Raw genomic sequence first — 136,790 nt, forward strand, 5'->3', positions numbered from 1 at the left:
CAGCATTATCATAGATTTAAGTGGAAGGGACATCAGAAGTCTTCTAGTCCAATCACTCCATTTTATATCTGGGGAAACAGAGACTCAAAGGGAGCAAATGGCCTGCCCAGGACTACACCAGGAGGAGAAAGTGGCAGAGCAGAGGGGTTTGCTACCTCAGGCTCCAAGTCCAAGATGCTTCCACCATTTGGTGCAGTCATTCAGACGTTATTTAACTGTTTTATTTATTTTTTGAGTTCTACATTGTGGAACATTCAGTGAGTACATTGGCAGTTTGTGGTGTATTGAAATCAAACTTTATCTATAAATTTTTATTTTTTAAAGAATCTACTTCATTCTCAACTCTTTTACTTCCTCTTCCAGGAGGGAAATCAGCCTGAGCAAAAGATCATCAGTAGAGAGGGTGCTCAGGTCAGGCAGACTTCTGAGTTCAAACCTAGCAAGTCGTTTCACCCTATTTGTCTCAGTTTCCTCCTCTGTAAAATGGACTGGAGAAGGAAATGGCCAAGTCACTCCAGTATCTTTGCCAAGAAAACCCCAAAGGGCTCACAAAGATTCAGACACACTCAAGTGACTGAATCGCAAGAGTAACAGCCATACCATAGACACACTTTATCCCTTCTCTTGACATGTCCTAGAGCAAGGTCCTCTGTCTTTTGTCACTTCAGCGCATACAGCAAGCTGCCCGGGAGAACTACTGTACTAAGTCTTTGAACGCTGTCCCGTTTCCTGTTTTAAGGGCCAATAATGACTTGTGTACAAAATGTATTATTAAAATGATAAAAAAGGAGATGAGTGGCTCATAGAGTGAAAGCAGAGAATAACAGATGGAAAGGCAGAGTGCCCATGAAATATTAAAAGACATAGAGTAACCAAAACATCCATACCTTTTAACCCAGAGATCTGCTGCTAGTCATATACCCTAAGGGGATCCTGACCAAAAAAAAAGGAGGTGTGGGTGTGGGTGAGAGACAGAGACAAGAGACCAAGACCAACAGAGACAGAAAGAAAATGAGAGGGAAAAAGGGGGGGGGGGGGAGAATGAGTATAAGAGAGAGGGAAAGGAAAAAGACAGAGAGAATATGAGAGAGAAAGACAGAGACAGAGAGGGAAACAGTCGATGTCCACCAATTGGGGGATGACTAAACAAAAGGGGTTCCTGGAATAATATGGGGCAGTCAGAAAAGACAAGCATAAAAACTTGAAAAAACATAAATGAAGTAAAATGAAGTTATTCAGGATGAAATGACTTGTGTGGGATCACGTAATTAGTATCTCCTGACTCCAGGTCTGGCACTCTATCCACTGTGCTGCCTCCAAAATAAACTTAGCTCTAAAGAAGAGATAGAAGGTCTCCCCCTTCTGCTTCCTTACAAGGGTTGTGACCATGGGTGTGGAACAATCCACATGATATCAGATTTTTTTCAATGCCTTGATCAGTTTTGCTGAATTATTATTTTGAAAATTTTTTTTTTACAAGGGATGAACTTCTGGAAGGAATAAAGGAGATGGTTTCAGGAGGAAGCTTAGATGATATAAAAATGAAATTTTTCTTTTTTTCTTTCTTAAATAAAGGAAGGCCTTTAGCACGTTAGATAGAACCTCTTCTGGACGGACACAAACAAGATTTGCACTGGATGAGATATGGAAGGGAATGATCAACAGCATGTATCTGTATCCTGAATTTGGCGGTTGTGTCTGTGGGGAGAGGTCAGTAAATGAGCACAATCTCTTCCTTCCCTCTGGGCAGGGCAGGAGGGGAAAGGGGATGTCTTGGAAGAGAAACTCATTGGAATTCTATGTTCTTATCTGTGGCTTTTTGAGTCCAGACCAAGACCCAAATATCTGAAAGTAGGTTTTCCTAAGCCAAGAGATGGTCTTAGCTGAAGCAATAAAGGATCATCTTACAGAAACATAAAATGGTGGTAGATCTGTGCTTGCCTATTTGACCTGGGAGGGGAATTCATGGGGGGCTGGAATCTTCATTTCCTTGGTAGCCTGATCTACCTTCTGACCATAGAATGAATCTCATTTTTTTTTTTTTTTTTTTTGCTGAGGCAATTGGGACTAAATGACTTGCCCAGAGTCACACAGCCAGAAAGTGTTAAGTGTCTGAGATCACATTTGAACTCGGGTCCTCCTGACTTCAGGGAGGGTGTTCTATCCACTGCACCACATAGCTGTCCCCTGAATCTCAAATTCAAAAGTTTAGGGATGAAAAAGGGGCAAGGCAACAAGCATTTATTAAGTACTAACTGTAATCATCTAATGGGTATGAGGTAGAAATTCAGAATGCTTTAACTTGTATTTCTCTATTATTTTTTTCAAACTTCTACTGGTACTCTGGATTTCTTCTTTTGAAAACAGAAATGTGCAGAAGATGGAAGCAAGGCCAGATAACAAGATAACAGAAAACTAAAAGAGATAATTTTAAAAAAATATAGAAATTTTAAAGACTTTGCACAGATTAAATCAATATAGCTAAAATTAGAAGGGAAGCAGATAATTGGTTAAAATCTTTCAGCAAGTTTCTCTAATAAAGATTTCATTTTCAAGACATAAGAATTGATTTTAATTTATAAGACTAAGAACCATTCCTCCCCAAAAAGTTAAGGGATTGTCATTTAGTTGTTTTTTAATCTTTGTGACCCCTTGGAGATTTTCTGAGATACTGGAATGATTTGCCATTTCCTTCTCCAAATCATTTTACAAATGAAGGGGGAAAAAAAGAAACTGAAGCAAAGAAAGTTAAACAATTTGCCATGGGTCACATAGTGTCTGAAGTCAAATTTGAACTCGAGACACTCCCCAACTCCCAGGCTGGTATTCTAGCCATTGTACTATCTAACTTCCCCAGACAAAGGATATGACCCGGCAGTTGTCAAAGAAAATATTCAAGCTACCAATATCAATAATAAAAGCTCCAAATCACTAATAATCATGGAGCTAAAAATTAAAGCATGTCTGAGGTATAATACATATGATAATACATACACATCAGATTGGCAAAGTTGATGAAAAAGAAAAATAGCAAATGTTGTAGTGGTATGGGGAAACATGGACATTTGTGGTACTCAGTGAAGCTGTGAGAAAGGTTCAGCCATTCTGGAGAGCAACTCTGCCCCCAAAACTAAGGGGGAATAGCTGAACAAATAATGGCATATAAATGTAATTTAATATTGTATTGGGGCAGGGGGACACAATGAAGGGGACAGGTTTAAAGAAAAATTTAAACTGATTCAGAGTGAAGTGAGCATGATCAGAACAATTCGATAATATATTGTAAAGGTAATTTGAACTCTGATCAATGCAATGAGCACCATGACTCCAGATAATAATGAAGAACATCTTGATCCTGATAGAGAAGTGATGGATGCAGGGCCCAGATGGCAACACTTTTTGGACATGGCCAATACGGGAGTTTATTTTGACTGATTATACACTTTTCTTACAAGGGTTTTTCTTTTTTCAATGGGGATGGTGAGGTTGGAGAAAAACGAGTTTTGTTAAATGAAAATTTTAATTTTTAAATGTCTGGAGATCTGGCCATGTTGGGGGTAAGGCGGGTCTTTCCTAGTGTCTCTCATGGGAAAAGATCGATATAACCCTTGCAGCTGGGGATCAGTAAAAGGATAAGCGTGAGATGGTGAGGAAGTCATGTACTATTCTGTCTCTCTTCCAGTGATTTGGATCATAATTTAATGATGGAGGGAAAAGACACAATGAAGGGTTCATTTTTCGAGAAAACTGGAAAAAAACACAAAACCTTAAATGAACTGATTCAGAATAGAAATTCACCAGAATATCAAACAATCATCCCTCTGGCAAATCCGAATTCAATTTCTGAGAGCAGCTTGTAATTTGATGTGAATGCTTTGTGTTTCCTGCACTTATGTATGCGTTCCTATGAGTCCTTTGTATGACATGAATTTTTTATGAAAGGAAACAGGCTGTCCTCCTCCCACTAGGTTCCTTTGACTGCTTTAGAGGTGAGTTGGTCACCTATTATCCATGTTTGTTGAAAAAGACCCAAGTCCGTTTGGAGATTTCGGAGAGTAAAATGACGTGCCTGAGAGAATATGGCCTTTTCAAGGGTCAGCTCCCAAGGCTGGAACTGGACAATGTGAAAACTGAGCCACGAGTTACATAAGGTGCTTCTGCTTTCCTCTGTTAATGTCCAAGTACTCCAAACCAATCCCTCCTCCATGACTTGTTAACCATCTGAAAGTTACCGGAGGGTCCTGAGAGTTTAATATGACCCTGTCAAGGTCACAAGCCACTAAGGGGAAGATGTAGGGCCGATCTAGGCTGCCAGTTCCAAATACCTTTATTGATTTTCCTCAATCCTCCTCCTCCACCACCTCTGCAGCTTTTGCTGACACTGGCCCTTCCCCTGGATTCTCTGTCCTGTTGCCTTCTTTGATGGCTCTCCATCATCAGCCTCCCCCTCCCCTCCAGCTTCAGTCCAGGGTCCTTTTCTTTTTGGGTTCTCTCCTTTTGATCCTATGGGATCAATGACTACCTCTAAGCAAAGGACTTCCAAATGCAGCCCTTTCTCTCCCGGCCTACATTAAGGATGAGGTCCTGGCCCCGCTCCAAACAATGTTCAAAATGGATCAATCATCTTTCCCTCTAAAACCGTCCCAGCTGCAAGCTTTCTGACTTCCATTGAAGGCATCACGATTTTTCCAGTAAGCCAGCTTCATGACCTTGAGTCAGCCTTCACTCCTCATGTCCAAACAGTTGCCAGGGTCTAAAGATCCTGCCTCCCAACATCCCTGGCCACTATCATCATTCAAGCCCTCACGTTTTGCCTGGTTCTAACTGGCTTTTACACTTTGTCTCTCCGATTTCCTCCCCAACTGCCAAAATTTTCCCTAAAATACAGGCTTGCCATTCTCCCTCCTACTTGAAAATCTTCAGTGGCTCCCAATGACCTCTGGGTGAAAATGACATTTAGGGCTCTTTCACAATGTGACTCCTACCTCAGCCTTATTTGCATTATCCTAAAATTTGTTCCTTGTTTCATTGAGATTTGCCCATCAGCTGGTCCCTAAATTGGACCATCCACCTCCATCCTTCCTTATTCACCCAAGTTGTCCCTTCTCAGAATACTCATTTACTCAAGCTTGTGTGCCCCTTTTCCCACAAAGCCTTCCCCGATCTAGCTACTACTTCCTTCTTGATATTAAGCTCCTCAAAGGCAGGGTCTCTAGTCATGTCATCTTAGCATCCCCAGGGCCTAGCACAATTCCTTTCCATGGGACCGGAGAAGTACACAGGATACCAGAGTGTGCACAATGACATGGCGGCACACAATCACATGAGGAAATAGGTCACTTGGACCTTCTGACAACAAAGGAAAAACTGAGGAGCTTCTTGAGCTCTCCCACTTTACCCCGTCTTGGATTTCAATTTCTGGTTGGCCATTACTGCTCTAATCCTTTACGGCACAAACATTATTCCAGTATTGAATATAAAAGCTCAACATGGCCCCAAATCCATTTTTCTTTCTAAACTTGTTTCTCTGCCTACGGTTGCACCTTTGACTCTTCCCACTTTGTCCCATGTGCTGGGAGGGGCAGACGCCGGAAAGGGTTTGATTACCAAATCTAATAAATTTAAAGTTCAACATAATCTGTCTCTCAGAATCATCATGAAGAACAAATGAGATCATCGTAAAAGACCCAGCAAATGCCCGGCAATGTGAGCACCATATATTAATTATAATCCCTCCCTTCAAAGTCGAATTTGTCCTTTATCTTTCATACTACCACCATTCAATTCCTCTTAGTGTCAATAGAAAAACCATATGGATTTCTGCCTTCAAACGTGCTGTCCCTGGCAGCTCATGTTCACGACATAAGGTAGTCATGATTGAGAAAACTAAGCGCCCAAAGGCAGAGGTTATTGAATCTCCTCGGCCTCAGGACCCTCTTTAGAAGGGAGGACTCCCCAAGCTTTTATTGAGGTTATATGCACGGAGGGTTACCCAATTAGACAAGTGAGTTAACCTGACCGCAGATCTTGGCAATTTCCAGAGCACACAATCTGTGATTTAAGAGCTTCAGGACAAAGATTGCTTTTGATGAATTGAACCCAAGACACTAGTAACACAGAATCTTCTTTGCCTCCGACATCACAGAAGAAATCAGCCCGTCTCCCTAATTCCAATTCAATATGGCAGCATGACCAGATGCCCCTGACTGATCTCACTAGCCTCCATCACATGGACTCTAGCTCCGTTGTATTTAGGCCCAAACTTCAATCGGCTGGCTCCCTGCTGTCTGGTCCCGCCAGTGACCCTCACAACAAACCCTCCGCCTTTGCCCTTGCCATCCCCATACCCATTGTGGTTCTATCTCCGCCTGCTTCCTTTACCATGCAGCCCACAGCCCATGTTCTGTAGGAAGCCCGAATTCCCCCCGGCTCTCCCCACCTGAGCAGCCTCCCACAACTACTTGCCATCTATTGCACACTTTCTATGTGTATTTTGTCTCCAAAACGTACTCATACTCCTTAAGTTGGGACTTCTACACTGTTGCCTTTGTTCATCTACAAGTCTATGTTCCGAGGTGCCCGGGCTGCTCGTGACCGTGCCCTTCTGTCACCCGGCATTGCTCTGAAGTGTGGCCTATTCTACCCTGCACACTCACGAGCCACAGCAAGCAGGTGGACATCCGCTGACCCTGTGCAAGGAGGTTTGCTGAATGAAAACTAAGATTAGCTACCATCTGCTCTCTGAGGACCAACCCCCAAAGTGCCCAAGTCCCCAGGGTTTGTGGGTCGCAATTTAACCACCAGGACCCCTCCATATAGAGAGCTCCTTAAGAGGCAAAAGCACAACATCCATCAGTGTGACCAGGAGTTCAAACTGCTTCGAAGCCATGTGGGTGAGGGAAGCACTGAAGGTCACCCACTCATGTGGCAGGTTCAGGGAAGGCCTGGGCAACAGTTGGAGGGATGACAAGAGGCTTCTGGGTCACAGAAGCCAGGTTCTACAAAGGTTTTTCCACTTCCTCCCAAGGAAGATGGGCCAGGAGAAGGCTGGGAAAGGATGGATCAGCTACTGCCCTTAACTATGCGCTTCTAAAGCGACCACTACCCTCTCCTCCTTCCGGCTGGGCCGTCCCCAGGGGCCTCTTCTGGTTTCTAAGCCTCTAAAAGGCCAGCGTTTATTCTCAACTCAAGCTGAAGCGAGGCACCCTCAGGAGTCCCCCTCTCCTCAAGTGAAGGAAAATGTGGAGGTAGAAGTGGCCATACAAAGGGAGCTCGTGGGGCCCCAGGACCCAGCTCTCTTGGAGGGCCCAGATTCTGCATCCGAGGCACTGGCTCAGGTCTTCAGTCTGCTGAGGGAGTGGGAGTGGGAGAATGGATGGAGGATGAGCCTGGGGGGGAGGGAGGGGTCCAGGAAGAGAGGACCACCTGCCCTGCCTTCTACTGTCCAAGACTGGGTGGCTGCCAGGCCAGGGGTCCTGCAGGTCACCGTCTCCAGAAAGCCCCATAGGCTGAGATCCATCAGCTGCTGTTGCCTTAATCTGTGCCAAAGGCACTAGAAAAATCCAGAGCCGGAGAGCAGCCTTACACAGGGCCCCATCTCCTTCCAAGGCAAGAGACATGAGTCCACCTCAAGGGGCAGAGACAAGGCAGGGGGGACAGAGGGGGGCAGGTTTAATTTACATGATGGCCACACTGGACCTAGGCAGAAATAGAGAAGGGGGCTATAGCCCCAGGAGCCTTCACCCCACGGAGAACAATCCTCGCAGCCCCTTCCACGGAGCTCCCTAGGATGTTTAAGGGGCAAGGGGTGAAGAAGAGAAGTTGGAATAAGGCTGTCCCCATGTTTGGGGTAAGTCCATGGCCCAGGCCTAAAAAGCAAGTCTGCTGTCTGGGGGGCCCGTGGGGGCCGATCTGTGCCCCAGCTTCCAGCAGGAAGGTCCTAGAGGAAACCTTCCCGCCGGAATTGCTCCTGGAGAAGGTCCCGATACTGGTCAAAGCCCCCCTCGACCCGAGTGACACCTCCGCCTTCACACACCCACAGCTCCTGGCAGACCAGCCGGATGAACCGCTCGTCGTGGGACACAAGGATCACCCCGCCCTGCGGAGAAAAAAAGGGTAGGGGGGGTCAGCAGCAACTCTGTGCCAGCCAAAGGCATCCAAGGGGAAAAGGGGGTCCTGGGCCTCACCCTGAAGCTGTTGAGGGCTCGGCCTAAGGCCTCGATCGTCTCCATGTCCAGGTGATTCGTTGGCTCGTCCAGAATGTAGAAGTTGGGGCTACGAGAGAACCCCGAGAGGTTTGTGCCACCCAGGGAGGGGCAGGACACCCCCCAGCCTCGGCTCCCAGGGGCAGGAGGGGAAGGCCGGGGAAGGGAACGGGAGCGCGCAGCGCCGTCTCACCAGGGCATGGTCATCTGGGCGAAGGCCACTCGGCTCTTCTGCCCTCCAGACAGGCTTGCGACAGGGCGGATGGCCAGCTCCCCGGAGATGCCGTAGCGTCCCAACTGGTGGCGATACTCCTCCTCGGGTCGCCCTAGAACACGTCCCTCTCATCATGTGGGTCCCTGGCCAGGTTCGGGCCCCTCAAGCAGTGAGCACAGCTGTACCCACCCTTCCCCTCCCTTCCTCCTCCCCCCACACACCAGGGAACTTGCGAGCCAGCAGCTCCACGGCGCTGACGTTCAGGTCCAGCTGCTCCACGTGGTGCTGGCTGAAATAGCCGATCTTCAGGTTTCTGCAGGGGAGCAGCAAAGGGAGGGTGAGGACATGGCCATGCTGCCGGACCCCTGGGGTGGGTGTGGGGGGAGAGGTTGGTTACCTGTGGGCGTGCCTGATCCCCCGCACGGGCGCCAGGTCTCCCATCAACAGCTTAAGCATGGTTGACTTCCCTGCTCCGTTCTCCCCCACCTGTAAGACACGACCCTCAGTAGGGCTGAGGGGGAGGCCTGTCAGCCACCCCGAGGCCCAGCGGCAGCCCTGGCTTTCTTACCACACAGATGCGAGACTCGAGGTCTGCCGAGACGGAGAGCCGGCTGAAGATGGGGTGCTGAGGGTCGTAGTAGAAATCCACTTCATCGAGTTGCAGAACAGGGGGCGAGAACTTTTCAAACCCGTCCGGAAACCTGCCCAAGGCAAGACGATGAGGCCTCTGCCGGCCAGAGGCGGCAGCAGCCCAGCCCCTCCTTCTCGAGCCCAGATCCCCTGAATGAGGCACTTACTTCATCACCACCTCCACCTCCTTGTCCACAGGCTTCAGCTCCGGCCTGAGGGAAATAGGGAGATCTTGTGGGTGACTTTGGGTGGGATGCAGGAGGAGGAAGAGGACAGATCTGGGGCTTGGGGAGGAGTCAGACAGTGGGGGCCATATGGCTCTTGATACTCACAGCTTCTCCAGCAATTTGAGTTTACTCTGCACCTGGGAGGCTCTGTTGGCATTGTAGCGAAAGCGGTCGATGAAAACCTGAGGGACAGAGTGACCGGGGTGAGGATCCTGCCTTCCTTCCCCGCTCCCCGTGGGCTCCGGCCCCCTCCCCCCGCCGGCTCCTGGGCCCCGGGCACCCCCCGCCCCCACCTGGATGTGCTGGCGGTACTGCTGCTGGGCCTCATACTCGCGCTGCTGGCTCTTCAGCCGCTCCTGCTTGCTCTTGACGAAGGTCTCGAAGTCGCCGCGGTAACCGTCCAGCCGCTGGCTGTGCAGGTGAATGATGTCTGTGGCCACCGCATTCAAGAAGTTTCGGTCATGGGAAACAACCAAGATCGTTGAGGGCCAAGTCTGAGGGGTCACACGGAAAGGCACAACGTGGGGGGGGAGACCCCAGAAGTTCGAGACCAGATGACAACCCCCCTTCTCCTCATTTACCTGACCCCCCCAGCCCTACCCACCTGCAGATAATTCTCCAGCCACAAGATAGCACGCACGTCCAACATGTTGGTGGGCTCTGAAGAGGAAGAAGAAACAAGCTGGAGAACCCATGGTCCTTCCCAGTCCCACCCCACTGCAAGTCATCAGGCTCAGGACCCCTGTCCCCCCTTTCGTGCCCAGGCTTCCCAAGGACTCACCATCCAAGAGGAGCAGATCTGGCCTAAAGAAAAAAGGAGGGACACCATCACACAGTCTCTTTGGCTGCCCCATTTCCTTCCCATGCTCTCACAAAGCCACTGAGTGCACCCTCCTGAGCCCCATGGACTCACCGGGCAAAGAGGGCCCTGGCCAGGGCCAGCCGCATCCTCCAGCCACCAGAGAACTCCCTGCAGAGAGAGAGAGACACCCAGACTCAAGGGTGGTGTGGGCCACATTCAACAAGCAGAGCCGGTGGGAAGAGGGGCCCAAGGGCTGGCGGGGTGGGGGACACTCACCGCGTGGGCTGCTGTTGCATCTTCGCATTAAAACCAAGGCCAGCAAGAATAACGGATGCCCTGGAAAGAGAGACAGAGGGCAAGTGAAAGAGGGGGCAGAGAGGAATGGAGGAGGCAGAAAGGCACCACAGGGGAGTCCGAGTACCTGGCGGGGGCTTTGTCAGCCTCAATCTCTTCAAGCTTGGCGTAGATCTCGGCAAGCTGTGCAGCCTCCGGGCCCTCCGCTCTGGGGGGAAAGGCAATTAGTTGGGAGGAGACAGCGTACGGGCTACCTGCTGGCACTCGGTCGCCTGTGGTGGCGTAGAGAATCTGGGGAGGGGGGAGGTCCCGCCTCTATCAGGGGACCATGAGGGTCAGCTCTGGGGTGGGGGTTCTCACCGGCCTGCTGCGATCTGGGCGCTGAGCTCCCGCTCCCGCTGCAGCAGCCCTTCTCGGAAGGTGTCACTCTCCAGCACACTCTGCAAGGCTGGCGTGTCATCCCCTGCCACCTCCTGCTCCACATGGAGAAGGGAAATGTGGGCCGGGACTCGAAGACTCCGTGTCGCCAGCATCTTCAGTAACGTCGTCTTGCCCAGCCCATTCCGTCCCACTAGTCCGTAGCGTCGGCCCCATGCAAGGTTTACGTCTGCGCCCGTCAAGAGGACCCTGGTGGAGGAGGGAAGACGAGGAGCCTCAAGAATTGAGAGGAAGGGGAGAACGGGCCGAGTCTCCAGAAAGGGCCCTGCATCTGCCCCCCGGTTCTAGGCATCCGAAACAAGCCCTCACCGCTCGCCAAAAGAGACATCAAAGTTCTCGATCCGCACATCGTACGACTTGTTCTTGCCAGAGGACTCCAGCCGGCTCTCCTTCTTGCTCCCTGCTTGGCTTGCCGAAGCCTCCTCCAGGACCCTAGGAAGGTGGAACAGGGAGTCACTTACAGTCCCCCTCGAGCCTTGCCCTCCACCAGCCTGCCCGCCCCACCCCCAGGCTCACGGAGGGCCGGCTGTCTTGAGGGTGTCCTTCTCAGTTCGCTTCTCCTGCTTCGCCTTAAGCCGAGCCTCAGCCTTCTCCAGCTTCTTTGCATTCACTGTCTGTGGCCGAGAGACAAACAGGGTCGTGCCTCGGGTGCCCGTTGGGGCAAGGTGCCCAGGGCACCCCGGCGGTGAATGTTTCCCACCAGAATGAGGAGCACAGTGCGGGCCTGAGAGGCTCCCAAGCGGTATTCTGGGATACAGAGGTTCCCCCTCCCCCCGGGAAGAAACCAAAGCCACCCTCTACGAGTCCCTGCCCTCCTCACCGAAGACTGGTCCCTCTTCATCAGGGCTGGAAGCTTATCGCCATAATCTAGAAACAAGGCAGACAGTCGCCTTCGCCTCACGCTTAAAACAGTCTCTGCCTCCCACGTTCCCTGACCCTAATCTGTCCTAGCCCCACTCCCCCCACGCAAAGTCAACCACCTTAAAGGGGAGAAAGGACACAAGGGCAGGGGGACCCCGAGGGCATGACCAGAGGGGGCCCAGTGGGGCAGGCGTGGCCTCCCGAACAGACCGAGAGCGGGCACGGAGAGCAAGGTTTCCGGGCTGGTGGCAAGCCCGGGACTGAGGGAGGGTGGGAGGCCGGGGAAGAGCCGGGCACGCCCTGCGCTCACCGTAACTTTCGGTCATCTTAGACAACTGGATGGGGGCGTCCAGCAGCACCTGGCTGTTTCCTGGGCTCTGTGGCTCTGCCCTGGGGAGGAGGAGAGGGGTTGGCTGGTAAGAGGCACCAGACGGCCGAGGCTGGCGGACCTTGCCCCGATGCTCGGCGGCGCTGCAGTGGCTGCTTCGGGGAAAGCCTCCAACCCTCCCGGAGCAGGTGCACGGCGAGCGGCCACCTCGCCAAGGGCCCGACTGGCTCCGGCAAAGGGGCTCTCTGAGGCCTCTGGCCTACGCGCGGCCACAAAGGCAGAAGCGACGAGGGACGTGAAGGTGAAGGAGGAGGGTTTAAGCCGAGCAAGGCGCGACCTCAAGAGGAGAGGAGATTCCTGGAGGGGGCCCTTGAAGGACAGGGAGGGGTGTCCTGGACCCCCCCCAGTCACTCACCCGAGCTCGGGCCCTGAGCCTCCCTTTACCCGCCCGCGCTCCCTCCCAGCGCTGGACCCTGGGACCTCAGCTGCCGCTTCTCCCCCTGGGGCTGCCTGTTCTCCTGGGGAAGGGGGTGGGGAACGTCTCTGGGAGCAGAATGAGGCCCTTGGCGGGGCCTCCCCCCCCCCTGCCGAGGGGGCCCTCGACCTGGCCCCCCTGGCTCAGTTTCCCCGTTAGTCACAGAGTGGAGCGGCCACAGCCCGGAGCCCCGAGCCCCGCCCACAGCCCGGAGCCCCGAGCCCCGCCCAGGCCCAATGCCGAGGACTAAAGGGTCTCCGGGATCTCCATCTGCAAAGCCACGTGATGCCCTCCCCCCCCCCAGGCAGGGCGGGATCAGGGGAAGCAGCGCCGTGCCCTCCCTCTGGGGCTTCTGGCCCCCAGGCCCCCCGACTCCCCCAGAGGGGCCCCTGCCCCTCCTCCTCCTCCCTCCCAGCCCGGGGCATCCGGGGCCTCCTTTGGAAGGGGACCGGCGGCTCTGCCTCCCCTCCCCTCCCCCGCCTCGGTCTCCCCGGCAGGGACGCACAGGCGCAGCGTGTTGAACATGCGCTGGCACACGGCCCGGATGCCCGCGCCATCCTTGCTGTCCCCGGACACCTCCTGCAGCAGCTCCCCCACGGCCTCCACCAGGTCGTCCACGGACTCGAAGTCGGCGCTGCCGCTGTGCAGGACGCCTGCGGACGGAGAGCGCGGGGTCAGGCGGGCCGGGCCGGGCCCCCCCCGGGCCCTCGCAGCCTCTCCGCCCGGCCCCCGCTCACCTGTCACGTAGTCAAACACCTGTCCGTCGATCTCCGGGAACTCGCTCCTCAGGATGTCGGCGCACTCCCAATTTCCCCGGGCCCGTCTGCCAGGCGCCCGGGACGCCGACGCCCCAAACACCGCCCGGCCCCGCCCCTTCAGGTCGCTCGCGCGCAAGCGCCGTGCGGGTCCCGAACAGCCGGCGACCCACAAGACCCGCCTCTTCGCCGCTTCCCCGCCTCGCGCCAGACTGTGCGCAGGCGCCGTGAGGCCGCCGACACGCTTCCGTTCCGCCCCTTCCGACTTTTCCGAGGCCCTCGCAGATGTTCGTGCGCAGGCGCCATACGGTCGCTGACACGCAGTCCTCTCCCTCTATCCTGCGTCCCCCCGCGGCGCTTCGACGTTCCTCCCCGAACGTCACTCGAAGGCGCCGGGGCAAGATCCTCGTGACAGGCCAGGCCCCGCCTTCGCCTTACTGAAGTCAGCTGATCTCTGCCCCGCCCTTCTCCCCCGCCCAGGCGCCCCCTCCTCCCTCGCCCTCTCCGTGTCCTAACGCGCAGGCGCCGGCGGTGTCGCAAGGGAGCTAGAAGAACGATTACCCGACCGGGGTTAAGGGCCGGGATGAAATCGGCTAAAAGTAGCCCCCCCACTTCCCAGCATTCTCCGGGCAGGTTTAGCCACGTGAGTCGCGCAGATGCCTCCTGGGACTTGTAGTCCTAGAGCGGGCACTGGACCGGCAGGTAGCCCAAGGTCAGGAAGGGAGGGAGGGGCCCCGGCCCGGCCCGGCCGGCCCCCTAAAGAGGCAGGGGATGCCCCCGGCCGGTCCTCCCGTGGCGAAGTCGGGCCGGAGAGGAATGCATGCCGGCGGAGAGCCGGCCCCAGAAGCGAACGGGCTGTCGAGGCGGCGGCCGGGGGCCTGGAGGGAGAGCTCGGGGCGAATGAGGCCGAAGAGGTCACGCGAGAAGTTGGAGCTGTAGCTAAAAATATAAAGCGACTCCCCCAACACCCCGGGCGGGGGAGGGAGCGGCCCAGCCGGGCCGAGGCAGAAATGGGACACTTCCCCCTCCCCCCACCGGATCCCACTCCGCCCCCTAGATCTGTGTCCTCTCCGGAAGCTCTCCCTCGCCAGTCCGCAAAGCCCAAAGAACGGAGTCACGTGGCCAGCTGCTCTTTCCCCTCCCCCTCCCCCGAAGAGCCCAGACCGGCAGATGAGGCCCGGGTGTTCTTTGCCCTTTAGGCCTGGGCCAGCCTGTCACCGGTTAGGGCGTTTTCCCTCCGGACAGTGAGAAGGGCGGCTGACTCAAGGCAGAGGGCTGACGCTCTGGAACCTCCCAGGCAGCCCCCTTTCTCCATAACTCCCGGAGAGACAATGGGCTCGGGCGTCCGCTCTACAGAATTTATTGGGTTGATAACTGGACAAGTCACACGTGTACAAAATGGAGCTCACACTATCCCAAAGCAGGGGGCTGAGGGCAGGAAGGGGTGGGAGGCAGTTACTGGCCTTTCAGGGAGGTGCAGAGGCTAAGGGGCTCTGGCAGCCCATGCCCCTCCCCCCACCCCGGGGAGAGGGTCAGAGGCATGGCCACCCAAGAGACCCTGGCCTGGCTTTGGTCACAAAACTCAAACAGAGCCCAGAGCTGGGCTGGGACGGACAAAAATGAGGGCTGAGGGAGGTCAGGGGCGCTGAGGGCCCGGGGGCCCCGGGGGCCGCTCTGCTCGTCCCCCTCCCCCCGTGGTAGGGTCGGTCCAGACCTAGTCTAGGGGCTTGTGCAGGGGGTGTGCAGCGATGCGGGAAAGAGGAGACACCAACGGGAAGGAGTTGGGGCGGACAGCCCAGCCTGGCTCCTCCCAGGGGGCACCTGGGTTGGTAAAGATTTGTGAGACCCCGGCCGGGCAGCTAGCAGCGGGTTTCGTAGATACCACTGCGGCCGATGTAGCGCACCCATTTGATGACATCGTGGTCGCTGTAGTTCAGCTTGGGTTCAAACACCTTTAAGTATCGCACCTTCAGGCCAGAGGGTGCAAACGGTACCTGCAGAGCACAAAGAGGGTGAGGGGACTTGCCTCTCCACTCCAGCACCCCCCAGAGGAAGGCGGGCCATCCTCCCTCCCTCCCGAGGCGCCCCAATCTGCCTGGACTCTGCAGTGCTCTCCCTTCAAGGCTCGGTCCCAGAGCCACCTCCAGGAAGCTTTCCTTGATAAGTCCAACTCTTAGGCTTCCCACCCTTGGGTTCCATCACGTGCACTCTGTGGTCTCCCCCACTCCTCCAGCGACTGTAAATCCCTTGAGATCAGACTATGGACATTTCTGTGCAACACCGAGTTTCCAGCACATAGTGAGAAGAGGGAGGCAGATCTGGGACCTCGGCACAGTCCTAATAAATGACCCTCCTCCTTACCCACATGGGCCTCGTGACCTCACCAGGCTCGGAGGAAGGGTGCAAGAGGAGCTTAGCAAAGGTTTCGGGCACCCAGACCAAAAGTATTTTCACCCACTTTTCTCCAGAGCCTAGCTGCAGAGGTTCAAGGGTGACTAAACTCTTCAAAGTTCATGAGCAGAGAGGTTGGGAAGATCCCAACTTGCACTGCAGTTGGCAACGGAGTTAGAAATGGCTGGCGAGGGAAGTCAGGGGACTGCCCGGTGCCCAGGGGGCACTGGCTTCTAAAATATTAAGGCCACGTGACATGACACAAAACTTGAGTCCGGGTGACAACGGGAATTAGGCTTCAAGTTTGGGTTTTGCTCTCCCATTTCTCCTCTCTCTGCATGTTCTTGTAGTCTACGTCCCGCCCCAGGCTCCAGCCTCCTGGGTCCTGTCTGGTCCCACCTCTTCCTACAACCGGCTTTAGGGGAGCCTGGGCTACTTGAGGTCACTTCTAGGGATCATGCAGCCCCAGAGGCTTCCTAAGGATCTCACCTCAAAGTTCATGGAGATGGGAGGCCGGGCCCACTTCTTCTTGTCGTTGGTCGGTAGCAGCTCAATCTCTGCGCTGATCTGTGATTCCTTCATCCCCGCCATGCGCTTGATCCTAAGGGGGTACAGGCAGAGGTGGCTGCTTTGTCGCCACACTCCAGAGGGGCCTCCAGGGGCTGGGGGCCGGAGCTAAGGCCAGAGGAGACAAGGAGGTTTGGAAGGCCAGCTCCAGCCTCTGGGGAATTCTATGCTTCCTCTCTTTGGGCCACAACTGGAGGAGACCCGGCAGCAAAGGAGGGGAACGGAGGGGGGCACTCTGGTGCTGGAGTTCCGGGGAAGTACGCAGCCTCTGCCCCGACCCCATCACTCACTTCCACACGATGGCGTTCTCACTGGCCTTGTACTTGGCTTTTCCTTTCATGCAGATCACTTGGACCCCACTTGTATTCAGCGGTGTTGGGATCCGGACCTAGGAGTCACGAGCCGGTCACCAAGCGCCCCACATTGGCACAATTGCTCCCTTCTCCCCACCTCCCTCTCAGGCCCCTTCCCGCACCTCAATTTTCTGGGCCAACAAGGAAGGCTTGAAGTTGGACTTAATGACAACTTTGACCTCCAGTTTGGTCCGTCCCACCTCCCGCACCAGGGGGATCACCCGGAAGGGAAGGATGATGTCCTTGGTGGTCCGGTACCTGTGGAAAGAAAAGCAGGAGAGTCAAGGAGCTGGGAACTCCCCAGTCTGACCCCGAGGCCCGGGGGCTCCCCAGCCTGCCCTGGGCCCACTTGCCTCATAAGCTCGAACTCTCCATCAGGGGGGATGAAGCTGATGCTCCGTTCAGAGTCAAACTTGCTGAGTCGCACACACTGGTGGAAGGTGCAGTCGTCGATGGCGATGGACTGCTTCCCACTGTGGGCAAAAGCGAAGGTGTGAGCGGGAACCCCAAGGGAAGAAGGGGCCTTTGGAACTGGGCCGGCTCAATGGTGGGGAGCCTGACCAAGAACCCAGGCTGTCCCATGGCCCCAGCGTGGGATAGAGAGGAACGCTTGGCCCTGGGGCCTGACACCGAGGGCATGGTCCACGTCTCCCCTCCTCCCCGGCACCTCTGCCCACCTCTTGCCCGTCTCATCGGCGGTGCCCTTGCCCTGCTTCTCAATGACAATCTTGTCGTTCATCCCGAACTTGCACTCGGGCATGCCGCTCAAATAGCTCTTCATGACTACCCGGCCAGACACGTGGGCGCTCAGCACCTGCCCTGGGGAAGGGAGGCCAGAGTCAGGCTTGTCCCGCGAGGAGGGGCCGCCCGGCCTCGCCCCGGGGCTCGCCCTCTCACCTTGAGGAGACATGAGCAGGTTGACGCTCTCAAGCACGTCCAGGAAGAGCTCGTTCCGACGATACTTGATGCCCTCGCGCCGCCAACCGATCTGCCCCGTCACCTGGCTGGTGATCTGGGACTGCTCTTCCTTTGTCTAGGAAGAGGGAGCAGGGAGGAGTCACAGGAAGCTCGCCAGCAGCTCCCGCTCCAACCCTCCCATGTCCCCCTAGAATCTTCCCCACCCAGCCTCCCAGACGCAGGGAAGGAAACCGAGGCACCGGCCTACCTACCTGATGCTGAGGAAGGGCCACAAGGAAGAAGGGAGCCGGGGGAGAATCAGCACCGGAACAGAGGAAGAGAAGGGGAAGCGCAGCAGGTGAGATCCAGGCTCCAGAGGGACCCCCATCCGTGGAGCCCTGCACCATCCGCTCACCCACCCCTGGGGGCCCCACACCAAGTCCCAGGAAAGAACTCGGGGATAAATAAAGGGACTCCCCCACCCAAAGGGCTGCACTTTCTCGTCCCCTCCCCCACTGGAGCTAAATTCCCAGAGCCGGCTGATCTCAGAAGCTGGCCCAGCCCAGCCCCCCCCCAATCAGGGCGTGCAACAGCCTGGCCAGGAAGATGTGCCCGGCTCTGGTACCTGGCTCTTGATGCCCTGCTGAGTGATGAACGTTTTCAGAGCTCCTGTCTCCGAGTTCTGGGGGTAGCCAAAGTCCAGGATCTCTGCAGGGGGAGAGAGCCATTAGTTGGGTGCTGTGCTGGGCCTGGGAGAGGGATCTAAAGGCCGACATCCAGACTCCACCCTGCAGTGAAGGGACGTGACTGGGCTCTCCGGGACGTCCCCACACCAAGGCCCGGGGCCTGCCTCCCCAGAAGGCCTGGCTCCTGCTCCGGGGGATCTGGCTGGGCTGCCAGGGCCCCTCACCATCCAGCAGCTCATAGATGAGCACAAAGTTGTTCTTGATATTCTCCTCGCTGATCTTGCCAAAGTAAGCGGCCATGACGTCGCACATCTTATAGAGGAACTCGAAGACCATGGCGGCGTTGACATTTTGCTTGGTGACAGCTGCCAGCCAGATGTTGGAGCGCTTGACGTGGAAGAAGCTGGTGCGGGCAATGTTGGTGACGGGGGAGCGCACCTGCTGCCGGGCGTGGATCACGTTGACGCGGAAGGCGTCCACAGCGTTCCGCCTAGAGGGGGAACCCACGAGCCGTTCAGGGCCCAGGCGAGCGCCCCGACGAGGTGACGCTCCCAGCCGTCACCAGCCCCCGGGCCCTCCCTGAGAGGAGCAGCCTCCCTTCTCGCCTGGGTCAGGCTGAAAAGACATGGGATGACCAGCTGCCAGACTCTGAGCAGGCCTAAGAGGAAGGGACCGACTGCCAGGCCTGCGCCCGAGTGCCCTCCCTCGGGAAATGGGCCTTCAGCCGCCCGAGGACCCGGCTGAAGGCCCAATGGCTGCAGCCGCTCCAAACGCCCCCCCTGCCAGCCGGCCCCCCTCTTGGGGGGAGGGGGAGTGGAAGTGCTCGAGCAGGATCAGATTCCTGAGCCAGTGGGGGGAGGGGGAAGAGGGAGGTTCCGGGCAAGTCGCCCCGTGCCCACCTATGCCAAGGGCCGCAGCTGGCAGGCCGCTTACCTATTGCTACGGCAGCCAATGAGATGGGATGAGAAAAATGATGCCAGCGAGGAGAATAGTGACAGCAACAAGAGAAAGGGTTAGACAGACACATGGACACACGGACACACAGACAGAGGAGGCCCACGGCAGGCTCCAGCCGAGGCCTGGGGCGACAGAGAGAAGAGGAGGCCTGGCGAAGCCTCGGCATGCAGCGGGCAGCGAGTCCGTCGGGGCGGGCAACGCGGAGGCTCCTCCGCAGCCCCCCACCCCTGCCCAGCAGCTGTGGCCCCTCAGCACGGCTCACAGGGTGCCCAGGCCAGAGAAGGCGCCAGCTCAGAGCTCCCAAGCGGACGGGGCAAGAAGCAGCCAAGCTGTCTGCTGGGGGTCCCTCTGAGGGGCCCAGGGTCCTCTGGGCCGAGCGTCGGCCTCGTTTGCAGAGTGCAAAAGACCAGGCCTGGGAGCCCAACTCCAGGGCTCCTTCCTCGCCACTCGCTGCCTGAGTGACCCCTCCGTGGGCAGGGATGGCCCTTGTGTCCCTGCCCCTTCTGGGGCCGGCCTGGAGGCTCTGGCCAAGCGGTGGAAGCGCACGGTGGGGGTCCTGGCAGTCCCGACCTGGCCATTCCCAGAGCAGCCGGAGCAGCGGGCCCGGGCCCAAGCTCCATGCTTTCTGAGCCCTCCGGCCTGGCCGACTCTCAGGGGGGCGCCGGCCTCTGCATGCACAGACCACCAGGGGCACTCACCCGATGTCATCTCGGTAGACCCGGGAGATGAGCACCTCCCCCTTGTGGTTGTAGATGAAAAGTCCTCCGATCATGGTGGCCACTCAGTCTCCTCTGCCCATGGCTCTGAGAACAGACCTGGGGGAGGCGATGGGAAGGTGAGGCCGGGCGCCGGCTCCAGGCCCCCACGGGCTCCACTCGGCTGCGGGCACCAGGGCCAAGGGGCGAGTGCCCGGAAGGCCTTACCCCCAGCCAGAGACAGGCAGCGTAGCCAGGAGGAGCCAAAGCAACTCCCACTGTCGGTCCGGGTGTGTGTGTGTGTGGGGGGTGGGGGGGGGGGGGGGGGGGGGGTGTCAGAGACTCTAGAGGCCGGGCCGGACACTTCCCCTTCCCCAGCCTCTGTCACACAGGGGGTGCTCCTCGGCCCACAGGAGACGGGTGGCCAGCACCCCCCGGCCTCAGTCACTGACTGGGCCCTGAGGCAGAGGGCCAAAGGGGCCAGGCCGGCCCCCCACCCAGCCCCGGCCCCTCCTGGCCCCCGTTTCAAGGCTTCCCCTTTGTCCAAGAGCCGGCTGCCAAAAGCACCTCCCCCTGCAGGCCCAGCTGGGCCGTGGGAGGGCGGCCCAGGCCCGCCAGGAGTGGGCAGGGCAGATTAGAGTGGCCTCGAGGTAACGCCCCAAACCCGGCAGCAGCTTAAGCAGCTTATGAGAACCAGGAGCAGAACCGGCAGTTCCCGGTTTCTAGGGGGGAGCAATGTCCAGCGCGGAGCACAAGGCCCTGGCCCGACCCCTGGGGGCTCAGCCGGGGCCCAGAGCGTCCAGGCCCCACGCTGCCGGCTGCCAGACCTCAGGCTAGCCCTCTCCTTGGGCCTCAGTTTCTCAACCTGTAAAATGGGAAGGCTGAATGGGCCTGTAATCCATAAAGCCTTTTTCCAGCCTAAAGTGCTTTGATTTGTTGTCCGGTTTCTGGGTTCCTGGGGCTTCCAAGAGGGGGCAATGATGCCAGTTTAAGGAAGGGCCTCTCCTCCTCCAGGATTAAGCCTGCATGGGTTACTCTCCCCTCCCCTAAGAGCTCAGCAGTTTTTCCAAACCGGGCTTCTCAGAGGGCTCCTGCAGGGCTTGTGACTCCCCATGAAAAAGGGACTCGGGGGAGGCGGAGGATGAGGGCCGGAGGTCGGGGGGCAGCTCTGGGCCCAGCATCACGGGGGGGGGGAAGGGAACCCCGAGAGCTTCCTTAAGGGAGAGTGAGACTGATAGATTGGGAAAGGCCCGACACTGGCAGATTTTGAATGGGGTGGGGGAGGGGGAGGCCTGGAGGAAGTTCCTCTCTAGAAAAAGGACAGGAGATGTTTCTTGGAAATCCGGAAGGGTGGGAGTGGATCCCCCAGAGCACAACTCAGGGCGAGGGGAGGGCAGGGTCCTTGTCTGCAGAGGAAGGGGACCCCTGCACCGCGGGCCAAGGGGAAGGAGGGGGGTCCTGCAGGGAGGAAAAAACTGAAGAGGGTCCTGGTGGGAGAAGCCGGACTGAGAAAGGCGAAGGGGGAAGGAAGGGGTGGGTGAGCCCAAGCAGGCAGAGGGGAGAGGAGCTTCCCCTAGAGCCCAAGGGCGGGAGGTCTCACCGCCCCTTCTCCTGAGGAGGGGTGGGGGCTGGCCCCAGGGCTGGGCTGGGAGCTGGGAAGGAAGAAGGCCTAACTGCAGTCTAGATGGGGAGGAGGGAGGTTCTTCAGGGATGAAGGGGATCCCAGCTGACCAGAGCAAGCCTTTGGTCCTGGAAAGATCAGTGGGAGCCCGGAATTGTGGCACGGGGGGTGGGCAGCGGCGAACACAGCAGGTGGACGGAAGCCCAGGCGAGGGTCTGGGCCTGGGAGGGGCACACGGAGGGTTTCTCCCAGTGGGGACGGGGCCGTGTCCAGGTGACATCTCCTCTGGAAAAGGGTTATCAGCTGGGCTGTGGGGGTGGGGCAGCCCCTTCTGGGGGAGGCCTGGGCAAAGGGCCAGGAAAGGGTCACTGGCTCCGGGGCGAGAGGAGTGGGCCAGGAAACAAGAGACAATGAAGGACGGGGGAGGGAGGGCAGGGTCCTTCCCCCTTCCCCTGGGCTCCCGGGGAATGGGCAGTCCCAGCCTCAGTCCCCCGGGGTCAGCCCGGGGCTGGCACTATGCCACGGGGCTGGGGTCTCCCGCAGGGCTCGGGCTTTCTAGCTGGAGGCTTATTTCCTCATTTCAGCCAAGGAGAAACCTCCATCCCAGAGGGGAAATGGCTGAGCCCCGCTCCTTGCTCTAGGAGGCAGCCTGGCCCCGGCCGGCACCCCGGGGAGCTGTCCTGGGGGTCGGGCAGTTGCCAGGCTCCGAGCCTCGGGGGTGTGGGTGGAGCAGGGCGGGGGAGGGGAGCTTATCATTTGGGGAGGGTTTGCACTGTCCCTCTCCAGGGGTCTCGTGGGGGGAGGCGGGGTCGTCCTTGAGGTCACGGAAGGGGCCGAGCCGGGGCCGGCACAGCTGGGGGTCGGGGGACAACGGCAGCTCAAGCTCCGGGGCCTCGGTGGGTGATCCTGCCCTAGGGGGTCAGCCGAGGTCTTGGGGGGTCCCGGAGAGCCGGGGGGGGAGGGGGTCCGGGATCCGTGCGGGGGGGAAGGGGTCAGCCTCGGTCCCGGAGAGGAGGCCGGGGGGCCCCGAGGTGGGGTCTCGGGGAGGGGGTCCGGGCCTGCCTCCCCACCCCCGCCCCCGCCGCGCCCCGAGGCATCCATTGATCGCCGCGGCGCTCGGTGCCCGCCTCCCGCGCCCCAGCTCACCAGGCGCCGCCGCGACCCGTCCGTCCGTCGGTCGTTCGGTCAGTCGGTCCGTGCGAGGTCCGGCTGCGCCGCCGCCACAGCCGCCGCCGCCGCCGCTCCCAAGATGTCCGCCCGCCCCCCGCCCGCGGCCTCAGCTTTCACCGCAGTGCCGGCTCCGCCCCGGTCTGCCTGCCCCGCCCGGCTGGGTCCACTGCGCACGCGCGCCGGCTCTCCTCGGACTACCACTCCCGACGGGCCCCTAGGCGCCGGCGCCGGACATGCGCAGATCGTGCCGCACTACCCTCCCAGCAGGCTCGGCCCTTCTCTCCGCGACTTCGCTTCCCTCGGGGAGTCTCCCAGCATGCTTCCCTCCGTTTCCTCGCGGAGCTCGCTGGGAAATGTAGTCGGCGTGTGTGCCTCTGCCTAACTCTTCTGGGAACCTGGATTCAGAGCCGGAAAGAGCTTTGGAGGTCATAGGTCCCGGGCTCAGAGCCAGAACGGCCACCTAAGTCCCGCCCGCCATTTTACAGAAGAGGAAACTGAGGCACAGGAAGCCGAAATGCCTGCCATCTAGTGGGTGCTTAATAAAATGCTTGCTGACGGCCCAAGGTCTCTCAGGAAGCTCGAGGCAGAATCCGAACCCATCTCCTGGGGCTCATCACCGAGGGCCAGCCTTCTCTCGCTGCCTGTTCGGCCCCTGCGGCCAGGGCAGCGCCCGGTCCCGAAAGGGCCGCGGTCCGGGACCGCACTGCCCGCGGCGCGCTTGGGGCCTGTCCGAGCTTGTGCCCCGGGCGGTCCTCCGGCCCTGCCGGGCTGGCTCGGGCGCCCCCTGATGACTCCGCGTTTCCGAGGCGCCGCTTCCGGGGGCGCAGGGGTGTGGGGCGGGGAGACCCCCCGGGCCCCAGGGAGCCAATGGGCGGGGTGAAGGACGGCCCCCCTCTCCGGGCCGGGGCCCCTGCCGGCCGAGGCCGGCACCGCACGGAGCGGAAGCCTCCCGAGGGCAGCACCGGCCCTTTCGGGCCCCCGGACCTGGGGGGGCGCCCAGGCTGGCTGCCCGTTCTTCCTATCCCGACCCTCCCCCCGGGCCCCGAAGCTGCCCTCGAAACCCCGCCTTTGCTCAGTTAGCAGCGCCAGCGGTTGAGCCCCCCCTGATCGGGAGCATTGGCCGGGCACCGGGGATCTGTGCGCCCCCGGAGCCTCCGGTCTGAGGGGCGGAGGACGGGGAGCTGGGGGGGAGGGGCGCCCGGCCCGAGTTCCACCGTGACCCCAGACGCTTCTTTCCCCCCCGCCAAAGCCCAGGGCAGGCCGGGATCCCCGGAGGGGCGGGCCGGCACACCGCGGGCCTCAATTGTTTTTGCCCCCCACATCCTGGCTCCCAAGGGGTGGGGAAAGGGGCGGATCAGGGGGGGAGGGCAGGGGACGCTCGGCGGCCAGAGTCCTTCTTGCCTCACAGAGGGAAGAACTGGGGAAGGGGCCAGGAAGTGTGAAGGCCAGGGGGGCCTGGCTCGGCGGCCACAGGGAGCCTCGGGGGAGGTTTGAGCGGAGCAGCCGCGGCTGGGGACTGGCGGGGAGACCAAGGGGCGGGCGGCGGGGCCTGGGCCCGAGGGCAGAGGAAGCCCGGGCTCACAGAGCCCGCCCATCTCCCGACGAGCCCGGGGGCAGAGAGGGCTGAGCGAGGATCCCGGACCGTTCCCTACCCCTGGGCTAGCCCAGGGAGAGCCCCGCTTTGCGTGGGGGAGACAGGAGGAGGAGGCGCCTTCTGGCCAAACCTCCCAACCCGCCCCGAGCCTCTCTTCCTGCTGGGCCGGCCCGGCCCAAACCTGCCCCGGCCAGAGGCAGCCTCGGCCCGGCTCGGGCCGTTTCCGGCCGGGTTCCTCTCCGTTGGTCCGGGAGCTCTGTCAGGCCGGGGCCCCTCTGGGGGCCTTTCCTCCCGAAAATTCGGGGGAGGCGCCCACGCGAGCCCGCCCCGCCCCCAAAGCACAGAGCGCCGCTCCTCGCACCCTTCTTAGCGCCACGCCATTTTGTCCTTCCCGCTGGGCCGGGAATGCCTCCAGCTTAGGGGGCCGAGTGTCTGCGGGCACCCCCGCCCCCCCCACGGGTTCTGGTCCGCCCTGGCGCCGCTTTATTTATAGGGATGGATCCCGGGCCCGGGCATTTATTGGAGAAACCATTCCCCACATACTGAACGAGGTCCAAAGTGGGCAAAGTACCAGAGGCCCCCAGGCTGGCTCTAGCAGCCGGGCAGCCCTGCTCTGGGCAGAGGGGCTGGAGGGCGAGTGGAGCTGCCCACAGGCCCCAGGGGGGAACTGAGACCTTATGGCTGCCCCGGAGCAGGAAGGGGGATGGAGGGGAGCAGGGATGTTTGGGGGTTCATCAGAGGCGGGGGGAGGGGCAGGGCCGGCCCCGCAGCCCAGAACTTGAGGAGGGAGAGTGTGAGGGAGGGGGCCCGCCCTGGCCCAGTCCCTGGGAAAAGCCGTCTGGGTCCCCGAGAGGAGTCTCCTGGACGGGCCCCCGTGCGCGCCAGCCAGACTGCAGGAGGCTAAGCGGGGGGACGGAAGGGTCTCGGGGAGGGAGGACGGGACATCTTCGGGGAGCACTGAGGGGGCCACAACTGTGGCTGCTGCGGGAGGGGCGGAACTCCTGGTCTCCTCAGGATCGGGGCCTCCCCACGCCGGGCGCTCAGAGAAAGTCAAAAAGCCCGAAATTCTTGGCTTGGTGGAGGAGGAAACAGAAAGAAAAGACACATTTAAGGCCCAGAGGAGACAGGACTCGCCGGTTAGTCGGGTTACGGGGACGGCGGCAACCAGCACACAGGCATCGGCGGCAGCGGGCGTTAGGCAGGAGGGGCCCCGGCCGGGGGGGTGGGGTTAGTGTGGACGGCAGCAGATCCAGGAGGGAGAGGGCCGAGGCTGCAGGCAGGAGGGGCAGAGGAGGGGGCTGCTCTTGGGCCAGGGGCGTCCCTGGGGGCCGGCTGCTGGGCCGGGCCCCGTGTCCGGGGGCTGAGGGTGTCCCTCTCGGGCCTACTGGGGGTGGGGGCGTCTGTGTCAGTCAGCTGGGGCCTGTCAGAGGACTTGTGCTCAGCCGGCTGCCCAGTGTGTGTGTACAAGTGTGTGTGTATTACACTCATGTGCTCCGAGGCCGCCTGTGTGTGTTACACACTTGCATTTTGGCTGCCCAGGTGTGTTTGTGTGAACCGTGGATTTGAGGCCACCCATTTGTTACACACTTGTCCTGTGTGGTGCCTTGGGTGTGTGAAATGCCGGGATTACAACCTGTACCTGGTGCCTTGTGTGTGTGTGTGTTACACTCATACTCTGTGTGGCTGCCCAGGTGTGTGGCCACACCCAGCGCCGAGGCTGCCTTGTGAGTTACAACTTGTACCTGGCTGCCGTGTGTTTTGTTATACTTTGGCACCCAAGGCTGCCTGATGTGACATATTGACCTCCGCCCAGGCGGGTTTGGTAAGGTGAGGTTACACACCGTGTACCTGAGACCCCCAGTTACAACTTGTGCTCTTTGCCAGGGGTGTAAACTTGGTCTTGAGGCCACCTTGTGTGTTAACATTGTACCTCGTTGATGTGGAGGTGTTAACCGGATGCAAGGCGTCCTTACACACCTGTTTCTACCGGGTGTGTTTGTAAGGGGTTACACACCTGCATCGAGGCCGCCTGGCCTGCAGTGCCCCTGAGCACCCCCGGAGCCGAGCTGGCACTCAGACTGGCACGAGCGGGAGGAAAGTGAGCGCCCGCCCCACAGGGGGCCCTGAGCATGCGGTCCCCAAGGAGGGGGAGGGGGCAGGCAGGGGCTCCGGGAGCCCGGGGGGACGGTTAGGGGGTGGGAGAGCGGCACAGGGAGCAGCCGGGCACAGGCGGCGGCGGCCGGAGGGGTTAGAGGCCCGAGGAGGCGACAGCAGCAGCAGCGGCCCTGAGGATGCCCCCCCCCCCCACCAGTGGTCGGCCCCCCAGTTCAGTTCACTGTAGTTTATTTCCCTTTGCTTAGTTACCAGACAAGTAAAAAGAGCTGACTGGTGAGGGCACCAGCCCTGGGGCCTGGGGGACGGGGCGGGGGCCACGGGGGGACAGGACCGCTCACATCACATCCACAAAGAACTCACTGGGGTTTCCCATGGCCATGCGGAAGGACTGTCTGCTGGCGGTCAGTTCTGGGGGCACTGAGGCCAGGTCTCGGCCCGGGGGGGCTCCCGGGGGGCCCATGGCGGCGGGCGGAGGGGGCATCATCAGCATGGGTGGGCCATAGAGCGGGGGCACCCCCGGGGGCCCGTAGGACTGGTGCGTGTGGTGGCTGCGGAGGCTGTGGGCCAGCGAGTGGTGGCTGCGGACGCTGTGCTCGCTGGCGGCCGGGCCCGAGCGCTCGCTGGGGGCCCGCTCCCGCCTCAGGCTGCTGCGGCTCGTGTGGTCCGACTCGCTCCCGCTGCCCCCCGACTTGGAGTCCCCAGCCTTGGGGTCCTTCTCCTTCCGCCGGTCGCTGCCACTGCGGTTGGAACCACTGCTCCGGCTGCCTGGTGGGGGCCCGCAGAAAGGGGGGGTGAGGCTCTGCCCCCAGGGAGGAGCCCCTGGCAGGCCCCCGTCCCCGTCCCCGGGCCCCACTTACCTTCACTGTGCTGGCTGCCCGCGCTGCCCCCGCCGGCGTAGCTGTACCCTGGCTCTGGGAAGCCGGGATGGGGGTTATAGGGATGTGGGGGGGGCGGGTACTGGTACGGGAAGGCCATGGGCCATGGGGCGGCCCCGGGATGGGGGAGGGGAGCCAGCGTGTCTTGGTCCGAGGCTCCACTGGAGCCATCCTGGTCGTGCAGGGACAAGTTAGCCATGTCTGCAAAGGAAAGCAGGAGGGGGTTTCAGGGGCCACCCGGGCCTCGGCCCTAAGGCCTTCGGCAGCTAAGGACTGACCCTTGGCAGCACGGCCCTCAAAGCCTCACTCCCACTGCCCATTTCCTGCCTGACCAGACGCTTCCAGGCCCAACAATGCCCAGGACCTGGCTTAAGAGCCAGAGAAAACCTGAGAGGCCCAAACATCTTAGAGGCCAGCATTTAACAAATGAAGACACCGAGGGCCAGGGAGATCAAGTGTCTTTGATTGAAGATCGTTTTCTTTTTTAGTCATTTTTCAGTCACAGACAGCTCTTCACGACCCAAAGGTACCAGAGTGGTTGGCCATTTCCTTCTGCTTATTTTACAGATGAAGAAACTGAGGCAAGCAGTGTTAAGTGACTCGCCCAAGAAAACACATCTAGTCAGGGTCTCGGCAGATTTGAACTCAAGTCTCCTTGACTCTAGATCCACAGTTCTATGCACGGTGTCACTTAGCTGCCCCCTATCAATATCTAAAGTTATCTTTTTTCTTGATTTTTCTTCTTCTTTTTTTAAAAGGCCATTTTAAAATTTAAGCTTTTTAAAATGAAAATTTTGTTACTCAACCAAAGCCTGCCTTTCCTCCTTCCCACCCTTCCTTAGCTCCCCACACTCCGTGGAGAAAGCACAAAAAGAGTCACCCCCTGGTACAAGCACGTGGGGTGGAATAAAATAAAGCCTCGTATTGGCCATGTCCAAAAAAATAAATGGAAAACAAAGAAGTAGGACGACCTCTGTCATCCGGGCCAACTCCTTTGACAGAAAAGGAAACTGAGTCCAAAAACTGGAAAATCATTTGCCCGTAGGTATTAAGTGGAAAAGTTGAGTTACCCGACCTCCTCAGCTCCCAAAGCCAGGCTCTCGCCACAATCCCCAGGGGCCTCAGCAACTCCCGGGGGAGCTCCTGCTGCTAAAACCTCCCCCTTCGGGTGACCTCGACATACTCCGCACTACTTTCTACAGTTAGATACTGTGCCCATCGTTTCCCTGCTTGGAAGGTAAGCTCCCTGAGGGCAGAGCTCGCTTTTTGTGTCTCTAGGATCAGCAGTGCCTGGTACAAGGTGCTCAAGCAGTGACTGCTCCATGGCTTCCTCCCTCTGAGCTTGCTCACACTGCCCTCTTCCTCTCTCCACGGAAACCGTCCCCCAGCAAAGACTCGGCTAATTCAAGTCACCAGTTTTCTGACTGATGCAGCATGGTCCAATGGTTAGGGCACTGGATATGAAGTTTGAGGACTTGAGTTCAGCTCCTGCCCCTGATACTTTCCACCTTAGTTTCTTTAACTGTAGGATGTAGACCTGGGCCTCCAAGGCCTCTTTGAGCTCTATGATCCTGTAATAAATGGACTAAATGATTGAATGAGCCAGAAAACGACTTATACAGAAGATGGTCGAGAAAGGTGTGGCCCGAAGCATCGATTGCGCTTCCCCCTGCACCCGAGTTCAGATCCCGTCCTGTCACTCTGTGATCTTGCCTTTGCCTGTTCACTTATTACTAGAGAAAACCATGAACCGGTCCTGATTGAGTCCACTACAGATCGATGAAACACAACCTCCTATGGGCCCTCACTATGGCAAGGCAATCCTTCCACTCCTCGCATTCGGCTCTCTCTCCCACTCATCACGTTTGTTTTTCCAAACCTTCTCATCCCTCCTCCAATCTCTTGGGGCTTCTCTTCTCCTCCCCTCTCAGCCGAGGACTTCGTTTTGTTTTTGGCCATTCGATGTAAGGTCCTTCTCCACTTCATCTCCCGTCACTCAGGTACCTTCTGTTACTGTCTCCTTCATCCCCGTCTCACTTGACAAGGTGATTCTTCTCCCTGCCAAGGCCATCCCTTCTTTGTGCACAAGAATTCCCTTCCATCCTCTCTTCTCCGGCAGAGTATCCCCTCTCCCATTTATACCCAGTTTCTACTATGGCAACTCTATGGTCTACAGATATTTGTATTCCTAGCACTCAGCACAGTGCCTCAAATATAGCAGATGCTTAATAAATGTTGGCTGAAGCATGTCCATGTTTCACTTGTTCCTCCTTTGTTTCATCCATCCTTTCTGTGCTTCCTATCTGTCCTGTCTTGTGGTTCAAAGGCCGTTTACAAAAGGTACCTTCACTTCCCCTGCTCTCACTCTCTTAGCTCTCTAGCTGGTCTGGTTTTCAACCTCATCATTCAACCAGAACTGCCATCTCTGAAATTACCGGTAGTCTCTCAATTGCCAAGCGGTCTTTTCTCAGGCCTCCTCCTCCTCGTCAGCTGCAGTCTACGGCACTGCCGATCGCCCTCCCCTCCTTAGTTTTCTCTTCTCTCCAGGTTTTGGGGACATGAAGCTCTCCTGGTTTTCCCCCTACCTATCTGACTGCTCCTTCTGTCTCCTTTGCTGGATCGTCACCTGGGTCCTGCCCAATTCTCCCGCCGTACTATCTTTCTTGTGATCTCAGCTCAGATCAATAACCGTCTCTCTGCTGATGATTGTGAGATACACTCACGCTCTCTCATGACATCCAGACTCACAACTTCACCTGCCCATCAGACATCCCTGAACATCACAAAGTTAAGTGGTTTAAAACTGAACTCGGTTCCCTCCCAACTCTCCTTTTTTGAATTTCCCTTTAACTGTCCAGAACAGCATCATTCTCCCAGTCACCCAGACTTGCAACCTGGGACTCGCCTTCATTATCTCTCACCCTGTCAATTTCAGTTCAGTCACATGGCATCTCGTCAATTCCACCTCTGCTACATCTCTTGTCACTTTCACTTCTGCCACATCTCTTGTCAGTTCCACCTCTGCCACTCTCCCTTCTGGCTCCCTGGTTTCCTTCTAATCTCGGCTAAAACCCACCTTCCATAAGAAGCCTTTCCCGGTGCTCCTCAATCTCAGAGCCTTCCTCTGTGTTGATTATCTCTCACTTGCGCTGTATACGTCTTCTTGGTATATATGGTTTCCCTGTTGTTAGATTTTGAGGTCCTCAAGGGCAAGGAATGTCTTTTGCCTTTCTTTGTTTCTTCAGTTCTTGGCACAGGATTTGGTACACAGCAGGTGCTTAATAAATGCTTACTGACCAAATGACTTTACTTTTCTGGGTCTCAATTTCCTTATCTAGAAAATAAGAGGGTTGTACTGACTGGCATCTAGGTTCTATTTCAGTTCCTCATAGCTAGGACTCAGTTTCCTCTCTTGTAAGATGAAGAGCTCTATCGCCTCAGAGGTCTTCCAGCTCTCAACTTATGATCAAAGGATCCTTAAATCACTCTCTTTATCTGGGACTTAGTTTCCTGATCTGTAAAAACAGGGGATTGGACCAGATGCCTCTGAATCAACAGCTTATCAAGTGGAATCCAATAAATAAACAATAGAGTATATCTTGTATAGTCCCAAAACATTTTCTCGGGTAGCCAGATCCATTGGGGTCAGCTGGTGGCACGGTAGATAGACAGGTGGGCCTGGAGTCGGGAAGATTCACCTTCCTGAATTCAGACACTTAGTAACTGTGTGACCCTGGGCAAGTCGCTTAACCCCATTTCCCTCAGTTTCCTCCTCTATAAAATGAGCTAGAGAAGGAAATGGTAAACCACTGCGATGTCTTTGCCAAGAAAATCCCCCAAAACGGGATCACGAAGAGTTGTGTATGACTAAAAAATGCCTGAAAGTCAGCTGCATTCCAAGGTCAAGTTCATTTTCCAAGATGGGCCTGGGGTTCCATCCCCAAGACACGGCCCACTTCCCTCCGCACAACTTCACGGCTTCTGAACTCTAGAATTCCAGGGACCTCAGAGGATCACTGGTCAAACTCATTCATTTTACAGAGGAGGACTGAGGTCCAGTGAGGGGCAAAGGCTTCAGAACGGCCTAAGAATCCAACTAGTTTGATCCTCCAATTTGCCAAGAAGGACACACAGACACAGACACAGACACAGACACAGATACAGACACAGACAGACACAGACAGACACAGACACAGACACAGACAGAGACAGACACAGACACAGACACAGACACAGACAGACACAGATACAGACACAGACAGACACAGACACAGACACAGATACAGATACAGACACAGACAGACACAGACACAGACACAGATACAGACACAGACACAGACACAGATACAGACACAGATACAGATACAGACACAGACACAGACACAGACAGACACAGACACAGACACAGACACAGACACAGATACAGACACAGACACAGATACAGACACAGACACAGATACAGATACAGACACAGACAGACACAGACACAGACACAGATACAGACACAGACACAGACAGACACAGACAGACACAGACACAACCAAACCAGAAGAACCAGACACAAACAAACAGACACAGACACAGATACAGACACAGATACAGACACAGACAGACACAGACACAGACACAGATACAGACACAGACACAGACACAGATACAGACACAGATACAGACACAGACAGACACAGACACAGACACAGATACAGACACAGATACAGATGAACGACACGATACAAACAGACAGACACAGACAGACACAGACACAGACACAGACACAGATACAGACACAGACACAGACAGACACAGACAGAAACAGACACAGATACAGACACAGACAGACACAGACACAGACACAGACACAGACACAGACACACAGACACAGACACAGACACAGACACACACACACACAGACTCCCCTCCCCCCTTCACTTTATCAGCTCATGGCTTTTCCCAGGGACAGGGAAGGTGGGGGTGGAAACTGGGATATGAGGGGGCACGTACTCCCAAGGTCTCGGTTGTGCACCTCGGAGAAGGTGATCTTGTTGACGTGTGGAAAGGCGCTTTCACGGTTTGCTGGGCGTTTTCGGACCGGGTCCGTGAAACCCTCCCGTTGTGGAACCACCCTGGAACCTGAGGGGTAAAGCTCTGGGGGCTGCCTGGGAGGGGCCCCCGCCCGCCTCCGCCCACCGGCGCCGCTGGGACCCGAGCTTACCGATGAAGGCGTTGGGGATGGTGATCTTGAGCCACATACGGTCTCGGACCTCCAGCCCAGACTCTGGGGAAGCCATGGCTTTGACTATGGTGGCCATGTCGCTGTGGATGGACAGGTGAAAGTCATCGAGGCCTGGGGGCAGAGACAGAGCAGTGGGAAGCAGAAGGGACCATGGCTCTGCAGTCAAGAGGACTGGGTTCAAATCCTGCCCTGGCTATTTTTCGTCTGGGGAAACTTGGGGAATCTCTCTTTCCCCACTGTTTTTCCATCTGTGAAATGGGGTCTTTGGAACACTAAGAGAGCCCCTCAGGTCTCGTTCCGTGGAATGGAGGAGAGGGGTAGCTGCAGGCCTCTGTCTCCTGTGTTTCAGGTAAATTCTGAGGGGAATTATTCAGCACTTGCTGAATACATCCCAGGCACTGTGACTAGGTCCCAGGGATACACAAACCAGGGAAATAATCCCTGCATGAGCTTGGGCAAGTTTACTTCAGTCCCCTGGGCCTCAGTTTCTTAATCTGTAAAATGGGTGTTGGGCCTCTGAAGCCCTTCCAGCTCAGAATCTCTTTGCCTGGGGTCTGCCCTTAAGAAGGGCAGGCGATGAGGTCAGGGACGCCAGGAGCCGAGGACGCGGAGGGAGCACTGCCGGCCCCCGGCCCCAGAGCCCCCAGAGGCTCCGCCCTGCTCCCTCCTCTTCCTGCCTCGCCTGGGGAGGCTGCTTCCGGAGGCGAGGCTCTCATGTCCTCCGCTGAGGAAAGGGGTGGGGGACTGGCGGCTACTCACGCTCAGTGTCGGGGATGGAGCTGGCGATGGAGGAACTGGTGGAGGTGATGGTGCTGAGGGAGGGACTCATGCCGTAGGCCGGGAAGGTGCCCGTCATGGCTGCCGTGTGGGACACCCAGGCTGCGGGGTCAATGGGTCGGATGGGCTCACCTGGGGGCGAGAGACGGGCAGCGTCAGGCCCGGCCCCAGGCCTGGGACGCCGGCCAAGGAGGTGGGGCTGATTGGCACATGCCGTCCTCCTCTGGCACTCGGTGCCCTCATCTGGAAAGTGGGGGCAGCCGGACGCGACAGTCCCGGCCCGCCCAGGGTTCCCAGCTCTGAAGGCCCTCCTGCGCCCGTCGCTCCCGCTCGGCCTGAGAGCCGCCCTGGGGGCCGGGCCCGAGAGGGAGCCGTTCCCGGGGGGAGCGGCAGCGACGTCCCTTGCAAAGGCAGACGCGGGAGGTGGGAGGGGAGAGCCGGGGCTCCCAGGCGCCAGCTTCAGGGGCGACCCCCCCATCCACTTACTCCTGGGGAGAGTGAAGCAGCCTCGGGGGCTGGGGTCCCAGCACTTGGCCACCGTCAGGGTGATGGGCCTGCAACCAAAGGGCCGGGGGTCAGGTGGGAGATCCCCTCTCTCCCTCTGTCTCTCTCCCCCTTGTCTCAGGGACCAGCTGGGGGCAGATCACACCAGCAGGGGGAGTACTGGTTTGCAGCCCCCCTGGCCCCCACTAGCCATGTGACCTTAGCCAGTCACTTGACCTCTTGTGACCTTAGTCCCCCCCACACACACCCCTGTGAGGAGTGGGGGGCCTGGCCAGCCCCAAGGTCTCCAGCAGCTGCCAGGCCCGTGGCCCACCCCGCCCAGTGAGTGGGCGCCCTCGCTCCCCCAGCTCTGCCCTCTCCCCTCCCGCCTCCTACCCGGGCTTGTGCACGATTTCTCGGAGGACTCGGACGGCATCGTCGTTACTCATGTTCTCAAAATTGATGTCATTTACCTGGGGGGGCAAGCACGGGAAGGTGGGGGGCTGAGCCCGGAGCCGGCCCCCCCCAGACCCACCTCCAGCGGCCAGGAAGGGCTCCCGATTCAGGGAGGAGGGGTCGGGAAAGCCCGGGCTCAGGGAACAGGGACACGGGCCCGGGGCAGGGAAGGGGCGGGCACCTGCAGGAGCATGTCCCCCGGCTCGATCCGCCCGTCGGCAGCCACGGCCCCCCCCTTCATGATGGAGCCGATGTAGATGCCGCCGTCACCGCGCTCGTTGCTCTGACCCACGATGGAGATGCCCAGGAAGTTGTATTTCTCTATTGGGGTCGGGGGTGGAGACAGGACAGGACAAAAAGAGATCACAGCCGTGGCCTCCCACAAAATGGGGGCCCCTGGGGAACGGCAGCCCAACGGGCAGAGGGCCGGGGTTTGGGAAAACCTGGGCTGCTTCCTAGCTGCGTGACCTTGGACAAATCACGTTCTCTCTGCCTCAGTTTCCTCTTCTGTGAAAGGGGCACAATGGGGCCTAGCTCCCAGGGCTGCTGGGAAATTCTGAGAAGCTGTAGACCTCCAGGGCTGTGCAGACGTCAGCCACCGTTAGCTCTGCCCAGAGGCAGCGACTGGAGGGATCGCTCCCACTTAAGGGGCTCGTCTCGGATCTTTGGACCCTAGAATTGAGGCTGGCAGAGCCCTCGGGGTAGGGAAGGGGTTCGCCCGTCCCCCAACAGCTTAGGCCCAGTTAGGGAGGGGGCATCCGAGCCAGCATCTGGATCCGGGGCTTCAGAGTCCAAGCCTGGGATGTGCCCAGGGGCGAGGGAGGCAGCTTGGGCCAGATGGGTCCAGGTCCCTCCTCCCCAGGGGGGATGGGGCAGGATTCCGGCTCTGCCCGAGGGGAAGGTGTGGTTGGGGAGGGGAAGGGAAGGGAGGGGGGAGGGTCCTGCTCACCCATGTTGAGCGTGACGGTGATGATGTTGAGGGACATGGTGGAGTCCGTGATGCTGCTGAAGGACGACGACTGTAACAAAAGAAGCCCCTGAGCCGGGGGCAGCCGGGCCCCGAGAACCTCCCCCCCTGGGCCGGGGAGACCCGTCCTCAGCCCAGCCTGGGCCTGCCACGTACCCGCTCGATCCGGGCCACCTTCTGTTTCCTCCGGCGCCGCTTGTGTCTCCTCATGAGGCGGGACGCGCTGCTCTGCTCCGTGGAGCTGCTGAACCTGGAAGCGCCCGGTCTGTCCCGGTGGTGTCCCCCCCACAGAGCCCCAGGGGCCCCCTCCCTCTGTGCCCTGGGGCTCCTGAAGCTGGAGGACCCACAGTCTGTGCCCGCAGTGCCCCCCCCCCCCGAGCCCCCCAGGCTCACCTGCTGGTAGAATACCCGCCAGAGTCCAGGTGGTGGTCCAGCTCGTTTGAGAGGGAAGAGTTGCCCGGGAGCCGCTTCTTCCCCCCTCCCCTTGGCTGTGCGCTATCCGGGCCACTGTGGGGGAGGGGCGGCCCCACAGTCAGGGGGGCCGGGCCGCCAGAGGGTGATGTGGGAAACGGCTGAGGGCCTCTCCCATGGGGGCGGGGGGGCGGGGGGGCTGGGGACGCATGCTCGGGCCCATCCTCCGCGCCGCCTGCCGCGGGAACCAGGGAATCGGTCTCCGTGTCGTTGTCCAGGTTCTCCTGGCTCCCCCCACCGGTGTGAGGGCTGTGGGGGCAGAGGGACCGTGGGGGAAAAAGGCTCCCTGTGGCTGGAGTCCCTTGCCTGGGGCCCTCCCTCCCTGACACTGGAAGGGGGGGCGGGGCGGCGCCGGGCCCATGGGGGGCGGAGCCCAGGGATTGTCGGGCAGAAGGAGTGGGGGGTGTGAGCCCTTTGGGCCCACCAGCTGGGGGGGAGCCCGAGAGAGAAGGCAGCTTATTTAGGGGCAGGGGGGGTTGGGGGGGGGCTGAGGTTTGGGGCTGGCTACGTGACCCTGGGCGAGCCTCAGTTCTCTCATCTGTAAAATGGGGGAGGGTCTGGGGGGTGAGGCCGGGTTCTAAATCTGATGGAAGGGAGTGAGACAGAGCAGGTCAAGGGGCCGGGTGAGCGGGGCCCGAACCCAAGGGACCAGAGGCTTGGGGAGGCCCCATCCGGGCGGGAGCCCCCGAACCCCAGCAGACGCTGACCCCCCAAGGAGAAGGGGCCGTTCCAGCTGCAGAGGGAACTTGGGGAGCTCCTGCGAGAGGGGAGCGGCCTGGCCCCAGATGGAAGAGAGGAGGGGCAGGAGACGGGCACCAGGGGAAGGGCGGGCGGGGCTCGGGCTCCTTACCCAGGACACCACCCGGCCATTGAAACACGGGAGTCGTGCATTATCGTCCGAGATCTCTTCCTTCACCACCCTGAGGGCAAGTGGGGGATGGTCAGTGGTGGGCCGGGGTGAGGGGGGTTGGGGGTGACGGGGGTCAGGGGTGAGGGGGGTTGGGGGTGACGGGGGTCAGGGGTGAGGGGGGTCGGGGGTGAGGGGGGTTGGGGGTGATGGGGACTTCCCGGAATGAAGCCGCCCTCTGCCCAGCACCAGAAGGCGGCTGGCACTCCTCCCCTGCCCCCTCCCACCCTAGGTGTTTTCCAGAGCAGGCGGCTGTTGCCCGGGCCGGCCCCCTCAGCGTCCCTGCAGGGGCAGCCACCACCTGCCGCCAGGTGCCCTCCGCCGTCTCCCGCCAGCCCCGATGCCATCTGCCCGTCCTCGTGGTGCCCCTTCGGTCCTTCCTCCCCCGCCCCAAACAGCCAGGAAAGAGACTGCTGCTGGCGAGGATCCAGGACTGGGGGACGGAGCCCCAGGAACCCCCGTGGGAGGGGGGGCGGGCACCAGGGCAGGGCGGCCAAGTGGGGGCAGCCTCGGGGCCCCGCCCACAGAGAGCCTCGCGCCAAGCTCAGCGACGCGGGGTCAGAATTATCGGGGGCAGCGGGGGTCAGTGGCCAGACACCGACGGGTCAGCTCGGGCAAGTCACTGAGCCCTGTTTGCCTTCATTTCCTCATCTGTAATTTCAACTGGAGACCCCGGGGGGGGGAGAAAGAGAGAGACAGAGACAGAGGCAGAGGCAGAGAGAGGGAGGGAAGGAGCGGACAGAGCCCTGCCCTGGAGCTGGGAGGCCCCGAGTTCAAATTAACCTCAGACTTAACACCTTGAGTTTCGTGATTCTGGTCATTTAAACCCCCACCTTGGGGAAGCAAAACAACCCCTCTCCCTGCACCTCTGATCTTCAGAGGCTCTCTATCTCCCGAGGTTTTGCCTCCGATTATTTCTATGTGGAAGCAGAGAATAGATGGTCCCTCCCTTTCTCCTTCTCCGACCGTCCCCAAGTAGGAGGAAAATGCTTGCATTGATGCTGTTTCCCCAGGAGAATCTGAGCTCTTTGCCAGCAGGGTCGGCCTTGTCCTTGTGTCCTCAGCTCTCTGTCTAACCCCTGGCATACAGCAGGCGCTTAATCAATGTTTGATACATGACTGTAACACAACCGCTTTGGGTTTGCTGGCGGGGGGAGAAAGGGGAGGAGGAAGCGGGGCCCACTCCCAGGCACCTCAGGGGGACGGGGCTGAGGGGCCGGGGGCGGCAGGCTGCGGGGGGTGGCCCACGGCGGGGGTACACCCCCCCCTCACCGCTGGCCCCTGGTCGGGGGGAGGAAGTGCCTGGCCTTCACCCTACATTCCTGGGGTCGCCGGCGGACGGAGCGGATCCCCGCCGGGGCCCCCTCTCCCTCCAGCTGCCACCCCCCGGCACGAGGGGGCCCCAGGCCCTCAGGCAGGCGGCAGGCAGGGCAGTGCAAAGGAGGGAGACAGGAGAGGGGGCTGGCTCCCGGCGGGAGGAGGCAAAGCAGGGCCGGGGCAGCCCCGAGCACCCCAAGGCTTTCCGATGCCTCCTGGGCGGGAAGCCGACGCCACCCCTCCCCCTGGGGTCTCCATCCAGCTCCGGGCCAGCTTTCCCGGGGCGTGCCGGCGGGAGAGGGGGCCCGTCTCCCGGCCGACATCCTGCCCCGGGCAGTCGGAGCTCGGTCCCTTCCTGCTCTCCACAGACTGGGAGATGTGTGACTGGTTCCCTGGCTGCTCCTGGTGGGAATCCTCCCTCCGGCCGCTGTGCCCCCGTCTGTCCGCCCCCCCCCCCCCTTGCTCCCAGGTAAATCCCGGCGCGTACAGAAGCCGGGCCCTGCACCAAGGGCCGTTCCCTCTGAGGAGCGTCTCTAACTGACCCTACGACAGCCTGTTTCACAGTCGCTTCGTCCCCTCCGGGAGCCGCGAGCTCCCCGGGCCAAGGGTCGGTCACTTGCCCCTTCTGGCATCCCCGGTGCTCAGCACAGGTCACGGTACTTAGTGGGTGCCCAATAAATGCTCACAGGCGGACCACAGAACGGGCGTTTGATCCCGAGCTCCTCGGAGGTCCCGGCCGGCTCTAGGGCTGACGTGGCCTCTGCCTCCCCAGAGCTGGGGCTGGCCCGGCTCGGATGATGCCCTTGTCTCACCAAGGAGATGGCGGCTTCTCAAAGGCCGGGAGGGGGGTCTCCTTCCTTCCTGCGCGGGCCCATCGTCGCTGGCACAGGGCTGGCCACCCCATCCCAGTCCCCCTGCGTGCTGGCGCTGACTAAACGGGCCCTGCCCTGAGCCCCCCTGGCCGCGATCCCCGCCCCTCCTCCCCCCCATGCTCAGACCCCGGACGCACAGTCGCAGAGAACGTCGGCTTCCCGCACTGCAGGGGAGAAAGCTGAGGCTCAGGCCCAAAGAGCTCCCGAGTCTATATTGTCCCTCGGCTCCTTCCCGACACGAGCCCGGCGGTTCCCTTCCCCAAATCCAGTCCTGGGGCCGCACGGGGCCGTCACACGCCGTGGGTGCACCGGGCCTGAGGAGGCTGTGACGGGGACAGAGGGTCCCACCCTCCCATCGGGGAGCCTCGGGCTGACTGAGGGTCCTGGGCGAGTCATAGCCGCCCAGAGCCCAGGCGCCCAGACCCTCGCCCGGGAGTTCTCTGCGCTGGACGCGACAGAAATCCAGCCTTTAAGGTCTCGGGCTCCCCCAGGTCCTTCCCCTGCACCTTCTCCGGCTCACCCTCCAGGAGCAGGTCGGGGCCGTGGGCACAGTGGGCAGCGCGCTGGGCTTGGGGTCACTCCTCCTCCATGTGCCCCCCCGCCCGCTTCACGTCTCACTGGGAAACGGGCAAACGCCGCAGAACGGACTCCACGACTGCTCTTTGGCAGGAAACGGGCTTTATGCGCCTCAAACCTCCCAGGATGCAGGAGCCTTTCTCTGTATTTCTACTGATTCCAGTGGTCTCAGGACCTCCCTGGGGCAGGGGTAGGGGTGTCCCTCTGCAGCTGCCCTCACAGTTCCAAGCTCAGGGAGCGGCCGGGGCACTGGGGGGGGGGGCACAGAGACAGGACGCCCCAGAGCGGGGGCCCCTGACTGGGCGGTTGGTGCCCTCCTTGTGGCCGGAGGATGGGACCTGCCAGCAGGGCTCTGACTCTCCCCCCTTCCACTCCTTAGACTGTGGCTTTCTCCGCATCCCCCTCTTGCACTTCCCACGGAGAAGCTGCCTTCGTTACTGTGAGAAATTTTGCACGCGAGGAAGCCAAGGCGGGTGGAGGGGAAGGGACTGGGCTTCTCTTGGCCCCAGGTTTCGTCCTTGCCCAGAGTCACACAGAGATTAGCAGGAACACAGTTAAACCAGGCGAATGGTCCTCAGGGGCCAAGAAGAAACGACACTGTCCAGGAGGGGGATGAGATGCTCTCAGGAAGAGGAGAGGGCTGGGAGCTTTGGGGAGGGCAGGAGGGAGGGAGGGGGAGGACTCGGGGAACAGGCCCTCTGCTCAGCATGTGAGGCCTTGCCCAAAAGGATGGCCTCCAGCCTCGTCCCCTTCTCCCCAGCATCAGGAGCATCCTTAAGGAACCAAGAACAAGCCTCCCACCGCCTGTCAAACCTTCGGCCCCTGCTCCGTCGCCATCGCCTTTAACGGCAACCTCTGCCTCTGTCTTTTCCCAGGTCTGTCTGCTCCCTTAGTGCCAAACCTTCCAATAAAACACCATCAGCCCCTGGGGCCTCTCTCATCCCTAGCACAAGTGCAAGACACTCCTGATGTCCAAAAGTACCCAAAGCATCCTTTGGGGGTGGGGGGATAACCAAGATGTGGTCTTTGTGATCGGGCCTGGGTCTCCCAGATCTCCCAGACCCTTATTCCCAGGGCAGCCCCCAGCCTCGCTTCCAGTCCCTTAGCTGGGTCCTGGGTCCCATCAATAGCTCTTTGGCTCGTCTATGTCAGCCTTCCTCCCACTCCCTCTCCCATTCACCTCTTTTTTTCCTCTAGCTTCTTTCCTAGAAATCTTGTCCATCAATAACGGCCAACAAAGGACACCTTGTCCTGGATGCTCCTCATCTCTGTCTGTGAACCTTCCCCTTCCCCAAACTTCCCTTTTCCTCGAGGGTTCCGCCACCCCTCTCAGCTCCCGGGGATCACCATATCCTCAGCCTCCACCTTCCTTCTTCCCCATGGGACACGGCCAGTCAATTCTACCTCCAAATCTTTCACAACCATCTTTTTTTTTTAATCCCACTCATTGGGCTTTCTTTTCTCCAGTCTTTCCCCTTTTCCAAGAAGGGGCTAAAACAACACCCCCCAATCACTGCTCTGCTAGTGGCACTGCCCCGATCACAGGAGCTCCCCTGTCGCCGCTGGAATAAAAGACGATCTCATCATTTTGGCTTTTAAAACCGTTCGCCTTCTGTCAACCACATCAAACCAACCGACGGGACTCCGAGCGGTCCCCAGGATGGGGGGGATGCCCCACTTCCTGCCTCGGGAGCCCCATGCCCGAGGTGCCCTCCTTCCTCCGCTCTCCATGGAACTTCTCTTCCTTCAGGAGCAAACTTCTCCTGCAAAGCTTCCTGAGTCTCCCTGAAGAACATCCCTCCTCCTCCTCCTCTAGGAACAGATTAAGGAAGTTTTCTCTTCCACTAAAATGCAAATCTCTACCCACTGGGTCCCCGTAACCTCCCCAAGCCCTTCTCAATTCCTCTTCCAACAACCCGGAGAATCTGCTCAGAGACTTCCCATTTCCCGGCTGCTGTCCCCAGAACAGAAGCTCCTTGAGGCCAGGGAGCAGCCCCCCTTTCTCCCTTTGTATTCCTGGTGTCGGGAACATGAGGCCCCTGATAAATTTTTGGCGAATTCACCTCTATGGGATCAAACAAGTGGGAGCCGGCTGAAGGTCCTGAGCTGCCAACTCCTCCCAGAAACCCCCTCTGAGCGCTCCCCGGGGGCCGGCCAAGAGAACGCGGCCCGTTAGTGTGGACCCTGGGGGCGGGGGGGGTGGGGTAAGAAGTGGGGAGCTTCCAGGCCCGAGGCAGTACCCTCCCAAGATTTGTTCCAGCACGCCCTTGATCCCCGGGCCTTTCTGTTCCAAGGGATGGGCCGGCCTGGAAGGAGGCCCGGCTGCCTGAGGAGAGACCCCTTCCCCACAGCTCCCAGTCCTCCCTTCCACAGAACAGATGGGGGAGGGGACAAACACAAAGGAAAAGAAATGAGGCCAGAAAACAAGAACAAGGCAATTTATTTGGCCAAACGGGGAAAAACAGGAAACAAAGCAAACCTTTAAATGGTTTCTTTTCCAAGCGGCAAAAAAAAAAAAAAAAATAAAGAAAACAATAAACGGGCAGGGAAAAAAAAAACAGGCAAAGACAGAAAAAAAAGAATAAGGATAATAAAAAACAGGGAACAAAGATAGAGAAAGAAAACCCCGGACAGGGAAAAAGAAAAAAAAAAAAACAAGGGAAACAAACAGGACAACAGGGAAAGCAAAAAACAGGGCAAGGGACAAAACGAACAAGGCAACGAAGAAGAAAGAAAACAATTTAACAAAAAAAGGGCTTAAAACAAACAGAAAAAAGGGAAAAAAGAAAGGCATAAACAAAAAAACAGAACAGGGGGAAAATTAACAAGCAAAAGGGTTTAAACAAGGGAAAACTAGAACAAAATAGAGGAAATATTTCTTAAAAAAACCAAGCAAAAAACAAGGGAAAAAAAGGAAAAGCAAAGCCAGGACAAGAAAGGCAAAGGGGACAAGCAAGCCGGGCAAAAAAAACAAGGCAAACAACAAGAAAGGAGGGGAAACATGAAGACAAGAACCAAAGAACAGAACAGGGAAAGAAAAACAAACAACAGGAAAACGGAAGCAAGGAGTTTTAAAAGGCCAAGGCAAAAGAAAAAAAAAGAAAAAAAGGCCAAGCAGAGCGGAGACAAAAGGACAGAAAGAAAGCCAAAAAGAATGGAGAAAGAGAAAGGAGACACAGAGAGAGACAGAGGCAGGGACAGAGACCAACAGATGGGAGTGAGACAGAGACGGATGGAGCCAGAGCAGAGACAGAAAGAAAGCGAGCCGAGCGCCAGAGCGAGGCCGGGGAGGAGGCAGCCCCTCAGCCCCGGGAGCCTGGGCCGTGGCCACCCCCGCCGGGCCTCCCAGCCTAGCCCCCAGTCCCTTCTCCTGCCAGACGGAGAGGGAGCCCCTCCCCCATTCCCAGGGGAGCAGGGGGAGGGGAGGGGGGGAGGGGGCCTCTCCAGGCCAGCTGCTACAAAACCTTCCGGCGGCAGCAACATTCGCTCCAACATTCCATCCCCTCTTAAAGGGGAAGGCCCTCTCCCGGATCCCCCCACGCTGGGCTGGGCAGCGGGCTCGGACCGCGAGGGTAGGCCCCGGAGGGAAGGGGGCGCGCCGGGGCCGCCCTGCTGAGAGGGGTCCCTCCCCGCCGGAACCCCCGGGGCCAGACGGGCCGGGAGGGGCCCCCCGGGGCTGGGGGGGGGGCGGCGGCACCGCCCACCGGCGGCAGCCTGGTGCTGAGCAGCGCGCTGGCACGCGCCCCCCGGCCGGAGCCCCCCGGCCGGAGCCCCCCGCGCGGCGCGCGCTCACCCGAAGTCGTCGTCCATGGACTTGAAGAAGAACTTGTAGGTGGGCCGCTGCAGGACGCCCTTGAAGTCGGCCAGGGTGACGCGCTCGGCGGGCAGGGGCAGCTTCACCAGGTACGGCGTCTCCTGGCCGTCCAGGTGGTAGATGATCTTGGTCTCGCCCATGGTGGCGGCGCCCGCGCCCCCCCGCCCCCGCGCGGGCGCCTGGCCTGGGAGCCGGCGGAGCGCTGGGCTGGGCTGCGCGGCGCTGGGCGGCTGGCTCCGGAGCGCGGCGGCCGCGGCTCCCTTGTTCTCGGGCCGCCCCCGGGTCCCAGCGCCGCCCGACCGCTCCCGCCTCCCCCTCCCCGGCCGCCCGCCGCAGCTTCCGCTCTCCCAATCTCCCAGCTTGAGGGACGGCGACTCCTTCCGGCGGCCGCCCCCCGCAGCCCCGCCCCGGGAGCCTCCGGCCGCTGCCCCTCCCCGGCCCCCGGGCCTCGGGGTCCGCCTCTGGGAGCGAGGGGGCGGGACCCCGGGGCCGCCGGCCCCAGAGTCCTGGGGAAGGGCCTGGGGTGGGGGGCCCGAGCCCGAGCCCGAGCGGCGCCCCGCCCCCGTCCCGCTGCCCACTGCCCTTAGACGGGCGCTTGGACCACGAGTCTAGCTCCCAGCGAAGGGCAGCCCTGCCTCCGTCTCCGGCCCGGCCGGGACCCCGCCCCCTTGCCAGGTGGCTCCGGGGCAGAGGCTCCAGCCCGACTTTCATGGCCCAGCATCCCCTTCCCGCATCTGCTCCGGAACCAAGGGTGAACGTCAGTCCCCGAGGAGCCACAACCCGGGGCTCGGCCCCTCCTCCCCTCACAAAGTCGGGGACCCCTCGGGGAAGGAGAGCCGTTGGCTGAGACCCCCAATGTGAGCTCTTTAGGCGAGGGGCCCTCGGGCTAAGGGAGGTCTGTCAGCCTTTACTTTTACAAATCCCCATCTTGCAGATGAGAAGACTGATGCTCCATAGCAATGGCCTTGGATGACTGGAAGCAATCGGGCCACAGTAACTTCATCTCCTTCAGCCCCAGGGTCTACCTTGTGGCCCCCACTTCTGTAACAGGCAGCCTTGGCCAAGCCGCCTACCCCCGGTTTTGTTCCTCAGAGAATTGCCCACAAGCCCACTATGAAAGCTTCCATGAGTCTAGGGCTCCTTGGCCTTTTGGGGCTGGTCATGGGCTCCTTGGGGTGGACACCCTCCCCCCCCACATTTGCCTTCCTCAGCTAGAAGCTCTGCCTCTTTCTGAGAGCCTTTACCCCCCCATCAATCCCCTTCCTGTAGGCCAGCCAGCCATTTGTATCGTCATCCCGCCCCACTGGCCTTATTTTCCCTTTGTGCTCCCCACGGGGGCTGCCGGAAGCAGAGGGGCTGCGAAAGGATGAAACAGCCGAGATTTATTTGTTTCTGGTCACAAGGAGGGGCCGCTCCTCAGAATCCCTTGCCTCCCAGGGCCCCCACAAAGGCAGCTGCCAGGAGCCCCGACACCACCCACCCCCTGACCAACGGAGGCCCAGCAGGGTTATCCCACCAGCCGGACAGACACCTGGCACAGGACCACCGGGGACCAACACCCAAGTCTCACCTTCCTGTCTGGCCTCCCACCCAGGGTCTGGGGCCCCCCCGGGCCCCCAGAGGCCGCCAGGCCCAGGCTGCCCCAGCCCAGCTCCACCGGCAGTTCCTGCCCTCATTGGGGCTGCCTCCACAGCCCACACACCCAAGAGCCAGTTAAGGCACAGGAGGGCACAAAACACACTTTTTTCAAATTGTCAAGACAAGCAGCCCAGGCCCCGGCCGCACCGCCGCCCCCCAGAGGTCAGGCGGGCAGAGGGGAGCCGCGTCCTCAGAAAAGCTTCGTGCTAGAGATGAGGTCTCGGCGACCCGAGGCCCAGACGGGGTGCTCCATCCCTGGGCGGGTCTTTCTTGCTGCAGATGGTCCCCTTTCCATGGCTCAATTGCCGAGGGGGGCCCGGGGGCTTCTGCTTGGGAGGAAGGATCCCCGAGTCCCAGGGCACAGGCTGGCTGCTCGTGCCTGGGCTTCCCTCACCCCCACGGGGCAGCCCCGGCAGGCCTCAGTCCTGCTCATCTCCCGACGACTCCTCTTCGGCCTCCTTGAGCCACCGGATGAAATTCTGTAGCTGTGGAAGCAGAGCACAGGCTCGGAGAAGTGGCACAAACCGGCTTTGGCCCATTCCCCCCGACTCCCTCCCAGCCTCGGCCCGGCTCCCCAGGGTCAAACTCACCCGCTGGTTCTTCCGCAGCTGTTTGGCCTTGTCGGACACGTCCCTCTGATTGAACCACTGCAGAATGGTCTCCTCGGCCAGGATGTCTAGCTCATAGAACGTCATCAGCACCTAGGGAAAGCCAGGGAGGCAAACTCAGTGGCCACAGCCTGGGTCCGGCTGCCCAGGGCCCCGAGGCTCACCGAGGGCAGTGCGGCCTTTGGACAAAGCTCCTCGCTTGTCCCCTGGCTGCCTTTCTCCACAGCCCTCCCTCTGGGGACCCTCACCCACTCATGTCTCTTCCAGGCCTGGCTCCCAGATCCTCTTGAAGCCAGAGGCAGCCTGAAGCCCACCCTCTTACTCTCAGTGTGTCCTGGGCACTCACTCTGTGTACGTGGTCTCCCTCAGAGGAAGCCTCAGGCAGTGGCCCATGATGTCCTTGGGCCTCAGCCCCCTTCTCGGGGCCCTCCCCGCCTTGCCCCCACTGCCCTAAGCAGCCAGCTGTGGGAAGGCCTCCTGCAGCTTCTGGGGCAGCCCTTGCCGCCCATACTCATGCCTCCCCAAGCACCTAACATATCGTTAGGATACCCCGCAGTAGAGACGGGTGTGTGTGAGACACACACGGGTACATGTATGAATGACAGGCGTGACACAGGAACGTGCATGTACCATACGTGTGACAGGTGCAGGTATACAAGTAAACATACGTAGCAGAGGGATGTTTGTATGTGAGCGACAAGCATGTGTGTGTGACTGGCAGAAGGATTATGGGAGACAGAGCAGGCTGCATGTCACAGGGCCTCCTGTATGAGACGGGTGGGGGGGGCAACAAGCCCGTGTAAACATGCGACAGGTATGAAAGCTGCGTATCTGGGGTAGGCAGGGGAGGGCTGTGTGAGAGACAGGCAGGCCGAGATGGGTTTCTCTGCCTCCAGAGGCCCCCCCCACCAAGAGGTCAGCCCTGCCCTGCTGAGGTCCGGGGCCTCCAAAGCACCTTGGCTAGGGAGGTGATCAGGCTTTCGTGTTCCAGGAAGAAGTCCTCGATAGCCGTCAGGGTCTGCAGATGGTCTGCTGTGCGCTTGACATAGTTTTTGAACACAGGGCTCCAGGCCCGGAGCAGCTGGGGACGAAGAATGTGCTTCATGGGAAGGAGGCTTGGTCCCTTCCACGCACTGCAGGTTCTCTGGGGCCCCCTCCGAGCTGTTCCCCCTGGATAATTTGGCCCCACTTGCCGCCCCATCCCACCCCACATGACCCCGAGCTCGACACTGGATGAGGAGAAAGCGCTTGTTCCCTCCCGGTCCCCAAAGCCCGAGCTGGTCAGGGCTTCCTGCCTCCTCCCCTGCTTGCTCTGGCTCTGCTTCAGCCTCAGGGGCTCCTGGGCCAGGCAGAGCAGCTGCGGGAGGCAAGGATGGGAGAAGGGGCTCTGCTCACAGGTAGCAGGAGGCCGCAGTAGCTGTTGGGGTCCAACTGGGAGTTGAGCTGCTCCAGGGGGAACTCGAGGACCACTTGGCTCAGCACCTGCATCACCTCCTTGAGGCTGATGTTATAAGCGTACCTGCCGGGATGGGGAGCGAACAGCGGAGGCTACAAGCAGGGCCCTAGACCAGGCCCCCCAGGGCCGGGCTCCCGACTCAGGAGGCCGAGGGCAGAGGGGACTTTTCTGAGGACTCTGCGCTCCCTGGCTCGACCTCTGCAGCCCAACTTCTGCCTGTTCCCTGTCCCTGAGGCTTGGTGGCCCCTCCTCTGTCTCAGAAAATCCAAGTTCCTCTCCCAAGGCCCTCCTGGCTAATGCTTGGCCAGCCCTGACCCCCCTCAGTGATCTCCTGTCCTGGCCTCCGAGGCTTCCACTGACAGGCCTCAGGTCCTTCCTTGAGGCACAGGCTTCCTTTTTGTATCCCAGCAAGTCCTTGCACCCAGTAAGAGCTTAATAAAGACTTGTTACACCAAACCCCTGCAATGCCTTGCTGTGCCTGGGCCTGTCATGGCTTCCAGATGCTCCTGGGGCGGCGCAGGGCCCAGAGTGGACACGAGCCGGGGATTCCTTGCCAGGGGAGGACTCCCCTTCCCCTGCCAGCTGGCACCGGGCCAATGCCCCGTGGCCAGGAGGGACAGATGTGGGGCTGGGCCCCCCTGCCCCTCCTTTCCCGACCGCGGGCGCTCCAGGCTTCTTACTTCAGGGAGTTGATTTCCAGGACCAGGTTGTCACAGGAGATGTTCTCCTCTTGGCCCCGCTGCAGCGTCCCCACCACTTCATTCTGAAACACTGAAACCACGGACAAGGCCTGAGCCACTGCCCGCTCCCCAAGGCAGCCTTCGGGGCCCGTCTCTAGGCTCCCCCACGCCAGGTACAAGCTCTGCCCCCGGCCCACAAATGCAGTCCTAAGGGGAGGGGAAGCCGGGGAGGCGTTGCAGAGGGCAAGGAGAGCTGCAAGGAACTCCTGGGGGCGGCTGGGCCTGGACCGGGCCAGAGAGAAAGAACCGGGCCCTCCCTTTGTGGCTGTCACTGACACTGTCAGGTGTCACTGAAGTGGAGGAGGCCAAGGTGGGCGGCCTCAAGGAAGTTTGGGAAGATGCTGAGGCTTCTGGGAAGGACACAGGACCTTCGAGAGTCTCAAGAAGGTCTGGGAGGGCAGGTGAAGGAAGGAGACGGTGAGAGGAAGGGGCCTCCACAAAGAGGGAAGGTTCTGGAGGCGGCTGGATGGAGAAGGGGGCTGAGGGCACAGGCAGGGAGGACGGAGGAGGGCGGGCGGGATCCCTGCTGCCCCCGAGCAGGAGGGGGAGGCTGTCTCCTTAGCCCCAGAGGCACTTCCATAAATGGGCGGGGAGAAGGCCTGGGCCAGACGCAGCGGTGGCCATCAGAGCCCAGCTGAGGCCGAGGGAAAAGGAAGTGGGTTCACTTCTGTGGTTTTCGCTGCTGACCCTCAGCAGCCAACTGATGGGGGAGGGGGGATTCTAGCAGGCCCGGGGCCGCCCAAGCAGGGATGTGTGTCCAGGGGTCGAGGGGGACTGCCCCAGACCCAATAACACCAGAGGCCTCTGAGGATGGAGGGTGGACAGTGGGCACATTCAGGTTCCCCATCATGGAGTGGCTGCAATTCCAGGAGCAAGGGAGCTGATGGGGGACTGAGAGTGCAGCCAAGCAGGACAAAGGGGGGGTGGGAGCTCGGGCAACAAGGGTAACCGGGGGGGGGGGGGGGGGGGGGGGCAGCAAGGAGAGAGGGCTGTGTGCAGGTGAGTGCATGCGCAGACACAGCAGCGAGGCAGGGGAGCACCCTCCAGAGAAAAGGCCCACGTGAGGGATCAGGCAGCAAGGGGCACTACCCCGGCCGGAGGGACGGCTCCCAGAGCCGAGGAGGCCCCGGGACTCAGCTGGCGGGACAGCGGAGGAGGCCCCGGGACTCGGTTTGAATCAAGATCAAAGACTGGTTGGAAAGTTCCTGTGGCCGAGGCACAGGAGGGTTCCAAAGACCACACTGTGGAAGGGCTTAGGGAGGCAGGCAGGGTCTAGTGGAAGGGCAGGGAGGGCAGCAGCTGCTGCTCATATACAGGGTCAGGACCAAGCAGACAGGCACAGTGGGGTGGGGGCCTGGGTAGAAGGCAGGGGGTGGCCCGCATTGGGACTCAGCTGCCAGCCAGACATCCTCAGGCCCTCGGCCTCTCTCTATGCTCGGACTGGAGAACAGAGCCACATGTGGGAGGACCTTGGGTAGCAGGGCCACAAGCTCCAAGGCCTCCATCCCCATGGGGGAGCTCACACCTTTTCACCCAGTTACTGCCAGCTGCACTGCTTTGGGGCCTTCCCCACAACCCCGGGCTGCACCCATTCCCATTTCTGCTTCCATGGGGGTTCTGTGTAAGCTCCTTGAGGGCAGGGACTGCCTCCGCCTGGCTTTGTATCTGATGCCCAGAGCCAGGCACTGCCCAGCTGGCCAACGGCCTGACCGGTCCATCCCAGGACAACGACAGCCCAGCCCCCTCCCCGCACTTCTCACCCTTAATGTCGTCCAGCTGTGGCGAGCCCGCCCGGCTGTCCAGCTCCTGGGAGCCCAGACTCTGCTCGCTGTCACTTTCACTCCCCTCGTCCATCTTGATTGTGAGTCCTGGAAGTGGAGGGGGCGGTGCAGGGTGAGAGAGGAGGAGGGAGCTGGCTTGGGGAGAACCACGTTCCGGTCCCACCCCAGCTCCCTAATGGGGAGCAACTGCACCACAGAGGGTGCTGGGAGGCCCAGAGCACCCACACATCCCCCAAAGGCAGGACCTCACCCCACAGGCTCTGCCGCAGCTCCTCGTCATCGTCCTCGTCCCTGGGGCTCGCTCCCTCCGCTCTCCAGAGGTAGCCCTGGCCCTCCGTGCCCACATCAGACGGGTTGTAACCTGGAAAAAGCCCTGCCCATCAGCAGGGACGTGGGACCCCTGAAGCCCTGGCTGGGAAGCCACTGCCCGGGAGCACCCCCTACCTGTTGACTTCACCCTCTCTTTCCTGTCTGCTCCTGAGTCGTCGCTGAACTGGCCATCGTCCTCCTCCTCGTCCTCATCGGGGGGATGCAGCGAGATGACCGAGCCTTCGGGCAGCTCCAGGTCTGGGCCCACCACCACCTGGATGGGACAGGCAGGTCAGACCCCAGCCCCGGGGTCCCGGCCCCCTACAGAGTCAGAGCAGACGGGTCTGGCTGAGGGCACACCCAGGGGCAGCCTGGCCCCTCCCCACACTCGGCGTGCAGTTGGAGCTCACCTGGGAGGTGAGGACGCAGCGCGGCCTCAGAACGACCCGTTCCTTGACCTCGGAGTGATCGCACAACAGAGACTGGCGAATCTGCGCCCCGCTGGCCACCCGAACGCCCTGCCACAAGTAGGCCCGGTCCAGTAAGACATTATCACCTGGCTCAGAATCGAAGGCCTTCTGGTCACAAGGAGTCCAGTTCTGCCCCGAAGACCCCTCACAAACGGCTCCTCGCCGGCCCTCGCCGCCCTGCTCTCCCATCACCCCCGCCCAGGACCACCAGGCTCTCTCTGACCCCTCGGCTTTCCCGCGCTGCCAGAGAAGCTCCGCCTGAGATTCCCACAGAGAAAAGCCCAGAGGCCCACGAGGTGGAAGGACTGCCCCCCCCCCCCCCCCCCCCCCCCCCCCCCCCCCCCCCCCCCGAGGTCCCCAGGGTTAGGCTGCTTCCAAGCCAGGGCCCACCCAGCTGGAGGGCAGGACGACCTGAGGGCCTCTAAGAGCAGATGGAGAAACTGAGGCTCAGCAAGGCCAGACGGCCCCACCTCGGGGTTCTACAGTCAGTGACAAGGGCGAGCCACGGCTCGAGGGCTGGCTGGGGTGGCCAGACACTCCCACAAGGGCACGTGCTCTGGCCCAGGAGGTAACCGAACCCCCCATGGCATGGGGTCTGGGGAAGCTGGAGGCCCGCCCCGCCCCTGAGGCTCACCGACGTGGCAGCCGGGGCCGATGACGCTATTCCTGATGAAGCAGTTGCTGCCTATGACAGTGCCGGCGCCCAGGAGCACGTTCTCCTCCAGGACGCTGCCATGGCCCAGGCTGACCTCCGGCCCCCGGTAGATGTTGTGTCGGGAGTGAGTGCAGCTCTGGGCTGGGCTGTCCGTGAAGTTCATCTCCGGGGTCAGGGGGTAGACCCAGCGGCGAACCACGTCGGCGCACACGGCCTCATACATGTGCAGGTTGGACACGCGGGCTCCGTACTCCCGCGTAGTGATGTGCAGGTGGATGTGGTTTCCCAACACCTGGGGGCCGGGCAGGGGAGCGTCAGGGAGCGGCCCCAAAGGCCCGGGGCTGTCCTGGAGGGAAACGCCTCACCCCGTGCTGACCACACTGGGGTCCTGATACAGGCAGGAGGAGCCTCCATCCCTCCCCCCTCCCTCCATTCTCCAAGAGTAGCTGCGAACAGTGCTTCCTTTACCTCCTCATTCACCAGCAGGCCCCGCACAAAGTCGTCCCGGGTCTGATAGTCAAAGTTGTCAGTGAAGAGCTCGGCCACCTGTCAAGGAGGAGGGTCAGAAGGCCACGGGCCTGGCCGAGCGGCTGGCAGGGAGCAGCTGGCAGGGAGCAGCCGGCCTGCAGCCGCCCTCAGGGGCTTCTTCAGGAGGACGGGCAGAGTGTGCTCACCTGAGGGGAACAGATGCTGATGTGGCAGTCCAGCAGGTCGTACCGAATGTCCACTCCTTCCCCACTGCCCTGGAACAAGCTCTGCGGGGGAAAGCGACAGGGAGGGGCCTTGGGACCAGGCCCCCCATCCCGCCCCTCACCCCTCTCGCCCTCAGGGGCCCAAGACCACCACGAACCAGCGGAAAAGAGAAGCGCCGGAGGCCGTGAGTCTTCTGGTAGTGGAGGACCCGGCGGGTGGCGCTGTCCATGGCCACCACAACGTTGTCCTCGGGGCAGCGGGTGGGGTGGCTGGGGGAGGACTCCTTGAAGATCATGGTCATCACAGACACGTTCTTCTCCCGTTTCCTCCGCAATCTGCACAAGCCAAGAGCGACAAGGCTGCAGAGGTGCCGGCCTCGGCCCTGCCCACGCGGGCCCTTTGCGGCCAGGCGCCCTCTCACACCTGTGCTCCTCCAGGGCGTGGGTGATGTTGATGTTAGAGACGACGTCCCCATAGACCAGCAGGAAGTCGGAGCGCACCAGGGCCTTGGCGTCCACGTCCCGGAGCACGTCCCCCAGGGAGCGGTACATCTCCGAGGTCACGACGCGGACCACGTTGGGCGAGGTGGGGAGGCACCACTTGGACTTCCTAGGGAGGAGGGAAGGGGAGAGCATGAGGCGGCGTGCATCCCTGTGCTCCTCCTCTTCCCATGGACATTTACTGACCGATGACTGACTGCAAGGCCCTGGGGACACAGGGCGAAGCACAAGGGAGCTCAGGCCTGGGGGGCGGTGCAGGCGTCCCAACACTGAGAACCGGGGGAAGCCAAAAGGGAGACACTGAGAAAATCTGAGGTCGGAAAGAGCAGTGAGGGCCGAGCTCTCGTGGGGAGAAAACTCAGGAAAGTGAGGGGCTTGGGTTGGCCTGAGAGGAAAAGCAGCATTTCAGCAATGTCACATGACACAGGACGGAGGCCCTGACAAACCTCTGGAGTGGACACAGACAGAAATCCCGCTGGCAGAACCTGGCTGGAAAGCAGGCGGAAGGAAGCGGAGGAGTGGGAAGTAGAGCCTGGCTGTGGAGGCCTCCGAGGCCAGGAGGGGCAGAGGGGACCTTCACATGGATTGGGGTCTGGAGCAGGGCCATGAGCTGGGCAGCCCGTGACACTGTCCTGGAGGACAGCCAGGAGGCTGTGGAGGGAGGGGGGAGAACCCCACAGTGGGGAGAGGGGGGGTGCCGGGCCTTGGGGCAATGAGGCAGAGCTGGCGCTGGTCAAAGGTGGGCACCTGAATGGGGCTGACTGGCAACGAGGTGCCCGCCAGCAGGACACTATTACCAATTGCGGCTCGGGCACCCGCTGCAGAGATGGCACAAAGCTGCCAGGGAGGGCAGCGATGGTGGCAGAGCCTGAATGCTGGCTCCACCTGAACCAGTGCTGTCAGGGGAGGAGGAGGAGGAGTGCTTAAGCACTGAGAGCCAAGCAATATGGGGGGGGAGGAAGGGGAGCCATCCTGGGCTCTGCTTTGAGGCTCCTGTGGCCCTGATGAGCACCGTGTCTAGGAAGAACACTGAGCATCCTGGGAGAGCATGCGGATGGTGAGGGGGGATCAGCTAGAGACACCAGGGATGGTTCACCAAGAGAAGCCCCCGAGGAGGCTGGCATGTGGAAGAGAAGAAGGCCGGGTGAGGAATCAGAGGCCCTGCCACCTATCACATGGCCAAGCTTCGGGAGGCTCCTCCTGCTCTGAAATGGAGGGGCTCAAAATCCAAGCCTGGTTCTGGGGAGCCGAGGCCCTTCTTGGTGACTCGCCCAGCTCCTCCCTCTTGGCAGAGCGTCCCTCGCTTCAAAGGCTTCTGCAGGCTGTAATTAGCACCGCCGGCTTCCTGGGTGTCACCGGCCTGGTTACGAGCCGGACAGAGCCGCGTTCCCAGCCCCCCCCGCAGGCCGTGCCCCAAGACCACAGGGGCACTCAGGGGCCGCATGGGGGGGCTCCAGAGGCAGCACAGCGGGAGAGCAGTAACTCCCACGCTGGGGCCGCTCGGGTCTCAGTCTCTGTTATGTGGGGATGCCGGCACTGTGGGGCTCAACGTCGCGGGGTGCTGGGGGCGGGCACATGCCTGAACTCTCGCGCTCAGATTTCCCATGGGGCCAGAGGGGGACGCAGGGAAAGGAAGGGCCAGTAGGGGGTCGTGGGCAGCCCGGCAGCGCCCCGGGCAGGCCACCAAGACAGGAGAGGAGGCCCAGAGGCTGCGGGCAGGAGCTCGGGCGCTGCCGGGGAAGGCGGGCAAGGAGGACGCGGAGGGCCAGGGCCTTACTGTATGTGCTCTTTGATCTGAGCGGCCTTCCAGCAGCAGAAGACAAAGGTTTCCTGCACCCCGGTGGCAGTCAGGAACTCCAGGGTGTAGTCGATCAGGGCCACGTTGGCCAAGGGCAGGAGGACCTGGGGGCGGAGGGGTTAGTGAATATCATCCTTCCTCTCCTCAGCTTCCCCCAGGCCCCGACCCCCTACAAAGGCCCCGGGGCTGGACGTGGCTTCCTAGGCGGGGCCAGAGGCCAGAAGAGAAGGCAGCATCAGGCTCTGTGCTGGGTCCTGCGGCCCTGCAGACAACAGCTGCTAAGGCAGCAGAGAAGCTTGGCCCGCGCTGTGCCCCCTCGGGCCTGGCACACAGGAGGCCGGGCCCGAGGCAGTGGGGGAGGGCCTGGGGTGGGCAGAGACGGCCTTGGGCCAGAAAGTCAGTCCCGTGTTCATGCCCGGCCCCTGCCTCAGCCCCGGCCCCCTCCCAAGGCTCTCTGGGCGTCCCCGCAGACGCGCACCACACCCCCGACCCGCCGACCACGAGCAGCCCCTAGCGCCGCCTCCTTGGCGACCATCAGAGGGGGCTCGCCCAGGGGCCAGGGGGCGCCAGCGAGCGCTGGGCACGGGAGGCCGCAAGGGGCCCCAGGCCCGGGCACATTCCCAACTGTCCGGCAGGGCTGAGAGCGATGACTGCCCCCCCCCATCGGGGAGGGGGGGCGATCCCCACGTGGTTTACAATTAAAACCCCTTTTCCTGCGGCAGAACCAGCCTGTCCTTCCCTTAAACGTTTCCCCTCCGGCTGAACGGAGAAGCTCGGATCAATGTGTGCGCCGGACAAAGCGGGAGCCGGAGCCACGGCCGGGCACCCGGCTTCCACCAGGGAAACGGGCAGGAACCAGGGCTCTGAAGCAGCCGGGGGCGCCCAGAGCCCGGGCTTCCTACGGGTGCCTCGGGCAGGAGCATCGTCTGAGAGGCCCCCCAAGGCCCGTCCCAAAGTTTCTTCTTGGGAGCCCCCGGACCTGCTCCTCCCCGTGGGACTCCTCCCCCCTCCTCCTGGGGGCGCCACGGCAGAGGATGTCCCCGGGACCGGGCGAGACCCTCGGCCCCTACGACCCCCACTTCTGTCACCTGCAAACCCGCTCCCGGCCCGTGCCCGGCAGGGCAAAAAGCGGGATCGTGGGAGCGAGGGTCTGCCCCACCCGGGCCAGCAGCCGGCCCCTCCCCCGGGGGAGGCCCCGAGGGTCGGACCTCACTGCGGCGCCCCTGGGCGAGGCGCGGCCGGGAGGAGGCTGCAGGGGAGCGGCCTGGCTGAGCCCCTGCTGCCCCGGCACTGAGCGTCCCCCTCCCCCGCCTCCGGGGCCCCCCACACCTGTCCCTGGGCACCCCCCCCGCCCCCCAGTGTCACCGCTCCCCGGGTCTCCCCCCACCTCATCCCCGCCCCCCGGGCTTCCCCGCTGCCGCTCCTTGGAGATGGGGAAGAAGCGGCGGTTGAAGCTGTCCGCCACCAGCACGGCCTGCAGCGGCGGCGGCGCCTCCTCCTCGGCCGCCCCGCCGCCCTGCCCGCCGCCGCCGCCCCGCCTGCCGCCCCGGGAGGCCGCCGCCGCCATCTTCGCCAACCGTCGCCGCTTCCGCGAGGCCGCCGCCTGCACCGCGGCCCGGAAGGGACAAAAAGGGGCCGCGCGGAGGAGAGCGAAGCGCCGGCTCGGGCGGAGCGCGTGTGCGAGCGAGGGCGGACGCGGGGAGGAGGCCGAGAAGGAGCAGGCGGCGGGGCGCATGCGCTCTCTGACCCGGCTGTCAGGCCGGCCGGCCCCTGGGGAAGGGGGGCGGGGCTGCAGACAGGTCCCCGCGAGGGAACGCCGAAGGGCACGTGCGCACGTGTCTGGAAGGGCGAGTTCCAAAGTGCATCCTGGGAATTGTAGTCCCTTGACGTCCACGTGGTCCTCCATTTCTTCAACCAACATGCAAAGAAGTCTAGGTGTGGATGGTTCTGGAGGAGAAAGGGAGACCGACGTGCGACTCACTTTAATCCGGTTCACGCCTCGTGATGTCGTTGGTCCCCTTCGAAAACGAATTTCTAACAGCAATAGCGAGGCTGGGCGTTATACTACAGGCCCTACCGCGCCCCCTACAGCCGGGGACACAGGGCAGCAATAACTCCCGTTTCTGTGTAATGTGGGTATTATCCCATTTTACAGGGGAGGAAACTGAGCCCCGTGGGATCCCAAGTTCAGAGCCGGAAGAGACCTTAAAGGTCAGGTTCAGATCCAACCTTCTCATGTGACACGTGGGGAGATTGGTGACTGACTTGGCCAGTCATACGGGTCCCACGCTTCAGAGGCGGAATTCGAACTCAAGCCTCAGATTCCAGAGTCTTCCATCCAGACCTTCGGACTCCTCCCAACCAGCGAGTGTCAGGCCTGGGTCTCCGCGTGCAAGACCAGAGCCCTTTCTCAGCCTATACACGGCACAAAGTGTCTGCATCGTGGGAAATAACCCAGGCCTAAGCACTGACTGAGCCCCTGCCTGTGCTGGGCTCGGGGGCCAGGACCGAAGTCCGGAGAGTCTCAGGGACCTTCCGGGCCGGGAGATCACGTCGGGGGGGGGGGGGGGAGATGGGGCCCGGAAGCAGCTGCCTCTCCCCCCGGCGGCCCTGGGGAGGGACCACAACTAGGGAGACGCCAGCCAGGGGCCGCCCGACGCGGGGGGTAAAGGGCTGCCCCCCGCAGGGGAGGCGGAGGACGGGGGGCCTGGCCCCACGGAGGGGGGGGGGGGGGACGGGGGGCCTGGTTTCCCCGGGGGGACGGGCGGGCCCTGGCCCCTGGGGGCGGGGACGGGCGGCCAGCCCCGCGGGGGCGGGGGGGACGGGGGGCCTGGCCCCGCGGGGCGGGGGACGGGCGGGCCTGGGCCCTGGGGGGGGGGGGACGGGCCCGGCCCTGGGGGCGGGGGACGGGCGGGCCTCCCCGCGGGGTCCGGGCGCCAGAGGTCGGGGGTCCCGGGCCTCCCAGTGAGGCCCGGGGAGAACCTCCCCGGCCGAAGGCGCCTTTGTTCACGAGGGGAAGAGGCAGAAAGTGCCGTGAGTGGTGAACATGAGGAAGATGCTGGGAGAGCGGCACAGTCAGCAGGCACCGGGAGAAAGAAGCCTCCGCGGGCCGCAGCGCGCCGCTGCCGGCAGGACACATCCCTACGCACTCTGAGAGTGACTCAGCTTCTACATGAAGGGGGGGTGGGGGAGGGGGGACCCCCACAGGCTCGGGACAGAGTTCCAGGGGGAGTCTGACATTGCAGCCCGGCTCTCCCACCGCACGCGGCGAGGCGGGGGGCGGGACAAGGCTGAGCTGGCCGTCGTCAGTGCCCTTCCCTGCCCGCGCTGCCGTCTCGTCCCTGCGTCAGGCTTTCCCGCCGGGGCCTCACCGAAAGGGCCAAGGTGAGAACTGCTCAGGAGAGAGAGGAGGGCTGGACTTAACCAGGGAAGGGTTCCTGGAAGCGCGGACGTGGCCCGGACGGTGGCCGGGTCTGGGGAGCCAGACCGCCAGAGCCTGGGGGCGGCTGGGGACTGACTAAACCCCGGACTGAGGAGGGGCTCCCTCTCTTCTCTGCGGCTTCCCTGCGGGAGGCGGGAACTCCCCTCACGCCCGCTTAGCAAAGGACGCCCTGCCCCGGAGAAGGCGCCGTCCCTGCTCAGGAAGGAAAGCGCCAGGCACAACAGGCTTCCAGGCTAAAACTCCCGCCGGAGCGGCTGCTTGCTCATCCCCTACAAAGAGCCGACAGACGGCCCTTCCTAAGCGTTCCTTGATGGCCGGACTCGGTCCGATAGAAGGGAAAGGCCCTCCCGAGACCTGCCGCGCGCTAGGCGGGGGGAGAGAATGAACCAGAAGCTGCACCCCCCCCCCCCCCCCCCCCCCCCGCCCCCCCCCGTCACAAAGGACCCTAGGAGTTTCCCGCGTTGCCCCAGAGCACGCCTCCCGGCGCCCACAAGCAGCCAAGGAGGGCGCCAGGTTGGGGTTCAGCCTCGGTCCGGAGCTGAGTCACCGTTGTGGTTGGAGCCAAGCAGGAAGGACGGCCTTATGCAGGTTCCGTGACATGGCCTCACCCCGCCTTCAGTGAGGCTCTTGGGTGGCGTCACTGCCCGCGATGAAGAGGCCGGGGAGCTGGTGTTCCCTGAAGGAAGCCTCAGAAGGGGATGTCGCTGGAGGTTTGGGCTGGACCCAGGGATTCTGCGGCAGGCGCTCTGAAGAACTTTGGAAGGAAAGTTGGAAGCGAAGCCAGCCGGGAATTGCGTGGAGAAGACACTGCTGCGCTACTCCTGGTGGAGAGTCAGCAGTGGAGCCAGTCAACAAGCATTTATTAAGCACCTGCTGTGTGCCGATCAAATTGACCTTAGACCTCTCACCTCATAGCACCCTTTGCCCCTGGATTCCCTCTTATTTGAAGGCAGAAAGGTGAACTCCCTCTCTAGAAGTCCATTTAGAAAGATGCCCAAGCCATCTTATTTCTCCCTCACCAGGTACCTCCTTCCCTCTCCCCTTTTCAGTTTCCTTTAGACGCGTCTTAAGTTCTTTGAAGGTAAGGACTTTTTTTTTTGGTACTTGTCTTCCCGGTGCAGTTCTTGGAACAGACTCTTCGTGAATGTTTATTGATAGACTGACTCACTACAATGAAAGGAAAAGGTCCTTGTTTTTAATTAGCTCACAGTCTAATGGAAGAGGACTGGAGCCATCTGATGCCTTAAGAGATGATCCCATTAGCTGAATGTGCTGCAGCCTGTGATTGTCACAGATAGAGCCTGCCGGGAGAAGGCCCGCATTTATTAGATGCCTACTACGTGCTAGGCATTGCATGAAACATTTTACACGTGTCTCATTTGATCCATAGAATAAGCCTAGGAGGTGGCTGTTCTTATTGTCTCTATTTTACCGTTGAAGAAACTGAGGCAGGGAGAGATTAAGTGATTTGTGTCTGAGTGAGGATTTGAAGACCTTCCTGATCTGGAGAAGGGTTTTGTCGCCCCCTTATTCTCTTTGAGCCACCTTGCGATTCCGTCCTAATGAAATGTTTCGCTATTGAATTCACACTGTTGTATGGTCTGTAAATAGAATGTGTTGCGTTGGTGGGATTCTAGACCGTGATTTGTAAAATTAATTATTCCAAGCGTCTCACATAGAACCAAGGGGACACAGAAAGGGTTCCCAGGGCCAGAATTTTCACAGAGACTTCCAGGCATTCATAAGGACCACAGATTTAGAGTAAGAAGAAATGCTACAAATCATCCTCTCATTTTACAGAAGAGGAAACTGAGACCAGGAGGGGAAATAGCTTGCCAAAGATTTCACAATGAATAAGTTGCAGACCCAGGGTTAAAGTCAGGCTTTTTTACTACAGCAAATGATGTTATTTTTGTCAAAGGCTTCAGGGAGAGAAGGTGCTTTTAAGGTCTTGCATCCTGCTTCAAAGGTCTTTTTAAAAATAGCATTTTTTTCCCAATTATGTGTGAAGACAATTTTTGACGCTCATTTTTACTAAATAGTATTTCTAATTACATGTAAAGATAGTTGTCTACTTTTAGAAATATTTTTGGGGTTTTAATTTTTTAATTTTAATTTTTAATTTTTGTACAAGTAGGTCCTTTCCTTATTTTTTTTAAATCTCTTTGGGATTTAGATGTAGTAGTATATTGCTAGATCAAAGGACATGCAGAGTTTGATAGCTCTTTAAGAATAATTCCAAATTGTTCTCCAGAATAGTTGGATCAGTTCAAAACGTTTATGGACAATGCATTTTTCTAGATTTTCCCACATCTTTTCCAACATTTATCATTTTCCTTCTGTCATATTGATAGATGTGAAGTGGTACCTCATAGTTATTTTAATTTCATTTCTCTAATTAATAGAGATTTAGAGCATTTCTTCACATGACTACAGATAGCTGGGATTTCTTCATCTGAAAAATATTTCTTGACTCTCAATTGAGGAATGGCGTGTATTCTTATAAACTTGATTCAATTCTCTATATATTTGAGAAAAAAGGCCTTTATGAGAGATACTCACTGAAAAGATTGTTTCCTAGCTTTCTGCTTTCTTTTAATTTTGGTTGCATTAGCTTTGTTGGTGTGAAAACTTTTTAATTTTAAATAATAGTGGTGATCCCTGCTTTACCCCTGATCTAACTGGAAGGCTTCTAGCTTATCCCCATTATAAATAATGCTTGCTGATGGTTTTAGATGGATACTACTGATCATTTTTTTTTTTTTTTTACTAATGATCATTTTAAGGAAAGCTCCCTTTACGTCTATGCTCTTTATGAATAAGAACAGAAATTATAGGAATAGATGCTATATTTTGGCAAAAGCTTTTTTTCAACACCTATTATCGCTTGATTTCTAAATCTAAATCTCTAGGTAAAATCAACAATTTTATTATTGATATGGTGAATTATGTTGATAGTTTTTTTAATGTTGAATAAACCTTACATTCCTGGTATAAATTTCCCCTGGTCATAGTGTATGATCTTTGTGACATATTGCTGTAATCTTGCTAGTTTTTTATTTATAAGTTTTGCATCAACATTTATCAGGAAAATGGGTCTATGGTTTTTCTGTTTACCTCTTCCTGGTTTAAGTACCCATATTTGCATCATAAAAGACATTTGTAGGGACTCTGCCTATTTTTCCAAATAGTTTATATGGTATTTGGAATTAGTTATTTCTTAAAAGTTTAGAATTCATTTATGAACCCATCTGGCCCTGGGAAATTTTTCTAGGGAATTCAATGATGGTTTGTTCAATTTCCTTTTTTTCTAAGGTGGGGTTATTTAGGTATTCTTTTTCTTCTTCTGCTAAACTGGGCAATTTATATTTTGATAAATATTCATTGATTTCACTCAGATTATCAGATTTGTTGGTATGTAATTGGACAAAGTAGCTCTTAATTATTGCTTTAATTTCTTCTTTATTGCTGATGAATTCACCCTTTTCATTTTTTATGCTAGATATTTGGTTTTCTTCTTTCTATTTTTTAATAAATAGAATTAACCAATAGTTTATCTGTCTTATTGGGTGTTCCCCCTCCCCCCCCAATAAAACCATCTCTAGTTTTATTTATTAGTTCAATAGTTTTCTTGCTTTCAGTTTTGTTAATCTCACCACTGGTTTCCAGGATTTCCAGTTTGATTTGGTTCTAAATTGGAGATTTAAAATTTGTTCTTTTTCTAATTTTTTTTTTTTAGTTTCATTTTCTATTAACTGATCTGTTCTTTTTCTATTTTATTAATGTAAACATTTAGAGAAATAGATTTCCCTTATGTACTGCTTTGACTGCATCCCTTACATTTTTATATGTTGTCTCATTGTCCTCATTTTCTTTAAGGAAATTATTGATTTTTCTATGATTTGTTCTTTAATTCATTTGTTCTTTAGGATTAGATTTTTAATTGCCATTAATTTATAAGTTATCATTTCATAGCCCTCAATTGAATGTATTTTTAAGTGTATTATGATCCAAAAAATGCATTTCATATTTCTGACTTTCTACATTTGAGTCATCTCCTCTCCTACTTCTGTGTAGGATAAAAATAAATTCACCTATTCAACAGATGGTGTGTATTATTCCCCTTTTTAGCTAATTCTAATGAGAGTAAGATTCAAGGAATGCCCAACATTTACCCTCCCATTTCCCCCTGCATTGTAATAGGTCTTTTGTGCCTATTTATGTGGAATAATTTAACCTGTTCTAGCTCTTTTTTCCTTCTGCTCCCAGTGTATTTTTTATTTCTCACCCTTTAATTAACTTTTTATATCATTCCCTCAAATTCACCTTATATTCACACCCTCTTTCTACTCCTTCTAATTGCACTGTGAAACAGTTCTTAGGAATTTCAAGGATCATCTTACCATGTGGACATGTAAACAATTTAGCCCTATTAAATACCTTATATTTTCTCTTTCCTTTTTACCTTTTTATGCTTCTCTTGAGTCTTAATATTGAAAATCAAGTTTTTGGTTAGCTCTGATCTTTTCCTTATGAAAGCTTGAAAGCCTTTTATTTCATTGAATGACTATTTTTTCCCCTTGAAGAATTATGCTCAGTTTCACTGAGTAAATAAATGATTCTTGCTTATAGTTCTAGCTCCTTTGCCTTCTGTACTATTGTGTTCTGTGAACTTTAATCCTTTAATATTGCAATTGCTAAATCCTGATTAATCCAGATTTTGTCGGAATTATTTTCTGGCTACTTGGAATATTTTTCCCTTGACCAGGCAGTTCTGGAATTTGGCTACAATTCCTGGGAAAGTTCATTTTGGGCTCTCTTTTCAGAGGTGATCTGTGGATTCTTTCAATATCTATTTTACTCTTTGGTTCTAAGATATCAGGAAAGTTTTCTTTGACAATTTCTTGAAGTATGATGTACAGGTCTTCCTTTTGATTATGGTTTTCATGTAATCCAATGATTCTTAAATGACCTTTCCTGGATGAATTCCCAGGTCAGTTTTTCCAATGGAGTAATTTACATTTTCTTTAATGTTTTAATTCTTATGATTTTGTTTGATTCTTGATGAATCATAGAGTCATTAGCTTCCACTTGCCCCATAACAATTTTTAAGGAGTTGTTTTCTTTAGTGTATTTTTATACTGCCTTTCCCATTTGGTCAATTCTACTTTTTAAGGAATTATCTTCTTTTTCCAAACTACTGACTTGTTTTTCATGATTCTCTGGCATCGTTCTCATTATTTTCCCCAATTTTTCTTCTACCTTTCTAGTTTTTTTAAACTCCTTTTTGATCTCTTCCATGAGTTCTTTCTGGGTTTGAGACTAATTGCTATTTTTCTTTGAGCTCCTGCCTATGAATATTTTGACATTGTTGGTCTCTTCTGAGTTTCTGTCTTGATCTTCTCTATCACCATAATAACATTCTATAGTCAATTTTTGTTGTTTTTTTTTTTTGAATTTTTTGCTCATCTTTTCCAGATTTTTTTTCTTGCTTTTAAACTTGAACTCTGCTTTGGGGTGGAAGGGGCATTGTCCTAAACTTCTATTGCTAGGGGCTGTTTGCCTGATGCTGTACTGGTGCTGCTCTGGGGCCCATTGTGCCTAATGCTGTGATGAAGAAAGGGGAGTGGGGTAGGGAATGGTTGGTGCTACTGAAGCCACAGGGATCTGGCAGTTTACTTGGTGTGCTAAAATATGGGGGTGAGGGGCCCCGCACTGGCATTTGCCCATGAAGGGTCCTAGTGTTGGTGTTTGCCTGCTTGCCTGATTCTGCATTAGGATTTAGGGCCTCTTTTTGACTTGCTGAGACAGGGCCTACTGCTGACTTGCCAGGATACATTCTGTCCTGTATGATCTTTCCTGTCAACCCCCCAAGTTTCTTGTGCTAAAAAATTATTTCACTCTGTCTTTTTGCTGGTTCTGATCATCCAAAATTCATTTTGGAGTACTATTTTATAATTGTTTGGTGATGAATATGGAAAAACTCAGGAGATTTCCTGCTTACTCTGTCATTTTGGCTCTTAGATCGATGCTTGAAAAATCTTAAAGGATGCTGTGTTACTAAGAATATCCTGTATGTACCAGTATTCCCACTTTTTTTTTTCTGCCTTTTTTCAAGATTTGGCTTGCTAAAGAAGAGCCCATATGTATGAAAACATTTCTAACAGTTCTTTTTCTGGCGGCAAAGAGTTGGAGATTGAAGAGATGCTCCTCAATTGGGGATTGCTGAACAAGTTGTAGTATATGATTGTGATGAAATATTATTGGACTACTAGACATGATAAACAAAATAGTTTCAGAAAAACCTGGGGAAACTTGCATGAGCTGATGCAAAGTCAAGTTCACAGAAACCGGAAAACATCATATGCAGGAACAACAATATTGTGATGATCAAATGGGAAACTTAGCTACCCTGATAAATAAAGTAATTGACTTTGGGGCTTAATTTGCATTTACTATTAACATTTTCTTCATCATTTTCTTAAGTCTAGACAATAAACAAAACAATAAGTCAAAGCCCGGTTTAATATTTGCTGCTTTCCAAGCTGTAGGTGCTCACGCTAAAAATTTAACAGCTAGCTCCCTTGAGCTGGTTTGGCCTGGAACCCCAGTATGGAACCATACGAAACCAGGGTATACATTCACTAAAAACAGATAATGGCAAATAGTCAAATATATAACAAGAAAAGCCCTCCCAGTTTATAAGGGACACAATTTCCCACAGTTTTCCATATCAGTAGGGCATTTCTGAAGGAAATTCCCTTCCCCCATCCCAACACTTGGTCCTCAGCTCCATCTTTACTTCCCAAAGTCCCGCTCACTGCTTCTTGAAGAGCTGTTACTGCCCCCTTCTGCTTTTCTGCTGAAACCTTGCTCCCTACAGCCTCACCTGCACTACCACTGTTGGGCTGCTTCTTCCTGGAAAGGAAGTCATGCCCAAAGTCATACCCCTGCGACAAAGTGCTTCTGGTCAAGTCTGTCTTTTTGCCAATCTTACTCTCCCTTGAGAGAATTCCCCTCAGCTGCTGTAATATTTGGGTTGAGGATGAGCAGATCCCTCTTAGTGAAGGTCAGGGCCACTCTGATTATGGTGGAGCTTTCACTAATGTCACTGGAGGATTGTTTTGTTTTGTTTTTTTTTCCCAGAGGAGGGAGTTACTGGCTTCATATTTCTGTTGTTCCTTAATCAATCAATCAACAACCAGTCAACAAACACTATGCTCGTACTATGTGCCAGGTACTGTGCTAAATGATGGAAATGAAAAAAAGGGATGGATGTTTCTCTCAAAGGAGTCTGATGGAGACACATGCAAACCACCAGATACATATCTGTGTATCTACAGACAGAGACAATCTACGGAGGATGCATTTATAGGGCAAGCACTTTACAGACATTATCTCTAGATCCTTCCAACAACCTTGTGAAGTGAATGCTATTATTATATCCATTTTACAGATGAAGAAGCAGAGGCTGAGAGAGAGTAACTGATGTGTTCAGGGTCACACCGTTGTGACTTGGGCAGGATTCAAATGCAGCTTTTTCTGAATTTCAAGTTCAGGGCTCTCCCCATCTGGCCACTTAACTGCCTATTCTAAGAGATGTCCTTCTACCAAGCCAGCCGCCTGACTCTAGGAGCCCAGCACTATGGGGACTACTAGGTTGTTCCAGGGAGAAATGCTGGCCGTGTTTCTCAAGCTGGGCAAACAATAATTCCTTTCCTCTCCTACTGTCAAAGAATCACAGAATCACAGAACTTGAGAATAGGAAGGGACCTCAGGACCATCTTGTTTGACCCATAAAATGAAGACTCTACCAAGACTATCCCGATAAATAGCTATCCAGTCTCTGCTAGCAAATTTCCAAGGAGAGAGAACCTCCCCTCTTGGACAGCTCTCATTGTGAGGAAGAGTTTTCTGATAGCTTAAACTAGTCTCTTCCTTGCCATGCTTTCTAATTTTCCCCCTCAGGGCTAAATGGAATAAACCTAATCCCTTTCCCATATTAAAATTTAAAATTTAATATAGAAATTAATTTTAATTTTAAATTAAATAAATTTAAATTGACCCTTTAAATTGCTGTATCCCTTGTAGCAACTGCTCCTATCTGGTAAGATCTATGTCTAAAAGTTGGTGGAGGCCTGGGAGTCCTTCAGAGTTCAAATCTGGTGTACCTGACCCATTCAGGTTGAAGCATTCTGTATTAGTAAGAGAAGGAGAAGGATTTGATTTGAAGGGGCTTCCCTTCATTGTAGAAGTTTGTATTTCTAGCAACAAAATTATGCAATTAATGAGGTGATTCAAAACAATCCCAATAGACTTGTGATGGAAAATGCCCTCTGCATCCTGAGAGAGAACTATGAAGGCTGAATGTGGATCAAAGCAGAGTATTTTCACTTTTTGTTCTTGTTTGTTTGTTGTGGGCCAGAACTCTGAACTTGAAACAAAAGATTCTTACGAGGTATTAAGTCAGTGGAATTAAGAGACGATAGTTATGTAATTTAGCCTGGTTCAGTATGATTGATTTAATCCTACAAGGAGATATTATGGGCCAGAACTTGAAACAAGATACTAAGTGGAATTGAGGAGACAATGGTTAATTCTAGTTTAGCATCAATTTAATCCTTCAACAAATAATGGTTTCCTAATGATATGATTGGTCTGTACTCAGTTTGGGGCACATAAGCAAGAAGCCTCAGCCAGGGAGATTCAGAGACATTCAGAGAGAAGGCAAAGGACTGGCAGGAGCTTAAGCTCTCAGAACCAAGGGGAGAAATTCAATTCGATATTGGATCTTCCTGGTGGCTGGCCTGGACTCCTACACTTCCCTGACTAAGACCAAGGCCAGACTGAAAGACTCTCCAGAAAGCTACCCAGCCCCAGGAAGGAGAAAATAAAGGATCTGGACAATAAGAAAACTAACCAGGCCACAGGAAAGGAGACAAGGCTTTGAAAGAGACAATAAAGGATTTGGACTTTAATACCTGGCTGTACTTGTGGTGATTATTGAATTGAAACGAAGGCTGCTCCCAGAGATCCCAAGAAAACCCAACAAGAGAACATTACATTTTGGCGCCCAATGTGAGACCAAGGATTCTTACATTTGTTTGTTTTTTTCTTTTCTTTCTTTCTTGTGTCTTTCCTCCCTTTTGATCTGATTTTTCTTGTACAGCATGATAAATATGAAAATTTGTTTAGAAGAATTGCACATGTTTAATCAATATTGGATTGCTTGCTCTCTGGGGAGTAAGGGAGAAAAATTGGAATACAAGGATTTGCAAAGATGAATGTTGACAACAATTTTTACATATATTTGGAAAAATAAAAAGTTATAATAAAAAACAATAAAATGTCTTTTTAAAAAAAAAAAAAGTTTGTTTTTCCCTAGACATTTGGCCAACTGTTTCATTGAATAATGCTTTTGAAGTCTCCAGGATAAGCATTGCTCTGGTCATTCACTTCCCCCTGACCCATCCCTCCAGGCTCCCCTCTTATTATATCATGGGCCAGAAGGGCCTTTCAGGCTTTCTAAAGCTCTTTGGTTACATATGTGGACCTAGAAAAAGCTATAGATGACCAGCCATGAGTTGAGATGAAGAGGATAATGAAGTTTAGAGCTAATTAGGATAATGTAATTCAAACCACTCATTTTACAATTGAGGAAACTGTGAGCTATGGAGATTAAATGACTTGCTCAGGGTCACACAGATAGCATCAGAGTGGAGCTTTAAGCTAGGGTTTTTTTTTTTTTTTTTCATTCTTCTTCATAGGATCATGGAGCTTAAAACTGGGAAAAAAAAAAAAAAAAGGTTGGGAGAGCCCTATCAGGTGGTGAAGGGGACTGGGTAAACTATGATTTCAGAGCAGCATTACGGCATGTTACAGAGCCTACCAATCTTGAACATGAGCAATATTGCCCATAATATCTGATTTTTCTAATTCTACAGAATTCTAGAACTGACTCCAATTTATAAGAATACAAGCCATTCCTTAGTTGATAAACAAAGGACATGAACAGACAATTTTCAGACAAAGAAATGAAAGCCATTTCTAGTCATATTAAAAAATGCTCTAAATCACTATTGATTAGAGAAATACAAATTAAAACAACCCTGAGGTACCACTTCACAGCTCTTAGATTGGCTAAAATGACAGAAAAAGATAATAATGAATGTTGGAGGTAATGTGGGAAAACTGAGACACTAATGCCCCTCAGTTGGGAATGAATGGTATGGAATATTATTGTTCTAAAAGAAATGATCAGCAGGATGATCTTAGAAAGGTCTGAAAAGACTTAACATAAACTGATGCTGAGTGAAGTGAGTAGAATCAAGAAAACATTGTACACAGTAACAAGATTATGTGATGATCACCTGTGATGGATAAGGCTCTTGTCAACAATGAGGTGATTCAAGACAATTCCAAAAAGCTAATGATAGAAAGTGCCATCCACATTCAGAGAAAGAATTGTAGAGTCTGAATGTGGATTAAAGCACAGTATTTTTACCTTTTATTTTTGGTTGTTTGTTTGCTTCTTGGGTTTCCCTTTCTCACATTTTTTCTCTTTTTGATCAGATTTTTTTCTTTTCTTTTTTTTTTTTTTGCTCAGCATAATAAATATAAAAATATATTTATAAGAATTGCACATGTTTAGCCTATATCAGATTGCTTGCTGTCTTGGGGAGGGAGAATAGGGAGGAAAGAGAGAAAAATTTAGAACACAAAGTTTTGTGAAGGTGAATGTTGAAAACTCTTTGCATGTCTTTGGAAAAATAAAATACCATTGAAAAAGGGGGAAAAAAAAAGAAAACCTTATTGCTTCTTGCTTTTTTCTGGAATTCTGCATTCATTGTCCTCTATTTTTAAGTTTTGTTCTTTCCTCAGCTATTTGTAAGGACTCATTAGGCAGCCATTTTGTTTTCTTTTTCTTTTTCTTTGAAATGTTTTTTTTGTTGCTGTCTTTAAATCATTTTAAGAACCTCCATCCAAAGGGCTTCAGGCACTCTATTTACCAGATAGAATCCCTTAAACCCCTTTTCATTTCCACTTCATAAATGTATGGCCTGTTATTTAGATTATACCTATATGGTCTGATGATTTCCCTTACTTTCTTAAATTTAAGCCTGAATTTTGCAAGAAGTTCATGATCTGGGCCACAGTCAGCTCCAAGTATTGTTTTAATGAGTTTCTCCAATAAGTCTCGATTTCCTTTCATATTCCATAACTTATTCAACCATTCCCCAGTTGACGGGCACGTACTCATTTTCCAATTCTTTGCCACCCCCAAAAGAGCTGCTACGAACATTTTTTGCACATGTGGATCCTTTTCCCTCCTTTATGATTTCCTTGGGATACAGATCCAGGATTGGCACTGTTGAGTCAAAGAAAAGGCACAGATTGATAGCCCTTTGGGTATAGTTCCAAATCATTCTCCCGAATAGTTGGATCATTTTACAGCTTCACCAACAATGTATTAGTGTCCCAGTTTTCCCACATCCTCATCCATTATTTTTTTCCATCATCTCAGCCAATCTGAGAGACGTGAGGTGGTGCCTCAGAGTTGTTTTAATTTGCATTTCTCTAATCAATAGTGATTTAGAGTATTTTTTCATATGACTATAGATGGCTTTAATTTCATCATCTGAAAATTGTCTGTCCATATTCTTGACCATTTACTAATTGGAGAATGACTTGTATTTTTTTTTAATTATAGCTTTTTATTGACAAAACATATGCATGGATAATTTTTCAACATTGACCCTTGCAGAACCTTTTGTTCCAACTTTTCCCTTCCTTCCCCAGATGGCAGGTATTCCAATATATGTTAAATATGTTAAAGTATATGTAAAATACAATATATGTATACATATTTATACAGTTATCTTGTTGCACAAGAAAAACCAGATTTAGAAAGGTAAAAATAACCTAGGAAGAAAAACAAAAATGTAAGCAAACAACAACAGAAAGTGTGCAAATGCTATGTTGTGGTCCACTTATTTCCCAATGTTCTTTCACTGGGTGTAACTGGTTCTGTTTATCACTGATCAATTGGAACTGAATTGGATCTTCTCATTGCTGAAGAGAGTCATGTCCATCAGAATTGATCCTCATATAGTATTGTTGTTGAAGTATATAATGATCTCTTGCTTTTGTTCATTTCACTTAGCATCAGTTCATGTAATGACTTGCATTCTTATAAATTTGATACAGTTCTTTATATATTTTTAAAATGAGATCTTTATCAGAAACACTGGCTATTTTTGATCATGGCAAGGAAATTGAGTGCATGCCTACTAGTTGGGGAAAGGCTGAATAAGTTATGGTCTATGAATATTATGGAATATTACTGTTCTACAAGAAACAGTCAGCAGGATGATGCCACAAAGGCCTGGAGAGACTTACATGAATCGATGCTAAGTGTATACAGCAACAAGAGTATGTGATGATCAACTCTGATGGACATGGCTTTTTTTGGTGATTCAGAGCAATTTCAATAGACTTGGGATGGAGAGAGCCATCTGCATCCAGAGAAAAGGTTATGGGGACTGAATGTGGTGATATCACAACAGGATTTTCACCTTTTTTTGTTGTTGTTTTCTTGCCTTTTTTCTCATTTTTCCCCCTTTTTTGAACTTATTTTTCTTGTGCAGCTTAATAAATATGGAAATATGTATAGAAGAATTGCATACATTTAACATATATTGGATTACTTGCTGTCTAAGGTGGGGGAGGGAAGGAGAAAATTTGGAACACAAGGTTTTGTAAGGGTGAATGTTGAAATGTTTGCATATATTTTGAAAATAAAAAGCTATTATTAAAAAAAGAAACATTGGCTGTAAAATTTTTTTCCCAGTTTTGTACTTCTCTTTTAATTTTGTGTTGATTTTGTGTGAGTGTGTAAAACCTTTTTAATTGAATATAATCAAAGTTGTCCATTTTGCATTTCATAATGTTCTCTAGTTCTATATGATGTTGATCTTTATAGCATCAGATTTTCCTTTCATTCTCAGACATCTGCAGCTGAGCTTCCTTTTGGTTTTGGCCCAGCCACTTCATCAATATTGCGGCTACTTGTGATTGTCCTCTGTTCTTGTCTTGGAGATCTTCTGATTTGAGGAGCTCATCTTCTGATATCATCTCTTTTATTATTTTGGTACTGTCCCTCAGCCAGATGTTGAGTGGTGAATGGTTCAATGGCAAGTTGGAGGGAGTTTTCTAGTAGAATGTCCCAGGAACCTGTCCTTGGTCTCATTCTGCTTAACATTTTTATCAGTGATTTAGATGAAAATATGCTTGTCCAATTTGAAGATAAGAGGCTGAGAGGAATAGTTAATATGGTAGTTGATAGAGTCTAGATTCAGAAAGATCTTCGCAGATTATAATAATGAGTCCACTTGAACAAGTAAAAATTTAATGTCTATAAATGGATTCTGAACATTAAATCCATAAGAACAGGATGAAGATGATATGGCTAAGCATAGTTTCAGCAAAAATGATTTATGGGTTTCAGTGGACTTGCCTTTCTCTCTGAGTGAGCAGTATCCAAATATATGCTTGCCAAAAAGACTATTTATGGAGAACTTACACAGGAAAGTCCTCACAAGGTGGTCAGAAAAAGAAATACACTCTCGGGGTCTCTCTTAAGAACTTTAGAACTGATTGCATGACATGGAAGACACTGGCACAGGACCACCCAGCCTGGCATGCCCTCATCAGAGAAGGTGCTGTGCTCTATGAGCAAGGCAGAATGGACGTAGTTCAAAAGAAACACGAGATGCAAAGTTAGAGAATCCATCTCAAATGTTCATATGAACTATTTGTGCCTGACCTGTGGTAGAGAATTCTGAGGAGCTCATCTGGGTCCGATCAGCCTCAGTTGGACCCATCGTAACTTGACTCTAACCTAGTAATGCCATTTCAGGCTTCTTCAAGAATGAAGGTCACCGACCAACCAGAATGCCTGTGTAGCAAATGGTATTTTGGGCTGCATTAGCAGAGAGGGACAGAGTTCAGAATAAGCAAGATGGCCATTTCCCAAGGCTCAGGAAGCATTACATCTGAAGTAATGTATTTAAGGCTACTACAATTTAGGAAAGACATGGACAAAGCTGGAATGTGTCCAAAACAAGATGTACAGGATAAAAAGGAGGCTGAAGATCAATCCTACAAGGATTGGTTGAAGGACGAGATAGTTGTGTGACTTTTAAAAAGATTTGAGAAACATAATTTCTGGATAATTTAATCATCCTAGTAATAATGCTACATTTTAATAAGTTGGCTTTCTCTCTCTTAGAATAGATAATCATAGTGCTGTGACTCATGGCTTATATGCCCATTGGAAGAGGGGATAAAAACCATGAGCCATGCCGATCCCTGAAAACCCTATTGGAAAAGAGGTCTTTCCAAGGGTAACAATCAACTCTAATTGGCTAATAACTAATGAAAGAATGCAATGAGGAGCTGGACCTGAACTTTAAGTTTTAAGTCACCTCCAGCTTTGGGTAATCTATTCAAAGAATTTATCCCCACCCAATCCTGGGTAGGGTCTGAATAGAGTTAGAAGGTTAGCTCAACCTTCAGAAACTGAGGTCTTGAAATGAGGATAAAAGAAAAAGGGGGAAAGCTGAGTATCTCTGAATCATTGGTTATTAATAATAATTTCTCATATGGAAGAGCTGCCATGAGCAGAGGGATTCGATTTCTGCTACTTAATACCAATGAGTAGAACAAAGAGCAAGAGGATGAAATATACTCAGATGTGATGTCAGGAGAAACTTCTAACAAAGAGAGTTGTCCCCAAATGGAATAGGCTTCCCTCAGAAGTGGCTTTCAGGGGAGGCTTTCGGGCAGAGGCTGGATGATCACTGGTTGGGAATATCGTAGAGAGGATGCTGGGCCGGTTATGAGTTGGAATAGATGGCCTCAGAGATTACTTCTCAGTCTTAAGAATCATCTGGAAGTATGTCATTCATCTCTGCTGAGCTTTAGGTTCCTCATTTGTAAACCAGGAAGATTAATATAAATAATAAATAAATAAATGATATAAATATAAATAAATAATAATAAACCAGGAACTCCAGCAAGGCTTTCTTCAGATGGTATTTGTGACTGTCCAGTGGGATAATGCATAAAACTTAAAGCATTACATAAATGTGTGGGGAACCAGCTGGCTCTCATGATTCTAGGGTTAGAAGACCTGAGTTCAAGTCCTTCCTCTGATGCTGACGATCTGCATGACTTTAGTCAAGTCAGTTGACTCCCCCTGGCCTCAGTTGCAGCCAAAAGAAGGAATTAGATTGTAAGCCTCCTGAGATCGCTTGAAACTCTATATCCATTATGTTCCTCACATATATGTAAGACACAGCTCTGCCTGACTTAAATCTAATTCACGCACAAATCAAGACATCACCATTGTGATGTCATTGGGCCTCTCTGAGAATGAAGGAAGAACAAGGCAAGTCTCCAGCTTGAGACGGAGCTCTTGTTCCTGACTGGGGAGAGCAAAGTCCCATTAAATACAAACTTCTTTGAGGAAGCCTCATGACCCACTAGACCCTGAAGACAGATGTATGTCTGCGGGATCCTCAGAGACAACCTTCCAGTCTCCGGCCAGGGGAGGTCACCTCTGACTTGACTAAAGTCACACAGATAACCAGTTACAGAATGACTACATGTGCTTCGAAGTCCACATTAGCCAAACACTGTGCATTATGTTAATAAGGATGGGGCTCATTAACCATTATACCTAGTGTGTCCTCTTGGCTTCAGGGGGCTTGCTCAAGGAAAGGGTCAACCCCAACTCCCATCACATACACACACATGCATGGAGATGTACATACATATGTTGAAGTTCAGGAGGAGACCCCAAAAAGCTGGGGTGGCAGATTGATATTGTGAGATGTCTCACATACAACACTCCCCCGTCTAGGGCTTGGGAGATATATAAGTTTACATAAATAGATCATGTTTATACACACGTGATGTTTACAACATGCACATTCATGTATGTACACATGTATAGAGACATGAATCTGTGTGTTATATAAAGTCTGTGTGCACGTATGTATGTATATGTATGCACAAATCCCTAGGAGGTTCCCGGAAGGAGAGCCTTCTAATGCTGCACTCCATAAATGTGGAGATGGGACTTTTAATTAATGGAAAGCTCTTTGAGCTGCATCAGTGATAAAAAAAAACTTCAGAGGAAAAGTGAAACAAGTTGAGTTTAAGTGTAATGTAGAGTGAGAGACAAGACTGGAACTTCGGAATAGCTTGAGGGGGTCTGGAGCCTACCAGCCTGTGGTGGTGTGCCACAGTTCCCTTTTAATATCCTGACTCAGTTTCCCCAATTGTCCTACCTCAGTTACTCTGCCTCAGGATATAACCATTCCCTCTTAATCATTAGAATGTTTGATTGGATACAGGTCTTATGTCTTAGACATCATTAGAATTTCAGGAGTCTCTCCAGTACCTCCCATTAAGTCATTCTAGGTGCCTGCCTCCATTATGTCATCCCCATCCCAGGTACCTCCCCCATTATGTCACCGTTCTTGTTACCCTATAAAAGAATCTTGTATCAGACATTTGCTGCTGGATTCTTGGGGATGATAGTCTCATTCAGCCCTGGGACCAAACTATGGATCCATTTGGTCCCAGTAAATCTCTCCCTTTCAAATAAAATATTAAACACTCTCTAATCTCTACCTTGCCTCAGTTTCTCTGGCATTACATTGGGAGGAGATCGCCCCACTCTCATATGCCCCCGATGACCTACTGGACTCCTGGAGACTTCTCCAAGCCGACTTTCCGGGTGCGATTGCTGTCTCCTTGATCAAGTTGAGATTTGATCTTGCTTTTAAGTTGAAGAGTTTACTGACTCGTGTATTCTGTTATTTACGCCAATCTCAAAACTTGCCTGATTTCTCTTTAGTGTTTGCTTAGATAAATGTGTGTTCAATTCTGAGATTATTTTGAGTACAACTAGCACTGCTTGGAGGAATCCACATCAGCCGAGAGTAAGTTACTTGGTACCTTCCCCTTCAGAGAGACCAGGAAAATGGCTGTTTTTGAACCCCTAAAAAAGCACACAACACCCCTCAATAACAACGATGTGCGATGTGACAGGTAGAATTCTCTTTTTTCAAGTTTTATTGCTCTGTCTAGCTTTTACATTGCAAACACAGAGTATTCCTACTTCATGCGAGATCTCTTCTAACAGACAAAAAGTTAAGTAAAATTAATAAGATATTAATCTCATCTGAAAATATAGGCAACATCCCACATCTGTGGCACTCTCTCCCCTTGTTTAAAAAATCAACATAAGTGTTTTCTCTCCTTTTTATCCCAATCCCATTGAAAAATAAAAAATCGGGGCAGCCAGGTGGCAGCTAGAGGGCGCAGTGGAGAGAGCACCAGCCCTGAAGTCGGGAGTCACTTAACCCCAATGGCCTCAGCAAAAACAAATAAATTAATAAATAACCTATTTCTTTTTTTCTGCTGAGGCCATTGGGGTTAAGTGACTTGCCCAGGGTCACCCAGCTGGGCCATGTTAAGTGTCTGAGGGCAGATTTGAACTCAGGTCCTCCCGACTTCAGGGCTGGTGCTCTCTCTCCACTGCGCCCCCAGCTGCCCCCGAAACACCTATTTTTGGCAACAAATCTGCGTAGTCAAACCAGACAAATTTCTCCGATGACTGTATATGTTTCCCGGGGACCCCAAGGCCACGACCTCTCTGTCCCCTGGGCCGGCGGGTGGCCGTGGTACTGAGGCGAGTTCTCGCAGCTCCAGAGTGGTTTGTTGGGACATTATTGTCACCTGGGTAAAAAGCCGTCTCTTGCTGCTGCTTGTGTCATTTGTGCTATGAAAGGGTTGGGCCTCCCTGCAAAGCGACTCATTGCAAAAACTTAGGGAGGGTGGGAGATTGTCACCAGTGGGGGGAAGCCTGAGCAATAAGGGGATTGGAGGCAGACAGGAGAGCTGCTGGGGGGAGCTGGGAAGGGTGGGTGCGAGCAGCCTTGTTCAGGAGTGGACAGAAGTCTTCTGAGAGGAGCCGGGCGGGGTGGAGAAGGGGGAGGCATAGACTGAGGCAACTTGGAAAGTTGTTAGGGATGGGCCCCGACTGGCTGCCGGAGGAGAGCTGGAGGTGGAAGCACGTTGACAGGGGAGGGAGAAGCCCCTTTCTAGGTTCTCCAGAGGACAATGACCGTGATTAACGATGAGGCCATGAACAGCAGATAAAGCCAAAAGAGCATCGTGTCCAGAACGAGGCTGAACTTCACCCACATGTCTGTGCTCCTGGGCCTCTGGAGCTGCTGCTGTGGCTCTGCCCCTGAGGATTGTGGGTCACCATTCAGCTCAGCCTTACCTGGGTCTGCCATTGCCTCCAGGTCCCTTAGATCTGTAGCAAGAATAGGAACCGAGACACCACCACGGAAAGCGCCAAGTGGAGGGGCTTAGAAGGTTGGGCCAAGGGGACGTCTGGCGTGGGGCTAAGGAGGCCGCTTACCTGCCGGGTGGATGGCGCTGGGTGCAGTGCCCCTGTCTTCTGTCTGCGACCTAGTGGTACAGCATTCTGTGGCTCTGATGTATCTCAGCACAAGGGAATAGAGCCAGCGGGGCATGGGAGGGGGCTGTATAGTGACCGTGTGCAAGAGATAGGTGAGGAGGATGGACTCCAGCACACTGGTTACCATCAAGGTCAGACACAGAGCAAAGTATATACCTGAGGAGCACAGAGGGCTGCGCTGAGACAGGGCAAGAGGGACGTCAATGTTCTCCTTTGTCATCTTTCCCCATCTTTCCAACCTGGCTAGGACGATGCTCTCTCCTCACAGTCCCTTCTCCCTTTTAGGTAGTGAAATCCAATATACCCCTTCTCTTTATTCTCCCATCTCTCTGTCTCTCTCTGTCTCTCTCTGTCTCTCTCTCTCTCTCTCTCTCTCTCTCTCTCTCTCTCTCTTTCTCTCTGTCTCTCTCTGTCTCTCTCTGTCTCTCTCTCTGTCTCTCTCCCCCCCCCCCCCCCCCAGTGGAAAGAACCATACTTATCAGTGGGATGCCGCTGGCAGGAAGTAAGTCATTCATCATGAGTAGGAAGACAGTGTATCCCAGCAGAAGGGTCATCTTGAATGGGGCCCGGTTCCCACTTTCAGTTGGCAGAAGGAAGCTCAGAGCATCGATCGCTATCAGAAACCCACTGGGCAACAGCAGGTTTATTACATAGAGGCCAGGTCGGCGTTTAATAGCCACCTGGAGGCAAAGGAGAAGGAGGAAATGGGGGATTATAAAGAAGTCGAGCTTGATTGGAAGAGTAGGATTGATTAGAGAATATAGTAGCCTTTTTGTCCAGAACCTAATGGGAATATTGCTCCAGATTTAACTGAACACCAAGTGTACATATATAGCTCCCAGAGCTCATGGGCCATGTGATAGATCTCAGGAAAAGGTTACAATTTAGGGACCCAGGACAGAGGAGCTTTCCAGCAGAAAGATTTCTGGTTAAAATGTCGACCTGAACATTCATAGAGGAACCAGTTCTCTTATACAAACCCTAGATAATATCCCAAAGGGACCCTAAATAGACTGGTGGCAAAATAAAATCGAAGAGAAAACAGCTAACTCTCCCATCCAGCCCAGAATTGCACAAAAACGTGGCCAGCAGAGATTGGTGATGGAAACCAGTCAGAATCTGGGCAAGGAGCTATACAAGAGCAACTGGCACAAACTCCTACATGTGGACCTGAAGCACACTCTCCTTTCAACAAGGGGATTACAAGTCAGTATTAGCTCCACTTATTAGGTGGTCTGAAACAGGCTCCCAGCCTTTACCTGCCAGGGTGCTAGGAGCAAAGGCAGAGCCAGTCCCCACGCAGGGAGACAAGATTGACTATGTACTTCTTTGAGCACTGGGAGCCACAGCAGGAGACTAGACTAATTGGATTTCTTGGTGTTAATAGAGGCTGGGAGAGCGGGTGCTATTCAAGAAATGGAGACCAGAGGACCAAACCATTTCCTGAACAATGTTGGGCAAGAAGAGGATAATACGAGGACTGAGCTGAGCACAAAATCCTAGCCTAAGAACAGAAGCTGGAAATACAGATAAATAAAAGAAAACACTAAATACACTGAAGCAATACTGTGGGTTAAGAGAAGTCCAAAAGGTAAGCTCAGAAAAAAAGAATTATCTGCAACTGCAAACAGAGGAGCCTCAGAGAAAATATTGGCTTGGCTATAAAGGACAATATAGGATGTCATGATTACCATTGTCTGGAAGAAATGAAGCAAGTTAAGAGGACGGGAAAAAATAATGAAAAATGTTGGAGGGGATGTGAGAAAAGTGAGACACTAATGCATTATTGGTGGAATTGTGAAATGAGCAATGTTCTGGAGACAATTCGGAACTATGTCCAAAGGGCCATTAAACTGTGCACACCCTTTGACCTAGCAGTGTCATTACTGGGGTCTGTACCCCAAGGAAATCATAAAGGAGGGGAAAGGACCTACAGAAATGGAAATAAGTTTAAGAGTAAAAAGTTGAATATAGAATAGTTTAGAACAGAAATAGAAAACTTCCCAAGTAGTGAATGCCTTTTAAAAAAGAATGAAGCAAAGAGAAAACTCAATGTTTCCATGAGAAAATAAGAAAAAGTCAATAGTTTAAAAATAAGAAGAAAACGTAAGATCTCTACTAAAAACAAAAAACAAAAAAACAAAAACTGACCTGGAAAACAAATCAAAGAAAGATAGTTTGAGAATCACTGGATTTTCTGACAATTATGACCAAATAGAAATAAAGGCATCTTAATTTATAATCTATGAAACTTTTTTTGATAAAGATTCAGATAAAGGTGGTGCTGGGTGAGTGGGTCCCCAAATGGGAAACTATAGGCTCACGTGAAACATGATCTGGTCATAAAGGTTGGACCCCACTGCCAACTTTGGGGTTGCTTTGCTGATTCCCAGGAGTTCCCACTCCCCTTGGGTCTTGATGAGATTGTGCGATGTGTCTACAATCTCCCACAGTTCTTTTTCCATGCCCAACAGCATATCATCCACTGTAAGGGAGAATCAATCAGTCAATCAATGAGAATTTGTCATCTACTCTGTGTCAGAAACTGTGGTTGATACAAAGAATACAAAGATAAAAATAACACAATTCTTGACCTTGAGTTGGTTACATTCTAATACAGCATTTATACACAATGAATACAATCACATCCCGAGATCTGTGGATTTTGAACATTTGATTTCACAAGAAGTTTTAAATCCAGAGTCTCTACTAAAGCTTATGAGACATTTCTTTGGACCAATTTGGATTTTTCCTGCTAGTCAAACAACTGAAAAAAGAATCGAGAAAGTCACCACGTGATCAGTTGTGGTTGTTGAGTTGACACATGTTATGCTAACCCTAGAATACTAGGGGCATCTACTTCATAATAATGCCAGTCTCAGCGCCACACACAGCAGTGACTGTGGAGATTTCCCTCCTCTCATCTTGTTTTCCACCAGAAGTCAAGTTGTCTGGTGAATGTGATATCTGTGTTCTTTTTAGTGACTTTTTTTGTTTGTTTGATTTTGTTTTTACATTACAAGATCAATTACAAAGATTCTGAAGAAATTGTGTCTTTGTCTCTATATCTCTGTCTCTGTCTTTCTCTGTTCCTGTCTCTCTCTCTATTCCTGTCTCACTTTGTTTCTCTGATTCTCTCTCTCTCTCTCTCTCTCTCTCTCTCTCTCTCTCTCTCACACACACACACACACACACACACACACACACCTCTCCTACTCACCTGTGAAGAGAAAGGAGCTAAAGGTCAGAGTGCAGTTCTGCTTGTCAAAGGGGAAGCGGAAGATGTCCAGGTTGCAGATGCTGGTCACCTTCATTGGTTTCTTATACTTGATGCGACCTTCATTACTCACATATGCAGTGAGACCTGTTGGAGTCTGATCCACATCTACACTGCAGGGAAGAAGTTAGCGGAGGAAGGAGCTGCGGGTTTTTCCTGCCACTTATCTCGGCCTTCCCTCTTATTCAGGTCATCCCGATGCTGGGCTCCCTATCCTCCCCTTTCATGCTCAGCCCATGTGACCTTCTCTACAGGGCATCCTTCCCCTCCACCTGTGGTTCTGTGGAAGCCCTGAGTCAAGCTTCTGTCTCTTTCTCTACTGTCTCTCCTTGTCCCAAAGGCTGTCCTGCTGAAACGCCCTCCTCTCCTCTGCTGGGGACCTTCAAGGTTCCCCTGGGCCCAATACGCACGACTCTATGATGAAGATGTCTGGGAGCCACAGGTTTTGAGCTGTTATAGAGATTTTCCGAATGCCCCCACACTCCTCTGGGTTCCAGCTGATGAAGGCATTGTCCCAGACCTAGAGTCCGGGGAAGCAGAGGTAGCATGAGCTTGGAGCCACACTGGTTATTGCCTCTCCTTTCACTTTTTATTCCCATTTAACTGATTTCTCCATCCTCTCACATCCATTCTTCCCCCTCTTTCTGTCTCATTGGTCCTGTCTTGCCCCCTCACTGGCCTTTTCCCCAGAGAAAGCTTGAGGATGGACTTGGATGTTTCAGAGCATCCAAGTTACTTCTTGACTTCCTCCCCCAGAATCCTTTTCCCTGTGTGAGCTGCTCCTCTTCCCTCTGGGGTCCCATTTCTGTCTTCACAGCTGACTGGCCACCCAGGGAGCATTTCTGCCTCCAAAGCTGGACCCGCTCCCAGGAACTTCCCAAGAAGTTATCTGGGAAGCAGGAACGGAGGAAATGAAAAGTCTCAAGGAAGGCAGAATGAGGCTGAGTTGGCTGTACCATATCCAACCACAGGAAGGACGTCAGAAGCTGCAGCTGCTCATCCTGTTAAAAGAAATTTCTGGCTTGGTAACAACCCCATCTTATTCTCTGAGCTTCCTCCCTGGTACCCTCAAAGAATGCTCGGGGCCAGAACATATGATAGAACAGTGACAGAAGCTGGTGACAAACGCTTCTAGCTAAGGGGAGACAGGGCTAGGGGGACAGCAATTTTTACTACTTACTGGTAGAGGAGTCAAGACTCAGGATGGACTAGAAGGAAAGCCTTCTGGAACATGGTGCTGACTGAGGACTCTCCCGGCCCCAACTCAGTTCTTTGAAGGCACCAAGAACATTCTAAGACATATCCCTTATGGTCTTTATGGTGCTTGGGGAGAGGGCAAGTGGAGAGGTAAGGATTTCAATAGGTTAGGGAGCCCAAGAAAAGGTTGCAGGGCTAGGCACTCACCACATCCAAGATGGAGGAGATAGTAAAGGAGATGTTGATCTGCATAGGGACACTGTAGTTGAGAACTGGACGAAAGTCCTTTCTCACAATCACAGATGCAAAGACAGTGGGGTCCACCCCTTGGCGATCAAATCCTGAACAATTGATAGTGAAATGACTCCCCTTGCCTGTCCAGGAGAAGGAAAATGAGATGAACAATAGAGATTTCATATTCTGTACATGCTAGAGGTGCGAGAGACCAGGTCATTGTGGAGCCCACCCAAGGAATGCTGGGAAAGAATGAAAAATCCTCCTTCCTGTTCCTTAAATCTAAATAACCAGAAAGAGTCCATGTCCTGGGGCCCTTCCTTCCTGGGCCAGGAAATAAGGAATGTGATTGGTAGGGAAATGACTGATGTGGTAAGCTCCATTAGTCAGTGTTTGATTCTCAGTTCCACTGGGTTTCTGCCCCCATGCAAAACTTGCCCAAATCTGCATGCAAACTCAGTCCTGGGGCCAGGAAGAACTTCTTTATTGATTTCTGGTCCAAAGACCCCAAGTGGAAGGTGCCAGCTGCCTATTTAATTCTTCCTTCCCCCATATTCTTCCCAAACTTCACCCACCACTCTTGCACTCCTTAGTCAGCTCCCTGAACCTTCTTGTTTGGACTAGGAGAATAGCTGCGCCCATTCCTTCCCTTGGATAGAGATTTTTTTAAAAAATTAATTTATCTTTTATTAAAATTGCAGAATACTTTATATATTACAATAAATTTTGTTGGAAAATGGGGAGAGAAATCCACCTTTAAAAATACACTCATATTGAAACCAAGTAAACCAGTCAAATCAGACACAAACCAGGGGACTATGATTTTTCTATTTGTTTTTAAGAATTTCAATGCCGTGTAGCTATATCCAACTCTACAACATCAGCAGGTTGATTCCACAAACCCTGAAGGTAATTCAAATTATAGAGATTTATAAGATAGGGCGTGTGAAGGAGAACAAACATAATAGGATAAAATATTTTTATTTTGGCATCGCTGCTTTATTCATTTCCAGTTCTGGGTTCTCCAGATAGCCAATGAGTAGCCATTGTTTGCTATGCTGGTCCTTGGGTTGGATATAGAGAATGAATGACTATCTTGTCCATCCATTCCCCTAAATCACCTCTGATCTACTTACTCTTCCCCCTCTCCATTTTGCTGAGGCCATGTAACAATGCAACAGAGGCAGTATGGGATGCCCTTTGGGCAGGGACTGTTTAGCTTCTACTTCAATCCATCCCTAGGACTTTGCATATCGTTGTTTGTTCAAATCAAACTCATTTCTTTCATACAAAGCATTTGCCATTCTGATACCTTTCCTGCTCTTTTGATTATGAGATCACAGATTTAGAGCTGGAAGAAAGCCATTTCATCTTCTCTGGGACTCAGTTTATCTTTCTGTAAAGTGGTCTGTACTAGAGGGTCTCCAAGACCCATGATCCTATGATCTGATGACTCTAAGAGACATGGAATGCTGAGGTCATTGGGCATCTGACTACTGTGGGGATAGAAGCACAGGCTATTCCTTCAGTTTTCAAAAGCATTTACATTGCCTTTCATACAGTAAGTCCTTTTGCATTTTTAAATTTTAAATTTTTATTTTTTATTAAATACATATATAATATATAAATAAATATTTATTAAATTTAAATTTTAAAATAATCCTTGAATGAATTAATATCATGTCTGAGGGTGAAAATGAGAAATGTGGCTCAATACAGCAAAAGATCAATCAATCAACAAGCATTTATTAAGTACCTACTGTGTGCCAGGTACTGTGCTTGGTGCTGGGAATATACATTCAATGACTAAAACAATCCCCAATCTCGAGTTTATCTGCTAATCAGGAAGGCAAGTATATATATATATAAGGATATGGGAAAGTGACTACATAGGAGAGTTTTGTGAATAGGCTGCTTCTTGGCCAGGAGTTAAGAACTGAAGTTAGCAGATGCACAACAGAAGGGTTTTCTTCTTAGGGAGAAAATTGGCTTTAGGCATTATGGGAATCTCATTATAGATGAGATAGACTCATCAAGGTCTTCAAAGTTGGAGCCATATTTGACAACCTCTAGTGGTTGGAGACTGAGAGAGGGGGCCGAGTTTTCCTCTAAGGGCATTCCCCTTCTCCCTTCCCCCTTCCCCGCTCTTACCTGGCAGGAGAAAGCTGAGAAAGAGACAGACAAGGAATCTGAGGGGCCAGGGCTGCATTCTGCTCTCCCTCTCCTGCTCCTTAGCTCTATGCCCGAGACTAGAGCTCTCTTAGTTTGAGGGAGCACAGGCCCCACCCCAAATCTCAGTTTTTAATATTGCTGGTGTCAGGTGACCATGGGCGCTTCCCAATTCCCTGACAAGTCTTGGTACCCAGGAAGAACTTGGCATCGGCCCAAATCTGGCAGTCTTTGAGACTGGAGGATGCTGGATGGGCATCCACAGAGAGAGCCATTTCATTGGCTGAGGGGCAATCACTGTGGTGATCAAGGTCTCATTATTCAATGAAGAACTGCTCTTCAGGTAGGAAACAGAGACAGCAGCTAAAGATGGATGGAGCAGTGGTCCTCAACTCTGTGGACTTGCTGTTTGAGTAGGGGACTTGGAATTATAGAATCTTAGATTTTTAGGGGTCTTTCATTCCAACCTACCATTCAAGGCAAAAATTCTTTCTCCTGTATTCCTAACAGGTAGTTATTGATTCTAGGCTTTAAAATTGCCATTTTCCCCAAATGCTGATCCTGTAGAAATAGCATTTGGTTCTCCCCCTCCCTCTCTCCCTTTCCATTTCCCTCCTTCTCCTCCCCCTCTTCCTTTCCCCTTCCCATCTCCCCCTTTTCCTCCTCCTGTTCCTTCTCCCTCTCCCTTCTCCTCCTTTCCCCTTTCTCCCTCTCCCTCTCCCTTCCCTTCCTTTCCCCTTCTCCCTCTCCTCTCCTTTTCCCCTTCTCTCTTTCCTTGTCCCTCTTCTGTTCCTGTCTCCCTGTCCCTGTCTCCCTATTCCCTCCCTCTCCCCCCCCCCCATCTCTCTCCATCTCTGTCTGTATCTCTCTGTCTCTTTCATTGTTCAGAACTTTTTTTGCTATCATAAATATCCGGGGAAAATTGTCTGTCATTTTTCTTGTGTGTAACGTGCTCTTTTGCTGCCTCTGACTCTGTGAGTTTTGTTCGCTAGTTTGTCAAGTGGTTCAGATGGGTCCTGCTTTGGCTTAGGGGGGAGGAGGGAAGGAGGTGGGAGAAGGGAGGAGTATGATTTATTATTGAACCTTACCAAGAAGCTCACCTCTCTTTTATCACTGTAAGGGAAGGGAAGTTAGAGGCTGGATGACTACTGGGTTCCAGTGAGGAGTCCTTTTCAGGTGTGGGATGCACTGGATGTCAGTCCAATGTCCTTTCCAATTTCAAATTCTGGAATTCTGTCTTGCTTCCATTGCATCCTTCCATTTGTCTTGTATTTCTCCAACCTAGTCTAAAAGCCTATAAAAATTCAGAGATTTTTTTTTCAGGCTTTGGCACTTTTTAAAGTGTTCACAATTGCTCTTTTCTTCTTACTTAAAGAATGACTTGTTAAACAAAAAAAAAATGGTGATTTGTGAGTCAGTTTTTCAAGAAGACAGACCTTGAAGAAATGAAACAGGAGTCTGTCTCAGTCTTGTCCTTCAGAATAGTTAGGATGCTCTCCCAACTGCGTTAAATCTCTACCCCCTCATTTTAATCAAGATTTCTCTAGATTTAGTGCCAGATTTAAGTATTTTAAACTATTTTATATTTATATGTGGATATATTTTAGGTATGAATATTTACATTTATGAAAAATGTGAAGAAATCATTCTCAAATAATATTTCTTAGACCTATCCCAAATCTGGCTTGTGTCTCATTCCTACTTAATAGTCCAAAGAAATCTCCAAATAGATCCCAAATCTCATTTTCCAATAAGATACAGTCTGAATAATCACATATATAGAATGGAGATTCCCATGTAGCTCCTTTGCTGCTCTTAGTATATGGCACAGGTGGCCCAGCCAGATGAATTTACACATTTCCTCTTCCCAAGGGAATGCTGAGACAGCCTGGTCTTGGCTCTTCCCACAGGACCCACAATACCCAGAAGCCATTATCAAAGGAGAACAATCCTTGATCCCCTGCCTCTCCCTTCATACCTTAATTCTACAGCTAGAGAAGGAGGAAAGAACTCTCCTCTTGTTTGTCTCATGGCAGCCCCTCTGACTCCTGCCGATCCCTTATATATTGCAGGCTATCCTGGAACTCCCTCAGAGGTACAGAGTCCCTATCATGTCTGTTAAATTTTCTCATGGAGAATAATTTCCAGGAAGCAACACAGGCCCAACTATCCACTGCTGCCCTAGCAACTCTATTGTCTCAACTGGCTGTTCCTAGAGTGCACTTATGCATTCAGTGAGAAAGAACTGGGACAGTTCAGCCCAGGAATTAACTCATCCTCTTCACTGGATCCCTTTATGTCTTTTTGGGTCATTATGTTCCATCTTCCCCCACCCAAAGAAAGGAGTTAGGGAGGATCTGCCCAGATTATGGGGGCTTGAATGGAGTTAGCCTCCAAGATGGTCCTTGCTGCATGTTCTGAACTGGGATCTTGTGGGAGGATCTAGAACTACCAAGCCGGGGAGCATATGGTCCAGCCTCGTTAGGAAAGAGCAAGGGCTACCACCATTATCAGTACCCCATGATCCCCTTGGGCCGGTGCCTCATGATATTCTCACACTCTGTGAATGACAGCCAGGCACTCTCTTAGATCAGAATATTATCATCTCCTCTGAGGACATCTTGGTCTTTCTTTGGGACTTCAAGGGCAAGGAGAAATGTACTAACAATCTTCTACAGATTATGGACTGTATTACAAGACAGGGAGGAGTCAGTTCCACCAGATCTTTCCATCCTTTCTAGCAGTTGCCCCCAACCCAGAAAGGGCCGCAGAGAGACCCATGTTTTATCATGGCAAGTTGGACATGGATGCCTTCATAAGTGATGTTAGTGTGTCCCATCATGTCCTTGGGATTATCGACACCGAGGCGTGACCTGTTCAGACCAACTTCATCTTGACAGAGCCCCGTTCCTAGCCTTGGAAAAGGAGGACTCCATTTATGTTCTCCTGGACTTGGACTAGACTTGGATATCCCTGCAATGGGGATCCTAATGAAAGGGTGAGCTCTATACCACCCATTCAGCTAGAAGCATTTCCTTGTTTGTGGGGGTGGGGTCTGCCAGAAAAGAGATCAAATCCAAGTTTATACAGAGAAATAAAATAGCACAGTTAAGTAGGGCTGGTGAACTCTGACCTTGGGATTCAGGCTATTTTTCCTCTGGCCTGCTTTATACAACCCAAGGGACGCAGGAGGGAAGGTAGCTGAGGTGAAAAGATTAAAGACTTACAGGGGATTCTGTCCCAGAGTGAGACAAAATCCGAGTTTAGGATTAACTTGTGGTGCCCCGTCCCTCTTGGAAGGGGGTCCTTCTCCTATCCTATGGGTTGAGCTCTGATGGGAGGTCCATTGTTTTTGCAGAAATGTGGATGGATTCTGCACATCCCCAGGTCTGGTTCTGGCCCGTAGCCCTTATGATCTCATTTGTCATTGCAGTACTCTTGCATCGCTCACAGGTACGTTGGGTATGATGCTACTCCTTCTATTGCACATCTGGCTCAACAAGAACGATACAGATGTGAAAAGAACTGTCCATCAGGGTGAGGGAAATATGCAACACGTGTCTCCTCCAGAGCCACACTGAGCAACCCTGGGGACAGAGAGGAGCTTGGAGCATTGTCTGCAGAGCCCTGAATCTCCGCAGTCCACTAGATGGTGCCAAAGCTTGAACAATGCCCCTTGGTTTCAAATTGGGTGGAAACTTTAGACTCCTGGATTCTGGGTTTTTTAAACCATTTTCCCAAATAATTTCCAACCCTTTTGGCTCATGTGCCCTCAGCCCCTTGGAATAGCACATTTACTTTTCTTCTCAGCCTAACTCCAAAGAGCTCACCCTTGGCACAGAGGCTAAATGTGTAAGAAAATCAAAAGCAAATTGTAATCAATAAATAAACATTTATTAAGCACCTACTACGCGCCAGATGTTGTGCTGAGTGTTGGGGATACAGAAAGAGGCAAAAGACATCCCTGTCATTGAGAATCAGGAGCACTTCACTACAGAATGGGCTGAGTGTGCTATTCCTAGTAAAGTCTGATTTTCCAAACCCTTTCATCCTGAATCCAGTCCCTTTATTTTTAAATTATTATTAATGGCTTTTGTTTTTTTAATATCTTCATTTCCCAACATGTTTTTCCCTTGCCCTTCCCAGAGGATCATCCTTAGAACATCCTTAGAAAAAGAAAAAAAAGGGGGGGGCAGGGAATAACAGCTAGCAGTACTATGTACCAGGTATTTTACAAACAGTGGCTAATTTTGTCCTCACAAAACCTTGAAAGTGGATGCTAATGTCCCTAATTTATAATTAAAGAAAGCTTTTTATGAAGTTAGAAACAAATTACAAATCACTTATCGCTATGAATATGTTGGTATGGATCATTCTTTTCTTTTTTGCAATTGTAGACTCAAAAAGCACAAACAATTTATTTCTCAAATAATTCCAAGTTGTATTCTAGAAATGGTTGGCTCTATGTGTGTGTCTATATAATGTGTGTTTGTTTATTTCTTCCTCCAGTACTGAATTTTCCATCTTTTGTCACCTTTATGAAGATCCTATTTTAAAAAATTAATAATAATAACAATAAAAAATTTTCCAACATCTCTTCATGATAATAGTTAGACAGTTACTCTTCACTGATTGGGAAAATCCACACTGGAGAGCTACCCTTTGGAGTTCCTCGGGGATCTCTGGCTCATACCCATTAGGAGTCAGTGTCCAAAGAGAAAATCTCCATCTTGTTAGAACAATTGTCCATGTAGGATTTGTGGAAGGCTATTGACAAGAATTATGCAGAATGAGGAGAAATTGATGGGCCATAATCTGCATCAGGAAGGGAATAACCACATCAATTAGGTCACAAATTGTTTCAAGTTAAAAACCATTATTTAGACATTTTAAAAAAGAACAATAAAATGAGATTCCACTTCTTTTCCTTGCTTCATTATAAGAAGCAACTATATTGAGCAGTATTTTAAGGTAATATATTTAAAATCAGTTTTTATGATTAAAATTCTATTTTTAACTTAAAAACAGATGCTAGGAGGCTTTTAAAAACTAGTCGATTCTTATCTTTCTGGAATCACTGACTGGATCCAAGAATTGTCATAACCAGTAATGTAATATCTCAAGGAGCAAGTATTTCCTGCAAAGGGATTAATTAAGTCAATTCAATTACAGGCCAGTTGAGATGAATCACTGGGTTGAAAGAAACTATAGGAAATTAGAAGGAAGGACACTCAATTTAAAGGAAATAGGGTGGAGCTGAAGCCGGCTGGAAGGAAGGGATAGAGCTAGTCTCCTGCAGCAGGCAAGTGGGAGGTCCTTGCAGCTCAGACAAGAGGATAAATTCTGGCAGTCCACAAAGACAAGGAGCGTTGGAAGCTGGTGTTGTTGTGTGCTGGTGGGGAGGGGGCATTTTTCTAGTTGATCCAGAGGACAATGACTGTGATTAGAGAGGAAGTCATGAATGCCAAGTAGATCCAGAAGAGGAAAGTGTCCAGAATAAGACTGAATTTCACCCAAATGTCAACTTTCTGCTGATGGTCCAGCTGTTCCCACGGGGATTGGGGATCTCCATCGAGCCAAGCCTTAGCTGGGCCTGCCTTCACCCCTGGCTCCTTCAGGCCTGTAGAGAAGATGAGGACTTAGTCTAACATTGGAATGGACACTATAATTGGGAAGGACCGATGGGAATGGGAAACTAGAGGGATTAGGAGTGTGGAACAAGAGAGACCAGGGTGGTACTGGTGGTACTTACCAGGCAGGTGCAGGGGTTTGGGATCAGGACCCCCATTGTCCTTTTGGGACTTCTTGTAGCAATCCGTTGCTCTGAGATAGTGCAACAGCAGCCAATGGAGCCAGTGGGGCATGGGTGGGGGCTGGGTAGTGACCAGATTCAGAAGGTAGGTGAGGAAGATGGATTCCAGCAGGCTGACTACCATCAGGGACAGGCACAGAGCAAAGTAGACACCTGAGGGTCATAGGAGGAGGAGGTTTCAGTGAGGAAGGACAGAGTGACCCCCAAACTCCTCCTGAAGCCTCTTTCCCCAATCCCAACCCCTATCCTGTAATAACGCTCTTTCCCAGGATCCATTGTTCCCCCAGACCCTCTCACTTCTCTCCTCCTCTTTCTTCTTCCTCCCTTCCCCTCTCTTCTTCCTCCCCACTGTGGAGGGAAACATACTGATGAGGGGGGTGCCACTGGCTGGCAATAAATCGTTCATCATGAGCAGGAAGACAGTGTATCCCAGCAGCAGAGTCATCTTGAAAGGGGGCCGGTTGCCACCCTCAGCTGGCAAGAAGAAGCTCAGGGCATCGATTGCTATCAGAAAGCCACTGGGCACCAGAAGATTTATGATGTAGAGTCTGGGTCGGCGCCGAATGGCCACCTGGAAAAGGAGAGGGGGAAGGAGGAAATGGGGAATTAAGAAGAAACTGTTCTTGATAAGTAGAACAATAATTATTTCAAATGCTACCTTCCTCTTTGGCCCAAACCCAAGGAGAATATTGCCCAAATTGAATGGGATACAACATATGGCTAGTCCCCAGAAACTCCTGCCATGTGCCCAGGGGATTCAGACTACGTACAATGGACCAGGAGGAAGGAATCAAGTTTCGGTAGAGTTGAGATGGCTTTGATGGACGTGGAATCTGGTCCCCAGCATGAAGCAATAAGAAACCCTGATTGAAGGCTTCAGGGACTTAACAGATGGCAAGACTATAAGTTGTTTGAGGACAAGGACTGTTTCACTTGTCTTTGTAGCCCCAGAACCTAGCACAGTGCCTGGCACTTAGTAGTTGCTTAACATATGCCCATGGATTGACTTGACTGATTGAACAGATGGGTCTTTGGAGGAGATTTCTGGCAAGGTTGGGACGTGAGTATTTGTAAGGTCATAAAGTCGGATCCTTAGACTCACGTAGAACATGATCTGGTCATAAAGGCTGGATCCCACTGCCAACTTTCTGGTTGCTTTGTTGATGCCCAGCAACTGCCACTCCCCTTGGTTCTGGATTAAATGCTGTGAAGTTTTTGCCATCTCCCACACTTCCTTGTCCAGGCCCAACAACATGTCGTTCACTGCAGAAGAGAGCTAATTCATTCTGTTTCTCACATCACAACTTCTCTTGGGTCTAGCTTTTCCTTTCTCTTTTCTCCTCAAACAGGAAACTTGACAAACCATTCATCTTCTTGCTCTCCCTCCATCTAAACCTTTCCACCCACTCATCCAATTCACTCCATTAAAATTTTTTTAAATTAAATTTTATTTTTTTAATTAACTAACTTGGTGGTTAATCTTCCTTCTACCTCCATCCCACAAACTTTTAAAGAAAACAAAAGAAAAAACCCCAACCCATATAATTAATATGAATAGGCAAGCTAAAGAAATTCCCAAAGTGGCCATGTCCAAAAAAAATTAGGTCTCAATCTGTACCTTGAGTCCATCACTTTTTGGTCACAAGGTGTGTAACGTTTGTCATTGAATTTGTCCAAAATATTTTTTGCTGTCTACTACTTCCCATATATATATATTTGGGGACTATTACTGTATTTGTTGTTATATTTGTATACACAGCCCTGAGCACAATGTTTGGTAGTGCTCAATGAGGGCCTTTTCATTCATCCATTCATTCGTTCATTCGTTCATTCATTTCTTCTTAATTTTTCCACTGATCACCGTGATTCAGATTGGCCATTCTGATTCTAGCTCACCTATGTAGAGGAAAGAGCTGAAGGTCAGTGTGCCATTCATTCATTCATTCATTCATTTCCTCTTAATTTTTCCACTGGCCACCTTGATTGGCCACTCTGATTCTAGCTCACCTGTGTAGAGGAAAGAGGTGAAGGTCAGAGTGCAGTTCTGCTGGTCAAAGGGGAAGTAGAAGATGTCCAGGTTACAGATGCTGGTCACCTTCATCGGTTTCTTATACTTGATGTGGCCTTTACTATTCACATATGCAACAAGCTGTGTTGGCGTCTGATCAATATCCATGCTGTATGAATGAAGTAGCCAATGGGGATTTCTCCTCCAATTCCTCTGATGCCAATTACTCCCACCCCTTTGGTCTCCATGTCTGCCAGTGATTCTCCCTTACCTCCCCAATACTCAACTCTTCTAGGCTAGGTTTTGTGAAAGGGAGCTAGCTCATCATGAGGTAGTCTCTTATGTTTGTGTAGTCTCATCATCGCCCCAAGACGTTGGTTTTTCCCTACCCTTGTCCATGACGTTTTGCTTGGGGACAGTTTCCTTCTTGTTCTCCCCAGTTCTGGGACTCACAACTCCATGATGAAGATATCCGGGAGCCAGAAGTTCTCAGCTGCCACAGTGAGGTCCGTGATTCCTCCACACTCCTCTGGGTTCCAGTTGATGAATGGATTTTCCCAGAACTAAAACCCCAGGCAATATAGAATCAGGCATTGAGGAGTGTTTGGAGCTCAGGGGTAGTCTGGGAAAGTAGCTTCTCCCATTGCCTTTCCTCTTTACACTTAGAATCACAGAATTTTAAGGGATGGATAGGAGCTTAGAAATCATCAGATCCTTCTAAGTACAGTAGGATCTTGGGAACCATATAGTTGAACTTCCTCCTCTTTAAAGAGGAAGAACCTCTTATGATCTCTCCAAGATCACATCTTCAATTATTATCAGAGTTGGGATTAGAATCACAGGATCCTAGCTCATATGCTTTCCTCTAAACCTCTGGTTCCTTCCGTCCACTCACTGCTATTCCTGATGTGAGCTGATCATCCTTCCCCTGATCCCCCAATGGCCTTTGTCAGAGAGAGCCTCAATGTATTATATATGACATGTGAGCCTCGTTTTAGCATGATGCTCTAGAGCTAAGAGATTATTCTCACTTTGGGGACTTCTGCCATTTTGATGATATTGCCTTCCCTCTATCACTGCCTTTCTAGCTGCCCTGAAACCTTGTGGTTTCAGATCTGAGTGGACTTAACTAATTGTAGGGCACTATAGTCAAGGTGATCAGATCAGAAAAAGGAAAAGAAATTGAGAAGAGGTGGGTCCATGGGAAGGGAAAGACCTTACCATCTCAAGCCAGAGGAATGATGTAAGGAGCTGGATCTGTGCATTCTGCCAAAAGAGATTCCCAATCAGCATCATTAAATGAGCAATGATATCAGGTCTGGGTATTCTTCTCCATGCTCTCCCCAGGTGATTATTGGGACAATTCTGATTTCAATGATTAACCGGGGGAAACATAGGTCTAAACAAGTAAGTCATGGGAAAGAAGAGAGTTAGAAAGAGTAGCTGTCCATTAGTTATGGGAGATTGGTGGAGGATTTCTTACATGTTCAAATTGTCACTTTCCATAAAGTGTTACCTTAGATTATCTCAGAAAAATCCTTCCAATATCCTATGACCCTCCCAGGTCACCATCCAACATTAGATCAGACGAATTTTGGATGAAGGGCCAAGGGGGAAGTCAGATTTGAATGCTGTGTTCTGGGCCCATGGTAGAATTAAAAGACTCAGTACTCACCACTTCCAGAATGGCAGATAAGGTGAAGGAGATGTTGACCCTGGTGGGGATGCTAAAGTTGACCACCGGTCGGAAGGCCTTTCTGTCAAACACAGACTTAAAAGCAGTCTTGTTTAGTCCATTTACATCAAATCCTGAGCAGTTGATGGTGAAACTATTGCTGTTTTGGGTGAAGGTAGAAGAACCTATAAGATCAAAATGTTCTTTACATGAGAGTAGTTCCAGGCACTTGGACCCTTCCCATTCAAGCCCATGATCCGCCATCACTAGAGATTCAATGCTGTGAAATATTTTATGAAAGTATAAGAACAACGTCCTTGAAAGGCAGATGGTTGTGCATGGAAGCCAAAAGAGACACACTACTGTCCATAAGTATTGATTGCTCCTTGGACTATAAAGGTGTTAGAACATTGTCCTGATTCTGGTAATTGATGAAGTGGATGTGTTTTAAAAAAACAAACAAACAAACAAAAACAGTTTAAGGGCATCTGAGATGAATTGTAGAGCTGGGATCTCCCAAAAGATGGAAGGTTGCCATTTGGTTTGTGATGTGACTGTGTGGAAGAGGTGATTGTGTGGGAGAAAGAGATCATGTGGAAGAGGCAAGCCTGTTAGCCTGAGTGAAGGGATCGTGTTAGTGTCATTCATTTCAGAACTCCAGGTGAGAATCTAGACCTAATTCTCTGTTCATAGTGGTCACTAAAGCGATTCAGATTGGCCATTCTGATTCTAGCTCTGTGTAAAGAGCACTGGAGACAGTGGGAAGTGGAATTAGAGGGGCCAATCCCATCAATGAGAAATATGAGCATCTAAGGACACACTGGAGAGATGGTAAAATAATTAAATAGTAGTTCTCAGGCTCCAATCATTTCTGTCCTGGGAAAGAGAGTGTCCATGGGGATGCAAATGAACCCAGAGCCAGAACATTTCAGTGTGTTTGAATGGGAATATGACCTCTTCCTATCCGGTGTAAGGAATCCTAGTGAGTAAGAAATCTTAAGTAAGTCTCAGCCATGTCTTTCTTTTTATTTTATTTTATTTTCGTGTCTTTCTTTTTGCTGAGAACATGCTTGCAGTTATCTAATAGAATTTCAGGAAAACATAAAGAAAGGCAGGCCAAATTTCTCAGGCATTAATTAATTAATATGTATCCTTTATTGCAGGCCCGTGTTTACCCCGGAAATCTGGCAATTTTCTTGAGTAAACACAGTCCTCCTAAAGGAATGGACAAATATTCTCCTTGGTGGGCTTCTTATGTTGAAGTATCTTTTACCTGGGAGGCTGCTGCATCTCAAGAGACACATAGCAAATGAGAATATTTAGTGTAGTGCCTTCTTTGTTCTCAGCTTATTTAAAAAACCTTCTAGTGGAAAGGGACTTTGAGGATTTGGGCTAGGAAGGTTTTTTTTCCCCTAGTAAATTTATTTATTTATTTATTTTTGATATACATTGATCAGATTGGGAGAGAAAAATCAGAGCAAAGGGGAAAAACCATGGGAGAAACAGAAAAACAGAAAAAAGTGAACAATAGCACATGTTGATTTACATTCAGTCTCCTTAGTTCTTTCTCTGGATGCAGATACATTTTCTGTCCATTGCATTGGGATTGCCTTGGATCACTGAAGTACTGAGAACAACCAAGTCTTTCATAACTGATCATTACACATTTTTTTTGTTACTGTATATAATATATTCCTGGTTCTATTTGTTTTGCTTAGCATTAGTTTGTGTAAATCTTTCCAGGCCTTTCTAAAATCAGCTTGTTCATCATTTTTAATAGAAAAATAATATTTTATTAACTTCATATACCATAGCTTGTTCAGCCATTCCTCAGGTGATGGGCATCTATTTATTTTCCAATTCTCTTCTACCACAAAAAGGGCTGCCACAAACGTTTTTGCACATGTGGGTCCTTTCTCCTCTTTTATGATTTCCTTGGGATACAGATGCACAGTTTGATAGCCCTTTGGGCAGAGTTCCAAATTGCTTTCCAGAATGATTGGATCATTTCACAACTCCACTAATAATGCATTTGGGTTCCAGTTTTCCCACATCCCCTCCAACATTTATCATTCTTTTCCTGTCATTTTAGGCAATTTAAGTCATCTAAGTCAATTTTAGAGATGTGAGGTGGTACCTCAAGAGTTGTTTTAATTTGTATTTCTCTAATTAATAGTGATTTAGAGCATTTTTTCATATAACTATAAGTGGATTTGATTTCGTCATTAAAAAATTGTCTTTTCATATCCTTTGACCATTTCTCAATTAAGGATGGACTAGAAAGTCTTGTTTAAGCTTGTCTAGCAATGGCTCCCACTCGAGATTCTGAATAGCTATGACCATGAGTCCTCCCAGCCAAGCAATTCAGATGTTGATGCTTCCTTGGAGTGGTGATGCATGTTATTTGTTGTTTGTTTGTTATAGTGGCCACTATTTGTTAATCGTGTATTACTTATGTGCTGAGTTTTCTCTTATGTCTTATTTAAATCAAAGTTCTGAGTAGTAATAAACTAGTACCCACTCTCTTTAAGACTACGCTTATTGAATGTGAATTCTGAATCTAGATTAATCTTACACATGGATCAAAGAATGTGGGATTGGCTGGTAGGCAAATGGCGGAAGGTGCTGTGGTCTGTGCTCAGATCTTACTTCCCCTGAGGTTCCTGTCTCTATGTAAAACTCGTTGACATGCAAACTCAGCTCAGCCTTAAACCAGTGACAGTCCCTGAACTCTACCTTTCCTTGCTTCCTCCCCTTCTCCCCAGCCTCCCCAGCCTCATCTGCCATCCCTCCATTGGTCTATTCTGCTCTGAGCTTTCTCCCCAAGTTAAAGATGAGACTGCTTTGATTTCCACATCAGACATTCCCTAGAAAGGAAAGAGATGTAAAGCAGCCATATCCTTGGTTCAGTTAAACAAGTATTTTTCAATACTTTCTGTTGCACTCTATTCTAGGCTCTTTGACCTCTTTGAAGATCTGGGGAGGTTTCAGCTTTCATGTCTACATCCCTAACCAATGGTTTAGTTTCAATGTTTCTGATCCCTTACTGGGCAGATGGGCCAACAACCTCATGCACATTTCTATTTTCCTGTTTTATCTTCAGACTTACCAATGGCACCAGTTTTTACCCCTGTAATACTACAGGGTTCTGCTTGCTCAGGCTTGAAGGGACCAAAGAGGCTCTCTGGAACCTGCCCAAGAATCCCTTCTGTGACACATCCAACCTCTCCTCATCAGACCTTGGGGAGGGAGAAAAACTCTCTATCCTCAGGAGCTAATTCCACTTTTGGACAACTTTACTTCTTTTCTTATTCTCATCCTGGATCTGCTACTTTTCACCCACAGGCTCATGAGGTTTTATGGTGCAGAGCAGGAAGGGACCTCAGAGACAATCTAATTCAACCCTCTCCTCTTACAGAGGGGGAAATTGTGCCCAGGGAAGTCAGAGGCCATGCAAGGTCACACAGGTAGCATCAGAGGTGAGAGGAGAACCCTCTGACTCCCAAACCACTCTCTTTTCATTGTCCGCCTTGCTCCTCACTCTGTCCTTTGGGACCAGGCAGGAGTCATATGAGTCACTTTAAATGACATCACTTTAAATCTCTTTAATGAACATTCTGTAGGAAGGGGTAAACAACGGTTACAGGATGTACAGAGGGCATAAAGACAGAACTGTCCTTGCCCTTGAGGAGTTTACATCCTGAGGGGATTCAGTAGATGAGTAAATAAATGCAAAGCCCAGATGTAGTGAGATGGAGTAATTAAGAGACAAACAGAGACAGAGACTGAAAGAGCTGGAGAGAGAGATGGCAGAGGGAGAAAGAGAGACAGACAGACAGACTGCAAAAGAGACTGGGAGAAAAAGAAAGAGACAGAAACAGACACATACACACACATAGACACAGAAAGAAAAAAGAAAGACACAAAGAGATATGGGGACAGAGAGATGTACACACAGAGAGCGGGACAGAGAGACAGACACACACACAGAAAGAACAGAGAAACATCAACAGAGAGAGTACGAGACAGAGAGAGGTGAAGAACAGAGACAGAGAGTGAAGAGAGGAAGAGATAGGCAGATAGTGAAAGGGATAAGAAGAAAGAAACAAAGGGAGAGACACACACAGAGAGAAAGGAGAGAGCGAGAGCAAGAAAGAGAGTGAGAGTGAGAAAGAAAGAAGGGGAGAAGGAAGAAGGGGAAGAGAGAAGGAGAGATGGAGGGAGAGGAGGGAAGGAAAGAGAGGGAGAGACAGACAAAGGGAGAGAGACAGAGATCGAAAGACAAAGAGACAGAGGTGGAGGGGGATGAAAAGAGAACAGAAGGGAAGTAGGGAAGGAGATACAAAGAGACAAAGAGATCTAAGGAGGGGATACACAGAGAGATTAGCACTACTTTGTTAACAATGTATATAGAAGGGGAAGGTCAGGAAAAGTCTCTTGTAGGAGGAAACAGGTGGCTCAGTGAATAGAGCCTTGGGCTTCTGAGTTCAACTCTGGCCTCAGACTCTTATTAGCTATGTGACCCTGGACAAGCCACTTCATCTCTGCTTGCTTGGCAAAAAGATCCACCAGAGAAGGAAATGGCAAGCCAGTCCAGTATCTTGGACAGTTAGTCCATGGGTTCACAAAGAGTCAGACACAATTGATTGACTGAACAACAACTGTGCTTTGAGGGAAACTAGAGATTCTATAAAGAAGAAGGGAATTCTAGACAGGGGAAGAGCCCTAAAAGTCAACTTGTTCATTTTACAGATGAGCCAAATGAAGTTAAATTATTTGTCTGAGGCCACACATTAAGTGGCAGAGCTAGGGTTTGAACTCTGGCCATCTGGCTGAAAAGCCAACAGTCTTTCTACTACAAAAACATGAGCTTCCACTTAAAGTCATTTATGGAACATTTTTCTAAGTCTTCTCAATCCCCTCTCCCACAATGCATTTATCCTCACCCTAGATTGCATAAAAGGCATCCCTGTTCAACACAAGTTCAGTCTTTCTACTCCAGAATTCTTCCATGACCAATACTCTCCTACACTCATGTTCCCCTCATCCACAAAAAACCAAAAACGAAACCCTCACTCGACGTAACCATCTTTACTAGCTCTCATCCAATAATTCTTCCTTTTTTTGGTTTAGTAAGAGCCATCTACTTCTATGAGTCCACTTCCTCTCCTTTACTAGATTCTAACCCTCTGAACTATGGCTTCAAATCTCATCAAGCAATTGAAACTGCTCTCTTTAAAGTTACAAACACTCTTCTTAGCTGACAATCTAATAGCCTTTTTTCAATCCTCATCCTCCCAGACTTCTCAAGCCTTTGATGCTATGAGTGCCCTCTTCTCTTTGATACTTTCCTTTTTCTAGGTTTTCAGGGCAGTGATTTCTCCTAATTTTCTTCCTACCTGGCTGAGTTCTTTTTCTCAATATTCTTTGCTATATTTTTATTTATGCTTATTAATCACAGTCATGGATTGAGTATCCTCCAGAACTCTGCCGTGGATCTCTTCTCTTCTCCCTCCATTCCATTTTAGTGAAATAATGTCCCATAGTGAAATAGTGATCCCATCACTATTTTATAGTGTTCATTTATCATCTCTGTGCTAATTATTCTATGTATTTATTTATATTATATATTATATGTATTATATAATAATAATATATTAAATATAATATATTTATTTATATTATTTATTTAGCCCTAACTTCTCTCCTGACCTCCGTTCTTGCATCTCCAACTATCTTTTGAATGTTTCAGAAGGACATACTGTAGGCATCTCAAACATAACCGGTTTTAATCAGAACTCACCAGCGTTCCCCCCACTCCACCTCCAAATTTCATCCTTTTCTCTACATCCCCATTACTGTTTTGATCACAATCATTTTTCCAATCATCCAGGCTAACAATCATGACGCTGTCCTCGATTCCTCTCTCATACTTCTCCACTCTGTGCATTCTGTTACTGAGTTTTCAGTGTCTGGTTCAGGTCTCACCTCCCCTTGCCCGGACTCTTGCAAAGCTTCTAGCTGGTTTCCTTCACTCAAATCTCTCCCTACTCCAATCCGTCCTCCATTTGACTACCAAGTGATCTTTCCAAAGGGTGAGTCGGACCGTGTCGCAGCCCTCCCTAAACCCCAGGGACTCCTTATTACTGCTAGAAGCAAATGTGAAATCCTGGTTGGCTTTTAATGATCTTCTCAGCCTTTCCGGGTTTCTTATGCATTATTCTCTCCTTGTTCTATGATACAGCAATACAGGCCTTCTGACTCTCCTCACACGTGACCTCCCATCTCTCTCCTCCAGTGATCTTCCAGCTCTGCAATGGTTTCCTTCCTCCCCTTCGCCTCTGAATTCCCTGATTCATTAAGAATCAGCTCATATCCTTTCCTGGTCTGTCCTATTGGTGCCTTCCCTCTGAGTTTACCTCCTCTTGACACTATAGATCTTCTATATTCGTGTTATGTCTTCCCCATTAGATTGTGAACTCCTTGAGGATTTTTTTGGCCTTTTGGGGCCTTTTTTGCTTTTCTTTGTATCCCACCCAGTGCCTGGCATGTAATAGGTATTTAATAAGTGCTTGTTGACTGGTTGCCCATTAGACTGTCAGGGTTTCTGAGACAACTTAGGGTTATTGTAAATTGGCTACTGTACCTGGAGAGAGCTGTGGGGGAATGCAAACAAAAAGATGCAAGGAAAGGGGGGCCTAAATGGGAAGAGAGCTGAGGGAGCCAGCGTACCCGTGGACAAGAGATAGGAGTGGGGGGAGGGTACTTATAAGAATAATGGCTATGTGTTTTATGTGATTGCACATCTATATCAAAAAAGGGGCAGCTAGGGGGTGCAGTGGATAGAGCACCAGCCCTGAAGTCAGGAGGACCTGAGTTCAAATCTGACCTCAGATATTTAACACTTCCAGGTCTAGTGACCCTGGAATAGTCACTTAATTTCCTCAGCAAAGAAAAAAAGAGAATAATGGCTGTGTGTTTTACATTATTGACACCTATAACCTACATCAAATTGCTTATCACCTTAGGAAGTGGGGAGGGAAGGGAGAGAAGGAGAGAGAAAATTTGCAACTCAAAATTTTGTTAAAATTACTGCAAAAAAGAAAAGAAAACTATCTAGCCTGTATTTGGCATTTTAAATGAACAAGGTACTTTACAAATATAATTTGTATCCTCATTTGATCCTCATGACAATCCTGGGTCGTAAATGCTATTATCATCTACATTTTATAGATGAGGAAACTGAGGCACAATAAGTTAAAGAGACAAGATCACAATGCTAGTAAGTATCTGAGTGTGGATTTGAACTCAGGCCCTGTGTTCTATTCACTAAGCCATTATTTGTCTCATACTTCATCCAAGAGACTTGTCCTGACCTTCCCCTCCTTTAGACTATGTAGCTGCCGGTAGCTACTGAGTGGTTAGTCTATGGGATGGGAAGCAAGAAGGCCTGGTTTAAAAAAAAAAAAAAGAAAGAAAGAAAAGAAAAACAGCAGGAGCCCAAGTCTCAACCTTCTCACACTTGCTACCTCTGTGCCCAGGAGGGAGGGCTAGTGTGGCAAGAATGCCAACTGTGAAAGACGAGGACCTGGGTTCAAATCATCCTTCTGGCACTTGCTCGCTGTATGAACTTAGGTAAGTCTGTGGCCCGCTGTAAAATCTCCTCATTAAAAGAGGAGACTGGGCTGGAGTCCCTGTGTTCTCTGACTCTGTCATCCTATGTCACCTACTTGACCCCTTGACCCCAACTCACCTTGAAGCAAAAGGCTGAGAAGGAGACCCAGCAGCCATCCCTCCTGCTGGGGCCAGCTTCCCTCCATCTTTGGTTTCTTGGTTTATCTGGGTGGGGACTCAGCCTGAGCTCAAGAAGCCCAGGGCTTAAAGGAGCACAGGCCACACCTTGAGTCCCAGCTTTGAATATTGCTGGTTTCAGGTGACCGCTCCCTGGCAAACGGCCTCTGTGGCTGGAGAAGGTCATGGAAACAAGGCCCGACCTTGTCCCCACCTTGGACCATGGCTCTGGCTCGGCTCCAAATGAAGGGCGGTTTGGGCCAGTCCTGGGCCCGCCAGGCTTCTGTCTGATCACTGGAGCAAAGAAAAAGTCCGATCTGTCATGGCCCCGAGCAGCAGTTCTTGGCAGGGAGAAAGCTGCAAAGGAAGGCTGCTACATTCTTGAGGCAGAGGCCCCATAGGCCCGAGGGAGGCTGCTTCATGGTTGCTTTGACTTTAGGCATGTACGTTACATTGTGAGAATTTATGCTTGATGGGATTTTTAGCGTGTGTAGGAACTGGGTCAGTATTTCCATCTTCCCATGTCCTTCTTCAAGATTGCTCTCAGTCACACTCCTGGGGGCTCAGAAACCTTGCCCCCTGCTACTTTTAGGACCCAGGGACATGGTTCACCTAGGCTGGGCCACTCCCGTATTGTCTCCTTCCTTGTCTGCCCTTAATCGGGATTGTGTTTTGTCCCTTCCTATCCCTCGCCTGCTTCATCCAAGAGACTTGTCCTGACCTTCCCCTTCATTAGACTATGTAGCTGCCGATGGCTATTGAGTGGTTAGTCTGTGGGATGGGAAGCAAGAAAACCTGGTTAAAAAAACAAACAAACAAACCAGGCAGGAGGCCCGAGTCTCAAACCCTCTCACTCTTACTATTTCTGTAAGTATTTAATTACAAAATAAAACTAAGCAACTCTGTTTCCTCTTGTCCACTGGCCCTCACCATCCTATCCACCCTAAGCAGTTTCTCTCCTTTCTCTGATACTTCTTTCCCCTAAAATAGCCTTAAAAAACCCTTTCATTTCGGTAGTTCCTAATATTATTCTTATGCAGCCAGGTGCTGCAGTGGGTAGCTTGGCTTGTCTAGAATTACGAAGACCTGGATTCAAATCCTATTCCTATAGGGCCATGCCATACATGTGTCCGTCCTTTGTGACATGGCCTGGTATACATCTTCAGAGAATCATGGGATTTTAGCTTTGAAAGAGACTTTAGTGGCCAGTTAATTAAACTGCAACCCTCCCTTCCCCCCCCCCCCCCAAGAGATCCCAGAGATCGGACAGCTGATCCTCCTTGCTTGATAATCTCCCACTTTTCAGTTGTTGCAGCAGTCTTCCCATCAGCCCCCTCCCAAAGGATCTCCCTGTTCTCATCCCTCTCCCACACAGTTACCAGAGTGATTTTCCATACACTCACATCCAGCCAAGTCAATTAAAAAATAACAAAAACAAATCACAACTTCAGTGGCTTCCTATTGATTCTGGGATCACATGTCTGGTCCTCTCTTGGGCTTTGAAAGACCTTCACCACTTGCCCTCCACTCATCCTCTTTTTCCTGGCTCATTGGACATTATTCTTTTAGCCACATTCTCCAGTCCAGTTTCTTCCTTCCATGCTCCCCACATGGCGCTCATCTCCCCCCGTACCTTTGCCCTGGACAGCTCCCAGTGGCCCAGACGCACTCCTCCTCCACCTCTGCCTCTTGTTGTTGTTCAGTCATTTTTCATTTCCACCTCTTCATGGCCCCATTTGGGATTTTCTTGGCCAAGAAACTGACTGGAGTGATTTCCCACAAGTTGCAAAAAGCAGCTTTCCCTCATCTCCCCAATCACTAGTGTTGTTCTCCCTTCCCAACAACCTTGTGTTTGTTTTGTATTTATTCTATTTATCTTGATTCTGGATATGCTGAGAGAAGTACTTGTTCCGTGAGAGCATTTGAGATCAGGATTGTTTTCTTTTTTTTTTGTACCCTCAGCACCTAGAACAGTATCTAGCCCAGTTTGTTGTGGAATTGTTTCAATCTTGTGCTATTCTTTGTGACCCCCCTTGGGATTTTCTTGGCAAAGGTACTGGAGTGGTTTTTCCAGCTCATTTTACAGATGAGGAAACTGAGGCAAACAGGGTTAAGTGACTTGCTCAGGATCCCACAGCCAGTAAGTGTCTGAAGTCAGATTTGAACTCAGGAAGGTGAATCTTTCTACTCCAGGGCTGGGGGTCTACTCATACTACCACCTCGCCGCCCAGCCTAGCATATAGTAGGCACATGATAAATGCTTGTTGATGGTTGACGTTATGGATTATATTCAAGGTTCTTTGCCATTCTGGTGGCTTACAGTTGATCCATATCCTTCTTAAATTGTGGTGCCCATAATTGAACACAATTGAGTGGGGGATGGAACGCAGCGGGCCCCTGCAAAGACACCCCCCACAGGGGAGGAGTGTAAGAACCCAGGAGGATGAGAGAACAACTTGTGTGCTGGGCTTGAGCTGAGAGTGGCCCGGCCCACACGTGTGATCTACCTGCATTACCTGGCTCTTTGCACGTGGGAAGAGTGGGCTCTCAGAAAGACTATGCAGACAGACAGGAGATGCCTCGTCAGAGACAATGTGGCTAGCAGAGATAACAGTCAGCAGAGCATGATGATGTGGTCAGAGATCACCAGGGATCCTGCACTTCCAAGATACGAGTGGCCCCAGCACTCAGTGGCCCTGTCCACATACATTCTTGGTTTTTTCCCTTTCTCCCATGTTTCCGGGGCCCCCATTTCCCCAAGTGGGTGCCTTCCATGCGGTTTCCCTGGCCAGCTGCTCCTCATGGTCATGTTTCCTACATCAGGCGTGTCCTTTGCACACGTTCCCCATCTCACTTGTGGTGTGGTAACCTGGGGAGCATATGTCTCATGGGAAATGGGAGAAACGTCTTTACTTTATCCACTGTGCTACTTGGTTTTTTTTAATTAAATTTAAATACTGATGATTAATTTTCTTTTTTAATTTTTAATAAAATTTAAAAGTCGTTTGAACAAACTCATTATGGGATGAAGGGGATCAGAGGGGCAGGTGTGAGCTATGTTTGCATCTCCCCAGAGGGCCTGGAATGAAGAAGAGGAAGGTTCCTTTTCTGTAGAACCAACATAACAGATAAACACAATGGTCTATTATAAAAATTGACCCTTTGCCTGTTTACAAGTGTCTTTCCTATGAAATCATGGGGGAAATGTATCATGGTGAGGCAGCTAGATGGAACAGTGGATAGAACACCAGCCTTACAGGACCTAAGTTCTAATTCAGTCTCAGACATTTAACACTTCCTAGCTATTGACCTGAAAAAGTCACTTAACCCCAATTGCCTCACAAAAGGAAAAAAGAAAAAAGAAAAGAGAAAAGAAAAGAAATCATCAGTAGAACGAGAGAGAGAATGATACAATGGGAGAACATAGGATGAGGAGTTAAAAGACCTGGATTCTAATTCTGATATTGACTTGTGATTTCTTCTCTCTCAACCTCAATTTACTATTTTGTATGATAAAGGTATTGGAATAGAAAATCTCTAAAGTGCCTTCAATGGCTGATTCTGTGATTATAGTTACAGAGCAGCCTAAGTGATAGAGGAGAGAAGAAAAATAAATCTAAAAGGTCAAATATGAAATTTACCAAAAAAGTGTATACATGTGCAAATACTTGATAAGGATGTAAAATTAGAACAAAAGAGTTGGTTTCCCTAGAAAATCCTAAGAAACAATTGGAGAAATGTGAAGGGAGAGAAAGGATTCTCATTAGCCTGGGACGGCAGCCATTTTGCCAGAAGGGGGCAAGACTCTTATCCCAAGAGTCTCATCTCTTCACAATGCTCATCTCTAGCATTCTGTGCACTTAAGAGAAAATACTCCAAGGACACAGGGCTCTCTGCAAAATGATTTATTAGGACAGCTCAGGGATTGGCTGGCTCCTACGGGCTAGATCCTCAAGGGATAAAAAGGTAGGTCTGGATAGAAGGGGCTGAGGAAGCTTTAAGGGGGTAGAAACAAGGGCTCTAAGGGAGTAAGGGAAATGAGTTCTAAGCTGGTTGGGAGGACTCAGCTGGGGGTAAACTGAGGTATGGACAGGATGGTCATTGGGACAGGGGAATGGATGGCGGTTGATTGCTCACCAAAAGCCAGTATAAGCAGAAATTGGGGGGAGTCGTCCTGCTTCTAGGAGTTCCAGAGAGCTATGATTGTGATGAGAGAGGAGCTCATGAACAGCAGGTAAAGCCAGAAGAGCAGCGAGTCCAGGATATGGCAGAATTTCCTCCACAAGTTAACTGCTGATGATTCCAATGGCAGCCTTTTGGATCCTGGGTCTCCATTTGGGCTGGTCTCACTGGAGCCCGGTACCCATGCTGCCATAACCACTGGCTCCATCAGCCCTATAGAGAGAATCATAGATTGTGTGTGTGTGTGTGTGTGTGTGTGTGTGTGTGTGAGAGAGAGAGAGAGAGAGAGAGAGAGAGAGAGACCATAATTAAGTCACTTAAACTCCCTGGGCCTTAGTTTCCTCATCTGTAAAATGAGGATGTTACCCGTCGGGACAACTCCCAAGGATTGTTTGTGAAACTCAATATGTTTTGTGGTAAATATTTAGCCATGTTTATTAAATGATCCCCCAGATGCATGAATTGGGTCTCTTCACCATCCTGATTACTTCTCTGAGCATTTTTGTGCTTATCAACTTATCAACATCCTCCTAAAGTGTTGGACCCAGAATGGACCAAAATAGCCCTGATATGGGCTAGATGTCCGCTGGACAATCATCTTCTTTTTGCTCGAACTAATGCAGGATAAGTTTGCTTCTGCTTCTTGAGCTACCTTGTCAAAGTGCTGATTGATCTGGAATTTGTGCTCACCCAAGACCCCCAGATCTTTTTCAGGTGATTTATTATCTCCCTATGGCTCCACAATCCTGTACTTATCCAACTGATTTTTTTTTTAACTCAAGCCTAGGGCTTTACATTTAAGCCCCTTCTGTTTCACTTTATTGGAATCAGCCCAATGTTCTTAGCTTCCTGGTACCTGAGGACAGGGGCTCAGTCGTGAGTTGGGAAGGACATGAGGAATAGAACAAAGAAGTGGAACTTTATAGGACACGGGGGCAAAATAGGGCTAATAGCGTAGGTGTTTTGTGCAGTTACCAGGCAGGTGGACGAGACTGGGGCCAGAGCCCTTGGTTTCTTTCTGGGGCCTCTTCTTGTAGCAGTCTGTTGCTCTGAGATAGCGCAGCAGCAGCGAATGGAGCCAGCGGGGCATGGGTGGGGGCTGGGTAGTGACCAGATTCAGAAGGTAGGTGAGGAAGATGGATTCCAGCAGGCTGACCACCATCAGGGACAGGCACAGAGCAAAGTAGACACCTGAGGATCATAGGAGGAGGGGGGTCTCAGTGAGGAAGGGCAGAGCGACTCCCAAACTCCCGCCATCCTAACCCCGATCCCATAACAAAGCTCTTTCCCAGGATCCCTTGTCCCCCAGACCTCTCCTTCCTCCCCACAGTGGAGGGAGACATACTGATGAGGGGGGTGCCACTGGGGGGCAATAAATCATTCATCATGAGCAGGAAGACAGTGTATCCCAGCAGCAGAGTCATCTTGAAAGGGGCCCGGTTGCCACCCTCAGCTGGCAAGAAGAAGCTCAGGGCATCGATTGCTATCAGAAAGCCACTGGGCACCAGAAGATTTATGATGTAGAGTCTGGGTCGGCGCCGGATGGTCACCTGGAAAAGGAGAGGGAGAAGGAGAGATGGGAAATGAAGGGCTTTCTGAACCCGATGGGGGGCTCTTGGGGAGAGTCTTCATCAGAACTTCACAGTATAATGAATACTTTCCTCTCTGACTAAGCCAGTCCCTCTCATCTCAGAGTCGCCACCAAAGTCTGCTTTTCTATGAATTGGCACTTAACATGGCGCCTGGCACACAGCAGGTGCTTAATAAATGTTTATGGACTGACTGACTGAGTTCTCTCTACCATGATCTAAAACATATTTAGGCTCTACTTTTGCCATTGCCTGATTTTTGATCTTTCTCCCTCCAGTCCCTTCTCCACACAGACACCAGTGACAACCCCATGGCCCAGACTGACCTGCTAGGGTCAACCTCAGTGACTCCCTATTGCCTTGAGGCTACAACACAACCACCCATCAGACCCAGAGAGCCGATGCAGTCTGGCTCTTTCTATGGGCTTATCGCCTATTCCTGCCCTTCCTCCTTCCTCTCTATTGTATCCAGATGGTGCTATTTCCTGTTCCTTGGAGATGCCATCCTATCTCCAAGAAGAGCCATCGTAATAATTACCATTCTACCAGGGGCTTTTCCCTATGGGGGCAAGAAAAGCTTGTGTTTTAACTTTGACCTTTGAGGAGTTGGAAGGAAAGTCAGAGAGAAGGAGGTGAGGGGAAACTTCTCTCCTGTCAGAACTGTCTTAGCTCTTATTTTATAAAGAAACAATATAAAAAGAATTTTATGAAGAGAAAATATAGAGGGAGACTCTTTGAGGGAGGGCTTGAGAAAAGCTGAAGAGGTTGTTTTCCTGTCACGGCAAGAGAAAAGCTGGAAGAAACACAGAGAAAATAGACGAATATGTTCTTTGGGGCACTTTAGCCTTTCTCTCGTGAAGAAGATGAGGAGGATTCTTGGAGAAACTTTGTTATCCTGAGTGGGCTAAATAGTGTGGGATACGTTCTCAGAAAAGCAGGGATGGTTTGAGATGACTCCAAGTGGGATCACTTGTACTGTTAACATAATTTTTATAAACAATTATAAATGATCCCATTATTATAAATAATCGTCTTTGTTTTCTAATTCATAACATTATTAACATAGAGGGATGGAAATTGAACCTCTGGTTTTATTAGCATGGAAAACTCCAAGACAAAGAAGCTCCCTCTGACAATCAAAGCAGGATCATATCTTCGCTTCCATGTACAGACTTCGAGATTTGCCTCCAGAGAACCCTGAGAAATCGTGTGGTTTGCCTGGGATCACACAGTCCCTATGTGTAGGAGGGAATACTTGAACTTGAGTCTTCCCAGCTCCAAGACCAGCTTCTCTCTCCACTCTGATGGGTTGCGGTGATGTTGAAGAGTTTGATATTTAGAGAGAGATGAAGAAGACTCTTAGGAAAGGTTTCTCCGGTTTATTTTATGAACTGGGGTAAAGAGTCTAAGTTCATTTCCTTGAGAGATGTGTTGACATTTTATTAATGAATCCCTTAATTGCCCTCCACCTCAGGATTATAAAATTAATATGAGAATAAGTCCTTCAGAATTCCATTTGTCAGCTCCCTAAATTGAACAGTCAATCCATAATTAATATTAATATTATATATAGATTAATTAAAATTTAAGTTGATTAAAATTATTTATAAATTAATTAAAATCAACTTATTAATATTATATATAAATTATATATCTAGAGTTCTGCTTATATTAATAAGCAGAACTATAGCTCTTTCTTAGCTAATGTACATTATTATTATTTTTTGCTGAGGCAACTGGGGCTAAGTGACTTGCTCAGAGTCACACAGCTAGGAAGTGTCTGAGGTCATATTTGAACTAGGGCTTTTGCTCTATCCACTGCCCTACCTGGCAGCCCCGGCCAATGTCTATTTTCAGCGTGGTTTTTGGTTATTTAATTCAAGGCTTCTTAAACTTTTTCCACTTGCAAGCCCTTTTTGCCAGAGAAATTTTATGTTTCCCTAAGTATATATAAAATAGATATAAAATATATAAAATTGATATACAAAGCAAGCATTTGCTGATAACAAATCATAATTTCATGTCCTCCACATTGAGTCACATGTTTCCACATGGGGTCATGACCCATAGTTTAAGAAGCTTTGATCCAACCCCATCACCATCCTGTACTTTACTAGTAAGGGAGGGAGGGAGGGAAGACTGTGCTTCGTTTCACACCATTTAGCACACTGGGGGTAACAAAGTCTCTTTGCGATAATACTTCTCATTTTTTTCATAAGATAAGAGCACAATACTTTCAGAGACAAAGGATTTTCACCTTCTTTCTCTGCGTCTTCTTCAGCTTTTCTCTTGCCAGAAAACAAGGGCCTCGGATATTTGGGGACAAACAGGACCTCTTCTTGATCATATGATCTAGTGATAATTTTTTTTAGTTTCATAGGTTTAGAAAGGACTTCCGAAGTCCACTAGCCATTTTACAGATGAAGAGCTTAAGTGACTCCCTTCAGATTATATGGAAGAAAGTCTGCTCTTGAACCAGGCCCTCTGACTTCAGGCGTTTCCCTGGCCAGCTCCATTGCTGACATCGGGGCGGTTTCTAGCCCCTTCCCGACACTTTCTGCCCCTGTGATTGTTATCACCAGAACAGCTGGGAGGGAGACACGCTTATGGGACCCGCCGAGACGGACTCTCGCCTTCTCTCAGTGCCTCAGGAGCAAGTCACGGCGACATTGCTTGGGAAGAAGGGATGAAAACCGGGGCTATCTGGACTCACATAGAACATGATCTGGTCATAAAGACTGGAACCCACTATCAGCTTCGGGGTGGCTTTATTGATGCCCAGGAGTTCCCACTCCCCTTGAGTGCGGATGACGGAGCGCGAGTTGTCTGTGATCTCCCACACTTCCTTTTCCATGCCCAGCAGCAGGTTGTCCACTGCAAAGGAGACCAGACGGAATTAGCAGAGCTGGGCCTAAGGCTGGCGAGGTCGAGCTGGGACCTGTGTCCAACCACGAGGGGCGCTTTCAAACGCCATTTTCTACCCACTCTTCTTGCCCGAAAGTGAGACTCCATGGCAGATTGCTATTTACTTTGAGATCAGCAGAGTCCCCTTTGCCTCAAGGAAGCTTCCAGTGGCCAGAGATCTCGAGGGGGTGCAGCTCTCACCCTTGTGTGCACACAGACGCCCAGTTTTTTAATCTACAAATTTAATCAAAATTGCTTCTGGCTCACCTCCCCGCCTCTCCTCATCCATTGGGTCTCTCCCTTCTCTTCTAATTTTCACAACTGCCCTTCAACTCATTTTCTTTTTCTTTCTTTCTTTTTAAAAATTTTTAATCTTTCAGCTCATTTTCAATATCATCTCACAAGAGTCTTTTCTGGGTCTTTACTATCCCTTGTGATTTGGAGAGTATCAACCAAAAGTAATAATAACAACGATAACTAACATTTATAGTGCTTTAAGCAAGTGCAAGTGCTTGCAAGTGCTTCACACACACACACACACACACACACACACACACACAATCTCAGCTGATCGACATTTATTAAATGCCTACTATATACCGAACACCGGTCCCCCGCCCTCACCTGTGTACAGGAAGGAGCTGAAGGTGAGGGTGCAGTTCTGTTGGTCGAAGGGGAAGTAGAAGATGTCCAGGTTGCAGATGCTGGTCACCTTCATGGGCTTGTCATACTTGATCCTGCCACTGCTGTACACGTATGCGGAGAGGCTGGGCGGGGTCTGGTCCACATCCATGCTGCACGTGGGGGTGCAGAAGTCAGGGTCACAAATCCCAGAACTGGAGGCCTAAGAGGTCATCTAGCCCAACCCCCTCCATTTTACAGCTGAGGACACGGAGGCTCAGGCAGATTAAGTGACCTGTCCTACGTATGGGAGGTAAGATTTGAACCCAGGCCCTCTGACTCCAAAGCCATTGTTTTTTCTGCCCTTCTTGTCGCTTCCTTCCTTCTGCTTTTGCCAAGACACCATCTTCTGCTCATACCGTGCTCCCCAATCCTCCCCCATCCTCCCAGGGAGCCTACTCCCTTCCATCTTGCTCTTCTAGCCCTGAAAGATCGCACCCTTTGGGTGTGTTCTCTTTGGGACTCTATCCTTCCTTGGGGGGTGGGAGAGGGTCCCTCCGCCTCTTTTTGGTCTGATACCCACAATTCTATGATGAAGATGTCTGGGAGCCAGAGGTTCTTTGCTGCCACACTGATCTTTTTTAAGCCTCCACACTCCTCCGGGTTCCACCTGATGAAGGGATTGTCCCAAACCTAAAGTCCAGAGCAGTGGAGGCTAGGTAAGGGCCCCCATCTCTTTCCCTCCTCATGGCCTCTTAAACCCTGATCTCTCTGGACCCACAGCAATCTCCCCATGTTAAGTGAGGTCCCACCTGTCTTCCCAGTGGCTCCAATTCCAGGGGGATCCTCAGGCTGGTTTCCAGGGCCCTTGAATTAAGAGCCTGTACTCACCTCCTACCTTCTGGCCCTTTGATCTGGACTGCCCACCCTCTCCAAGTCTTTCTTTGGTCTCGGCCTTCAGGGCTTGGCGACTGCCCCAGAAGCTTTGCCCAATCAACAAACATTGACCAAGCCCAAACTTGGTACCAGGCCTGGCGCTAAGCACTTACAGATCCAAAGAAAATACAGCCCCTGCCCCCAAGGTGTCCTAAGGGGGAGACAACCCATACAGAAAGAGGTCTGGACAGCAAATACAGACAAGTGACTCAAAATGCAGTGTCCTGTCCAATTCCCAGGGGCCCCCACAGCCAGAGGGAATGTGACCTGAGGGGCAGAAAAGGCGGAACTCTGCAGGGGAGTGGGTCTTACCATGTTCACCCAGAGAAAGGATGTCAGGAGCTGGATCTGGGCATCCTAAGGAAAGAGGTTCCCATCAGGCTCTGGGAGCCTGGGAAGAGCAGCTCCACACCAGCCTCTTTCCTGCTCTTAGGTTCCCAGGTTATCTATCCCATGCGACACATATAAGTCAGGGAACCAAGATGAGTCTGAGCAGGTAAGTAAACCAAAGAGATGAGTGGAGGGTTCGGGGCAGGGTTTGAAAAGTAATTGATGCATGATATGCTTTAGAAAAGGTTTTATACTTTTTATAAATGGGGAAACTGAGGCCAGAGAAGACCCCCCCCCTTATAAAGTGCTCCACTTTTGTAGATATTCTTACAACATTCCCTGTGAGGGAAGCACTTTGGTTATTACAATTCCCATTTTTCAGATGAGGAAACTGAGTCTCAGAGATTTCAGATTGTCATAGAACTCGTAAGGATCAGAGGCAGAATTTGAATCCAGTTGTCTGCCCGTTACAAGTCCGGTGTTTTATCCACTGCCCCAAGGAGACCATTGTGCCTGGGCGGCCGGTGGAGAATTCCTGAGAGAATCCAATTTGGGAGAAACTGAATTCACCAAATCAGAAAAATCATGTGGGAAACTGACCTGTCCACCGCCATACAGATAAGAGGAGAGCCGGGAGCTGGAACTGGTCATGTGACATCAAAGCCAACCCTATCCTTTATCTCTCCTCCATATTTGGGGCCCAGGGAAACATGGTGGGTCAGGACTCACCACATCCAAAATGGCAGAGAGGGTAAAGGAGATGTTGACCAGGGTGGGAATGCTGCTGTTGATGACTGGACGGAAGGCCTTTCTGTCAAACACTGGCTGGAAGGCGGCGGGGTCCACCCCATTCAGGTGGAACCCTGAACAGTTGATGGTGTAAGCATCGCTCCTAGCGTGGGACAGGGAACCTGGGGAGAGAGATACCACTCCTGTGGCTTCCTCCACAAGAGGGCCGCAGGTTCTGGGTCACCGAGAGGACGTTTTGGGGGCCCTGCAAACTCTCCCCAGTCTCCAAGTCACTCCTGATTCACAACAAGTAGCTTCTCCATGACCTTAGACCAGGACGTATGAGATTGTCTAGTAGGCAAATGGTGGAAGCTGATGTGGTCAGTTCTCAGACCTCACTTCCTCTAGCTTCCTGCCGCGATGCAAAACCTACCTGGAAAGTCAACCCTGGGCCAATGACGGCCCCTCAACTTCCCACCCCAAGCTTCCTGGGCCATCTCGGGGATGCTCTATCTCTATAGACCTCCCATCCAAGTCCAAAAAGGATTTGGCCTTCGTTTCCCTTCACCACACAAAGACTCTCTGTCAGAGACCCAGGGCCCTCACCATGTGAAGGGATAAACAAGGCTGAGAACTTTCAAGGTGCGAAGGCCCTCAATGTTGTCATTATTATTGTTGTTGCTACAATGCCGTTGTTCAGGATGTTATCTGTTCCAGGTACTTAGAGAATCCCATTTCTGAGCAAGAAGGGGGCTCAAAGGTCACCGTGTCGGACCTAACGGAAGCAGAAACTTCTCTACATTTTTTGAAAATCAGGCCCGTGTCTTCGCAATTTTTCTACTAATATTGTTCGGTTGCTTAAAGAGCAGAAAGCTTCAATGATTTACCCATCGTTCCACAACTAGAAAATGTCAGAGGTGACGTTTGAACCCGTGTCTTCCTCATTCCAAGTCTAGCGCCCTATCTCCTGTTCTATGTGGTGAAAGGGATGGGGAGCCAGGCTTGGAATCATGGAGACCTGAGTTCTAGTCCTATCTCTAACACATCTGGGCAGTCACTTTGCCTCTAAATGCCTTCATTTTCTCCTCTGTAGAAGGAGAGAATTTGACTTAAGGTTTCTAAAGTCCCTTCCCGTCCTAGATCTAGAATGAGGAGGAAGAGGATAGTTAGCATTTTTGTAGCACTTAAAGGTTTGCAAAGTGTTTTATAAATATTATCTCATTTGATCCTGACACCAACTCTGGGAGGAGGATGCTGTTATTATGCCTATTTCACAGATGGCAGAACTGAGGCAGGCAGAGGTTACATGACTTGCCCAGGATGACACAGTAAGTGTCGGAGACTGAATTTGAATCCAGGTCCAACACTCTAGGTACTGGGCTGCTTCATCTCTTTTAGCAGACGTTTATCTAGCTTGGATCCCGATAGTGGTGCCCCCTCTTCCTTGGGAGGGACGCATTTTTCTTGAAGCAGTCCGTTCCACTTCAGATTTTTGTTGGGAATTTTTTTCCCTGCTGCTAAATCTCTATCTTCTCTTTGCCTTCTGAAATCATTCCCTCCAATTTCTGCTCTCTGGGAGCAGAGAACACAAATCTAATCCCTTTTCCACCTGACAACCTTTCCAATACTTGAACCTAGGCAGAAGGTTCCTCCCTTAATCTTCATAGAATTGTTGGATATGTCTTGGAAAGGTGGTCATATAGTCCAACTCCCTCATTTTACAAATGAAGAAACTGAGTCTCAGAGAAGAGGTGAAGTAATTTGCTGAAGGGGTAGCTGGTGACACAGTGAGTGGGGGGCAGGACCTGGAGTCAAGAAGACTTGAACTCAAACCCACTCTCAAATACTTACTAGCAATGTGACTCTAGGCAAGTCATTTCACCCTGTTTTCATGTTTTTTCCATCTGTAAAATGACCTGGGGAAGGAAATGATAATCCCTCCATTATCCTGCCAAGGAACCCAAGAAAATGGACATGACTCAAAAAAAAAAATGTGTTCAAGATGGCGGCACAGTTGGGATTGGAAGCCAGTTCCTCTAATTTCAGACCCTCCATTTCCTTAAACTATTCCTTGAACGGTTTGGTCTCCAGGCCCTTCTTTTAGTCTAGTAGCCCTCCTCATTCACATTCCGTGAAAGATCTGCATTTTCTAAAACATGGCACTAAAACTGAACACAACACTCCCGAAGGAGAACTGCCCAGGGCGATTATAGCAGGGCTCACCTCCCGTGAGCTTCTCTTCACAGAGCCTCCACTTGCATTAGCTTTTCTGACATTCATGACTTTCTATCGATTCATGTTGCTCCTGCATCTCACTAGACCCCCAGCTCTTCTTCACGTGAATTGTTTTCTTGTCACAACTTCTTAATTCTAAACTGTGACATTGACACTTTGAGTCTGAGAGTGTTTTATATTTATCCCAATTAATTTTTTTTCTTATTGAACTTGCTTCATTCTTTTAATTCATCATGATTTGGGGGGAGACAGTTGTATCATCTAACATGATTTCCCCTCCCACTTCATCTACATATTTAATGAGTTATGTTATCTATTCCTTGATGCGATCATCTGTAAAGATGGTAAAGCGAGCACCAAAGGGAGAGCCTTGGGTCACCCCGTTAGAGACTTTCCTCCATAGGGTTCCTCAGTCATCTTCCCAATGATCCCAAGGATCCTTGGAAGTCACCATCCCTTATCTCAGTGGCCCTCAAGTCAACATTCCCAACATCTGGGGTTCTCACTGACTAGTTACTCTGTATCTGCTTCAGTGAAACTCACTGAACACCTCCTCCGTACCAGGTACCATGTTGGGTGCTGGGCTTAAGGAGACGAAAATGAAACAGTCCCTCCCTGTGAGGACTTTGCCTTCTACTACCAGGTGCATCCCATCAGATGAGCTACAGATCTGCCCTCTTCTTGGGTTTAATGGTGTCTGGTACCATTTCCCATTTAATATTGTCTTTGACCCTCTTCCTGTCATATCTCCCTACCCCCTCCTAATATGAATGGAAAAAAAAAATCCCACTGAGCACAATGAAATTCTAGTCCCATTCTGAAAAAGTAGGAAAACCAGGTTTGGAGACTCGGTTTCTCCACTTAGAAGTTTATGACCTTGGTCATCGTTTGCTTTAACTCTATATTTCACATTTCTGATATGTAAAATAAGGATACTGAGGCTGGCAATGAGTCACATTGGTCATTGTGAGCAATACAAAAAATGTTTGGGATGGAGATAGGAGTGAACTTGTAATTTTTCTCAATAAAGGGAACTTCCAGGTGAGGAAACTCCCTCCACCCATGCAGATCCCCATTTGCTCGGCGACTTATACTCTATGAAAGCTGCCAAGGACATTGAGAGAATGTGACTTGCCTAGGGTCACACGGTCAATATATATCAGAAGCTAAAGTGGATCCCAGATTTCAAAATCTTAGGCTGGCTCTGTGTCCTTTATTCCATGTTGCTTTTCACAAAATGTGTAGTAAATATGATAAATAAATTTGCCAATAGAAATAATACATTTGTAAACCAACATATCTGTAGCAGCCCTCTTTCAAGGAACAAAGAACTAGAAACAAAGGAGATATCCCTTGATTGGGGAAATGGTTAAACAATCCACGGCACCTGAATGTGAAGAAATGTCCTTGTGTCATAGCAGATTATAAATATGATGAATACAAAGAAGTATGGAAAGATCTGTATGAACTTACAAAGTAAAATACATGAACCAAGAAAAACAATCTACCCAACGACTACAATGTAAATAGAAAGAATAATCAATAAATTGAACTAATGCTTCATGATTATTATGACCAACCTTGGTCACAAAGAAGAGAAATGAGAAAGCCCCTTTTTCCCCCATCCCCTTCTTTGCAGAGGAGTTATAGGTATGGAGTACTGCATATGTTGCCATACTTTGTGGGTATGTTGGTTAATATGGCTGATTTTCTCCTCTGCTTCATTCTTTGTTCTAAAGGATTGCTCTTCAGGAGAGCCAAGAGAGGGATGGGTTGTTGTGTGGCTTTGTGACCCCATTTGGGATTTTCTTGGCAAATATACTGGTGTGATTTGCCATTTCCTTCTCCAGCTTTTTTTTTTTTTTTTTAAAGATGAGGAAAACCGACAAACAGGGTAAAAATACTTGCCCAGGGTCACCCAGCTAGTATAGAAGGTGAATCTTCCTAACTCTAGGCCTGGCATTCTAGCCATTGTACCATCTCACTATCCCCCTACAGGATGGACACACATGGAAATACAGATGATCTAAAAACAAAAACAAACAAACAAACAAACAAACAAAAACAAAAACTAAAATCAATAAAAAATTTTAAAATATGTTTCCATAGCATTTAAACCCACATCTCTTTGCCTTCAGAGGTTGGGAAACAGCATAATGCTGGTGCATTAGTTTTAATGCAGGGGGCACCTGGATACAGTGGGTATAGGGGCTTTAGCTTGAATGAAAGAGAATTAGAGAGGTGGGCAGCAGAGATAAAGTGACTAAATGGAAGCAGAGGAAGGCAGTCCTGAAGGTTCAAGACCCAGTATAATTAAGTTTCTGTCTAAGAAAGAAGAAAAGCCAAGAGAAAGGTATGATGGGAAAAAATAAAACGAAGGGGTTAGGGAATTTCTGGAAGCCAGCTCTGCTCCATCCCTTTCTCCAATTCCTGGCTTACCTTGAAGCAGAACAGAGAGAATCAGGCAGAGGAGAAATCCCTGCATGCAAGGCTGCCTCTTTTCCATCCTTCTTTTCTCCGGACCTTCTGGGGACGTGCTAGGGGACAGGGGCACAGCAGAAATAATAGACTAAAAGCCACACCTCAGGTCCTGACTTTGAATACTATTGGTGTCAGGTCACACTTGCCTCCTCATTGGCAAGTAAACTTGGTGGCTTGAGAGTATCAACAGAAGAATACCTCACTCTGTTCTGCAACTCAGAGGCCAATAGGAAGCTGGGAATTCAGGGCAGAAAGCAGCTTGGCTGAGAGTCATACGGGTATGGGTCATGCCCAACTAGTGGCACAGAGAACAGAACACTGAGCCTGGAGCCAGAAAGATCTGAGTTCAGATCTATCCTCAAGTCTATTTGCCTCAGTTTTCTCAATTGTAAAATGGGGGTAATAATAGCACTTATCCTGAAAGGCTTCTGTGAGACTCCAAAGAGATTTGTAAAAAGTTCTTAGCACAAAACCCAGAATATAAGTGGGCTTCTAGAAATGCTTATTCATTTCCCCTTCTTCCAAATAATTGTCTTTATATACTTTATAATCACATATGAAGTGGGGCTATAAAGTCAAGGAAGGATGGAATTTCTGGGTGGGATTTGAGCTCAGAGTTCAGTTAGTTTAACATCCTGTCTAAATAAGAATCCACTTTGGCATGCGATCCACTAGACTCTGCAAAAGATCTGGCTTTGGTGAGTCTCACATCAAATTTTCTATCGATTTACTGGCCTTGTTATCTCTCTACACTGTTTTGTGAACTGACTGCTCATAATCTTCCATCAGACTCTTTTATTATGTTCTGCAAATAAGTTTATGTTCCAAACCTGTGATGACCGCGTATTTTAAAATCAGCCGGAGTCAGGAATTCAGGTTAAGGGAAAATCTTCAATCTTTATTCTCAGTAGAGGTGAAGAAGGATCGGAGGTAAAGGGGGATCAGAGGTGAAGGGAGGATCGCGATAGCAATGTGCATAGCTGAGTCAAGAAGCCAGTCAGACAAGAAACCAGCCAGCAGTGTCTCTTTTCCCCTCTCTCCGCTCCTCTGCCTCCACCCACCAAAATCGTCATTTTCTATACAACACCTCAGGACTTGCACAAAGAGTGGGTGGGGGGTCATTCTTTCTCCAAGCATATATATTAATAGAGTATGGTCCAATTACTATTTAGCCTCATGTGCTTGGGACCTCAGTGAATCAACTGGAGCTTCAGCCCATTACACAAACCCATTTGGTACTTGGGGAAAAATATCAATACTTCTTTCTGGCTGGTTTGTTTTCTAGGATCTTCTGACCTCCTTATTGTGATGATTGCTTTGTATCAGTTATAGGACGAGGAAATAATTCTCTGTATTTTTTCCTTTGTCCATTTCTCTCTCTTTTGGGGGAGAGGACAGCAGCAAAAGTTATGGTTAGAATACGGTAAAACTGCTATAATTCTCCCCAGTGACTTCTCATATTTATCCTTTCTTCTGATTTGCTATTAATTTTTCAATGCTGCTCTACAAAAATAATTACCTTATTGGTATCTGTTATTTCCTGTTTGATAAGATATAGTTGATCATTTGAGGGAAGGGATGAAGAGATTCATATTCATTCTAAGCAATGTCTTCTGACTCTTCTAGGAAAAAGGGTGAGTCTTCTGAACCTCATTATGTGCTTACAACTCATACCTCTTGATTGGGGGAAATGGTTAAACACCTCCTTAAGGTAATTTCTTGATTCTCCACCACATTTTGAAACTTTCCTTTTCATTGTCTCTTTGCACCAAAGTCATGGAGTACAATGCTGGATGTTGACTTAGGTTGGAAGACCACATCAAACTCTTAAAGGGCTTTCTCAGCCTCTTCCTCTTCTGCAACAAATGCTGACACAGAAGCTGCATTTGTCTTCCTAGTGGTCTATTTACTGATGCCAATAAGTAAATGCATTCTGTAAGGCAAGGTGGAAGGTCATTCCGAGGCACAATGACCCTTGTTCCCTTCAGCCTCATGATGGACCCAGATGCCAACTCTTTCATTTGATTCTCCAAATCCAAAGGAGCCATCCTCTCCTTTGCAAGTTCCTTATATCTTCTGGATTCAGTGATGTAGTGAATATCAGTGTCACTATGGTTCAGTTTCTCCAGTAGGATTCAATTCCATGATCACTGGATAAACAACTATTAGTTACTAATTAGAGATGATCTAAAATCTGTGTGCTTTCTTATCACCCTCTGTGGGTGATAATATAACTTCAGTCACTGAATCATTAAGCACTTATTAAATCCTGCTATGATCTAGGCACTCCGCTAAGTAAAATTCATTCATTCATTTATTTATTTATCTTTCTTTCTTTCTTTCTTTTTTTTTTTTGCTGAGGCAATTGGAGTTAAGTGACTTGCCTAGGATCACACAGCTAGGAAGTGTTAAGTATCTGAGTTAGATTTGAACTCAGGTCCTTCTGACTTCAGGGCTGGTACTCTATCCACTGCACCACCTAGCTGCCCCTTTATTTTTGTAACTTATGAAACATTTCCAAAGAAATGATATCAACAGCTCTATGAGGTAAGCAAATCAACTATTATTATGACTCCCTTATTATAATTGAGCAAACCAAGACTCAAAGAAATTAAGTCAGTTGCTCAACATCATTGCAATTGGCATATGACAAAACTAGTGCCCTAGAGACAGCATGAGAGTGAAAGGAGTCTTGGCTTCGGATTCATGCCTCCAAAATTGGCTAAGATGACAGATAAGGAAAATGAAAAGTGGGGAAAAAGAAGCACACTAATGCACCTCGATTTCCATATGTACCCGTCCCTCTGGGGAGGACAGTGAGGTGGTATGGTGGACAGAGCGCCAGATCAGAGTATTTGTATTTCTCTAATTATTAATGATTTAGAACATTTTAACTATAACTGTTGATGAGTCTGATTTCTTCTAAAAACTGCCTGTTCCTCTCCTTTGTCCATTTATCCACTGGGTAATGGCTCTTATTTTTATAATTTGGGTTCAGTTCCCTATATATTTGAGAAATGAGATTTTTTTATCAGAAAAATTTGCTATAAAATTCCCACCTGCATTTTCTTGTTTTCCGTTAATTTTGACTGCACTGCTTTTTTGTTTACCATACCTTTTATATTTAATAAAATCAAGGCTATCCATTTTACCTCTCACAATCTTCTTTATCCCTTGTTTGGTCATGGGCTCGTATATCATTGTGGGGTCTACAAAAAGTGCCTGTGCTTATTTCTTCAATTTCTTTTTCTTGTCTTATTGCTATAGCTAGCCTTTCCAGTACAATAATGAATAGAAATGGTGATATTGGGTCTCCTTGCTTCACCCCTGATTTACTGAGAATGCTTCTAGCTTATCCTCATTACGGATGTTTGCTTATAGTTTTAGATGAATACTATTTTTCATAAGGAAAACTCCACTTATTTCCATGCTTTCTGTTGCCTTTAGTAGGAATGAGGGTTGTATTTTATCAAAAGTTTTTTCTGAATTTATTGCTGTAATAATTTTTTTTTGTTATTGATATGGTCAGTTATGCTGATAAGGTCCCTAATATTGAACCGGTCCTGCAGTCCTAGTATAAATCCAACCTGGTCACAGTGTATGATTTTTGTAAGACATTGCTGTGATCTCCTCACTTCTTGCTCCTCATTTAAAGTATTTGCATCAATGTTCTTTAGGGAAATTGGTCTATAGTTTTGGTTTTTTGTTTTTTCTTGCCCTAAGATCCTTCCATTTTAAAGAGGAAAGTGATTTCTTTCGGTAGTTAAATGGCAGGACCAATAGAAATCTAACTCCCTCCCATCACAGAACATCTGAATTCATCAAAAAGGCCTGGTTTTCTTTGGTTTAATCTCTTTACTATCCATGATGCAGTCATCCTCTATGATGAGAATAGAAGCTTGGGGCTGGGGTGCTCCATCTACCTGGAGTTCTGGCAAAAGAGACGGTACCACTATTAGGTAGCTGCATGACATGCTAGATAATACAGGGTTCTGGTAGTCAGAAAGATCTGAGTTCAAATCCTATTTTGAAGCTAACAGATATTAGTAAATTTGAATTTTCCCACACCCCAAGCAGAAAAAGAAGCTTGTCAGTGTTGTGGGATGACAGTTGTGAATGACTTTGCTATTCTCAGAAGTACAATGATCCATGACTACTCTGAAGGACTTAGGATGAAAAATTCTATCCATACCTGGAGAAGAAACTGATTGTGTCTGAATACAGATTGAAGTGTTCTCTCTCTCTGTGTCTCTGTCTCCCTGTCTCTCCCTCTGTCTCTGTGTCTCTGTTTCTCTCTCTCTTGCTCCCTCTTTTTCTTCTCTCTCTGTCTCTGCCTCTTTGTCTCTCTCTCTCTCTCTGTCTGTCTTTCTCAATCTCTCTTACAATTTTTTTATTGATTTTTTTAAAAATTAGGGTGGGATATATATGTTTTCTTTCACAACATGACTTTTATGGAAATGTTTCACATATCTTCATTTGTAGTTTTTTTTCCTTTTCTTTCTTTCTTTCTTTCTTTTCTTTTTCTTTTTTTTTTTTTTTTTTGCTGAGGCAATTGGGGTTAAGTGACTTGCCCAGGGTCACACAGCTAGGAAGTGTTAAGTGTCAGAGATCAAATTTGAACCCAGGTCCTCCTGATTTCAGAGCTGGTATTCTATCCACTATGCCACCTAACTGCCTCCATTTGTTTCTTAATGGGAGCTGGGAGCGGGCATAAAGGGAGTATCTGGCACTCAAAAAATTTAAAAACAAATGTAAAAAAAATTGGTTTAAGTATAACTGGGGAAAATCCTAAATAAATATTTTAAAAAAATTTTTTTATGAAACTATAAAATTGTGACCTTCTATTTTAGACAATTTTTAAGGGTATATTAAATATAATAGAACTTGTCTATGCCCCCCATCTGAACATCCTTCTGCTCTCTTTCGTATATTTTTAAATGTCTCACTGATGCTTTTTGGGTGTGTTCTTGTCATTTTTGTATCACTCTCACTACCTACTGTCTTCTTTGTGATAATTATCTACTTCAAAAAATGAAAACCTTCACTAATCATGAATAAGTTTAGTCCAGTTAAACATTTGATACATTGGTCTCTAAAATATATATGGCTCATCCTGCATTTCTAGTTTATCACCTCTTTCCCAACACCTTGGAACATATTTCCTCATTAATCTTCTGGAGCCCTGAATGGTCATGAATTGATTAGAGTATCAATATTTCACAGTTGTTTCCTTTGCAATATTGTTATTTTGTACAAATTGTTCACTTGGTTCTACTCACTTTATTCTCTATCCACTCATACCGGTTTTCCCAGATTTATCAGAATCTGTCCTTCCCCCTTTCCCCCAAAAACACTTCCATAATTCCATTTGATAGATACCCATTTGATTTCCTGTTCTTTGCTGCAACAACAACAAAAATACTGCTATAAATATCTAGAACATCTTGGTCCTTTCCTTCTTTTCTTTAATCTCCTTGGTGTATAAGCCCATTAGTAAAATTGCTCAATCAAAGGTAAGCCCAGGAGAAGAGAGATATATTTCTAAATTACTCACCATAATGGCTTAACCAATTCCTAGATATGTCAAAAGTGCACCAATGTGCCTATCTCCCCACAGCCTCTCTAGAAATTGTCATTTTCTTTTTATAAACTTCTTTGCCAATCTGAGAGGTGTGAAGTGGAACTTCAGAATTCTCTTAGTTTGCATTTCTCTTATTATTGGTGACTTGGAGCAGTTTTTTTTTTCCTTATATGTTTGTTGATAGCTAGCAACTCTACTTTTGAAAACTCTTGTTAATACCCACTGATCATTTAAATATTGGGGGATGGCTCTTGCCCATCCAATTTTTTGGAAGAGCTTGACGTGGAGGATCATTCTTCCTGTTCCTATATTGTTTGTTTTGGGTTTTTGTTTGTTTGTTTCTTTTTTGTTTTGTGTTGTTTTCTTTTTTTTAATCAGCAGCCTGTCTTGTGTGTGACCTTGGTTTGATGTAGGAACATTTCGATGTCCGCTTATAAAATGTAAATTTGTTTCAGAGTCTTAGCCAAGAGATAGTTATTATGAGTGGAGACAATCTAATAAACGACACTAAAACAATGTAATTCATTTGAAAAAGACTTGGAGGTTTTAGAAGAATACAAGCTTGACATGGGCCAATGGTATCATATGACAACCAAGAAACTGAATTCCATCTCAGTCTGAATTGAGAGGAATAACATATCGTTCTTAGAAGATAAGGAAGGTAAAGAAATAAAACTGAAAGCCTTACTTTACTCCACTCTTATCAGCTCATCTTCGGAGTACTGTGTTTGTTTCATAGGAAATGAACCAAATGGTTAGTGCTAGAAATAACCTTCGTGTTTATAGAATTCCACTCCCCTCATTTTACAGATAAAGAAACCGAGATTCAGACACATAAAATAACTTGTACAAAAGTACATAGGGAGTAACTTCAGTATCTTTGCCAAAAAAAAAAAAAAAAAAAAACAAAAAAACACACACACACACCCAAATTGGATTACCAAGAGTTGGACACAACTGAAATGACCGAACAGCAATGACAACTTCTGACTCCAAATCTCCCCTCTAAGTTTGGGGCAGAGATTCTTGGGTCCCATATATACCAATGTCTGTCATTGTCATCATCATCATCATTAATGCCAACAGTTTATAGCAGCTGCTTTTATAATAACCAAGAATTACAGGTAACACCTAGTATTTATACCATAGCACTCTAATAATACAGGATCGCCGTATTATATACATGGACTATATTGTCTATGTAATGTACAATATTACTATTCGTTCTATACCACCGTATTATATAATGTACATATTCTATATAGTACTATGTGGTCTAAGTGCCGCACAATATCACTATATTTATACAACATCAATATAATATATAATGTATACATTCTATACAATACTGTATTGTTTATGTGATACACAATATCACTGTATTTATGCAATACCACTCTACTATATAATGTATCCATTGTATAAAGCACTGTATGGTCTCTGTGATTTACAATATCACTTTATTTATACAATATAATGCCAGAGAAACTGAGGCAAGACAGAGATTAGGGTTTTTAATATTTTAATAATAGAGAATTTGGACTAGCAAAGCCATGCTAGCCGTAGCCAGCCGGCTGGATTGGACTCTTGTCTCAAAGCATCCAGCAACAAGCACGTAATTCCAGAGACTTTCATAAGGCTTCAACTATCAGGGAAAAAAAAGGCGAGCTGGGGGGCCGAGCACTGGGTGAGTGGAAATTCCATGAAGGACCATAACTTTTTTTTTTTTTTTTTTTTTCTGAAGCAATTGGGACTAAGTGACTTGCCCAGGGTCACATAGCTAGAAAGTGTTAAGTGTCTGAGGCCACATTTGAACTCAGGTCCTCCCAACTTTAGGGCTGGGGCTCTGTCTCCTGTACCACCCAGGACCATAACAGTTTAATTCAATTTAGTTAGGTTGGGGGTCAAGAAGATGATCTAGAAGGAGACAGGCAGTCTGGGCCCAGGAGATACCCAAGTATTGGAGATAAACTGTCTGGAGTGTTATGGCTCTTTGGAATGCCAGAGTGGCCAGAGTTCTGCAGCCCTAATTACCTTAGTCCTAATGGCCAGGAAGGGGAGTTGGCACCAGGAAAACCGAGACAGAACAATTCAGGGAAACTGAGGCAGAACGATACTGTATAATGCATACACTGTGTACAGCACATAATATTGCTCTATTCAACTCACAGTCATGCATGTGATTGGGGTGGAGCTGGCTCAGAGGGGCAGATCAGCTGTGGGGGCTGAGACAGCTTTACGATGGAGACTAAGCCCAGATGTGGAAACTGAGGCCCAGAGAAGTTAAAGGTCTTCCCCAAAGATGGAGCTGCTATTTGAATGCAGGTCTCCTGACTCCCAGCCCCTCCCCCGGGACTCTCCTTTTTATTCTGTCCCACAACAACCACAGCTGTTGCACCAGGAAGTCAGAGCCTTGTTAGGGTAGGATGCTGGGACAGCCAGGTGGAAGGGCCTTAGCAGACGCCCAGAGGGAGCCCGGTGTTCTTGGTCACAAACCCCGCTGAGCCTGAAGGGAAAAGTCTTCTTGCCACAAGGGGCAAAATTCCCCAGAAGGGGCCGGCTTTAAGCATGTAGAACCCAGAAGGGAGTTTTCAGGTGCCTGGAGGTTGTTTCAGTGGCAAAGGTTGAACAGAAGCAGAGGCAGCCACTGTACACCCGAAGTTCCTGCTTTGGCCAGCAGGAGGCGGCAGCAGCATGGCTGAACGCATTGGCCACAGAGCTGGTGAGGTTTCTCCTCTGGCACTTGGGGGTAACGGGCTAATCAGTGCTAAAGGCCCCAAAGCATTCGCATTTGGGGGTTTATTTAGGGCCAGCAAAAGATGTCAGCTGACTCGGTAAAAGCAGGCACAGGCCCTGGAAACAGAGTGGTGAATACTGGCTCTCCCACCTTTGGGGCTCTCACTGGGGCAGGAAACGATGGGCACCTGGTCCGCCATTACAGGTCAGCTCCTTCCCCACAACTGTCAGAGTTGCCACAGTGACCAAACCCAACCGTGTCACCCTACTCTGAAAGCTCCAGTGGCTCCCTTTCATCTCCAACATCCAAGACAAAATGTATTGTTTGGTGTTCAAAGCCCTTCATAATCTATTACTACTGCCCCCTCTCCACACCCACACCCACACACACACCCACACACACTCACACACACACACACACACACACTCACACACTCACATACACACACACACACACACACACACCCCCATACCTTTCCAGCCTTTCCTCCAAATTCCAGTGAAAATTCCCCTTTCTCCTTGATTACTTCCTGCTTATCTTGTTTGTACACCTTACTTGCTGTCTGGCTTCTTAGACTGTGACCTCCCTGAGGGCAGGGACAGACTGGAGCCTCTTTTTGCAGCCCTGGGGCTTAGCTGGCACATAGTAGGTGCTTTATCGACTGACTGACTGAACACAGGGTTCCCAGGCTCAGGTGATGCCACCATTCCCCCATTTAATTATGGCTGTTTTCCAAAGGAGTGTCCATGGGTCTACAGCAGAAAGGGACCTCAGAGGCCTTCCAGTGCCACCTCATTTTGTGGTGGAGGAAATGGAAGTTCAGAGAGTGGAAGTGACTGATATGCTTCCACAAATAGTAGGTGTCAGAGGCAGAATTTGAACCCAAGCTTTCCTGGCTCCACTTGTAAAGGATCTGAATTCAAATCCAGTCTCTACTACTTAATATCCATCATTATCGCTACCTTGGGCAACTACTTGCACTCTTGGAGCTGCAATTTTGTCATATGTAAAATGGGCTTGGGGAAAGATGAACCAGCTGATCTCTCGGGTGACTTCTGCTTTGAAATATCCCATCCCGTCCCCTATGGCCTGCTGCCAGTCATGCATATGGTTGGGGTGGGGGTAGGGGTGGCTCAGAGGAGCAGATCAGCTGTGGGGTCCGAGATAGCTAGCTAGCCGGCGTAGTGACCGGGACAGATGATAGATAAATAGAGAATAGAGAGATAAAAGAGATAGAAGATGGATATCTAGAGCAAGAACTGGAGAGAGAGAAAGAGGGGGGAGAGAGACAGAGATAGGAGATGGATACATAGGTCAGTAGACAGACAGACAGATAAATAAACAGTGTTAGAAATACACTCTTGACACTGGAAATCAGATATGGAGGAAAATTTATTGAAGAAGAATCTTAAGGAATCATCTTAACATTTCTGGCCAGAAGTGGGCTCCACTGCTCTTTGGGAAAACAGAAGCAGGAGAAGTTTTATGCTTGTACTTGTTAGTGTGACTCAATCCCTGCCTTCTGAGACGGAATTTGTCTGTTCCCTTCTAAGTTACAATCTTTCTGATACGAGCACTATATGTTTCCCCTAAATATGTATAAACATGTTCCCCTCCCTCATCATACATCCCATGTTCCAAAATGGCAGAAAACTCCTCCTATGGAGTGTGTTGTTTAATATTCAATTAGCCATTAAGCAGATGCAATGGCCATTTGGTCAAGTCAGGCCATTGACCCCAACTAGTTTGGACTGGATTGGCTATTATCTTAAGCTGGTGGTTTTTCTCAAAACCACAAGACTCTTTCTGATTGGCCAAATCCACCTGTGCCCTCCTGGCTCAAGGCTTCTATTCATCACTTAATATTTCTGTGAAATCTTAACCTTCCTTAACCTCTCACAATCGGAAAACCTCTTGGTCAGTGGTCCCCACTCTCCTACACTACTTCAAAGTTTGTGACTCTCTGTGGAAACCCAACTTTTCAGTATTTCTCACAATTGATTGATAGGTTGATAGACTGAAAGATAGAGGATAGAGAGATAGATATTCCACTTCCTTTGCTCCCAGTTACAGGCTTTGACTGAAACTGAAGGACCAATCCAGTAAGGATCCAATTTCCAGTAGCTAACCTGATATCTACAGGGCCCTCACTCCAGCAAGACAAATATTCCATTCCTCCCTAATCTAGCCCCTATTTTATTCTCCAACAGCAGCTGTTCTAAAGCGTCTCATTTTCCCTCAAGTCTCCTGGCCCCCATTGTCCACATCCTTTCATATTTCACTAAAAGTCAAAACCCAAAACAATGGAACCATTCCCCCAGAATTCCCTCTTCACCCCTTGTCTTCACGGGAAATTTCACAGGATTCCAACTTCCCCTATTTTCTCATCAATCTGCAATGAAGAGGTAGCACACCCTTCTCATCACCTTCTCATTCCCCTTTTTTCATCTATCCTTGATCCCCTCCTCTCTAGATTTCTCCAGCAAATTGTTCCACCACTCCACACTCTTTCTTTTATCTTCCATCTTATCTAATACCCAGTAATTTAAAAAGACATTCTCATTATATCTTATTAGTCCTGCTATCTCCCAACATTACCCATTCTCTTGTTGGGGTTCAAAAGAAGAGGTTGGGGTCACAGATTGAATATTAAACAATACACCCATAGGAGGAGTTTTCTGTCATTTTTGAACATGGGATGTATGGTGAAGGGAACATGTTTATACACATTTAGGGGAAACATACAGAAAGATTGTAACCCAGAAGGGAACAGACTAAACGGATCTCTGAAGAGAGGGACTGAACCAAACTAACAAGTATAAGTATAAAACTTCTCCTGCTCCTATGCATGTGTCACGAGGCATCTCAAAAGAATTTGCAGGCTTGAACCCCAAGTCAAGCAAGGGGTAAAGTTTATTATAATTGTAATGCTGATTAAAGGGAGCTGAATCCCAAAAGAATTTAGAAAAGAAACAGGAGAAAGAAGATAAATTTATAGGACAAAGTTAGATCAGAGCTTCATGTCATTTATTTGCTAATTTTATGGCTTGCAGGTAAGTTTGAAGAGAGGTCTATTCACTATTGTCTCAAGAACTTGGGTATCACTGACCAGCAGATTATCTGACTATCAGCAATGTTTGTTGGACTAGCCTAAACCAGAAGACTTTAGAATCATTTTCAAACAAATTGTCAGAACAATAGCACTCTAAGGTCAGAGGACCTCAGGATTACTATTATATTTCCCTTACAAGCTGTACCCTATCATTCCCTTTCAAGCAGTTTGATCCCTAAATTCATTTGGGACAAAGGGATATCTGGAGCTTCTTCAGGCTAATAAGGGGCATAGAATTGTCCCTGCCTAACAGGGTCCAGACCGAGGAAGGTGGCAAGAGCAGCAGCAGCAGCAGCCAGAAGGTGCTGAGTGCCAAAATCAGGTATCACGTGATATTCAGATTGACCAAGGAGTTAGAATTTCATGACTTGGATTCTGGAAGAAACAACTCTCACAAACAGATTAAAAATGCAGGGGGTCAAAAATGAAAAAAAAATTAAAAGTGGGGGTTACTAGGAACAGTAACTAGGAACCCCATCCAGAGGAAGACTTGGGGGGAGAAAGGTGAAGCTATCATGAATGTCTCCCATCCAGACAGCTTTTCACAGGATAAATTTCCCCAAATCCCTGCTTTTGCTTCCTCAAAGGAGTAGGGGCAATGGGAATATTGTTATACACAGGGAAAGGAGTATTCAGGTGGCCTAGAATGCAAGCACATGATGGTTAAAAGTCATTAAGCTTTGGGTGGAGAGGATGACAGGCAGAGTGGAGATGATCCTGTTCATTCTTGCAAGGGAAGATTTTTACCCAATCAGGAAAGTTGTTAAAAAACCAAAAGCAGTTTGAAGCCCCACAAGGGGGCATATGTATAAAATCTATATGCCACTCCTCCCCTAAATACGCACCCTCCTCCCGATGGGCTTCAGGGGAGGGTGGGGTTTCCCAGCCCATTCGGGATTTACCTGAGCGCAAACTGGACTGGCCTGATAGACCTGTTTAATTGTTTTTCCTAGTCTGTGATGAGTGAAAGTAGGTTTCATAAGGGCTTGAAAAACATTTTTTGCCCCAAGTGAGTAGCTTGGTGCAGGCCATAAAGGCCTTTCTATGGGCTGGCCTCTGGGATTAGTAGAAGTTGTCCTGAAGGTGTTTGAACTCCCCCAGAAGGAGAAAGGACAGAGCCCCTCTCCTTACCAAGGGCTTGTTCCTGGGAGCTATGGGAGGAAATGTAGGCGTTGGGGAGTTGGGGAACTAAAGGTGCCACGGTCTCCCGAGGAGGGTGGTCAGCCAGTCATAGAGCGACTGATTGAAGCCTCACAACTGGCTCCCGGGCATCTAACTGCTTCCAAAGGGAAGCAAGAGATTCCCCAATGACCGATTTGCACAGAAACAACAAGACTCTCCCAATGCCACACACAGACCCCTGGCTTCATGAACGGTGGATCTAACCCATGGTGGTTCTGCCACTGACTTTCCTAGATGAGTAAGGAGACCCTCTAGGGTCCTAATGTCTGCATCGACCTGAGAGCCAACAAGGCAAATGTAAGGCCGGAGAAACCGAGGCAAGACAGAGATCAGAGAGCTCCCAACAGACAGTCTGTCAATGGGAGAGTTTGATTGACTGGACAGAACTCTCGTCTCAAAGTATCCAATGGTGAATGTGAGTTCTCAATGACATGTATACACACACATGGCACAACCACAGGGGTAAACCAAGGCAGGGGCAGAAAACAGAGAGTGGGAACAGACCACGGATCTGGTTCTGACAGCATGGTGGGAGACCCTGGACATTCTGATAGGAGCCAGGAAGTCTGGACTCCCCCTTATCTTGAGTTTCACATTAACATTTTATAACCTTAGAGCAAGTGGCCCTCAGTCCTTAATGAACCAGAAGCGGGGCTAGCAACTAAGGGGATCAGGCAGACCAGTTAAGGAAACTTGAGACAGAACAATTTAGGGAAACCGAGGCAGAACCAATTAGGGAAACTGAGTCAGGACAATTAAAGAGAACTGTGACCCAACATTAAATAAAACTAGAAAAATGCAAGGACAAGTCTATCCCTGACAACCCCAGAGTTAACAGCAGGACAAAGGCTCCCTGCTGCAAGCACGTCAGGTCCTCTATAGTTAGAGCACCGTCTCAGCCAGAGAATCCAATTTGAGATGGACAGTTCGCTGTGAGTAAGGTCTGTGGTCATTTGTGCGCTTAACTCGGTTTCTGCTTACAGAGCAGCCGAGCCAAGGGCTCAGGCCCATGCAGAGGGGCAGATCTCTGCAGGGAAGAAGGGAGAGGCTGTAGTGGCTCCACCTGTCCCTGCCCAGAGGAACAGACAGGGCTGCGGAAAGGATCAGATTGCAGAGCAGATTATGTACAGTTAGACCAACAAGGCAGGCAATCCCCGAACTTTTAGATGCCTCATATCAAACAAGGTCCTTTGAAATGCTGAGGTATTAACTAATGAACCGGGGTTACAGGACTGACGAAAAACAGATCAGAGAGGCTGCCAGTCCCAAGATAGGTGTCTGATTTCTAAAACTAATCCCCAAAACTGTCTGCCCAGGGAATTTTAACAAAATAAGGGATTCTGAAACTAAAGCATCCAAATTCAATCTGAACTAGTGAGATTGGGAGAGGGGGGGCAGAAATGCCTAAGGCAAAGTGAATAGGAGCAAGAGGTTCCCATTCTTTCAGGTATTTTGAAAACAAACACACCAGTTTCCCCAATGTTCTATCTCTTCCTCCACTTTTTTCTCAGGAAAGGAATTATCAAACGACCATTCCCCATTTAAACCTCAAGAGTGAATCAAAATCCCTATACATAACTGACTAGTACAGTAGCATTTTCTAAAAAGCCCTCAAACATAACAGCAATAATTACAGTTTTAACAGATCCCATCCCAAACCTTAAACACACAGTAACAGATGATCCGGGCAAGGTTTAACAGTCAGTCATCAACCATTCCCAAAGTCCCTCATATCAGTCCAAAGTACACTAGATGCAGGGTCCAATCCATGGTCTCATTCTAAAACTGCTGCTTCAGGCTGTGAAGTGATAGGAGGTTCTCAATCCATGGAGAGAGTGAGTGTGTCATGCTGACAATCAAAGCTGATCCAGGTTCCAGAAGCAAGTCAATATCTGTGATTGGACCAAAATCTAGAACAAAAACACAAATCTAACAAATAAAGATTAGATCAGTCTCAGATAGAAAGACTCAGTTCACCAGACTGTTGCAAAATATGAGGAGGCCAAAATAAACTGTTTCCCATGTGAAGAGATGAGTTGGCTTTCCAGGCCAGGCAAATGGGTGCAGTTCCAAGTTGTAACATCAGTGAGGTCTCACAGACCCCTGTTATTTGTCCTCTGATCACGTAGAAACCTCAAAGAAACAAAACACAAATATCCAGTAACAGACAGACGACCAGGAGAGATACTCAGTTGCCCAAGCAGTTAGGATACAAGGATTACATATAACCAGGTATAACATAGAACCACACTGGAAATAGCCAGGCGTGACATAATTGAATTGCATTAACAGTTTCTATTGACCATTGCTCTGATCATAGAGATCAGTTACAGAAGGAAAAAATGCAAGAACATCATTATAACATAACATAAGCAGTCAAAACTCAACCTTCAGCACATACAGAACAAAATAGCTTTAATCCAGTTTTTTTCCAATCAATCGTCCCAGTACCTGTCAGAGGGTGGAGCTTTAAAACCCCCAAATAGCATGAACTAATTAACTCTAAGTCCAAGAAATTTGACCTCCATTAAGACTCCATTAATCAAATCTCTGATAACTCCTAAACAATTATTTACCATAACTATATAGTAATAACAGAAAGAAGTGTTTTCTCAGTAAGTTCACAACTTGGAACAATTATCATATCTAGGTAGAGGTTACATGAGTGAACATTATACATACAAATCATTTTGCTTTTAAAATATCCAATACATAGAAAAACATCCCAAATTGCATATGGTCCATAACAGAAACATTTCCAAAAGGACAAAGAGAAAAAAACTATCATTTTCAGAGGCCCTTTAAATAACCCCAGGATGGCTCAATACAATCAATTGAAACTTATACAGAATACCCAATTCCACATAAAGAATTCAAGAAGGTTTTTAACATAGCAATTAAACTTTTAGCAATATTCCTACCAAAGTATGGATCACAGTTATGACCATATTCCTCAACCAAGAAAACATTTATGTATCAAGAAACAAATAATCAATCAATTAACCTAAAAGTAAGCATGTCCTTAAAAATCACAGTTTGCTGTACTGGTTGTAATCAGATAAGAAAAAAAAAACCCAGAAGGAACACACTTAGAGGGATAAGGGGAGGAAAGGATTCCACATGGTCACCCTTCCCCCACTCCTGCCCCCTAGAAAAAAACTTCCGTCAGGTTCCCTACCCAATGTCCTCCACGGGGATCCTTTTCAAGATTTAGCCCATCAGTTTCCCAACATCAGGTTTCTTCCCAAATCCCCCCATTTCCAACTTTCTCTTTTCCCCTAGCTATATACTTATAGAACAATCTCCTTAAAGAACTTTCCTACCCAGATGCTCCCTTGCCCAGGTAGCAGAACGCAGTGGGGGTGGGTGCTCCCTCCCCCACCTCTTTACCTACTCCCAAAAGTCTTTCTTTCACCTTCCTAAAACCATGCAAACCTCTAATTGCCTTACAAACCAGTCCTTCCTAACTCACCTGCATTCCTCTTTCCTTTTTCCTTCAAAAACCTGTAAGATTTCACACTATAGTGAATAGCCCCAAACCCCACAAAACGCATACATGTCCAGCAGAGCTGGATTTAAAGTATAACTTATGGTAACAAATAACTCAATATATTTCAGAAGGTAACAAACTCCAAACCAGACTAATACAGGGCTCTTACAGATGCTTTTTTTGTTATTCTACCTGAGTGTTGTCTTGACAATAATTAACATCTCCAGGTAGAGCCAGCCCAGGCTAAATTGGAATTCTATTGTTCTTTCTTTTTTTTCCTTCTTTCTTCTTTTTTAGTAAGAAAGTTATCAATATTCAAACAAATCCCAAGATCTTATATTCAGAATAAACAAATCTAGCATACAAAGGCTACAGCAAAATCATTTCCCATAATCCCCCCCCCCCCCCAACCATCCCAAACTTTGTAATCAAATTCCTTCTGGGAAAGACTTAGCCAGTTCCATTCACTTACAAATTAATTTTTTAAAAATTTAAAATCACAAGCAAGTTTTCAAACAACCAATTCCCCAATTCCTTAATCATTGTTCTTAAAACTTAACAAAGCTCTTAAATTGGCAGACAGACTAGGGACTTTTTCCTGGACCTCTGCCCCCAGAGAGAAGTTTGTTTCACCTTGAATTCCCTTTTTCTCATCCAGAATCCAAAGGGGCTTCTGTGAACTTCCAAGCCCGTTTAGTGCTTTTCTCTGCCTTCACAGAGAATGCCTAGATATTCCATTCAAACTTCTTTTCTTTAAATGTTAGCACGCTGCTCTTCTAGATGTATATTTTTTAACTTTCCAAATTTTCAAATCCCTTTCAATCTATTTTATTTATTTATTTATTTTTAAATTTCTTCCCTTCTCTCCCCTTTCTCCCTTTTTCTCACAGGCTGCTGCAGTCAGCCAGAGAAAGAGAGGGAGAAAGAAAGATTTTTCAAACTTCTTGATATTTTCTAAGTCTGCAACACAGAGGCTGAATTCTTATCTCTTACAAGCTTGCTGACTTTAACACGGAACACAAAATGCAAAGCAAACAAACACACACACAGACACACGCAGAGCTCCATTTTCACCTTTTACAATTTTTTAAAAATCCTGTTGCTGCTTATGAATCAGTGCAACAGATTAAAAGTTAGAAATCACAATTTTATACTAATCACTGTTGCAACGTTGTTGACAAAGCTTTTAGACAGACAAATCACACAGAACACGCAGAACATAGACCACAACTAACAAAACAGACAGACAAATCACATAGCACACACACAGGGCAAAGACCACATAACAGACAGACTAGTCTCACCCAAACAGAACCAGATCAGGACCCTTCTGATGGCGTTCCATGGGGGTCAGCAAGGGTCCATCAACACTGCGTCCAGCTAGGCCCCCAGATACAGGAGTACTCACAGACCAGACAGGCGACTGCAGGATAGTTAGGCAACTGCAGGGGCCCCTCAAAATCTTATTAACCAGAACTGGCTTTTAGAATGCTTTATGCCAATTTTGGACCAAATTCAAAATTTGGGTCTTGCTCTCCTGGTCCACAGAAAAGAGATTACTGAATACTAAGGGCTGAGGAAGGTCTCTCGGTGGCCACCCCCTGGGATCCAGAATCTCTTTTGCCCTTCAGGGAGAGGGACTGGCCTCTGATCGAGCCAAAGGCTTATCTGGGGTGGGACCTCCAAGTGAAATAGCCCAGGCAATAAAATTCAAGAGGGCCATGGGAATTCATAATTTAGAAATACTTTATGTGTAACTGGCCTAGATGGTCTGCATGGCTGGGACAGACCTCCAGGAGGATTCTGGCAGGGTTCTGTGCCCAACTGAAGTAGGGGCAGCCTTATAAGCATTCTTGTTCCCCCTTGCTGGCACATTGGACATTAAACAGGGACTCGACTTTACAGGACAAAAGATACACTGGCAGATGTTTAACACAGTTTATAGGTCAAGGTTAGCAAACAGATACCCCTCCATATGGAGCAGGCACTTTGAAGTACAAAACACCTCCTTTAATCTGGCTGAGCAGACCCTTCTCTGCGAGCCCCAGGCCCTTTAACCTAAAACACAGGCAGTCCTTTATCCATTTCAATTTGATCCTGGAGGTCATGGGAAACCACGCAGGTTATTGAAAGAGAAAGGAAGTGAGTTAGTTACCCTTAACCTTGTACTTTCGAAAGATCACCTTGCAGCCAATGGGGATTGGGGTGGGGAGAGATTTAAGCCAAAAATAGTAAGCAGCAGGCTATTGCACTAATCCAGGTGAAAGGTGGTAAGGGAATGATTCAAGGGGGTGGTTATCCAAGTCAAGATTATGTCTTTTATGCAAAACAGCAAGGTCTGAAAACAGATTGGTTACATGGGGCATTTGTGAATGAGTTGATTATGAGACTGAGCCATGAACCTGAGTAACCAAAGAGGACAGAAATGTGTTCATTTATTTAGGTTACATATTATATTATATTAATATATTAAGGTTATAATAGGTTAATTAATCTAGGCTTCTTGATAGAAACAGGTTAATTTATTTTATTATCATTTTTTTTTTTTTGGCAAGGCAATTGGGGTTAAATGACTTTTCTAGGGTCCTACAGGTAATAAGTACCAGCAGTCAGATTTGAATTCAGTTCCTCCTGACTTCAGGGCTGGTGCTCTACTTCTGTGCCATTTAGCTGCTCCCAGAAATAGTCCAAGGGGATGGCAGAGGTTTGGCCTTGTTTGTTGGCTTCAAGGAATAAAGCAGGAGGGAGAAATTAAAGATTAGATTGAAAGAAGAAAAGTTGCAAGGCAAGTTACTTTTGGGCGTAAGCCATGTTTCCTTGTCTCTCCATATCTACAACATCACAGTTCCTGATGTTGTAGAAGGAAGTAAAAACTACAGAACTAGAGATAAAGATAGGAGGATCAGTTACTAAGTACACACGGAAGTAGGGCCTTTGTGGCAGAGACACAGTTGACATTCCCCCGTGGGCATTATTACCATGTCACTCCCCTTTTTCAGCGCCATTGGCATAAAATACTTGGGAGGTTCCCTGCCAACACAAATCCAGGAAATAGATGAACACAATTATAAAATACTTTTCATACAATTAAAATCAGATCTTAACAAGTGCAGAAGTATTCATTGCTCATGGGTAGACTGAGCCAAAATAGTAAAAATGATCATTCTACCTCAGTTAATCGGTGCAATGTCATGTCAATTGGACTACAAATGATTATTTGATGAAACTGAAATCAGATATAAGAAAATGTATCTTGGAAGAACAGAAGGATATTAAGGGAAGCAATGGGAAAAAAAAATGGGAAGGAAGGTGGGCCAGTGAACCAGATCTCAAACTGCTATACAAAGTGATAATCATCAAAACCATCTGATACTTATTAAAAAACAGGAGCATGGATCAGCGGGATAGATTAAGTATACAACACCCAGTAATAAATTACTATAATCATTTAGTTTTTGATAGACACAAAGATCCAAGCTTTTGGGAGAACTCACTATTTGACAAAAATTGCAGGGAGAACAGTTTGCAGAAACTAGGTATAGACCAGCATCTCACACCATATACCATGATAAGGTCAAAACGGGTGCATAATTAAATTAATTTTAAATTTAAAATTAAATTAATTAGAGGAAAATTTTACCTTTCAGATCTATAAAGAAGGGGAGAATATATGACCAAGGAAGAGACAGAGGGCATAATGGGAAATAAAATGAATAATTTTGATTACATCGAATTAAAAAGGTTTTGCACAAATAAAACCAATGCAACCAAGAAAATGTTGAAAAGAATCCTGGTGCTCACATGGAATGATACAAGAGCTCCAGAGTAAGAACTGAACTTTTGATTTCAATGGTATGTAATGTTTCCAGATGAGGAAATTTCCTGTACCAATGCATCTTCTCAGCAACTCCTTAAGAGTTGCATAAGAGCACTTAAAGGTTACATAATTAGCCTAAGGTCTCAAAGTCAGTGTGTGTCAGAGGGGGGACATATTCCAGAGCTACTTCAGTGGAAATAGATCTTCAGAGGATTTTAGAAATGATTCAATCCAGCCCCTTTGTTTACATATAAGGAAACCAGAGTCCTGAGTTTAATTGACTTGCTAAAGTCACAAAAGTAAATAATAGTATTTAGAATTTCAACTCATGTCCTCTCCCTTCAAAATCCTCCCTTCAAGTTTCTTTAATTTTTCCCCTCAAATAGTAGGTTTTGCACAAATTGCTTTCAAATTGAAGAAAGATCATTTTTCAAAGCAATAGGAGACAGCCTGAAGGCTTTTGGACCGAAAGATGTACCATCATTTTTCTACCCTAAGGGTTTTTTTTTTTAGGGATGAAAAAAGTGCTTCTATTAATTATTGGAAAAGATAAAGCTGAGCTTTGTATTTCATGTGATAGGATAAGTGGAAGAGGTCTGTATTCCTGATGCAGAATCACATTATAGTTGGGAGTACCTGACTCTCTTACAATAAACTTAGCCAATGTCCTTTCTTGCTAGAATACCTGACCACTACTAGCCCCGCAGAATAGGTTTCAGAAATGGAAGCTCTTTCTTAGGGGGAGAATTAAATGAATTTTCTGCTGCTCCTTCTATCAAGGTTCTGAAGAAAATGTTACTTGCACACGTTGGTTCCTGAAATCCATCGTTAGCCAAAAAATGTTTCCCTTCACCCCAAGTGTGTGGGTGGATAGTCCAAAGCTGGTGGATGGTCTCCTGGGGAACTCAAGCATAGAAGGAACATGGATTTTTCCACAGATGCTTCCAGTAACTGCTTTAAGAAGCCTTCAATTCTTTTATGTTTCTTTGTGTGCTTGGAAACCCCCACAATGTGTCAAGACTTTGCA

At 49.9% G+C, this 136,790-nt stretch overlaps 7 protein-coding genes across 8 annotated transcripts; all 7 read right to left on the reverse strand.

The window, feature by feature from the left end:
- Positions 1-7,654: 7,654 nt before the first annotated feature.
- Positions 7,655-10,831, reverse strand: ABCF3 (ATP binding cassette subfamily F member 3). Its single transcript, XM_023503844.1, has 15 exons — positions 10,746-10,831; positions 10,499-10,600; positions 10,354-10,413; positions 10,189-10,245; positions 10,057-10,079; positions 9,880-9,935; positions 9,569-9,769; positions 9,381-9,457; positions 9,216-9,260; positions 8,987-9,119; positions 8,816-8,904; positions 8,640-8,731; positions 8,398-8,530; positions 8,187-8,274; positions 7,655-8,098 (listed from the first exon to the last, which is right to left on the reverse strand). Exons 1-15 carry the CDS (start codon positions 10,829-10,831, stop codon positions 7,940-7,942), a joined length of 1,401 nt encoding a protein of 466 aa, XP_023359612.1. The 3' UTR covers positions 7,655-7,939.
- Positions 10,832-14,572: 3,741 nt separating this feature from the next.
- Positions 14,573-22,728, reverse strand: AP2M1 (adaptor related protein complex 2 subunit mu 1). Of its 2 annotated transcripts, XM_031968115.1 has the most exons (13): positions 22,542-22,728; positions 19,778-19,894; positions 19,056-19,061; positions 18,347-18,612; positions 18,062-18,144; positions 17,709-17,714; positions 17,437-17,572; positions 17,217-17,358; positions 16,893-17,012; positions 16,662-16,797; positions 16,477-16,574; positions 16,109-16,220; positions 14,573-15,222 (listed from the first exon to the last, which is right to left on the reverse strand). In XM_031968115.1, exons 2-13 carry the CDS (start codon positions 19,849-19,851, stop codon positions 15,088-15,090), a joined length of 1,314 nt encoding a protein of 437 aa, XP_031823975.1. In that variant the 5' UTR covers positions 19,852-19,894; positions 22,542-22,728; the 3' UTR covers positions 14,573-15,087. The 2 variants fall into 2 exon arrangements, with proteins under 2 accessions (XP_031823975.1, XP_031823976.1); XM_031968116.1 differs by lacking the exon at positions 19,056-19,061.
- Positions 22,729-26,485: 3,757 nt separating this feature from the next.
- DVL3 (dishevelled segment polarity protein 3) lies at positions 26,486-43,346 on the reverse strand. Its single transcript, XM_031968759.1, has 13 exons — positions 43,002-43,346; positions 36,134-36,456; positions 35,459-35,963; positions 35,222-35,315; positions 35,048-35,117; positions 34,280-34,419; positions 34,039-34,115; positions 33,646-33,713; positions 33,142-33,291; positions 32,306-32,493; positions 32,151-32,253; positions 27,132-27,362; positions 26,486-27,039 (listed from the first exon to the last, which is right to left on the reverse strand). The coding sequence occupies exons 1-13, from the start codon at positions 43,160-43,162 to the stop codon at positions 26,609-26,611; spliced, it is 2,541 nt and encodes an 846-aa protein (XP_031824619.1). The 5' UTR covers positions 43,163-43,346; the 3' UTR covers positions 26,486-26,608.
- Positions 43,347-44,779: 1,433 nt separating this feature from the next.
- Positions 44,780-55,605, reverse strand: EIF2B5 (eukaryotic translation initiation factor 2B subunit epsilon). The gene is made up of 16 exons (XM_031968118.1): positions 55,092-55,605; positions 53,650-53,784; positions 51,796-51,981; positions 51,530-51,707; positions 51,354-51,434; positions 51,148-51,225; positions 50,659-50,971; positions 49,965-50,110; positions 49,690-49,828; positions 49,496-49,606; positions 49,225-49,332; positions 47,405-47,495; positions 46,664-46,787; positions 46,224-46,349; positions 45,251-45,361; positions 44,780-45,145 (listed from the first exon to the last, which is right to left on the reverse strand). Exons 1-16 carry the CDS (start codon positions 55,589-55,591, stop codon positions 45,080-45,082), a joined length of 2,493 nt encoding a protein of 830 aa, XP_031823978.1. The 5' UTR covers positions 55,592-55,605; the 3' UTR covers positions 44,780-45,079.
- A 19,073-nt stretch (positions 55,606-74,678) lies between these two features.
- Positions 74,679-75,980, reverse strand: LOC116423487 (5-hydroxytryptamine receptor 3D-like). The gene is made up of 2 exons (XM_031968119.1): positions 75,615-75,980; positions 74,679-75,506 (listed from the first exon to the last, which is right to left on the reverse strand). The coding sequence occupies exons 1-2, from the start codon at positions 75,892-75,894 to the stop codon at positions 75,289-75,291; spliced, it is 498 nt and encodes a 165-aa protein (XP_031823979.1). The 5' UTR covers positions 75,895-75,980; the 3' UTR covers positions 74,679-75,288.
- Positions 75,981-86,457: 10,477 nt separating this feature from the next.
- LOC116423488 (5-hydroxytryptamine receptor 3C-like) lies at positions 86,458-100,780 on the reverse strand. Its single transcript, XM_031968120.1, has 9 exons — positions 99,800-100,780; positions 92,047-92,231; positions 91,593-91,637; positions 90,825-90,934; positions 90,371-90,540; positions 89,466-89,626; positions 88,730-88,934; positions 88,304-88,516; positions 86,458-88,171 (listed from the first exon to the last, which is right to left on the reverse strand). Exons 1-9 carry the CDS (start codon positions 99,864-99,866, stop codon positions 87,966-87,968), a joined length of 1,362 nt encoding a protein of 453 aa, XP_031823980.1. The 5' UTR covers positions 99,867-100,780; the 3' UTR covers positions 86,458-87,965.
- Positions 100,781-103,733: 2,953 nt separating this feature from the next.
- Positions 103,734-115,873, reverse strand: LOC116423671 (5-hydroxytryptamine receptor 3C-like). The gene is made up of 9 exons (XM_031968760.1): positions 115,803-115,873; positions 111,129-111,310; positions 110,382-110,426; positions 109,717-109,826; positions 109,137-109,306; positions 108,322-108,482; positions 105,365-105,569; positions 104,995-105,210; positions 103,734-104,232 (listed from the first exon to the last, which is right to left on the reverse strand). Exons 1-9 carry the CDS (start codon positions 115,867-115,869, stop codon positions 104,018-104,020), a joined length of 1,371 nt encoding a protein of 456 aa, XP_031824620.1. The 5' UTR covers positions 115,870-115,873; the 3' UTR covers positions 103,734-104,017.
- Positions 115,874-136,790: the final 20,917 nt, after the last annotated feature.

This window comes from Sarcophilus harrisii, chromosome 4 (genome assembly GCF_902635505.1).
Source record: "Sarcophilus harrisii chromosome 4, mSarHar1.11, whole genome shotgun sequence".
Taxonomy (NCBI): Eukaryota; Metazoa; Chordata; class Mammalia; order Dasyuromorphia; family Dasyuridae; genus Sarcophilus; species Sarcophilus harrisii.

Excerpts from the sequence above, each read along its gene's own strand:
- LOC116423671 (XM_031968760.1), bottom strand. The coding sequence starts at position 115,869 with ATGGAAAAGAGGCAGCCTTGCATGCAGGGATTTCTCCTCTGCCTGATT. Across the intron at positions 111,311-115,802 it reads TCTCTCTGTTCTGCTTCAAG|GTTCCCTGTCCCACGCTAGG; the intron begins GTAAGCCAGGAA and ends CTCTCTCCCCAG. Across the intron at positions 109,827-110,381 it reads CCTTTCTCTGGGTGAACATG|GTTTGGGACAATCCCTTCAT; the intron begins GTAAGACCCACT and ends TCTGGACTTTAG.
- LOC116423487 (XM_031968119.1), bottom strand. The coding sequence starts at position 75,894 with ATGACAAAGGAGAACATTGACGTCCCTCTTGCCCTGTCTCAGCGCAGC. Across the intron at positions 75,507-75,614 it reads CAGCGCCATCCACCCGGCAG|ATCTAAGGGACCTGGAGGCA; the intron begins GTAAGCGGCCTC and ends TTCTTGCTACAG.
- LOC116423488 (XM_031968120.1), bottom strand. The coding sequence starts at position 99,866 with ATGGAGGGAAGCTGGCCCCAGCAGGAGGGATGGCTGCTGGGTCTCCTT. Across the intron at positions 88,935-89,465 it reads ATGACCAGATCATGTTCTAC|GTGGCCATTCGGCGCCGACC; the intron begins GTGAGTCTAAGG and ends CTCCTTTTCCAG. Across the intron at positions 88,517-88,729 it reads CAGTGGCACCCCCCTCATCA|GTGTCTACTTTGCTCTGTGC; the intron begins GTATGTTTCCCT and ends TATGACCCTCAG.
- EIF2B5 (XM_031968118.1), bottom strand. The coding sequence starts at position 55,591 with ATGTTGGTTGAAGAAATGGAGGACCACGTGGACGTCAAGGGACTACAA. Across the intron at positions 53,785-55,091 it reads TTCTTCCCCATCTCCAAGGA|CCGCCCCCAGGTCCTCCTGC; the intron begins GCGGCAGCGGGG and ends TCACTAACCCCT. Across the intron at positions 49,333-49,495 it reads GCTGCGGCAGAGCCTGTGGG|GACTCACAATCAAGATGGAC; the intron begins GTGAGGTCCTGC and ends CTCCACTTCCAG.
- DVL3 (XM_031968759.1), bottom strand. The coding sequence starts at position 43,162 with ATGGGCGAGACCAAGATCATCTACCACCTGGACGGCCAGGAGACGCCG. Across the intron at positions 35,118-35,221 it reads AGGTGGCCCGGATCGAGCGG|TCGTCGTCCTTCAGCAGCAT; the intron begins GTACGTGGCAGG and ends CTTTTGTTACAG. Across the intron at positions 33,292-33,645 it reads CTGCTTCACTCTCCCCAGGA|GTGAGCCCATCCGACCCATT; the intron begins GTAAGTGGATGG and ends TCTCGCCCCCAG.
- ABCF3 (XM_023503844.1), bottom strand. The coding sequence starts at position 10,831 with ATGACACGCCAGCCTTGCAGAGTGTGCTGGAGAGTGACACCTTCCGAG. Across the intron at positions 10,414-10,498 it reads GCTGACAAAGCCCCCGCCAG|GGCATCCGTTATTCTTGCTG; the intron begins GTACTCGGACTC and ends CTCTCTTTCCAG. Across the intron at positions 10,080-10,188 it reads GCCAGGGCCCTCTTTGCCCG|GCCAGATCTGCTCCTCTTGG; the intron begins GTGAGTCCATGG and ends TTTTTTCTTTAG.
- AP2M1 (XM_031968115.1), bottom strand. The coding sequence starts at position 19,851 with ATGATCGGAGGACTTTTCATCTACAACCACAAGGGGGAGGTGCTCATC. Across the intron at positions 16,575-16,661 it reads TGTTGGCCCAGAAAATTGAG|GTCCGGATCCCAACACCGCT; the intron begins GTGCGGGAAGGG and ends CGTGACTCCTAG. Across the intron at positions 16,221-16,476 it reads GAGAACGCCATCGTGTGGAA|GATCAAGCGCATGGCGGGGA; the intron begins GTGAGTGATGGG and ends GTACCCCCTTAG.